Source organism: Aegilops tauschii, chromosome 7 (genome assembly GCF_002575655.3).
Source record: "Aegilops tauschii subsp. strangulata cultivar AL8/78 chromosome 7, Aet v6.0, whole genome shotgun sequence".
NCBI classification, from domain to species: Eukaryota; Viridiplantae; Streptophyta; class Magnoliopsida; order Poales; family Poaceae; genus Aegilops; species Aegilops tauschii.
In genome coordinates this window covers 62,226,154-62,362,071 of record NC_053041.3, presented here as the reverse complement: position 1 = coordinate 62,362,071, position 135,918 = coordinate 62,226,154, and the positions used below count along the sequence as shown (strand labels likewise).

Here is a 135,918-nt window from a genome sequence, read left to right as displayed (position 1 = left end):
TTCAACGATGTGCCTGTGCTTGCGCTCAGCAGACCCATTCTGTTGATGGGCATGTGGGCAAGACACGTGGTGAGGGATTCCAAGTTTTTGAAAGAAAGAGTTTAATTTTTCGTATTCTCCACCCCAGTCAGACTGGAGAGCAATGATTTTGCTATTGAATTTCCGTTCAACCAAAGCTTGGAAATTGAGAAAAACTTGGAAAACATCGGATCGTTTCTTAAGAAGATAGATCCAAGAAAATTTGCTATAGTCGTCAATGAAACTCACGTAGTATGTATGTCTACCAACAGAAGAGGGTGCAGGCCCCCACACATCAGAAAAGATAAGTTACAAAGGCATGGTAGAGACACTAGTGGAAATTGGATACGGTAATTGATGACTTTTGGCCTTTTGGCATGAATCACAAATAGTTTCAACATCACGCTCACCAACATATGGGAGGTTATTTTTCTTAAGCAATCTTTCAACTAAAGAAAATGAAGCATGCCCTAATCGATCGTGCCATTGTGTTGAAGACACTTTGGTGGCACTGAGAACTTGTTTATTCAATCTTCTAATCTCCGGAATCAAGGGGTAAAGCTCACGAATGCATCTACCTCGATATAGCACCTTCCTCGTTGCCTGATCCTTGATCAAAAAGAAGAAGGGGTGAAACTCAAGAAAGACATGATTGTCAATGGCAATGCGATGAACAGAGAGAAGATTTTTAGACGCACTAGGGACATGCAAATTTTTTCGGAGATGAATATTTCTATGAGGGGTTTTAACAACTGAATGACCAATGTGACTAATTTTCATACCTTCTCCACTGGCGGTGTGGATGTGATCTTTGCCACGGTACTTCTCTCGCATAGTCACCTTGTCAAGCTCGCCGGTGATGTGGTTTGTAGCGCCGCTGTCAACATACCAGTTGGTGTCGACGTCGTAGGAACCATTAGCAGCCCCGGCCACCTTCTCATCTTGAGAGGAATCATCATCATCTTCATCAAAGCGATACCAGCAGTCCTTGGCAGAGTGTCCCGGCTTCCCACATATTTGGCATCTGATCGTGTCAGGCCGAGACTTGCTGTTGGAGGAGTTGCCGTTGCGCCGACCCCTGTTGTTGGTGTAGGAGGGCCGGCCGCCGCCATTGCATGCAGCGTTGTTGCCGCCGCTGCCCTTGCCCTTGCTGTTCCGTGGAGGGCCTCGATGACGTGAGCCCCCGCCACGGCCACGGGTGGCAGCGTTGGCAGAGGATTTGAAGCCGCCTCCTGCGCCTGCTCCTTGGTAGATGGCCACCCTTTGATCGAAGTTACTCATCATAGAGAACAACTCATCAAGGGTGACCGGGATGACCCGAGCGTCGAGGGCGGAGACTAGCGGTTGGTACTCCATGTCCAACCCGTTGAGGATGTAGGAGATCAATTCGTCATCTTGCAAGGGCTTGCCTGCTGCAGCTAGCTCGTCGGTGAAACCCCGCATGTATGCGAAGTAGGAGGCCAGCGACTGCTGTCCCTTCTGCGCGTTCGTGAGCGACGCGCGGATGTTGTTGACGCGAGACAGCGATGTGGACAAGAACATGCTAGCCAACGCTGCCCAGAGTTCGTGCGCGTGGGCGATCGAGGTCACCTGCACAAGCACTTCTTTGGAGAGGTTATTCAGAAGGTAACCAAGCACCTGCTGATCCTCTCGGATCCAAACCGAGTGAAGCGGGTTGGGGATGGTCTCCTCCTTGTCATCCTTGTCCTTGCTGATGACGACCTTGGCCGGCTCCGGCATGCTGCCGTCCACGTAGCCGAAGAACCCTGCCCCCCAAAGCTATGGTGTGATCTGGGTACGCCATAGGACGTAGTTGGTTCGGGTGAGGCGCTCGATGATCTGGCCAGAAAGGGTGGAGTTGGCGGCGCTCGAAGAGGACATGGCTGGGTTTCGGTGGTAGGAGGAGGAGATCGCTAGATGGGAAGAGTTAGGCTCTTATTACCATGTGAGAAATGTCGTACCCTAGCTTTGGGCGACGCCTGCGTGTTAAATAGCCAGGGGCGCGACTCCCTGGATAGCGTACAAGAGGTTGAGATTACAATCTTGGGAGAGAGGGAAGAGATATCTACTTACACAAGATAACAGAGAATATAAACTACCTATCTCTATCCCTATCTCTAGTCTTCTGGTACAAGGAAAGGAGGCCGGCTAGGCCGGGTAACACGATGCATATGTGTGTCGTTTGACAGGAGCATCCACATCTAGAAGCCAAGGAGGCGCTATCCATGGCCTAATCAATAGTGCTTGCACTGCAGTTTGACATGTCCATAGTGTTGTGTCATGTACTCGTCTTCCATAGTCACTTATACGGAATTGGGTTTTCTTGCAGTTATTTCTTATAGGTTTAACACGTGCAGTACATATAATTCAAGCTCAGGTGGTGTGGCATATGGTCTTGTGAAGCAGTACCTGAAACTGAAAATCCATCAGTGAAGATCATCACTGTGCGACCGCATATAGTGTTATTCTATTAGGTAATTTAGGACACGTTCATGGCCTCATCCTTGACAATCTGCAAGACCAATTGACAGTGTCCATCTTGTACCTGTGAGAAGCCAGAAGGGAAGATCTTCCTGGCAGGAAAAGGAGAGGAAAGGGATTCCTGCTCTGCTCTACTGAAACTATTGCCGGGCGAATGCGGCAGCGGACAGGAGCAGACTGCCTCTGTCCTCTGATACCACTATGGTGAACTTCCTGTATCCATTTTTGTCGATCCTTGTTGTGCAACAAGTGCTTCTCTGCACTAGCAGTCCTATATATAGAGATATAATGTGGACAATCAGTTCTCTTTCAGTTCAGGCATCTATGGGGTTTACAGAAACCATTTCCTCCGCATAACTTTTCTAGCAGAGCATGGGTTTGGTTCGGATAATCGTGTTGAAATATATTGCCCACCTCCCTCCATCAGTTCGGACTTTTGGATGAGTTGGTTGGAGCATGAATTCAACATGGTAACAGAGCCTCTTCCTCAACAAGAACGCATCTAGCTACCTTCCTCCATCGAGAGCATGTCTACCACCTCCGCCGCCATGTCGCCCAGCACCATGGGTGCACTTTCCACCACCTCCTCCTCCACCTTCGCCTCATCATCCACCACCACCACTACATCCCTCGGACCACCACCACAGGAGAAGCTAACGAGGGGGAACTTTCTTCTCTGGAAGGCCGCCGTGCTGCCGCAGATCAAAGGAGCACAGATGGAGCACCGCCTCGACGAGAAGAGCCCGGCACCGCCGCCCACCCTCACCATCACCAAGGACGGCAAAGAAGAGCAGATCGCCAACTTTGCAAGGACCCTCTGGTATGCACAACAGCAGCAACTTCAAGGATATTTGATGGGCTCTCTTTCCCGCGATATTCTTGCACAGGTCGCCACGTTACAGACGTCGGCCGAAGTTTGGCGTGCAATTCATGCCATGTTTGCTGCTCAGAGTCAAGCTCAAGCCATTAACACCCGCATCGAGCTGACCAATCTTCAGAAAGGTAATATGACCATGGCCGAGTACCTTGGCAAAATTAAAAGTCTCACAGATGAAGTAGCCTGCACTGCCGCCGCGCTCTCCGATCCGGAGATCGTCTCCAAAATTCTTGCCGGACTGGACATGGAGTACAACCCTGTCGTCTCGGCGCTCGCTGCTCGGGTGGAACCGATCACGGTTCAGGAGCTCTACAGCCAGCTCCTAAGCTTTGATGCCCGCCTCAGCCTTCTTCACGGCACCAACCTTCGCCAATCTTCTGCCAACGCTGTCTCTCGTGGTCGCGTCCATGGGCGCGGTCACCAGGGGCAGTCCCGCACCGGTGGGCGCGGGCGTGGAAACTCTCAGGGAGATGGCCGCTACAGCAGCTCTGCGGCAGGCTACAACAACTCCAGCAACTACACCAACAAACCAGCAGGCGGCGGCTTCAACAACAACTCCGGTCGCCGCCCCTCTTCCTCCCGGGGGCGTCCTCGGTGCCAACTCTGCAAAAAGGCAGGCCATGAAGTTATGGATTGCTGCCATCGGTATGATGAAGATCTTGTCCCCGATGCATGCCTTGTTGCTGCAGCTATGCGCGAGCAAGGGGGCGATGGCGTGTGGTACGTTGACTCTGGTGCAACCAACCAAGTTACTGGTGAACTAGAGCAACTCGCTCTTCGGGAGAAATACCTTGGCAACGATCAGATTCATACTGCAAGTGGTGGAGGTATGGATATTTGACACATCGGTCAAGCTTTTGTTAATTCCCCTACTCTTAAACGTGATCTTGTTCTAAACGATGTCCTTCATGTTCCACAAGCTGATAAAAACCTAGCATCTATGTCTCGTTTAGCCACCGGTAATAATGTCTTCTTTGAAACTCACCCTCGTTACTTTTTATAAAGGATCGGGCAACGAGGGAACTTCTACATCACGGTAGATGCATTGGAGGGCTCTACCCCATCTCATCCGGAGTATTCAACCACAAGCGTCGTCATGCTTATTCTGCCATCAAGCCCTCTTTGGCACGGTGGCATCTAGGACACCCATCATCAATCATAGTCAAACAAGTAGTTAATAAAGGCAATTTTCCCTTGTCATATAGTCAATCCAGTGAGTCCATTTGTGAAGCTTGTCAGTGTGCCAAGAGTCATCAACTCCCTTATCCTAGGTCAAACAGTGTGTCTCATGCTCCTTTAGAGCTTATTTTCAGTGATGTATGGGGTCATGCTAGAGATTCTTTTGGAAGAAAAAAATATTATGTCAGTTTCATTGATGATTTTAGCAAGTTTACTTGGATTTACTTGTTAAAGCACAAATCTGAAGTTTTTTCTATGTTTCAAGAATTCCAAAAGCTTGTTGAAAGGCATTTTAACAGGAAAATTTTGGCAGTCCAAAGTGACTGGGGAGGGGAGTATGAAAAGCTCAACTCTTTCTTCCGTAGCATAGGCATTGAACATCATGTCTCTTGCCCTCATGCGCATCAACAAAACGGCTCTGCTAAAGAAAACATCGCCACATTGTTGAAGTTGGCCTTTCCCTACTTGCACATGCCTCCATGCCTCTCAAATATTGGGATGAAGCATTCATTGCAGCCACCTATCTTATCAATCGCCTTCCTAGTAAGGTCATTGGTAACTCTACTCCATTAGAGCAATTATATCATCAAACGCGTGATTACAATTCCCTTAAAAAATTTGGGTGTGCTTGCTACCCAAATTTACGTCCATATAATCGCCACAAGCTCGAGTTTTGATCCACCCAATGTGTTTTTCTTGGCTATAGTAATCTTCACAAAGGGTACAAATGCTTAGAGATTGCAACTGGCCGTATCTATATCTCTAGAGACGTTGTCTTTGATGAAACTCTTTTTCCGTTCACCAAACTTCACCCAAATGCTGGAGCTCTCCTACGTGCTGAAATAGCACTTCTTCCAGATCACGGGGGAGAATTATATAAAGCTGATCCTGTGAAGAATTCCATAGAAAATTCGGATTCTAGTGATATTTGTGTATTCAGGTCATGATTTTATGTATGTAGAAACAGACAAAGGAGGCGCCGGATCCCATGTAGATTCGGGTGGCAGCGGCGTTCGATCCGAGGCAGATCCCCGCGCCAGCCCTGCTGTCTCCAGCGTCGCGTGATCCGAGGACGATCGCGGTCGTCCGCATGCAGCCAATCGCGTTCGGGCGGCCGATAGGCCCGACCGCGTGGAGCCCACCGTTTCAGCAGCGCTGGTGGCCGACAGCCCTCGCGCAGCGGGGCCCGCCGCTGAGCCCACCTCGTCAGGAGCAAACGGGGGCGAATCACCCCATGCCACCAGCCCATGGGCCGACCCAGGAGCCGACAGCGGGACGCCTAGCGCGTCTGGGTCGCGATCCTCCTCGGATCGGGAGCCGGATCGGGAACCTGCGGCTGTCTCGGCTGCATCTGATCCCGCGGGATCTTCTGTGGCGCAACCAACAACGACTGTTACGCCGGGATCTTCTGTGCAAACCTCACCAGCAGCAGCTCCTCATCGCCATACTCGATCTCAGTCAGGTATTATCAAGGCAAAAGAATATACTGATGGTACCGTAAGGTATGACAGGGTCAAACGAGCTTTTCTTAGTAGTTTTGGTGAACCAACTCACTTGCATGATGCACTTAATCATAAAGAATGGAAGGAGGCTATGGATAGTGAATACAATGCACTCATGAAAAACAAAACTTGGCACTTAGTACCATCAAGGAAGGGAAATAATGTTATAGATTGTAAATGGGTGTACAAGATCAAGAGAAAATCTGATGGAAGTATAGACAGGTACAAGGCTAGATTAGTTGCTAAAGGATTTAAACAAAGATTTGGTATTGATTATGTAGATACCTTTAGCCCTGCTGTTAAGGCAGCTACTATTCGGCTTGTGTTGTCTATTGCCATTTCCAGAGGTTGGAGTCTACGATAGCTAGACGTTTAGAACGCGTTTCTTCATGGTGTTCTTGAGGAAGAAGTGTTCATGCGGCAACCACCGGGATATGAGAATCAAAGCACACCATATTTGTAAGTTGGATAAAGCTTTATATGGTTTGAAACAGGCCCCTAGAGCTTGGTACTCAAGATTGAGCATGCAGTTACAACAACTTGGGTTTACACCATTAAAAGCAGATACCTCTTTGTTCTTTTACAATAAAGGCAATATCACCATATTTGTGCTTGTTTATGTTGATGATATAATTGTTGCTAGTTCAAGCTCAGATGCCACCACTTGTTTGCTTAAGGATCTGAAACTGGAGTTTGCTCTTAAGGATCTAGGTGATCTTCACTACTTTCTTGGTATAGAGGTTAAACAGGTAAAGGATGGCATACTTCTCACTTTGTCAGAGAAAGAGTAGCTCGAAAGCTACTTGACATTCGGTTCATACCTACAGGAGACCAACTTGCTGATGGCACTCACCATGAGAAGGTTAGATGAGTTCAAGTACAATCTTAACCTTGGCAAAGCTTCATGAGGTTTAGATTGAGGGGGAGTGTTAGAATTAGTTGTTGTATAGGGATAGAATTCTCTTTGAATTGTAAACCTATTCTATCTCTTCTTCTGTTTCAACCTCTCCCGAATCTCCTTCTGTAACCGATCGATCTAGTATCGATCCAATCTTGTAAGCCACGGCATATGTCCTATATAATGCAATGCGGCCCGAGCAAAGGGTTCTACGCTTCCCATAATATTTGACATGGTATCAGAGCCAAGAGGTCTTGAGTTCAAGACCCTGCCAATGCAGTATTAAATAAAACGATTCTGCGGCCTACATCGATCCCACATCTAAGGACTAAAATAGCCTAGACGTGAGAGGGAGTGTTGAAATATATTGCTCACATCCCTCCATCAGTTCGGACTTTTGGATAAGTTGGTTGGAGCATGAATTCAATAAATCGGATCCGGCCCTGGTATAGTGGTATTGTCTAATCATCTTTCTCAACATATCCATCTTTGGAATGGTGCCTTTCAGGTCGCTATGATGACATGTTAGTGATAAGAGCACATTCTGCCAGTGCTGTTACAGCCTACTGTGCTGATCCATCATGAGAGAGAGCACATTCTGCTACTGCCGTTGCAGCTTATTGTGCTAATCCTACATGAGAGCAACCAACTTATTTTGTCTACGTTGCATTGGAAAAGAGTTTATGTACATCTTTTGTGCACATGAATTTTCTTCAAATACGTGAAAATTAATTTCTACTGTAGCTTATGTTTTTTATGCATGATAATACAACACATCATAAATAAAACCAAAGCCTGCTGTACATCTTATGTTTTTTATCATGGTAATACAAGCATCATAAAAAAAACTATCTGTCCTTTCCTTCTACGGTTTGTTTGCAACATGGTTCTTTCTCTTTTGGAGAATTGTCAGAGGATGTAGGATTTGAACCCCGGAATAAATCACGTGTGTGTGTCAACTTTTTTAGTCTACCGCAAGTTTAAATCCCGCACGTTTCTTTTGGTGTACTTGCATTCTAGGTAGGGTATTTTAGTCTAGTATCTCTCTTGGAACTTGCTAAGAATCGCCGAACTTGCTAGATATCCACCATTCCATGGCTATACTTTGCAACGATGGCTAGCTTATAGGTTGCTATAGCCTATATGACTTGTTGTGGATAAGAGCATGTTCGGCTAGTGCTGTTACAGACCATCGTTGTACACTTGTACTAATCCTACATATATTTGCTTCAACTCCATCCTGACACGCAAAGGGCACCCACTCGTGCTGCATCTGCGCGCGTGGGGAGTCTGAAAGCGAGCGAATATGGCCCGTGGAAACGACAGCGGCGGCGGCCAGACGACGCGTGAACCACCGCCGCCCGCCGTCGCTGTTGGTCACCGCGGCGCCCGTGACCGGCCAGGGCAGGGGTGGGGAGTACACGCTTGCCCATGCCCATGCCCATGCCCAGCGAGGAAAGGAAAGGAGGCATCCATGCTAAGATAAGCAAAAATCTACTAAGATAAGTGGCGAACCGCAATGAATGGCCGGATAATCCCGTGCGTGTCGGTCACCGTCCGGACAATTTGCACGCATCAGCAGAACGTCCGCTCTGCCGCTGACCTTGCCCAAAGCAGTATAAATCCAGCGCCACCTCCCTCCTGTGCTATGCTATGCTCTGCTCGGCCGCCGCGCGCACTGCGCCGCCCCGGCCGCACTAACCATACCCATCTCACTGCACTAACCAGCGCGAGCCTTCACATCTCGACCAAGAAGCAGAGCACCATGGCTGCCGTGTCCGCAGTCGCCGTGGCCCTCTATGGGGCGCCGCTCCCCTGAATATTGACTGCAGTGAGATCCCTGTCGCTCGTCTTTTTAACCCTCTAGAGAAAGTTCATGCTGATATAACCTCCATGCTCCCCACCAAGGAGCTCATCCGCATAAGATACTTGAGAACTCGGTGACGCGCGGGAGGAGACCAAGCTAGCTGGCGGGGCTTTTGCTTGTGTGTTTCGGCAACAAGAATAACGACCAAAAGAAACTCCGATAACCAAGAGAAGAAAAATGTCCAGTCGCCTGAAGTTCTAATAGCTGTGGTGGTGTCACCTTATATAGAATAAATGAACATAAATAAAAATGATGGAAAAAAGTCGTCTCCACCACTCGATCAGGATCCAAAGGCCCAGCCTTCTTCTTCCCCTATATACTAATACTAAAGAACTAATGAATTTTGTAGGGATTAGTGGCATTGGTACCCTGTAAGAAGAAAGAAAATAAAAACAGTCTTAAACAAACAATGACAAATTTTGCACAAATTAACACAAAAACTGCAGTATTTTATAATATGCAAAATTTAGCATATCATAGCGGGATTTTAGCAAAAAAAGTTTCCTAAGAAGGAATGAATAAGTGACATTTGTATTACCCTAAAAAACAAAGAAAATAAATAAAAGAAAAATAGTCAAAATGATGAAATTTTGTAACGAAGAATGAGTAAGTAGCACTTGTATTACCCTTAAATGAAATAAAATGTAATAACATATAAAACAAAATCAAAATGGTGAACTTTTCTAAGAAAGAATGAATTAGTGGCATTGATATTACCCTTTGAGAAGAAAGAAAATGAAAAAACAAATAATGACAAATTTTGCACATAATTTACACGGAAATTGTGCTCTTTTATAATATGGAAGAATAAGTATATAATAGTGAAATTTTCACAAAAGGAAGTTTCCTAAGAAGGAATGAATTAGTGGCATTGGCATTACCCTTTGAGAAGAAAGAAAATGAAAAAACAAATAATGACAAATTTTGCATATAATTTACACGAAAATTATGCTCTTTTATAATATGGAAGAATAAGCATATAATAGTGAAATTTTCACAAAAGGAAGTTTCCTAAGAAGGAATGAATTAGTGGCATTGGCATTACCCTTTGAGAAGAAAGAAAATGAAAAAACAAATAATGACAAATTTTGCATATAATTTACACGAAAATTATGCTCTTTTATAATATGGAAGAATAAGCATATAATAGTGAAATTTTCACAAAAGGAAGTTTCCTAAGAAGGAATGAATTAGTGGCATTGGCATTACCCTTTGAGAAGAAAGAAAATTAAAAAAACTAGAAAAAAACAAAATTATGAAGTTAACAAAAAATGAAGTAGCGGCTTTGGTATTACCCTTTAAGTAGAAATAAAACAAAATAAAAACTAAAGCAAAATGAACGTAATAATGTTTTCTAAGGAAGAATCAATTAGTGGCATTGGTTTTACCCTTTAAAAAGAAGGTTATTGTAAAAAATAAATCAAACAATGACAATTTGCGCACACACACACACACACACACAAATGCACTTTTTAAAAATATGCAAGAATAAGCGTATGACAGCGGAATTTGCGCACAATACCATCTACGAAGGAATGGATTAGCGTCATTGGTATTGCACTTAAATAAGGGAAAAATAACTAAAGCGGAACCAAAATAACGAGCTTTTACAAGAAAAAATAAATCAATGGCATTTGTATTATCCTTTTAGATGAATAAAAATTGAAAGAAATCAAAATAACGAGGTTTTATAAGGAAGAACGAATTGGTGGCATTGATATCACTCTTCAAGAAGAAAGAAAGAAATTGAAAACAATCAATTAATTTACACAACTTGTAGTCAGTGTACACGTCACGCGCCTTATCGTCCACCGCGCGTCGGTCCATCCCCGCTGCCACCGTCTACCTGACACGCACAGGGCACCGACTCCTGCCGGCCGTATCCGCGCGCGGGAAGTCTGAAAGCGTGGGAGAGTATATGTCCCATGCAAAAGACACCGACGGCGGCCAGACGACGCGTGAACCACCGCCTCCCGCTGCTCCCGTGACCATGAGTGCACGCTTGCCCATGCCCAGCAAGGAAAGCCGCACTCTCTCCCTCGGTTATGGCAACGGCCAGCGGCTCGTCTGCCCGATTGGTGCACTCAAGTAATGAATGAATGGCCGGATAATCCCGTCGTCGTCACGGGGACGCGTCGCCACTCGGCGCTCGCGCATCCACGAAACGTTTGCCCCCCGCCCAGAGCCGAGCATCGAACGAGCGCACTATAAAAGCCCACCTCGCCGTGCCGTGCTCGCCTGGCCGCCGCGCGCACCGAACCGACCGCACTAACCACACCGGTCTCGCTCCACTGGCCTCCTCGTCCTCGTCTCCCTCGGGAAGCAGAGCGCCGTCGATCATGGCGGGCCGGGCGGCCATGTCCGCCGCCGTGGCCCTGGCGCTGGCGCTGCTGGCGGCCGCGGACTCGTGGCTGTACGAGGAGTTCGCCACGGAGGGCAACGTGCGCGCGGGCTACGACGCGCGGGGGCAGCAGGTGGCGTCGCTCCTCCTCGACCGCCAGTCCGGCGCCGCCTTCCGCTCCCGGCGCAGCTACCTCTACGGCCAGTTCAGCGTCCAGATCAAGCTCGTCCCCGGCAACTCCGCCGGCACCGTCGCCTCCTTCTACGTGCGCATTCCATTCCCGTCCGAGCACATAATAATAATATATAGTCGAGACTTTAGATTTCTGACGCCATTGCTGTGCAGCTGTCGTCGGGCGACGGGCCGGGGCACGACGAGATCGACATGGAGTTCATGGGCAACAGCACGGGCCAGCCGGTGGCGCTCAACACCAACGTGTGGGCCAACGGCGACGGCAAGAAGGAGCAGCAGTTCTACCTCTGGTTCGACCCGGCCGCCGACTACCACACCTACACCATCATCTGGAACGACCGAAACATCATCTTCAAGGTGGACGACCTCTTCCTGCGCTGCTTCACCCGCTACGCCGACCTGCCCTACCCGGGCGGGCAGCCCATGGCGGTGCACGCCACGCTCTGGGACGGCAGCTACTGGGCGACGGAGCAGGGCAAGGTGAAGGTGGACTGGTCCGCCGCGCCCTTCGTCGTCTCCTACCGCGGCTACTCCGCCGACGCCTGCGTGCCCGCCGGCGACGGCCGCCCGCTCTCCTGCCCCGCCGGCACCGACCGCTGGATGAAGCGGCAGCCCAGCGCCGCCGAGCAGGGCACCGTCGCCTGGGCCAGGAGGAACTACATGCACTACGACTACTGCCAGGACGGCTGGCGGTTCCCGCAGGGGTTCCCCGCCGAATGCTCCCGCGACTGATGACCGACTGATTCGTCGCCGTCGTCCCTACGTACCGATTGTTCTAATTGACCTGTGGTTTCTTGGTTCACCACTGATTGCCTCTGATCTGATCTGCCATTTTGCCTCCCATGGTGTTCTTTATCTCCTACCGGCACCTCACATGGTGTAACATTCCAAAGAAAAAAACTGCACATGATGTCAGTCTCGGCCAGGTACAAACGAAGCATAAACAATACAGTGGCTGTCGATTGACTCTTGATCTGAACAATACAGATGATATATAGTAGATGCTGTAAAACTTGTTCGGCGGCATTTTTTCACACGCTATTTTTTCACTCGGTTGTTTATGTTGTCTCTGGTGAACAAATACCCTACACTTTCCATCATTTTCAAAAGAACAATGATCTTAATTTTGCCATGTGCAAAATGAAAATCTTTTTGGGCCTGTCTAGGACACATCTAAGTTGATGTCCACTCTGTTTGTGGTCTATTTTTTTGTCCTAGTTTTTTTTGTTTCTTGTTGCTACATTATATACTTGTGGGAGCTTAGATGTGACATTCTTAAAAAACATCTAGATGTGAGTTAGACAAACTGAATCTTTTTAGGTGCATGGCAACTAAAAGCATGTGTTGCCACGACGGCAACTTTCATTGTGTCTTTTTGCCATATCTATCCAAAGAGTTTTGCCATTGCAATTACATTTTTTTTAGAACATGGTAAATTTTATCTTTGATTTTTGTTTGTTGTTTCCCAGGAAAGAAAGGACGGCGGGGGGGGGGGGGGGGGGGGGGGGGATTTGAGAGAAGCTTTCGCAGTGGAAAATGAAAAAAAAAGCATATCGTTCTTAGAAATTGTGGAATTTGACTCAGTTAGAGCTATGGTTTAGCATCAAGAGGGAAGTTTTGTAAAAGCAACAAAAAGAATTACTCAGATAGCCGTGAACGTATATAACTTGGGTCGTGTTATAAATGCTCTGGCTAAACCTATTCAAGGGAGAGGCAAAATTGTAGCTTCCGAATCTCGCTTAATTGAATTTCCTGCTCCAAGTAGAATTCGGAAAAAGTATAATCATTCAAAAATTGTTTGCCATGGAAATAAAATATAATATATCATTGCAACTTAAGATGTATTCTTCATTTCAAAAATTATGTGTCTCACTAGTAGAAAACAGGGCTTTCGTTCGGGCCTGGCCAGCCCATTAGTCCCGGTTCCGCACGAACCGGAACCCATGGGGTGCATTAGTCCCGGTTCGTGAGCCCAGGGGGCTGGCCGGGCCACGTGGGCCATTGGTCCCGGTTCGTCTGGACCTTTTGGTCCCGGTTCAACGCACGAACCGGGACCAATGCGCCTTGCCCCTGGCCCATGACCATTAGTCCCGGTTTGTGCCACAAACCGGGACTACAGGGTTGGTCCTCGTTGCGGCCAGAGTTTAGTCCCACCTCGCCAACCGAAGGGCGCTCACACCGGTTTATAAGCCCGTCCCTCTCTGCCTTGTTGAGCTCCTCTCAAAATGAAAATAGATGCCCTTATACAGGGAATTTGACCTAAATTCATAGTGAGTTTCTCTGAAATTCATAGAAATTTATTATGAATTTAGGTTGAATTTTCTTTATAGGCGCATCTATGCTCATTTTTTTATGTTACGGTTGGCGATCTTTACAAACTTTTTGTGTGTTAAATATGCACCATTCAAAATCAGTCTCTGCTTTGAATGGTTCATTTTGAACACACAAAAAGTCAGGAGTTCAAATAAGTTTTAAAAAATGAAATCCCTTTGTAACAGATGAGTTTCCGTATGAAATCCTGATACTTTGAAAGAGATTGTCCGTTTTGTACACGAAGTGCATCCAGTTTTTGCCGGGACCCTCTCAACTTTCTTGCACATGCTATGTGGATGAAATGATGATACCATGCCAACTTTCAACCTTTTCAGAGTTCATTTGAAATGCTTTTCAATTTTAGGGTCTTATAGCTCAAATAATTAGTAAATGCATGAAAAATAACAAATGAAGCTTTGAATGGTTCATTTTGAACACACAAAAAGTCAGGAGTTCAAATAAGTTTTAAAAAATGAAATCCCTTTGTAACAGACGAGTTTCCGTATGAAATCCTGATACTTTGAAAGAGATTGTTCGTTTTGTACACGAAGTGCATCCAGTTTTTGCCGGGACCCTCTCAACTTTCTTGCACATGCTATGTGGATGAAATGATGATACCATGCCAACTTTCAACCTTTTCAGAGTTCATTTGAAATGCTTTTCAATTTTAGGGTCTTATAGCTCAAAATAATTAGTAAATGCATGAAAAATAACAAATGGAGCTTTGAATGGTGCATTTTGAACACACAAAAAGTCAGGAGTTCAAATAAGTTTTAAAAAATGAAATCCCTTTGTAACAGACGAGTTTCCGTATGAAATCCTGATACTTTGAAAGAGATTGTCCGTTTTGTACACGAAGTGCATCCAGTTTTTGCCGGGACCCTCTCAACTTTCTTGCACATGCTATGTGGATGAAATGATGATACCATGCCAACTTTCAAACTTTTCAGAGTTCATTTGAAATGCTTTTCAATTTTAGGGTCTTATAGCTCAAAATAATTAGTAAATGCATGAAAAATGGTGCATGAAAAATAACAAATAAAATAAATAAGTAATTAGAAACAAAATAATATAAACTTTATTAAAATATATAAGTAGAAACAAAATAAAATAAACTTTAATAAAATTTATGAAACTAAAATTAACAAAGTATTTTCTGTTCAAAACATTATAAGAAACCTCTAGTATTATTGAAACTAAAATCATATAAAATTGATGCAACTAAAATTATCGAAGTATTTTCTGTTCAAAATCATTAAAAGCAAAAAGAATTTTCATAAATAACTTTTTTTGATAGAAACTTTAATAGCAAAAAGAATTATCATAAGGTAAAATAAATAAGTAATTAGAAACAAAATAAAATAAAATAAATAAGTAATTAGAAACAAAATAAAATAAAATAAATAAGTATTTTGTTGTAAGTAGAAACAAAATAAAATAAACAAAGCAAAAAAGAAAACAAAATAACTGGGAAAAAATAAAAAAATGCCACCTACTGGGCCACCACGGCGTGAATACGACTAGAAACCCATCCATGGGCCAGGATTCAGGCCCACAGAAGGCCCACAGGCATAGCAGTGCAAGATTAGGCCCAGAGGCCTGCAGTTCAGAGGAGTTCAATGGAGCTGGCGGGGCGGGGCTTATAAACAGGTCATGCCGCTCCTCAGCTAGCGAGGTGGGACTAAACATCCCACCGCACCGCGGCTTTGGCAGGCGCAGGACATTGGTCCCGGTTGGTGCCACGAACCGGGACCAATGCCCCCCTTTGGTCCCGGTTGGTGCCACCAACCGGGACCAAAGCCCTCTGCTTCCCGCCCTTTGGGCTGCTGAAAAGAGGCCTTTGACCAAAGAGGGGCATTTGTCCCGGTCCGTGACAAGAACCGGGACTAAAGCTTCATGTATATAAGGCACACTTGTGAAAATTTTGGTTTGCATCTTGCAGTTCGCCCCCGACGACGCGCGCGGAGAGGACGCCGCCAGGCTGCCGGACGCCGTCGCCGTCGGCCGCCCCCGCCCCGGAGCCCACGCCGACGCCGTCCGCCGCCCACGCCGTCGCCGTCCGCCGCCAACGCCGTCGCCGTCGCCCGTGCCCTGCTCCGCCCGCCCGCCCGGATCCTCTGCACGCCGACGCCGTCCGCCACCCCCACTGTCGCCGTCGTCGACGCCGTCGCTGCCCCCGCCGTCGCCCTAGTCGGCCGGCCCCGCTGTTAGCCGCCGCCGCCCCGAATCCTTTTTTTCATTTTTTTGTATATGTATTTTTTTCCATGTATATATACTAGTAAGTGTTTAATAAAATTAGTTAGATTAGTTGAATTAGATGTTTTTCCATGTATTTTAGATTAGTTGAATTAGATATTTTTTTGTCAATTTATGTATATATATGTGCATATTTAGAAAAAAATTATGTTGAACTAGTTAAATAGAATAGAACTAGTTAAACAAGTTTATTTTTAGTAAGTGCTTAGTAGTTGAACTAGTTGATTTAATAAAACTACTTTATTTTACTATAGAAGTAGTTTATTTTAGTAAGTACTACTTTATTTTATTTATAGTAAGTGCTTAATTAGTAGTTGAACTAGTTGATTTAATAAAACTACTTTATTTTACTATATATAGAAGTAGTTTATTTTTAGTAAGAACTACTTTATTTTATTTATTTATAGTAAGTGCTTAGTAGTTGAACTAGTTTATTTTAGCAAGAAAATTAATAGAACTAGTTTATTTTTTTAGTTCAAGCAATTAATCCCGCATCGACGTCGACGATGCCTATCCCGCATCCTCGTCGTCGGCTCGGCGGAGGAGGCCGGCTTGATCAGAGGGGCCATGTCCGGGACTGGGCTCCGCCGGGCTAGTTTTGGGATGTGCTACCTTCCGGTGGGCGTAGGTTGGTGAGGAGCCAGCCCGTCGTTGACCCGATCCTTGTTTGGTGGCGGTCGCGTGGGCCAGTGACGGTGCCGAGGCTTCCAGACACCGCGGAGGTGGTACGTCACCGTGTCAGCGAGGAGGACCAGCACGTCCGCGCTACATGGTTGCGTTGGAGGGCAGGTTCGACAATACCTGGCAGGTTCTTCAGGGATCTCACTGGAGCTATGATCATGTGATGGTTCCGTCCCTTTGGGTGTCCACCGCCCGCGCCGATACCCGTCGGGCGCTACTGTTCTAGCTGTACTAGCGATGCTATATGTATGATAGTATTCGAGGTGTATTAGTGATAATATTCGACGATGTACGGACGCATGGAGATGATGTAGTTTTGCTTATAATTGAATGCATCCTAATTTGAATACTACTTTATTTTGTGATTTGATTTTGCTTATTGAATGCTCAAAGTGGAAAACTACTCCTACTTTGAATGCTAAAATTGGAGAGCACTATGCAAGGCGTATGCATATGATTAGTTGATAGCTTATAGGGTTTTTGTTTTCGCAGAAATCTAGAAGCCCCCGGCCCCTCCATCATCCCCGCCGTCGTCCCCGTCACCGCCCCCTCCGACATCGAGGTGAGACTAGCCAAATCCTCTTTTAGAAAGATAATTAAACGATATTTCGGGTTGACTGTAAGTCTGTCGAGTCTCCACCATATATGTGAGGACGAAGAATCCCGACTGTTGTCGTGGGGGTAGCTTCTCCTTCGCTCCCGTGTGCTAGACAATTTGGTGTAATGCACTCGAGAACGAAAGGAGGAGCTACCATACCATCACCGACGGTCGCAAATGTCAGAGAGGAATCAGTGAGGGAGAGTTCCACCATATATATATGAGAGGACGAAGAATCCCGACTGTTGTCGTGAGGGTCGCTTCTCCTTTGTTCCCGTGTGCTAGACATTTTGGTGTAATGCACTCGGGGACAAATGGAGGAGCGACCATCACCAACGGTCGAATGTATACACCACGTGAGCTGAGAGTTTTCAAGAAAAGACTCGACAAACAGATAGTCAACCCGTGATGAATAATAATGATCTAACTTAGGTTTTTTAGTACATATATTTAATTGTAGACGTTTAATATTTGAATTATGAACATAGGAAATGTCGTACTCGGACGACGAAAGTCTCCTGGGGGAGTGCGACTGGTGCCACGACGACCGAGGTCAGTGCGACAGGCCTCACCTGAACGAAGATCGGTGCTTCAGTATTAAGCTGGAGGAGACCTTCGATGTTGAAACGGTACGCAACGACGACAAGTGTTATTTTTTCGTAATTAAGCACGACTTCAACTATTTCAACATGTACTTTTCATCTTTTACAATTCGGCTAGCTTATCCCATGCCATGCAAGACGCTACGTCTTGAAGAGGATGGGTTTTGAAGACCATGAAAGTATGGAAACAAAGAAAATTCACCTAAGGACCCATCATGATATAGATTTTGAAGTAAATCTGTATAATTCTGAGAGCGTAACCCATTTTGGTTGCAAAAATTGGGAAGCATTTTGCAAGATGTATGGTTTTGATGAGGGTATGCTTGTCACCATGGATCTTGGTGATCCTGACATCGAGCAAGAAAATATGGACATTTGGGTCCTTGTTGATACGCCTCCAATTCTACCGCTATGTGAGTTTCTCAAACATAGTTATTAGCTAATTTATATTGTTCATTTCAAAATAGTTGACAGCTTATTTTCATTGACAGCTTATTTTGATTGTTCAAACAATGTGCGGAACATGGTAGACAGAACCTACTACACCGATGGCTCTGAGTTAACTTATAAGGAGAAAACTCATCTGGTCGGATTTTGTACTGATATTGAGAATTACAATATCTATTGTAAAACTCCTCCACATTATGGTCAATACGTGCCACTAGTGCACGTATTGAACTACGGTAACTACTATGGAGATACCCTGGTAAGATTTCTTACTATTACGACATCCGCGCATCTTTTGCATACTTCGAAAACTAGTACATCATTGCTAACTATGAAGTTATTACTATGTTTTTCAACAGATAATCCCAGAGGATTGTGTGCCTCATTTGATGTATCAGAAAGGTAGGCTTGATGTTTTGAACATACAACCAGGTCATCCTACGAATCTCAACTGTCCATACCGGATTTCTAAAAGAAGTGGAGACATGCAAATCAAAGAATGGAAAAATGTATGGACAGTCGCAAAGAGGTTCTTGGAAGCAAAAGGAAGCGAAGCGCAAGAATTGGAGACAGGATGATCTCCATTCTCCATAATGGAGAGTCAGGGTCTATATTATTTTATGCTATTTTACCTTAAAGAGGGTATTTCGGTCCTACCTAATACTGATGATCATGTGCTAAGAACAATTAAGTAGGGTTGGTTCGAAGACTATGAGGATGATGATCGTATGACTGGTTATTAATAACGAGTAGAAATTGTATGATGATGATTAGTAGGACTTGTTATTATATATGATGATGCATGATGCGCGCATGAAGAGTTATTATATATCAGCGGGTGAAATGAACATGGATTGGATTGAAGTGAAGGCAACATGCATGTGGTGCATGTCGAAAGTAGTACAATCCAAACTTGATCAAGTTAGGATTAGTATTACTTTCGACATGCACCACATGTTGCCTTCACTTTAATCTAAGCCATGTTTAGGCATAGCAGTACGTAGCGTTGGTAAACCAAGCACGGAGATATAAGAGAGGACACTTCTCTCTAATAGCTACCTAATAACAACCTAAATTAACCCCCAAAACCCCTAAATCAGCCCCTTTCAAAAAAAACCTCAGTTCCAGCCAGATGCTGACGCGTGGATGCCTATTGGTCCCGGTTGGTGTCACCAACCGGGACCAAAGGCCCCCCGGCCTGGGCTGGCCGCAGCGGCCACGTGGAGGCCCATCTGTCCCGGTTCGTGTAAGAACCGGGACTAAAGGGTTAGGGCATTAGTAATGACCCTTTAGTCCCGGTTCAAAAACCGGGACAAAAGGCCCTTACCAACCGGGACAATAGGCCCTTTTTCTATTAGTGTCTAAGAAACAACTTTGCCATACTTTTTCGTATATTGCCATGATGGAAACTTTCATGTTGTCTTCATCATGCCTATATCGGAGAATGGTGCCATAGCATCCTTTGAATTTTTTTGTTTTCCCCTGGAAACTACAAATACAACGTCATTGCATCTTAAGATGCATTTTCTTGTGTCTAGAGAAACAGATTTTTCATAGTTTGTTCAAAATATACCACGGCATAAACTTTTCCATGTTTGCCATTATTTTTAGAGATCATTAATGTTTTAGTACTATATCATGGCAAATTTTAATTATGTAACATGGCAAGTTTTATTTTTTTAAATGGAAATTTTACTCCTTTTTAACCATGGCAAGGTTACTTTATCTGAGCATAGCATTTTATTTGTTTGAAACATGAAAAATTCATTGTTTGGACATGGCAAGTTTACTTTTCAACCATGGAAAATTTATTTTCTTGACCATGGCATTTTTTTTGGTTTAGCCATGGACAATTCATACTTCATAATATGGCAAATTTATATATTTTTCAACAATGGAAAATTTACTCTTTTTTGTTTTCGCTACCAGACTGGTTTCTACTTTTTTTCAATAACTATTCATGCGCTATTTTCTCAATCGGTTGTTTATGTTGTTTCTAGTGAACAAAAATCCTAAATTATCTGTCATTTTCAAAAGAACAATGCTCTTAATTTTTCCATGTGCAAAATGAAAATATTTTTAGGTCCATGGAATCTAAAAGCATGTGTTGCCATGACGGCAACTTTCATTTTGAGAAATTGTGGAATTTGACTCAGTTAGACTTATGGTTTAGTATCAAGAGGGAAGTTTTGTAAAAGCAACATGAAGAATTACTCAGATGCCCATGAGCGTATATAACTTGGATCGTGTTATAAATGCTCTGGCTAAACCTATTCATGGGAGAGGCGAAATTGTAGCTTTTGAATCTCGCTTAATTGAATTTCCTGCTCCCAGCAAAATTCGGAAAAAGTATAATCATTCGAAAATTCTTTGCCATGGAAATAATAAATACTATATCATTGCAACTTAAGATGCATTCTTCATTTCAAAAATTATATGTGTCTAGAGAAACATTTTGCTATATTTTTCGAAAATTGTTCGGACAATTTACTCTTTTTTGTTTTAGCTACTAGACTGGTTTCTACGTTTTTTCAATAACTATTCACGCACTATTTTCTCAATCGGTTGTTTATGTTGTTTCTAGTGAACAAAAATCCCAAAATTTTCTGTCAGTTTCAAAAGAACAATGCTCTTAATTTTGCCATGTGCAAAATGAAAATATTTTTAGGGCCATGACAACTAAAAGCATGTGTTCCCATGATGGCAACTTTCGTTTTGTCTTTTGACATATCCATCCAAAGAGTTTTGTCATTGCAATTACAAATTTGTTTGAGAAAATGGAAAATTTGATCTTGGATTTTTGTTTGCCATGGCAAAAAGTATAGTCATTTGATATTTGTTTTTCATGCCAATTATAAATACTATATCACTGCAACTTAAGATGCATCCCCATTGTAAAAAATTCCATGTGTTTGGAGAAACAATTTTGCCATACTATTTTTCATACATTGCCATGATGGAAACTTTCATAGTATCTTCTCCATACCTATATCGGAGAATGTTTCCATGGTTACCGAAGATGTTTTTTTTTCATCGCATCATTTGAATTTTTGGTTTTGCCATGGCAACTACAAATACGACGTCATTGCAACTTAAGATGCATTTTCTTGTCTCTAGAGAAACAAATTTGCCATACTTTGTTTAAAATATACCATGACATAAACTTTTCCAAGTTTGACATTATTTTTAGATATCACTATTTTTAGTACTATATCATGACAAATTTTAACTGTGTAACATGGAAAATTTTATTTTTGGCCATGGCAAATTTACTCTTTTTTAACCATGGCAAAGTTATTTTATCTGAGCATGGCATTCTTATTTGTTTGAACCATGGCAATCCATACTTCATGCCATGGAAATCGATTGTTTGGACATTGAAAATTTACTTTTTAACCATGGGAAATTTATTTTCCTCACACATTTTTAGGTTTAGCCATGGCAAATTCATACTTCATAATATGGCAAAAAAAAATTTTAACCATGGAAACTTTATTGTATTCACCATGGCAAAAAAATTGAACCATGGATACTTTTGTATTATTAGACCATGGTAAAAATATATTTTTGACCATGGACATTTTATTACTTTTAAAATGGTAATTTTTTTTGTTTAGATCATGGGAAAATTTATTACTTTAACCATGGCAACTTATTGTTTTACACCTTCATGTGTATACCACCATGGAAACTTGTATCGCGCACACCATCATAAATTATTTATTTTTTAAACATGGCAAATTTGTTGAATAGAGCATTGTAAAAAAAAGTATACCATCGCAATTTTGATCATATGGAAAAAAATCCATTAGAATCTTTCACATTTTTGTTTTCAAATTTCTGGTTTTTTGCCATCTTTCTTTTATATGAAACGATGGCAATCTTAAGTTAAAACATAATTTGCTTGTACCGAGATGGCTTAATACATATTTGTTAAGCTTTTAAGTTTTGATCCATCTTAAACATTGATGGCAGCTTTACATGTTATATTTGCGTTTTACATAATAGGCAATTCTATTTTATATATGATGGCAAATCAATCTTTCAGGTTCTGCTCACAAGGGTGTTATGTTTGTTCTCTTCGGGTTTTGAGCTTTTTTATAGTGCAACAGTAGCAAACGGGCTATGCTAGCATTTTTTTTTGTTTCGGCCTGGATCGTGACCGATGGGCCAGCAGTATTAGGGCTCAGCCTACTCGTTCATTCGCGACTCATTCTAGGATCGAATGTTTTGTTTCGGAACGATCACCCCCAAGGAACATTTGTTTGATCCGGGAGCTACCTAGATCGAACGTTACCGAGATATCCGAGTCCAAAAAATATGGTGCGTATTTTTGCGTACTGTTGGGAAAAAAATGAAGCATTGCAAAGGAGCCTGAGGATGGAGAGATGATTTGATATGTACTCTCTCCGTCCGGAAATACTTGTCGGAGAAATTGATGTGAGGGAGTACCATATTTTAGAGTAAAGCGCGTCCTAGGTCCTTAAACTATCTCAGGGGTGTCATGTAGGTCCTCAAACTATGAAAAGTGCCATCCAGGTCCTCAAAGGTCCTTTGAAGTGCAATAAGTGTGTGCTTAATGACACAGAAATTGTTCGAGGACCCATGTGACACTTCTGAAATAGTTTGAGGATCGGCATGTCACATATATTGCACTTTAAGGACCTAAGTGATGATTTTCATAGTTCTAAAACCTACGTGACACCACCGAAATAGTTCTAGGACCTAGGACGCACTTTACTCCATATGTTCATATCGTCATTATAATTCAACTCAAGGAAAGGTTAGAGTAGATATTGTCCAATAGGCAGTGCGATTGTGTCACCTTTGAGAGAACGGTGCTTGCAGAAGATGGAGACAAACTCATCCCGCTCAGTGGATCAACAATGTACAAAGCTGGTTGAAGCTAAATTGTTCATCGTTGCTCTCGTGGAGGATCAGCACAACAAACTGTAACAGCACGCTAAACAGCCACGGAACAGAGTCGGCACCGGAAATGTATGGTACACAGCATGCACCCACCGAAACTGCGTGACCTTGTGGATGTACGTACTTGAAGATCCAGGCGAAAAGCAGACGAGGAATTAAATTGCTTGATGTCTCCGCGTTGCAAGTGAAGTTACTCCTGCTGCTGTCCTGCAGATGCATCCGTTCTTTCTTTCTTGCGTACGACCACGACACCGAAAGTCGGGGAAAAAGCTTCGTCCGCTCACCTCACCGCAGTTACTGCCGCCGCCGGCATTTATCTATGCTTTACAGGAAGGAATCCAATCCAACCCGGATACAGGCAAAGCTTTGAGAAATGGGAGGAAACAACCACATGGATTACAGCGAATCTCAACGCAATTCAAATCTGAATCGCTGACAGGGTATTGTTTATGGTTCGTTTTTACCTGCCCGAGACTGACACCATGTGCAGGTGCCAGGTTAATTACAGTGGCATATTCACAGCTGCTCCAACATTTACTTGAAGAATTCACCTTTATTATCTTTAATCCGTCTCGGTAACAATCACTATGGCAGTAAGAAAGCAGAGAGGGCGAGATCATCAAGAAGAGTATGGATCAATGGATGCCAAAATGTACATATACATCGGAGGCAAGAAATGGCAGATAGAGGCAACCAAGAATATGTCATGTCCATCGATGATCCATGATCGATCAGAGGTTGGTGTCGAGCAAACACCGGTCAGCCGCGGGAGCACTCGGCGGGGAACCCCTTGGGGAACCGCCAGCCGTCGTCGCAGTAGTTGTAGCGCATGTAATTCTTCTTAGCCCAGGCGACGGTGCCCCGCTCGGCGGCGCTGGGCCGGCGCCGCATCCAGCGGCCGGTGCCGGCGGGGCAGGCGAGCGGGCGGCCGGCGCCGGCGGGCACGCAGGCGTCGGCGGAGTAGCCGCGGTAGGAGGCGACGAAGGGCGCGGCGGTCCAGTCCACCTTCACCTTGCCCCGCTGCGTCGCCCAGTAGCTGCCGTCCCAGAGCGTCGCGTGCACCGCCATGGGCTTGGCGCCCGGGTACGGCAGGTCGGCGTGGCGGGTGAAGCAGCGGAGGAAGAGGTCGTCCACCTTGAAGATGACGTTCTTGGCGTTCCAGATGATGGTGTAGGTGTGGTAGTCGGCGGCCGGGTCGAACCAGAGGTAGAACTGCTGCTCCTTCTTGCCGTCGCCGTTGGCCCACACGTTGGTGTTGAGCGCCACGGGTTGACCGGTGCTGTTGCCCATGAACTCCATGTCGATCTCGTCGTGCCCCGGCCCGTCGCCCGACGACAGCTGCATCAACGAAGTAGCAACGCCGGCGTAGTCGAATGTCAACTATAGATATAGTATATTCTGTGCTCAAAACGAATCGAAACGAATCCAATACGTACGTAGAAGGAGGCGACGGTGCCGGCGGAGTTGCCGGGGACGAGCTTGATCTGGACGCTGAACTGGCCGTAGAGGTAGCTGCGCCGGGAGCGGAAGGCGCCGCCGGACTGCCGGTCGAGGACGATCGACGCCACCTGCTGCCCCCGCGCGTCGTAGCCGGCCCGCACGTTGCCCTCCGTGTCGAACTCCTCGTGCAGCCACGCGTCCGCTGACGCCACCAGCAGCGCCAGGGCCACAGCGACGGCGGACACGGCAGCCGGACTCGCCATGGTGCTGGCGGCGAATGCTCTGCTTCTCGGTGGAGATGTGAAGGCGCGCGCTAGTGGAGTGAGACGGGCATGGATGGTTAGTGCGTTGCCGTGCGCGCGGCGGCCGAGCGTAGCATAGCATGGCACAGGAGGTGGCTCTGGTTTTATACTGCTTTGGGCAAGGTCAGCGGCGGGGCAGAGCGGACGCTCTGCTGATGCGCGGGGCACGCACGTCCCCACTAGCTTGCGGTGTCGGACGGTGACCGTGGTGACTGACGCGCGCACCGCAGTCCGACTCCAAATCGAACAAGCGTCCGGGTGATGGCGACGGGATTATCCGGCCATTCATTGCGGTTCGCCACTTAAGCGCATCAATGGGGGGCCGTCGCCGTCTTACCTCAGATTTTTTGCTTATCCTAGCATGGATGCCTCCTTTCCCTTCCTTTCCTTTCCTTGCTGGGCATGGGCAAGCGTGTACTCCCCAGTCCCCACCCCCTGCCCTGGCCGGTCACGGGCGCTGCGGTGCCCGACAGCAACGGCGGGCGGCGGTGGTTCACGCGTCGTCTGGCCGCGGCCGCACAAAAGAGGTACGCGCATAAATTCTTTCTCCACTGCAGCATCAACAAGAAGAAAAAGTTGGCTCAAGCTGAACAGGTGCACCATTTCTCTCGTATCAGCACAATAGGCTGTGACAGCACTAGCAGAATGTGCTCTGATCGTGATCACGTCATCATACCGACCTGTAAGCCACCACTGCAAAGACGGATAGCAAAGATGATTAGACCACTGTACCAGGGACCTGAACCTAACCCATGCTCTGCTGGTAAAATTATCAACAGGAAATGGTTACTGAAAACCAAAACAGATGCCTCAACTGCAAGAGAACTGGTTGTCCCACCTTACACATCTCTATATACTAGTTGAATGCCCGTACGTTGCCACGGGACAATATAGAGATGCTAGACCGAGTGAAATGATAAAAGAAATATGTATGCCAAGCAATGTATGTCTCTGGTTTACTATTGTGCCGTGCCAAATATTGATGTTGTCCTTCGGTTTTTGCTTTCCTCAACAACCAAGTACCACCCACTCCTTCCCCATGGAACATCTACTTTCGGCCTCATTTCGTGAGAGAAAGTTACTCCCTCCAATCCATATAAATTGACACTACTTTAGTACAATTTTAGTATAAAGTTGTACTAAAGTAGCGTCAATCAATTGGGATCAGCGGGAGTAGTGTGTTTCTACTACCGTCCCAACCTAAATGGCGCATCAGCACACAAAATATACAGTAAAAATTAAGATATTGATTGTACTAAATAACATTGAAAACCTGCGAACAAAGCCACAACTGAATAGGAGGCAAACATTAAGATCCATAATTTGTTCAAACTTGATAGATGAAATCTATGTTATCACTTGTACAGTATCCTGAGCTGCCACACCGTCAACCCACTCCATGTTGCATGAGAGACATCTCTTCCTCTCACATCAAATGTTCCCGTTCAAACTCCAATGCTCACTGTCCAAATCTTTTGATGTGAAGACACATAAAAACATCAAGTGTAGAGATAACAGAAGGAGAATGAGAGACAAATCCTGCAACCACGATAAACCATATTTCAGTAAATAAGTAACTCTTACTTTGTCTAAATAATGTAAATATTTTATTAGGTTGCATGAAAACCTCAAAAGCTAGACCACTGTTTATTTTCAGATAGGCAGCCGCATAATTTTTTAAAATCAAGTGGTTGCTATTTGCAACAACAAAAATTAGGGGGAAGGTATTAATTGATAGGTCAACAAGCGAGGAACAATAAATGTACCAAAATTATATGAAGGCAATGAAATTTAAGTGATTTAAGTGTTGCAATAGTAACCATTCAGCTGATTTCTAAGAATAAAAGGATCATTTTTTCTTGGAAAAATCATACGTACTCCCTCCAATCCAAAATAGGTGTCGTCTTATTTTGGATCGGTGGAAGTACCACTTAACATTTCTGCAACGTTACCAAATTGCAGCATGTTGTTTGCATTGATTTATAAAGCATTTTCTGTCTGACTCCTTGGTCATGCCACCTTGCTAATATTACCTCCCAATACCTACATCTACTTCTTTACCTCAACACATCCAATTCCGTTCACATATGAGGCCGAGATGCCAAGATGACCAGATCAGGTGTTCAAGTTACAGCCCAACCATTGGTGTCTCCTTATCTGGTATGCAACATTACAATTAGAATTAGAATTAACATAGTAAGCTTTGGTCAGATCATATGCTTGGAGAGTCATTACAATATGGATAGTTTCAGCTGTGTATGCCACACGCCCTTCATACAAATATGGATCAGAAAGTGAAGAATGTATAAGTGTAAACTTACATATACCTTTAGTTACTGAAACTGAACTTGTGCTTAGATGAATGATCAAATCAAAACAGAAGGGGGATAGATTAGGGGCCTAAGCTATTATATGCTCTTCACGTTTTTCATTACATCTAATAGTTACATCTATAGTCGTTGCTCTATCACAACAAATAATTCCAACTCTGTATAATTTAGCATGACGGAAGGAACATACATCTATACATTTACGTTTTTCGCAAAATGACAACGAAAATTTCAGTGCATGATGATGCATAAACGGAAATCATACTGAAACTAATGTTTTGTCAATAAAGTGTAATTATTGATCTACCGACTGTATTTGTATACTTTTGCCTCTAACTTTCCTACTTAAGTCATAATCTTCAAGATCATTAATGTTCTGAAACCTATACGGAGACTTGGACTATCAGAACTCAGACAACATCATCGGGAAAGTCAGCCAGCATGCATGGCAGTATCATATCTCTGCCAGTATAGATAAGGCACAACTAAAATTTTCATAGTTATTCACATTGGATATATTTATATTGTCATCGGTCTCATATCATGGCTATTGAATGAAACTTGACAAAATCGAGTCTAGATAACAATTAAGTGCAATGCAGAAACCACCATAAAAAATTCGCAATGCAGAATGCACATCCAATCCCAGTGACAACTATTCGTTTATGCTCACATAGTTTTCACTACCAAGGAGAAGAATTTACCCAGCAACGAGCCAACGACCAGACAAACTGACCTGAAATCCTGAACTGAACACTGGTTTGATCCTACAAGGTGGTCGCCTCCAAGGAGAACTCTGGGATGTTGCTCTGCTTGAAACCACTTATCCCAGTTCCACTCGTCGGTCTTCATGTACTCAACGTGCACCAGGTACCGTGGTTGACAAAAAGACATATTAAAGTGATCCTTTAATCTCTATGTACAAATGGCGAATGTTGTACTACTCATTTACCTTCAAACATCCATTTATACTACTGTACTACCCCAAGAACATGTTCATATGCTACTGTACAATGATTAGAAAGTCAAGGATCAGAAGCATGAATGAGCAGTATAATCCTGGGAAACAACTATCTTGAGGGAACAGTACAATATGTCACCAAAAACGCACAGTTGATTCAGGAGGCTAGTCGAATATGTGGTATTATGTGCTCCACTATGTACTGCACGTTTTGCAAGTAGAAACACCAGGAATTTTCCATCCATTTTATTGTCAATAACTTGAGTTATCCGGTCCAAACTAAAATGTAGAGGTTTGAAACATTAATACAAGCACACCTGAGCTGTGGAAATAAACCGCTGATTGTGCTTGGGGTTGACTTCGTTGCTAATGAGGCCCACCGATGCGTCCTCTTCGCCACTACCACCTCCATGGCTCGTCCTTGCTGTTGCCGCTTTCTCCCAGGCGCTGCTCGCAGTGGAAGGCTGACGACGCAGGGTCCAAGTGCGAGCGCCCCTGCTCCGCTGCCAGCAACTGTAGCAACATCACCTCGAACGATTTCAACGGCTTCTTCGCCTCCCAGATGAGCTCCCGCCCCTCGACCGTCTCCGACGAGTTGCCAGCGGTAGCCGCGATGGGCTCTGGCTCCTCCAAAACCGTCTTCGTCCTCGACTCCCCCCGTTCTGGGCGGCCTCGACGACGACCCTGACGACCAAAGCTTCCTGGACTCGAAGGTATTCATAGGCTGGGGTAGTTTGGAGGGCGAGGGGATTGGATCGGCGTGCTGGTGGCGGTGGTGGGAGTCGTGGGTGGGGGTAACCGCACGCGTGGGTCTTGGTTTGATTTTGCGTTTTAATCGGCAGTCGTTTTTCTTTTTCGAGATTTTTTTTGTGCGCGGGAGGCACGACGGGAGATGGGAATCGGTAGCGGGGGATTGGGGGACTTGCGTAGGAAGGTAGGGGTGGTTGAACCATCACGACGTTCGATTCTCCTTTAATAGTAGAGATAGTGCTGTTGCACATTCGCCTGGCAATGGTTTCAGCAGAGCAGGAATCCCTTTCCTCTCCTTCTCTTCCTGCCCAGAACTTCTTCTGTTCTGGCTTCTCGCAGGTAGGAGAAGGGACTATCAATTGGTCTTGCAAATTGTCAACGTTGAGGTTGATGGTGTCCTAAATTTACTTGATAGGATAGCACTCTCTGCAGCCACAAAAAATTGATCTTCACCGGTGGATTTTCTAATAGACGGTTCAAATTTTAGTTGCTGATTTTTAACAAGTTCCAAGAGCTAGTAGCCTAAAATACCCTAGAATGCAAGTACACCAAAAGAAATGTGCTGAATTTAAACTTGCTGTGAACTAAAGAAGTTGACACAAACACGAAGAGAAAGAATCATGTTGAGAACAAACCGGGTAAGGAACGGACAGATGGTTTATTTTTATTTATGATGCTTGTATATATTATCATGCATAAAGAAACATAAGCTGTGCAGCAGGCCTTAATTATCACATATTTGAAGAGAATCAGTGTGCAGAAAAGATGAAACATGCTCTCCTAGTAAAGTTATGAACAGGAAATGGTTTCTGAAAATTCACATATATGCCTGAACCGAAAGACAACTGGTTGTCCACCTTATATCTCTATGGAACTGCTAGTGCAGAGAAGCACTTGTTGCACAGCAAGGACCAACAAAATGGATACGAAAAATTCACCTTGGTGATCTCAAGCTAGGGTGCTCATGTTCGTTGCCGCATTCGCCCGCCAATGGTTTCAGCAGAGCAGATCAGGATTCCCTTTCCTCTCCTTTTCCTGCCTGAAAGATCTTCCATCCTGGCCTCTCACAGGTAGAAGATGGACAATGTCAATTGGCTTGCAAATTGTCAAGGATGAGGCCATGAGGGTGTCCTAAATTTACCTGATAGAATAGCACTCTATGCGGTCGCACACTGATGATCTTCACTGATGGATTTCCAGTTTCAGATACTGCTTCACAAGACCATATGCCACACCACCTGAGCTTGAATTATATGTGCGGCACGTGTTAATCCTGTAAGAAGTAACTGCAAGAAAAACAACAATTCGGCATAAGTGGCTATGGAAGACGAGTACATGACACAGCACTATGGACATGTCAATTGCACTGCAAGCACTAGTGATTAGGCCATGGATGTGGAAGCTCCAATATAGACCGGTAGCCCTTCCTTGGCTTCTAGATGTGGATGCTCCAAGGGAAGGACTAGCTCTCAAAACAAAATCCCTTCATTTTTGGTAACTGTAAGGATAATAATCGACCATTTACTGCACTAGTCACAAGACAAACTCAGAATATACTTTTCTGACCATTCAAAAAAGATACTTTTCTACTCCCTCCGTTCCTAAATACTTGTCTTTTTAGGCATTTCAACAAGTGACTACATACGGAGTAAAATGAGTGAATCTACACTCTAAAATATGTCTACATACATTCGTATGTGATAGTCATTTGAAATGCCTAGAAAGACAAGTATTTAGGAACGGAGGGAGTATATAGTAGTACTGTACAACCAATAAGTGATGGCAAAAGGAAAATTTGCTCCTGTTAACTTTTTGTTCTGATGTGTGATACTTAAAAGTTAAAAATATAACCACATTAACTGGTTGTGCAACCTCAATCAGCAGTCCCTTTCATAGAGGCAAAACACGCGTTGTAGACTTGCAGTGTAATGTGGACTCACAGCACTCAAGTCTTTGGTATCGCTCTCATGCTACTACTTGTATATCTCCACCACACAGACCATTGAAGCTCACCCTGACTTCTGATTTCATTCAGAACCATAGAATTGCTATCACATCCAAACAGAAGCAAGGGGATTTTATCATGGCGGAGCTCATCATCTCGGCGGTTGTCGGGGACATGGTCGGTAGGGTGATATCTCTTCTCGCTGGCCAGTTCAAAGGCCAAGGGTGCACCGACGCCAAGCTACGGAGGATTTGCCATATGCTCGTCAAGGTTCACAGTGCGGTAGAGGAGGCCAAAGGGAGGCACATCACAAACTGCGGCACCCTCGAGTGGCTTTCGGAGCTCAACGACGGTGTGTACCAGGGCCGTTACTTGCTCGACACGGTCCGATGTAGAGAGCAGGAGCTTGAAGATGACCATGCTGACAAGGTAGGAACACAACCTTTTTCTTTATCCTTGTTTAATCCTGCAAAGCGTGTGCGCGTAGCGGCATGTGCCGTGAAGAGCCTACTGTCTCGCAATGATGTTGGTGGTCCTGAGGAGATTGACAGAGTGGTGGAAATCTTGGAAACCATATCCGGTGATCTCAAGGAGTTCATGATGCTCCTACAGAACTGCCAGCCCATCCATCGTCCTTTGGCTACTAATATCTTCATCGAGGGGCAGATGTTCGGCCGACATGTCGAGAAACAGAGGATCATCAACTTCCTACTGCACGATGGTGGTCCGTCAACCGGAGGAAAACTGGGTGTGCTCCCGATTGTTGGCGGCATGGGAGTCGGGAAGACCACCCTTGCGCAGCATGTCTGCGATGATGAGAGGGTGCGCAACCACTTTCCAATAATTTTGTATTCCAATTTCTCATACACCAGAGCAATGGCTCGGGGTGAGGCGGTGTTTGTTCTAGGATCCAAAAATGCAGTTAGAGATGCTAAAAAATTCATCAAAATACTGCATGTACTCAAGGAGAAATACCTCAGCAAGAGGTTCTTGATGGTATTTGAAGATGTTGACATGGGCAAGAAACAGATGCTAGAAGAGTTACTGCCATTCTTTAGACATGGCAAACGCGGAAGCAGGATCATGATCACCACAAACAACAGGGGTGTCGCCAGCTTGGGAACGGTGCAGCCAATCAATCTGAAGGTTATGCCGCATCAGGAGTACTGGTTCTTCTTCAAGGCACACGCGTTTGCTGGCAGAGATGTCGAGGAGGACCCAAGGATGTTAGCAGCAGGTAACGCGATTGCAAGGAAGCTAAATGGGTCATTCTTCGGAGCGAAAATCGTCGGCAGGGTGCTGAAAGCTCATCCGAATCTCCGGTTCTGGTGCAAGGTGCTGGGAAGCAATATAGGGGGGTTGTCTCTGTTGGGTGATGGAATTGGGTACATTGCAGATTTGGCAGAGAATTTGCTACCAAACTACGCAAACATATGTGAGGTGACCATTTCTAAGACTCCATATCCCTCTCAGACAGAACTGGCTAGTGTTGTTGCCCCGCGTGGTGATATCGGGTTTGCAAAAGTCTTGTTGTGCAGGTCAGTGTTGCCGCTCCAATCACTATACTACACTGCTCATTGCAGTCTGCGTGGGCCAGATTACTCACCAGAGTTCACCAAACTTGAAGGGAGTAGATTTGCGCATCTTACTCCCCTCAAGAAAATATTTCCTAAAATTAGTAATATATGTGTGTGAAGATCAGACAGGAATTATGCCTATTTACATGGAATTGACTGGTCCATGCAGAGTTGAATACTCTGTTTTGAGTTGCATTGTACTAGTTCTTGTTTATTTCTGTTTTTTTTGCTTGCTTGTGTTGCTTCCCTGGTATATACATGAAGCAAGCTTGGATAACTGTAACATGGCCCTTGATGTGTGGAATAAAAAGTAGTGACTCTCTTATTTGGTTCCCAGAGCTGTGACATTAACTTGATTATCCAGAGTAGTGTTCTGCGGGAGAACATTTGGGAACTAATCATGAAAATCAGGTCAGAAGTTCCATTATGAGCTTTGCCGGTGGATTGATTAGGTTGTTTCTAGACAACCTTCTCTCAGGGTTGGCCGGGTCCTGCCATCCAGTCGCCGACTATTCTAGGCACGAATGGTTTTGGGGTTAGGTTTGACCCGGGCAGCCCCGGAGATGTGGTCGTGCTACCGAAGTGTTTGGGCATTGATCTTTAATTTTCAAAGATACGGCGACAATATAGACAGGTAGCACCTCCTTGGCTTCTAGGGACGTTGATGGTCTAAGACAAGGACTAGTCATTCATTGCATTAGTCATCAGACAAACTTAGAATATATTTTCATATCTAGTACCGTACAACCAAATAAATAATGGCCAACAGAAATTTATCCCTGTTATTTTTCGTTCTACCATGTCAGTATGACAATTGAAATAACCGCAATAACTGGTGGTGCAATCTAAAACAGCAGTCCCTTTCATAGAAGGAAAACACACATTCTAGACTTGCAGTGCAATATGGAGTCAAAGCACTGAAGTCTTTCATGTCGCTCTCGTGGTAATATTCATATAACTCCACACAAACCATTGGTCCCACCTTGACTCCTGATTTCATTCAGAACCTTAGAATTGTCAGAAAGGCTGGGGTACCAGGTAACTTGCGAACATCACATTCAGAAAGTTGCAAGAGCAATTTATCATGGCGGAGGTCATCTTCTCAGCCGTTGTCGGAGACATGGTCAGTAGGGCGATATCTCTTCTCGCTGGCCAGTTCAAAGGCCAAGGGTACACCAAAGCCAAGCTACGCAGGATTTGCCATATGCTCATCAAGGTTCACAGTGCAGTAGAGGAGGCCAAAGCGAGGCAGATCACAAACTACGGCACCCTTGAGTGGCTTTTGGAGCTCAGTGATGGTGTGTACCAGGGCCACTGCTTGCTCGACACAGTCAGATGCAGAGGGCAGGAGCTTGAAGATGAGCACACCGAGAAGGTAGTTGCACAACCTTTCTCTTTCTCCACGTTTAATCCTGCAAAGCGTGTGCGCATAGCAGCGTGTGCCATGAAGAGACTATGGTCTGGCCATGATGTTAGTGTTTTTGAGGAGATAGATAGAGTGGTAGAGATCTTGGAGACCATATCTGGTGATCTCAAGGAGTTCATGATGCTCCTACAGAACTGTCAACCGATACATCGTCCTTTGGCTACTAATATCTTCATCGAGGGGCAGATGTTCGGCCGACATGTTGAGAAAGAGAGGATCGTCAACTTCCTGCTGCACGATGGCGGTGTGTTAACTGGAAAACTGGGTGTGCTTCCGATTGTTGGCGGCATGGGAGTCGGGAAGACCACCCTTGCGCAGCATGTCTGCGATGACGAGAGGGTGCGCAACCACTTTCCAGTAATTTTGTATTCCAACTTTTCCTATACCAGGGCAATGGTACGGGGTGAGGCAGCATTTGTTCTAGGATCCAATCACACAATTGGAGATGCTAAAATGTTTATTGAGTCACTGCATGTACTCAAGGAGAATTACCTCACCAAGAGGTTCCTGATGGTATTTAAAGATGTTGACGTGGGCAAGAAACAGACACTAGAAGAGTCACTGACGATCGTAAGTCATGGGAAACATGGGAGCAGGATCATAGTCACCACGAACAGCAGGGCCATCAAGGCAAGCATGGGAACAGTGCAGTCGGTCAATATGGAGGTTATGCCACATCAGGAGTACTGGTTCTTGTTCAAGGCGCACGCGTTTGCCGGCAGAGATGTCGAGGAGGAGCCAAGGATGCTAGCAGCAGGCAAGGCGATTGCGAGGAAGCTGAATGGGTCCTTCTTCGGAGCGAAAATTGTCGGGAAGGTGCTGAAAGCTCATCCAAATCCTCGGTTCTGGTGCAAGGTGATGAGAACCAAAATAGGGTGGTTGTCACTGTTGAGCGATGGAAGTGCTGGTTGCCCGCTTGGTGATATCCAGTTTGCAAAAGTTCTACTGTGCATGTCAGTGTTGCCATTCCAACTCCTGCGCTACACTGCTGATTGCAATGTGCGCGGGCCGGACTATTCACCAGAGTTCATAAAAAATGAAGGAAGTAGATTTGCCCATATTAGCTGTAATGACCCAGCTTGTAAAACCTTGTTATTGGTAACTTGTGATCATCAAGTAATTTAGTGCATCTCTTTTCATGGCATCATCATACAGTTGCATGGTTAAGACCACTTTAGCACTTGCTTAAATTTGCCCTCAAATAAATGTTGTAAAGAAAATGACATCAAAAAGTTGGTGTGGTACTTCCCTAGGCCCTACATGTCATAAACAACCCCTCTGAACAATCTCAAATGTTATGAACTAGTTTTAGTATTTGAAGCAAGTGCTAAATGTTCAAATTCAAATATTGGAAAAACTGCAAAATATATTATTGGAGATGATTCCTGTAGTTAAAATTCATCAAAAATATATCTAAGGCAAGTATGTTATATTATATCCCCAGTAAAATCCATAAGTTTTAGAATCATATTTCACCTACTTGCAGTTCAAACCTGAATTGGGGGCAAAATTGAATTTTAAATTAAATTGCTTTCAAAAACTGCATAGATAAATCTGGTAAAATTCATGGCTGTGCAAATATTATTCATAACACCTATGATTTTTTTAGATTTTCTGTAGAAAGGTTTGGATCCTTAAATAAATTAAATGTAATGCATTGAAAAAGGAAGGAGAAGAGAAAATGCCTAAAACCCTAAAGGGGCGCTGAATGCTCATCCGAATCCCGAGTAATGGTGCAAGGTACTGAGTCCCCATGGAATTGACTGGTCCATGCAGAGTTGAATGCTCTGTTTTTCATTTGCATTGTTGTTTTTACTGTTTTCCTCAGCTTTGCTTGTCTAGAATGAAACTGTCTCAGATAACTGTAATGCGGCCCCTGATGTCTAGAATGACAAGTAGCTAGTCTCTAATGTGGTGCCGACAGCTTTGAAAATAGCTTGAATGTTCAGTTGAAATTCTATTAAGAGTACTGTTCTGCGGGAGAACAATTGGGAGTCAATGATGAAAATCTGGTTAGAATTTCCATTATGACCTTAGCTTTGATTATGCTGCTGCCGGTACTTCCTAGACGACCCCTCCCTCAGGATTGGCCGGGTCCTGTCCTGCCATCCACTCACCGGCTCTTTTTAGGTGCATATGGGTGGGTGATACGTTGACGTGGACAACCCTGGGGACTTGGTTGTGCTACAGAGGTGTTGGGCATCAGTCTTTGATTTCACACATTTGAAATGAATTAGTGTGCACAAAAGATGTAAATAAACTCTTCTCCACTGCAAATTCAACAAAGAAAGTTGGTTGAAGCTAAATCAGTTCACTATCGCTCTCTTGTAGGATCAGCACAATAAGCTGTAACAGCTCACTAACAGGTCGCACAACCTGTAAGCAGTGGCGTACCCAGCAATGAAATGAAGGGTGTGCACACTCTAAAAAAAATTCTACTAATCCAAGTGTCAGACAAAATATGGTAAAATAATAACATGAATAGCTCAATTCAAATTTCACAACAATTTAGTTCACAAAATATATCTCAAATATGCGAAATTACAATACGAATAGTCTTACACAAAAGAAGCACAAGTAGAAAATTACATCACTAGGTAACTCTACGTTTTTGCATTGCCATGAAAGCATCAACTATGTCATCTTCACTTACTTCCATGAACACATATCGTTCAATAAATGTCACCAAGCAATCATTCAAGCGATCATCACTCATAGTAGTCCTCAACTTACTTTTCACTAGATTCATAGCTGAAAATACTCTTTCAACACTCGCCGTCGCCACCGGTAAAATCAATATCAATTTGATGAGTAAGTAGACCAAATCATAAAGAACATGCTTCTTTGTTGCAACAAGCATAATAGAGAGCTCACCAATGTTACTTGCATTTCTAAACCTATCATCTTGTCTCATATCATCAATGAAAGTAGTAAGTTGAAATTCTAGCCTTATCAAATCTGTGCTTGATATGTCCATGGGATAGAATTCAGCAAGTCTCATTACCTTGAGTGCATCATAAGAAGCAAATGAGTTGATTGGATTCAAAGCCGACATGCAAATAAGCAACTCCGTATTAACCTCATCAAACCGATTGTCAAGCTCTTGAATGGTTTGATCAATGACACCAAGATATACCTCTCTTCTATAACGATCATCATTTGTTTGTACTTCATAATACCGACGTGATCTTCCATGATGCTCATAAGTATCCTCCCACAAAGGAACTTGAATGTCATGTTTGTTGCAAAATAAGGTTAGCTTTGCAAGAAATTCTTCCCAACCATGAGACCTCAAGTGTTGCATTCTACTCTTTGCCAAACTAACAAGTGCCATTGCATTAACAATATCTTGATCTCTCTTTTGCAAAGATTTGGACAACTCATTTGTATAGCCAAGAATAACAAGCATCAAGTGAAGATTGAAAACAAAGTCAAATGATTCAATGGCTTGAGCAACTCCACGTATTCTTGTCCACTCACGTTTTTGTGAAGGATCTTTTCCAATAGCATCAAGTACTTCAAGGATTGTGGAATACATGCTAACAATGTGCATATTGGTTTTAAAATGAGAACCCCAACGAGTATCGCCCGGTCTAGCTAGTCCCATCTCTTGATTTAGCCCACTTCCACTTTCAATCTCACCCATTTCAAGTGCTTCCAAAACCTTTTGAGCTCTAACATCTCGAAGCATGTCATGGCGCTTACAAGAAACTCCAACAATATTGAGCAAGTAAGAAACATGATCAAAGAACCACAAACATGGTTCATTTTTCTTAGCCACGGCTATAAGAACCAACTGAAGTTGATGTGCAAAACAATGGATGTAATAGGCAGAGGGTGACTCATTCATGATCAATGTTTTCAACCCATTAATCTCCCCTTTCATGTTGCTTGCCCCATCATATCCTTGCCCACGCATTTGACTAGGAGTCAAATGATGATCTTTAAGCAAAGTTTGAATTGCATCCTTAAGTGACAATGAAGTTGTATTGGCAACATGAACAACTCCAAGGAACCTCTCACATCCTCTTCCCGATTTGTCAACAAATCGTATGCAGAGAGCAAGTTGTTCTTTATGAGATGCATCACTAGACTCATCAGCTAGGATTGCATAGTGGTCATCACCAATATCTTCAATAATTCTTTTTGTTGTTTGCACCGCACAACATTCAATTATTTGATTTTGTATATTTGGACTAGTCAAGATGCAATTCCCAGGAGCATTGTTCAAAACAAGTTTATTAACTTCTTCATCATTTTCTGAAAGCCACTTAAGAAGTTCAACAAAGTTCCCCCTATTGCTAGATTCTTCACACTCATCATGTCCACGAAATGCCAATCCTTGGTTCAAAAGAAACCTCAAGCATCTAAGTGAATAAGTCAGCCTAGCCTTGTACATACGCAAATCCTCTTTATCCACCCTCACCATAATGTTATCAATTGATGGTTGGGGTGCCACAAATAAATTGTACTTCTCTTGAGCTTTGTTGTGAATGCTGTTAATACCACCCTCATGTTTGTCTAATGCATCAGGCTTATACCAATTTTTCCAACCACCTTTAACAAAGGCATCACCCTTAGGCCCCCCATTCGATTTGCCTTTGAACAAATAACACACAAAGCAAAATGCAGCCTCATATTTGACACTATATTCTAGCCATTTGTAGTTCTCAAACCAAACAAAGTTGAAGTGTCGATTTTTACCATACATTTTCTTGACTTCAAAGTTGTGTGCATATGGTTGGACTGCATTCTTTGCAATGTACCGTCTCCGAACTTCGTCTTGATCATTAACATCATAATCTGAAATAGGAATCCTTTCCCCTGGATCAGGTGGAAGCCTTTGAATATTATAGGACCTTCCATGTGGATGTTGGGGTGATGGTTGCCGTGGCGCTTCATCATCAATATCAATGTCAATCTCTGCATCGGAATAGACTGGAGGTGGATCAATATCAATGCCAATCTCTGCATCCGAATGGACTGGAGGTGGATCAATATCAGGTTCAGGTTGCTCTTCGGCTGCAACCTTTCTTGTTTTTGCCTCATAATTCCGGAAAAAAGACTTAATGTCACCATTCCTCTTCATCTTCAGTTCTACAATTAGAACATAATGTCAGCAAGACAGCAAGACAGCAAGACAACAGAACAAAAAATGGCACACGTCCCAGTTTTCAAACATACATTTGTTTCAGAAAAGCATCGGTTTGCTACATCAGTTTGTAAGCATACGATTCAGAGCAATAACAAGCATATGTTTCAAAGCAGCATCCGAAATACATCAGTTTGCAAACATATGATTTCAGCAAGCATATGTTCAGAGCAGAAGCAAGCATCAGTTTGCTATATAAGATTTTCAGCAAGCATATGTTCAGAGCAGAAGCAATCAAGCATCAGTTTGCTATATATGCAAGATTCAATTTGAGAGAACTGTAGGGGAGGCCGCCGAGCGCACTATGCTTGTTGTTCAGACAAAAATTAAGCATATGTTCAGAGCTGTAGGGGAGGCTGCCGTCAAAACTCACCCACGAGGCCACGACCGGGGCGGGGAGCGGTGGAGCGGGAAGGACCGGAGGAGAGGAGAGCGTCGGGAGGCGGGAGCAGATCCTCCGGAGACCGGAGCGGCGGCGGCCGTCTGGTCCGGGTCGGCTCGACGGCACCTCGGCAGGGGAGGCGCGACGGTCGATGGCCGCGACCGAAGGAGCTCCAGCGGCGGCCGCCACGCGCGAGAGCCCAGCGGCGGTGGCCGAGCGCGAGCGGGGAGCGACTGGGCGGAGGCGGGGAGCGGCGGCGGCGGCCGAGCGAGATGCGGTTGTGCGCCTGTGCGCCTGTGCCTCTCTCTCGCAGTCTCGCTCGCTCACAGTGGAGCCCGAGAAGATGAGGTGGGCCTGGGCTCAATAGTCAACAGCCAAATTTTCTATATATATAAAAAAATCCCAGATTTTCTGGGTGTGCCACGGCACACCCTCTGGTTCCGCCACTGCCTGTAAGCCATCACTGCAAATATAGCAAGGGAAAGATGGATAATACTGAGAAAACATTTTCAACTTCTGTTGATTAGACTAGCCAATAGCTATACCTGGGACACAAATCCATGCACTCTTAGTAATGTTATGAACAGGCAATGGTTTCTGAAAACTCTCATAGATGACTGAACTGAAAAGGAGATGATTGTCCACAGAGTATCTCTATTTTTTTAAGGATACCGTATATCTACTGCTAGCACAAAAAAAGCCCTTCGCACAGCAGACAGCATGAAAGACAAAGCTCATATGTATCAGAGAAGGGGCCTTTACCTTGGTGAAATCTGACGAAATATGCTCCTTCTCAGTGCCACATTTGCCTGGAGCAGAGCAGGAACCCCTTTCCTCTCCTTCTCTTCCTGCCTGGAATCTCACCTGACCTTGACTCCTCACAGATAGAGGATGGACAGTCATTTGGTCTTGCAAATTGCCTAGTACGTGCTGTTTGCAAGGTGTTCTAAATTTACCTGGTAAAATAGTTATGGGGCCGCACACAGATGATCTTTCCTGGTGAATTTTCAATTCCAGATACTTCACAGGCCCAGATACCACACCACCTGAGCTTGTGTTGTGCATGCTAAGCCTGTAAAAAATCATTGAAAGAAACACAACTCTGTAAATGTGGCTATGGAAGATAACACAGCACAATTGACATGTCAATTGCACGGCAAGCACCAGCTGTTAGTTGTTACACAATATAGACAGGGTTTTTTTTTTTTGCGAATCACAATATAGACAGGTTGTAAGCTTACATAAGAGTTCTTCAGCTTTTGTTCACAAATATTGAGTCAGTACTGTGATTGTTATCCTAAATTGGGATGCTAGTAACAACCAGATGTACAGAGAACAAACCTCTGTCGCATCTTCACCGTCAGCGTCGGCTTATCAGCACCGGCCAGTCCAAACAAACTTCAAATTCACTTCCAACAGAGCCAAAAGCCCAAATGAGAAGTTCATCAGATCCCTGTACAAACAGCACGCAAAATTACTGAATCACACATCGAGCAATTAGAAGATGACAGAGCAGATAGCACACGGGCAAATTCACAAAATACTTTGGCATTGCAAATCATGCATTGTTCAACCCCGTCACTGCAGCACCACGCTACTACATCCGACTAAAACACCATAGCAAAATCACAAAGCAACAAAGCAGCAAACAGAGGACAAAATTAGCACCAGATGATAACTGAACCTTTCATTGCCATTTCATTCCAGCATCAGGCTACATAGGACAAGACGACACAGCATATCAACACCAACACACAGAAGAGACCAGACACGAGCCGCTACTACCCAGTTTCACCGGCGGCGACCGAAAACCTAGGCCCTCTCCCCGCGGATGCGGCGGGCGAGCTGGATGTCCTTGGGCATGATGGTGACGCGCTTGGCGTGGATGGCGCACAGGTTGGTGTCCTCGAACAGCCCCACCAAATACGCCTCGGCGGCCTCCTGCAGCGCGGACACGGCGGAGCTCTGGAACCTGAGGTCGGTCTTGAAGTCCTGCGCGATCTCCCGCACCAGCCGCTGGAAGGGGAGCTTGCGGATGAGCAGCTCCGTGCTCTTCTGGTACTTGCGGATCTCCCGGAGCGCCACGGTCCCCGGGCGGAAGCGGTGGGGCTTCTTCACGCCGCCGGTGGCCGGGGCCGACTTGCGCGCCGCCTTGGTCGCCAGCTGCTTCCTCGGCGCCTTGCCGCCGGTGGACTTGCGCGCCGTCTGCTTCGTGCGGGCCATCGGAGCTGGAGGGGCTTGGGTGTGGATGCTTCTCCGGTGATGGGATTTGAGTTTCGGTGGGATGGGACGGAGGAGGCGGCGGGGGTAAATAGGGGGCAGGGGTGGGCGGCGGATCGGGAATTTTTGGGGCGAGAAGGCGCGCGGCGTCGGGGTGGGGGTGGGGATGGGGGTGGGGGTGGAGGAGGGAGATGAGGTTTGGAGCGTTGGATCGGCGGGAGATCGACGGCTGGGATAGGTTTCTGGGTGAGCACGCGGATCGTGGGGAAGCGATCCGTGGGATGGACGTTGGTGTGATGTGATTGGCTGGTGGGGTGTGGTGTCACGTAAATCTGGGTATTCACCGGGCTGGGCGGGCCGGTTTTAGGACCAGGACTTCCTCACCTTGCTTGCAAAGCCTGGGACCCACTCTGCCCAATACATGGCCCAGATAAGTGCCCATTTTCTCATTCAAATATACTATAAATATGTCTCAATAAATAAATATACTCTAAATAAAATATAAGACGTTTTTTGCAATTCAAAAGCGTCTTATATTTTGATACAGAGGTAGTATTCGCGATCACGTAACGCTGCATCATACATATATTTTGTATATGATCCCAAAATAGCATGTCTAACCAGCTTTCTTTGGGCCTGGCTCCGGATTGTGAAATGCAGTGGCGAGGCCAGCCTAAACAATTTGTAGGGTCATTGCAAATTTTCTAAAAAATTTCCTTCACAATGTACAGTAACTGTACAGTGTTCTTAGGTTGTTTTTGTCAAAAGTTGTGGGGTCAGCTGACCCCACGGTAACACATAGAATCGCCACTGATGAAATGTGAGGCATGAGCTCGCTCTGAATATCAGGCTACCCATTGGCAGGCCGCGTCGTTTATATCTGACATTAAGCGAGACGAGAGGGAACTCTCGTTGAAGGTTTTCCCTCCTCCCGCGTTGACGAGAGGGGCCGGCCCACTCGTGCGCGTGTAGCGATTGAAAATAGGAGAGGAAATAGTTCAAAAAAAAGGAGAGGAAATGGAAGAGCCAGGGATCGATACTTGGTCTCCAGGTAGATCACGGGTGCTACTAGTCACTCCACCCAGGTCCCTCTCATGGTAAGTTGTAGGGGCGCGTCCTACTTGAGGCTATTCGAGCTAATTGTTTTTCCTTTTTTTGTTTTCTTTTATTACTTTCTTCTCCATTTTCTGCATTCTTTTTTGCATTTTGTTCCTTCTTTTTTTATTTTCATGTTTCTTTTGTTTATTTTACTTCTTTCTTTGTTTTTGTTTGTTCTTTTGGTTATTATTTTACATTTTTGTACATGCCAAAAACATTTTTCTAATACACATCTAACATTTTTTCAATAGAAATTAAAAAAAATAATACATGTAACATGTAAAATATTTAACTTTTTCAAATACATGATTAAACTTCTCTGAATACATGTTCAAGATTTTTTCTATACATTTTTAACATTTTTCTAAATGCTTGATTAACAGTTTTTTTTAAGATTGACATTTTTTGAATACATGGTCAGCATTGTTTCTTTACAAATCAACATTTTTAGACTCTTGATTAACATTTTTCAAACACATGTTCAACATTTTTGTAAATGCTAGATTAATTTTTTATGTACGTTATCAATTTCCATCAACTTTTTAATACATGGTCAACATTTATTTTGTATACACATTTAACATTTTCCAAATATTTGATTAAAAAAATTCAAATACATGTTCAACTTTTTTTTCAAATGCTTCATTAACATTTTTATATACATGTTCAAATGTTATTATCATTTTTAATAAATGGTCAACATTTTTTCTATACACAATTTAACATTTCCCAAATGCTTGATTAACATTTTTAAATACTTGTTCAATATGTGTTTCAAAATGCTTTATTAAAAAATTTATATATGTGATAAAAATCATCATTTTTTAATACATGATCATCAATTTTTTATACACATTCAACATTTTTCTGAATGCTTGTTCAACATTTTTCAAATATTTGTTCAACATTTTTCAAATATATCAACATTTTTTAATAGTGTTTTTGTAGAGTGTTTTTGTAAATGGACAAATGTTTCCAACCACCCGGTGATAGTTACCACCACTTACATTTTGTATGTTGTGTGTAGTATCTATCAAATCGGAGAGTATGTAAGTGAAGTATGTAGTATATAAGAATGTTTAGATAGTATATATATAATACTTTTTTGATAGTATATATCGTATTTTAAGTATGCTTCTTTTTAGTACAATATGTACGTATTTCACAAATATAATAAAACCATGGATCTACTTATAATTTTTTCATGTAACTCATTTTGAAGTATCTTATATATAGTATATGAACATACTTACAATGATAAAGTAGTTTATATACTACCACATGATAGTATGTGAGATATGTGGGGTAACTGCCCCTGGGTGCTAGGATGTATTTTCCATATATACACGATAAATATTTTCAAGTGTAAGGAAAAGTATAAAAATAAAGCAAAAACGAGAACAAAAAACAAAAAAAGAGGCCATGGCTTGCCGCGCGCGTGGGCTAGCCCATCTCGCTCCCACTTTTGCGAGTCGGAAGCTGGACTCAATGAAGGCAGAATATAGGGGCGCCCTTTGTCAGGCGGATCCGCGAGTGGCGTGGGATATGTTGTGACAATGCACATTGTATTACCTCTTAGAGAATACACGTCATACGATTCAAATATGAACACAATTCAATATCCCGATGAAATATACACCATGGACATGAAAAACTGAGAAAATAAAACATGGCCACTTCCCTAAGCACGAATAATATTTTCTCTGTCCAGAAATACTTGTCGGAGAAATGGTTAGTAGGTACTATACAAATGATTATAGTTTTTTTTTCCTTGCATTTATTCTGGCCTCATTAGTTCCACTCAGCTTGTGACGCATAGAGCTATATAGTACTCCCTCCATTCCACAATGTAGTGCGCCCGCATCTACCGAGATCTAACTTTGACCGTAAATTTAACCGACGAGACCGATTACGGCGGGAGCAAAAATTATACCACTGAATTCGTATTTTGATATGAATTCAGTGATATAATTTTTGCTCCCGCCGCAGTTGGTCTCATTGGTTAAATTTACGGTCAGACTTAGATCTCGGGATGCGCGGGCGCACTACATTATGGAATGGAGGGAGTATAACTATAGTGTAGCTGCATGTGGGTCAGACAGAGGCCCCTGGCATGGGAGATGTCATGTGGGTCCCCAGTACTTCGGCATGGGGCCTCTTCACACCAGGATCGCGATTGCATAGTTTGGTTGCGGCTTTCACCATGTGGTGGTGCTTCTGTAAGGGCAACTCCAACCGGCCGACGCAAACAGACGCGGTCTTTGTCCGTTTGGATCAGACGAGCGAATGCCCGTGTCAGTATTGGATTTGGGTCGGCCGATGCACCCAACTCGCCCGACGCATTAGTCTGCGTGGTTTTAAAAAACAAAGTAGGCATAAAATATTTAAATTTCAAACATGCAAATTAATGTAACATAACTACACATTTAAAAATGCCCACCAAAGTCCACTTCAAACATGATTAAACATTAATAAAAACTTAAAAATGCCGCCTCCCAATCGCCCCAGCCCGCAGCCCTAAGGGTCGTCCTCGAAGTCAGAGCGGGTGAGGTTGAAGAAGACCAGCGGCTCCGCCCACAGGAATGCCCGTTGGTAGGCAGCCAACGTCACCTCCTCCGCCAGCTGTTGCATTGACGGCTCTATTGCCAGGCGCGCTGCTACTCCTGTAGGAGTTGTTGGATTTCTCCAAAGAGGAAGGGTGATGTATGACAACAACAGAAAGTATTTCACTCAGTTAAGAACCAATGTTTAATCGAACCAGTAGAAGTCTACAAGCTAACAAGATAAAACATCACCTGCACACAAACAAAATAAATGCTTGCACCCAACTTGGCAATAGGGTTGTCAATCCCCTCGTCTTGCTAGTCGCACGGTTAAAAGTAAAATAGTGATAGATTAATATGGCAAAACGGTAAAATAAATAAAGGTAAATAAAGAGCAATAGAGCAAAGCAAGTATTAATAGAGAATGGACCCGAGGGCCATAGGTTAACTAGTGGCATCTCCCTCGAAAGCAGGTAGTGGTATGGTAAACAAATTATTGTTGTACAATTGACATACAAGTAGTATTCATAACTATGATAATTCGTGCCATAATTTAATATACGCATCACATTCATGACAAGTAGACTGTAATCCAATTTCATCTACTACTATTACTCCACCCCAAGACCGCTATCCAGCATGCATCTCAAACTATTAAGTTTAATGAAAAACAGAGTAATGTAATAAGAAAGATGACGTGATGTAGACAAAAAGAAACCTAGCAATAAGATTAATCCTCGTTGTTTTATCCTTAATAGCAACAACACATTACGTGCTTTCTCCCAAATCTTTATATGGGATATAGATCATGGTGAAGTTGAACCCATGACCATGCACCACTCCCTATGAAGAATTACCCATGTATCTTGGCCAGAGAAGACAAATAACTCGGAAAACATACATAGTTACTCAATCATACAACAAAGAAACTTTAAGAGATTCAGTTATATTCAATGAACAATCTGAACACAAATCCACAAATCACCGGATCCCAAAAAACACACACGAAAGTTAAATCGGGTTGATCTCAGAGGAGATCATTGTATTGAAAATTCAAGAGACAGAGAGAAAGAGACAGAGAGAGAGGGAGGGAGGGAGGGGGGAGATAGAGAGAGAGAATAAGCCATCTAACTACTACTATGACCCGTAGATCTTAAAGGAACTACTCAAACATCATGGAGGCGGCAAGGTTGATGAAGAGGCGTCCCTCCGGCAGTGCACCGGAATAGGGATCCAGATGGGATCTCTTTGGAACGCGATAAAATTCTTACAGTTTATTTTTTATGGTTTCGAATTTTATAGGAATTTATAGGCCAGGAATTTGGTCAAAGGAGGCTCAGGAGCCCCACATGGACTGGCGCGACACCCCTGGTCGCGGCACGTGGCCATGCGGATACCTCGTGGGTTTCATCGACCTCCCCAAAGCTTCTAGGGTCCTTTGTTGTCTAGAAAAAACGTCAAAAATTGGCATCGTGTTTGGACGCTCCTAGATTTGGATTTTCTGTGAAACTAAAAAGAAGCAAAAAAACAGGAACTAACACTGCACACTAAATTAATAAGTTAGTCTAGAAAAATGATATAAAGTTATATAAAAAGCATATAAAAGTGATAATATAATACTCCCTCCGTCTCAAAATAAGTGTCTCAACTTTGTACTAACTTTAGTACAAAGTTGTACTAAACTTGAGACACTTTATTTTGGGACATAGGGAGTAGTAGTTAATAATAAAAAATTATGGACACGTTGAAGACGTATCACGCACGCTCCTCCTCCTCACGCTATGTCGCTCCTCGTCCTCCTCCCATGCCCACTGCTGCCGGCACTCCTTCTCCTCACGCTGCAGCTGCATGCGCCGTTCCCTGTCAGCCTGCTCCTTCGCTAGCGCGCGGGCCCTCCATCGGGCAAGGTAGGGCACCTCCTGATCCTCCGTCGCGCCCAGCTACACGGCGCGCTGACCTACTCCCGCAGCACACCATGTCACTGGTATGTCACCGTGGCGGTGGGTGCTATCGACGTGTGGTCGGGCTTGGGCTGCACTTGTGGCGGCGGTGATCGTGGAGGATACTCGCAGTCCCCCGTTGTCGAGAGATGCAGCGCCTCCTCGAGGCCAGGCCAGTGAGAGTCCTCCTCCCACTTGGTCTCCTCGAGGGCGTGCTGGTAGGCCTCCTCGAGGATGGCCAGGTGCATCGCCTCGGCCTCCTCGTCTTTCTGCGCCATCACCGGGGGCGGTGGTGCGAAGTCAGCCTCAACCTAGATGGCACTGCGGCAGCGCACATCTTGCTCGGTGGTGAACCTGACATCCTGGTTGGGGGAGTCTGGCGCGTCCGCCAGGTCGCGGTGCTGCTCCGGCGTCAGGAGAGCACGACGGTTGCGGATCTCCTCCGCCCGCGCTCGCGGTGACTGCGGCATGTCTCGCACCGGAATGCGGTGCGGGTCGAGGTGTCAGCTAAGGGGGTGACGTCCGGCCACAACAGTGGGACGTGGTACTCCCAGTGGTACCGCGTGCGGTGCACTGGGATGTACAGTAGCCTATCCCATGGCTGGCGAGCCCTCCCCGTCGTTGGCACTAGCGTCCACGATGGTACTCCACGGGTTCTTTCCATTGAAATTGGTATTCCTAAGAGTGGGTTGTTTCACTTTGAAAGATTTTGGCCTTCTCATCCCGGTTCCCTAGAAGTTGTGCATAATTCATGGGTTGCACCCCATACATACATCTTCTAGTGCCACCAACATATCTGCTAAGATAAAAAAATGCGATATGCCCTCAAAAAGTGGTTATTGATAGAGAACTGTAATAAAATTTTATTTCAATTGGATAACCTTGAAGATCTTAGACGATTATCTATCCCTGAGGAGAATTTTCGCTTGATTCTTAAAAGGCATATTCTTCGTCCGCTTGAATACCAAAATGCTTAGTGGAGAAAGATATGCACTTTTCAGTGGGCTAATCTCGGGGGTGGAAAACACAAAATAGTTCCATGCTAGAGCCAGTGAGCAAATGCAATACAATTCCCATCCTATTACTTGATGATGGTCATATCATTGATAGTCATGAGGAGAAAGCATCTGCATTTAATTTCCTGCTTCAAGAATTGTGTGGGTGTTTGTAATATGCTTATGTTTGATTTTTGATTCGGAGGATTTGATCTAGCGTGTTCCTGATTTAGAGGTTTTATCTGCATTATTTCTTTCAAGGAGATTGATCATGTTATCAAGATCATTCCAAGGGACAGGGCTGTGGACCTGATGGATTTACTGGACAGTTTTTGAAGGTCTGCTGGCACATAGTTGCACCCTTTTTTTTACAAGTTTTGTAGTGACTTTTGGGAGGGGAAAATCAACCTACAACGCCTTAAATACCTCTCTGATCACCTTGGTTCCTAAAAATCATGGGAGGGAAGGTTTTCTTATTGGATCGGGGTTTAGGTTCACAAATAGCATCTCTTGTAAAGCAGTGACACACAAAATATAAGCACACACATGTGAAATTGATCAATAAAACAATCATGATATTATGACATAGGTTGAGATCATGTTATATAGGCAACACGTCTATAATTCACTAGATCGACACATGCCAAACCGGATGGCTGATAATTATACTAATAAAGCAAAGAGCAATATACATTTGTAAACAATCCATACAGCCATGATAATCCATACTACCATACAATAATTATTCATCACATATCAGCACAATGAGGTAATTTTTCTTTAGAGAGGCAAATTTGCTTTTGCGTGTCTGCTAGATATAAACTTGATACAAATCATGGTAGATGATTCAAATGACATCTTCCAATAAGACTTTGTAGATATGGCAATCAATTGTTTCATATGAGCAAAGGGCGACGTAGTTGAAACTCTTCACCACGTGGAGAAAAGTCTGCCCGGTCAGTTTTCTGATACCGTTGCAGCTCTGGAGAGCGTGATGAGCGAGTTCTCCCATCTCCAAATCCACTTGTCGGTCTATATCCTCTATGTTTTCCATTCTATGTCCACGCTGATTGAGTCATTGAAAATTATTGTCGTGGATTAATAGAGAAATCATGCACCCGCAGGGACAAATGGATATATAAACATGTATAAGAATTCTTGATATGCACAATAGATACAAACCTTTGCAAGAACCCTAGATGCGAGTTTGCGGCATATTGAAGAGGTGAGCTCCTCTAGCTGGGTATACTCCCAAACGTTCAGCTGATGGTCGGTCGAATTGTGTCTTCCTGAGCAGACCTCGATTGTGCGAACTAACAACAACGCTGTACTCCATTCACATGGTCCACTTCTCTCCTCTGCAGTCCATGCCATAAGCCAATCCTTCCACTGCAGTTGCCAGAGGACTTAAATTATAATTTTCTGTTTCCATTGGACAAAAGTGTAACATCCAACATACAATATATGTTTGGTAAATAGTATCATATATTTCGGCTAAAAAACAGTATCATCTATATCAGGTGTATATAATGAATGTATTTGAGCGTGGGTAAGATATTTCACAGCTTTGCGAAGAGTGTCGGTGGCACTGTCAAATTTGCCAAGGTCCATGATCAGCTCCTGAAGAACATGTAGTATGCTATTTTCTGTCCAATCCATTATTGCTACCCTGCATGCACACGCACATGTGGTTTTAGATAATGGGGGAGTGTTGTTATTCTTTCATGCATGTCATGTAGATCACTAAGCCAACTCTTGGATAAAACAAAATAGAAGCTAGCTAAGCAGTAGTTTTAATTAGTAGTATTATTTATTTATGTTCTTTTATTATTGAGGAAAACCATCTCTTTCTTTCTTTCGAAAATGAGACAAAAGTAGTATTACACAATGAAGGAACATAGAAATACGCTCAATCAAACCTTGATAGACTGTGGTGGCGGTCGCGAGTGAGGTTACTAGTACTAAGCCGTTCTCTCAAGTCCGGAGCACAACCGTTGCGTTGAAAGTAGGCGGAGACAACATCGGTAAGTATCACCGTGCGAGCCCATGCCAGGCGCTTCGCTGCTCGGTTTGGTTCAAAGATGTTGGCTGCAGCTAAGAAGTAAGCTCTCAGTGCGCTACTTTCAGACAGACCATGCATTTGCAGATTATTCCTGTCATACCACCTGCTTATAGATGTAAGAAATTAGGAGTTAGAATACAGATTATTCCTGTCATACCACCCTTACTTGAACGACATTGTATATGTATTACTCCCTCCATCCCATAATATAAGAGCGTTTTTGACACTATAAGAGCGTTTTTGACACTACACTAGTGTAAAAAACGCTCTTATATTATGGAACAGAGGGAGTAGTTCCTATATGAATTGTCGATACTCACCTTTTCAGGTCATGCCACTCAAGTCGGCACATTTGCTGGAAATTGGAGAAATCAGCCTTCGCCGCCTTTAGGTACAGGTCATTGTTGACCAGAGGCATTCTGAATAGGTTGTTGATGTTAGAGATAAAGCTTTTTCTATGGGTTTTTCCTAGAACTGAAATCGTGAGCGGGGTGCTCCTCAATGTGAAATGAAAAGTTACCTATAGAGGACCTTTCCAATCCACACGTCGTGGCTGCCTCCATATTGCTCTAGATACAACCTTGTTTCGATCCGTGGCAAACTTGCTTTCCAGGGGAAGTCCAGTGCGTATCCTACCTGTTAATATAGCAGACAAGAATTCACTGCCTCCATATTTTTTTTCAAACGGTCACCGAGGGGGAGAGAATCCCCACCTGAATATATTGCTCAAAAAGCTGCCAAAGTCAAGAATCGCCTCTTAAGCTTTGGCTGATCCAGTTTATAAAGGAAACTGGATCGAAAACCTAAACAAGTTGACCCCGTTTATGAGGGAAACCGGGCCGAAAACCGTACTGCCTCCATATTGCTCTATCCTCTATAGTCTATATGCAGGACAATAATTTGGTGTACCTACCTCGCCTGGCAAATCCTTGGGAATGACCCACTTGTCGCTGAGTTTGTTGGAGGCGCGCCTCTCCTGGAGAAATGTGCGGCAATACCGCTCGGCCCGCCGAAGGACGTCGTCCTTCTTGCCAGGAAACGCGACCTGAGCAGCACGGTATGTGTTGTAAATGGCCGTGACAGATTGGCTCGACTGCCTTGGGAAGCAGAAGAATTCGCCGTCCTTCTCGAATTTCTTAAACACACCTATGTACCATACATACATTCACACGTTCAAACCAGAGTTTAAAAGTGCATGAATACGATTGCGTATTTTAAAACTTAGCAAACGCTATACTGAATTACATGGATTGACATGGTAGCCATGCAAACGGAGGAGACGGAAGCCCATCGCAGTATCGTCGATATCCGAAGCTGCACAGGACCCTGCGTGGCTCAGCCCATTTTCAGTCCAGTACCTGATAAAGTATATAACTTAGCCATAGTTTTACTTCCCTATGAGGAAAGGATATGTTCACTTATTATAGCAAAAAGAAGTTTAAGAAATACAGCAACAAAACTCAGGATTTGGTGCCCATGGTCCATACCGATGGATTGATGTTGAAGGCTAGGGTAACCACCTGCTAGTGATGTACTACTTGCAGAGGAAAGGTACGTCTACGGATAAAAGATAGAGTGTAGGTAGAGACTAGTGTACGGCAGCTAGTACTATGATGCAAAACCATTTTTTGGCGGTCTAAATGGTAAACGAGCTTGGCATTGCAATAATCTCTTTTTCTCTCCATATATTTGTCTTTTCTTTCCTCCTTATTTTCTTCTTAAATTAAGAAAGGGAGAAACAAACTGTGGATAGTGTGGTGGTCTAGTGTCACCCATGTCACCAGATGATTACACATATGCTTGCTATCATTTTATGTTTGTCTAGTGCTCGATCTAGTATAAATTTCAAACCTCTGAATACACATTTTTTTTTATATTTAGACTGAAACAAATGTGTAAATCTATCGAAAAGTATTCCTAGTTACAAGTTTCCTCAACCTAGCTACACTGTAATAGAGTTTGGTGGCCAAACACTGTTGAACTAAATCGGGTGTTTTTTTTACAAAGGGTTGATTTTATTGGCTCAAAATGGAGCATCGATACATAACTAGGATGCATACAGCCAACCCAACACACACACACACGCATAAACACACCAGCAACTAGCAAAGTCATAAGACCAAAAGCTATGCGTAGGCGAGGAAAAAAGATAAAAAGGCCCCAAAACGATCAAATCAGTGATCGACAAACTACAACTGAGACCATATCTGCACCAACCATTAACACCACATTGATCACGAGGATTAAACAAAACATATCAAACATGCATAAAATTAGGTAAAGAGAGTCGGGTTAAGATTCTGGAAATAGATAGGCATGCATTATGCTTACCTGTAAGTATAATCTAAGCACTCCTCGATTTCCCTGGTGAAGTGCCTCGATATCCCCAGACGCGTCAATCGATCAACCGCCCATAAACGCTCGAATAAATCCACAGGATGGACACAGGACGCTGACATGTGTGAAAGGTGAGTAAACAAGAACTAGTTTTGGTATTCAAACATCAAAATTCACCCTAGCGCGAAAGACGGTCTACACCCTACACTCCTGCGTTTGAGCGTAAATTCAGTATTGATGTTATACAGCTTGTTGGTATTGATGTTACCTCCGCCTTCAAACCTTTTGATGACTTCGTCAAGGAATTTGAGGCATTTTAGGTCGCCTGTTTCCTTCAAAGCGTGAGCTGTGGCTGCGGGTGATGAAAAAAAGGAGCCGTCTGAACACTGCAACGGAAGCAGCCTTTTCCAGTCCAAGTCTGCCATTCCCTCCACACTGTGAAGTAGAGTCGTTGGCATAGTGTGCAATACATCCGAAGGAATCCTACAATATGAGAGGCAACAGGTCGATTAATAACATATACCGAATTGGATGCGTATCACACCAGTAGGCCCGCTTTACATCAACACCAGTGCACAACCCTGTTCAAGTGACTTAGCACTGGTGCTCACATTTTTCTAGATTTATTCCAGACTTTCCGGCGATGTTAGTTCAGTGGGGGAGTTGTTCCCGTCGATTACGGATGCGCCTATGGTGACTTCCTCAATCACAAGATGATATGCCGGCTTAGTCTCTCAGAGATGCTCATAGGTGTCGGCTATGCTTGCGTGTGTTCACAGGGATAAGTGTATGTGTGTATGTATGAGCATCTGCGTCAGCACTGTGTTCACAAAAAAAACACGAGTGCACAACCATGTTCTCTCCCAAGAAAGCGAGAATTGATTTTTTTTCACTCCTCCTTTATTGTTGGTAGCGCTGAACCCTAAATCAAGGTTTCACACATAACACTACTAGAATCTGGTTTTATCCTGAGTTCCGCCGAGTTCATTCTATCGGGAACTCGGCAAACTTCTCTCTATCGAGTTGGATCCAAAAATGGACTCGGCAGAGCTCTGGCTATGCCAGTTTCTGATGAAAAAGGAGAATATCAAGTTCGCCGAGTTTCAAACTCGGCAAAGCGCTTGCCCAATTTCTGCTTTTAAGAACTGGGCGAAGTTTGGCACTGGGTAATAACCTTGTGCCACGCGGCACGCCCTAAATGGTTAGAAATTTTGTGAGTGTGGAACTCGGCAAACAAATTGCCCAGTTATGCTGAATAAAGAACCCGACAAATATTTTGTACTGGGCAATGTGTTGTGCCACGTGGATTATTTTATTGGTCAGGCTTCGCCGAGTTTAGTCTAACAAAACTTGATAAACAGTTGTGCCACGTGGCACTTCCGTTAACGGCGCGTCCAGTCTGACGGTGTGGTTCGCCGAGTATTTTCCGGCAGAAACTTGGCAAACATTGTTTATATATTCACTGAGTTCGCGATTGAATGAACTCGGCAGTATTAATGATTGCCGGACCCCATCCAGTCGAGTGCGCTGCGCCAAGTTTGACACTCGGTGAAGATTTCGCCGAGTTTAATACGTTCTTTGGCGAGTTTCTTTGAAACTCGGCATGAAAGTCGATTCTAGTAGTGTAAGAGAAAAAAGAAAATTCGTACGTCACCTGACCAGCTAAACAATACCATCTGTAATCACTAGGGGACTGTTTTGTTCTTTGTCATGTCTTAGCGCACACCACCACACTTAAAATTGGGCAAATTCGACTATGTTAAATAATACTTGTAAAATAAAAGAATAAATTTAGGTAGCTATGCGTACTTATTGAGCTTTTGGTTTCTCTTGGAATATATGGCTTCGAAGGCAGGGTCATCCTGATGAATGTCCAGATCCATGTCCCTGGCCATGCATAGGAGCGAGGGGAAGCAAATTTCGAAGCCGATTAGCGTCCAATCTTCTTCCTCTTCAGCCAATCTCCATATATTTTCTCTGATAAAATGCATGCCTACAATAAATAAGATCATGTAAATATAGAAGACTTCAAGGACATGGGTAAATCCAAAAGTATTGATGAACATCCTAACAACAATGAAGAAAGGTAAGCGTACCTTTCTTGCACTTGTCAACGTAAAGGTTCCATGACGTCAACGCCACAACACATGCTAGGGTGTTCATAAGTCGGTCTTGGACCAGAAAAAATGAGCTATCACCCCACGAACCATCTGGTAGCTGGTTTTGAATGATCCAGTCAATGCTGGAGGGGAACTGTGGCCGATCACCTCCGTCTAGGTTCTTGACAAGGGCGATGAAGGCAGTGTCGTAGGCTGAAACAGATATCTCGCCTCCACCCATCGAACTCAACGCCACTCGGATGGTCTCGATCATGTGGGAAAGCTTGCTTGGTTCGTCGCCAGCCTTGATCTAGTTATAATATGTTCATCAGTTTAATTAAGCGCATATCTTCGTTCTGGTGAGTCAATTTGACTTTGCCCCCTAACATATATGAATTTACATGCATATGTGTACGCCCCATATGTCGACTTACACGTTGTCCGGGAATTGGTGCTTGTGCCTCTGCATTTTGTTTGCTTGGACGATCTGCCTCTACTAGACCTGGAAAGCATGCAAGTCAAATATGGAAGCCAGCAAAGGCCAACAAAAGAGAGGAAAAAGTTTTCCCTTGCATAGTTACATTCACACAATACATGTCGTTCTCATGTATGGTTCATAAGAAAAAAAGAACAAACAGACTAGATGTATATAACAGATCATACAGAAGTAAAAAATATATGCACTATGAATACCACTGATGTAAGAGCAGTTCTACTTGTAATATTATTGCAGTTTTAGCAATCCAAGTTGGCCATGAATGATGACTATATACTTTGATGACTATATACAAGCACAATGATTTCATATCCTCTACTTCTAAATGGCAACTACAACCCACTATCTAATTTTCTAAGCATGCAACCATGACACATCAACACCTATGCATATCAATCATAAATCACAACTTACAATTTTTACAGGCAACTCGCTACCTATTTTTTCTAAGCATGCAACTGTGTCACATGTGCACCTATGCATGTTAGCTGTCTCTACCATCGGTTGTGCTTTTGCCTCCAACAAACACACTATATTCAGGCAACCACAAAATCTAACCACTCTTTGGAGACAGTTCCATCACTTTCATTGCTTCCATGTAGGTGGTAACTCATCCTCGCGAACCAAAACAAGATTCCATGCAACGAAGATTGGTGCTATTAGCCACCTATATGCTTGTGTGCATCGCAATCATTGCAGAAGTTGGGGTTCGAACCTCCTTCATTTAAAAAAAGCTCCCCCCCCCCCCCCCCCCATTCCGACGCCCTCCTAAACGTTCAACCACACATTTGTCCTCATCTCTCAGTATGTGTTGTGTGTGTGTGCGCGCGCGCGTGCTTCTATGTTGTACTTGTTATTTCTAAAGAAATCTTAAAATTGAGTGTTAAACACTAAAATAGTTGTGGCAAAAAGTCAACATCTTTTAGTTGGGCATTTTATAACATATTTCTCAAAACTAGAATTCTTGTTAGCATTACTAGAAAAAGAATATTTATCATTTAAGGTTGTGTGCGGCTAATGGACATGCATTTACGCATAGGTGTGCGGACGTGCAATTGCGCAACTACGATTGTGTGTGGCTGGCAGACATGCATGGCTAGTTTGGTTGGAAACCTGGGAGAAAATTGCCTGGTTTGAGCCTACATTAGGTGTGCGGACGTGCAATTGCGCAACTACGATTGTGCGTGGCTGGCGGACATGCATGGGTAGTTTGGTTGGATACCCGGGAGAAAATTGCCTGATTTGAGCCTCCATTAGCTTGCTTGGGATCCTGAAAAAGGAAACTCTAGCCTAGCTTTAAGCAACGGCGGAGCTTAGTGGAGGCCTGCGGCAGCCTTATTGCCAAAACCTTTAGAAAATTTCTGAGGGGCTGTTTATATTTGAACTTTTTTAGCTTTTGCCCCCCCCCCCCCCCCCCCCCCCACCAGCCAGAATGTTTGCGTACATGTAATCTGACCAAATATGAGTTCCTTGTAATTTAACCCTCATTAGTAATGTACTTGTGCCATTAACTTCTATCTTGCATTTTGGCCTCTAATTTTTATTTGAGAATAAAATATATCGCGAAGTAGATGAGCATCAGTTTCATATGGGCGTGCTAGTTATGCGTACGTAGGATTTTAGGGATCTAGCATAGATTTTCTTGTTGGATGGTGCTTTTTGAATCTGATTCATTTTCTGATTCGAATAAACAGAAGAAAAAAACCACTAGTATAGCTAAAACAGAGATTCATTATCTGATTCCATCACGGCATGCTTCATTGATTGGGTAAGCAAACTTACATCGTTCACAAGAGATACATGAATGAAAGAAATGGGGTAATCAACCCAAATACAAGATAGATGATTCTCATAGCTATTTCTAGCGATCTCATGTGCGACACCATTGGCTTCCCGAGGACAGTGAGAAAATGCGGCAGTTCCTATCTCCACAACTAGATCAAAAGAATCAGCAATAATACGTGATCCTTCGTGCCACATGTGTTACCTCCAATAAAAGCTTGAACAACTTGTAAGAAATCCCATTCTGCACTAATTTGATGATAGCCTACAGATGCTACCAAAGATAGGCCTTCTTTCATTGCCACCGCCTCCATCAAGCAGGCAGATGATGCATTTGGAATATAATGGCAATGTAATGAATTGACACAGAGTTGCTATACTGATCTCTTAAAACAGCACCTGTCGACCCATCTCCTTCTTAACTATGATATGATGCATCTACATTCAGTTTAAATTGGTAAGAATCCTGTTTTGACCACTTGATTATTTCTTTGACACCCCTGTTTTGCATGACAACATTTCCTTTTCTGGCAATTGGTCTGCCTTGTTGCATGAGGACAAAACGAATACCTTGACCTGATGCATATGTTTAAAAAGTACATGGTAGGGTCAAATCAGGCAAAGCCATAACAGGTGCAATGACCAGACAATTCTTCAATGTTGTGAAGGCCTCAATTTGAGCATCTGACCACTGGAATGAATCTTTTTTTAGACAGTCATGAAGTGGCCTAGAATTGATCCCATAATTCTTGACAAATCTTCTTTTTCTGCAGCATACCAAGAAAACTCCTCAACTGAGTGATAGTCTTAGGTGCTGGCCATTCTTTGATGGCAACTATTTTCTGGGGGTCTGTAGATAGACCCTATCCTTACATAACATGCCCTAAATACTCCACTTCAGGGACAGGAAAACTGCATTTGCTAATCTTAGCATATATTTGTAAAACTAAAATTCAATTTCTGATTCCAATAAATAGAACAAAAAAACCCTTGTTTTGCATGACAACATTTCCTTTTCCAAGTTAAGTTCCTCCAAAGTATTTTCCTCACCGGTATCATCAGAGTCACAAGATAAGGGATAAAGATACTAGCCCATAGCTCCTTTATCAATTTCCTTCTGAAACTTATCAGGGTCTAACAATGTTGGAGAAGTAGTATTGCTGCTCTCAGAAAGAATAATGATTTCTTGATTCCAGTAGATAGAACAAACCCCCCTTGTGTGTAACATGGAAGAGTATAATGAAGCCATTTTCTGATTCCAATCAGAATTACACCTGTAACAAGTATCAAGTATAATTAAACCAAGCCACATCATGAATTCTTTCATGTGTTAATTATGTAGTTCTTGTGCACTAATCTATTAATGCAACTATTCCACCGTCCATATTGATGCATGTCAATTTATTTGGCTCAATTATATATGTGCATATACGCCTTATTTCCAGCAAATAGATAGTTGTCATGTTACACATCTGGACTTTTCAAACATTCCAATTAAGAGCAATGTAGCAGAATAGATTAGATGAGTTCTTCTTTGTGTACTAATTCCCAGGAGGATGACGAGGATGTGAGGTATGACATGGACAGCAGGCACGCCAAGAGCCGCTACACCCTAAGGCATTTGATTGCTGGCAAATTCAAGTACCGTTTCCATGGCAAGATTGGCTGCCCGTTCTGTGGCAAGGCGGTCAATGGCGGCATGGATGGCTTGATCCAGCATGCGGTCGCCACTGGCAACTCCTACAGTAGGAAGCATAAGGGCAGTACTCTGGCTAAACATGCGGCGTACGGATGCTTCCTCAAGATTATCAAAGTCAATGAGCCCTACTACATCCCACCGCGCCGCCGCTGAACAAGGGAGACAAGTGATGTGTTGCTTGAAGGAAATATGCCCTAGAGGCAATAATAAAGTTATTATTTATTTCCTTATATCATGATAAATGTTTATTATTCATGCTAGAATTGTATTAACCGGAAACTTAGTACATGTGTGAATACATAGACAAAACAGAGTGTCCCTAGTATGCCTCTACTTGACTAGCTTGTTTATCAAAGATGGTTATGTTTCCTGACCATAGACATGTGTTGTCATTTGATGAACGGGATCACATCATTAGGAGAATGATGTGATGGACAAGACACATCCGTTATCTTAGCATAATGATCGTTTAGTTTTATTGCTATTGCTTTCTTCATGACTTATACATGTTCCTCTGACTATGAGATCATGCAACTCCCGAATACCGGAGGAACACCTTGTGTGCTATCAAACGTCACAACGTAACTGGGTGATTATAAAGATGCTCTACAGGTGTATCCAAGGGTGTTTGTTGAGTTGGCATAGATCAAGATTAGGATTTGGCATTTCGTGTATCGGAGAGGTATCTCTGGGCTCTCTCGGTAATGCGCATCACTATAAGCCTTGCAAGAAATGTGACTAATGAGTTAGTTATGGGATGATGCATTACGGAATGAGTCAAGAGACTTGCCAGTAACGAGATTGAACTAGGTATGAGGATACCGACGATCGAATCTCGGGCAAGTAACATACCGATGACAAAGGGAATGACGTATGTTGTTATGCGGTTTGACCGACAAAGATCTTCGTAGAATATGTAGGAGCCAATATGAGCATCCAGGTTCCGCTATTGGTTATTTACCGGAGATATGTCTTGGTCATGTCTACATAGTTCTCGAACCCGTAGGGTCCGCACGCTTAACGTTCGATGACGATTTGTATTGTGAGTTATGTGATTTGATGACCGAAGTTTGTTCGGAGTCCCGGATGAGATCACGGGCATGGCGAGGAGTCTCGAAATGGTCGAGAGGTAAAGATTCAAATATTTGAAGGTTATATTCGTACATCGGAATGGTTCCGAGTGATCCGGGTATTTTTTGGAGTACCGAGGGGTTACCGGAACCCTCGGGGAAGTTAATGGGCCTTAGTGGGCTTTAGTGGAGAGAGGGAAGAAGGACCACGAGGTGGCGCGCGCCTCCCCCCTGCCCAACCGAATTGGACAAGGGGTGGGGGCGCGGCCCCCTCCTTCCTTTCCCTCCAGTGGAAGAAAGGAAAAATGGGGGGGCTGAATCCTACTTGGACTGGGAGTCCAAGTAGGACTCCCCCCTTGGCGCGCCCCTCCTGACCGCCGGCCAATCTCCCTCTCTCCTTTATATACGTGGCCAGGGGGCACCCCAAAGCACAACAGACAATCTCTTAGCCGTGTGCGATGCCCCCTCCACAGCTTAACACCTCGGTCATATCGTCATAGTGCTTAGGCGAAGCCCTGCGCCGGTAACTTCATCATCACCGTCACCACGCCGTCGTGTGATACGTCTCCAACGTATCTATAATTTTTGATTGTTCCATGCTATTTTATTATCAATCTTGGATGTTTTATAACCATTTTATAGTCATTTTATATTCATTTTTTGGTACTAACCTATTGACATAGTGCCAAGTGCCAGTTGTTGTTTTTTCCACGTTTCTTACACCGTAGGAAATCAATATCAGACGGCGTCCAAATGCAACGAAACTTCATGATGATTTTTTATGGACCAAAAGGAAGAAGTTGGGCCCTGGTTGCACCTGGGGGTAGTCCCGAGGAGGGGACAACCCACCAGGGCGCGCCAGGAGGCCCAGGCGCGCCCTGGTGGGTTGTGCCCACCTCGGGTGCCCCTCGGACCGCCTCTTTGCTCTATAAATACCCCAAAAATACCAGAACCCTAGAAGAGTCGACGAAATATTCATGCAGCCGCCGCAGAGTCCAGAACCACCAGATCCAATCTAGACACCATCTCGGATGGGGTTCACCACCTCCATTGGTGCCTCTCCGATGATGCGTGAGTAGTTCTTTGTAGACCTTCGGGTCCGTAGTTAGTAGCTAGATGGCTTTCTCTCTCTCGCTGAATTCTCAATACAATGGTCTCTTGGAGATCCATATGATGTAACTCCTTTTGCGGTGTGTTTGTTGGGATCTGATGAACTTTGAGTTTATGATCAGTCATATCTTTTTATATCCATGTGTCGGTGTACAAAAGTAGGGGCCCTTTTTGTACCCCTCTACTTGTGCATAAGCAGTCAGAGCCGCGCCCGCGGCCACACTAAGTAGGGCAAAGGAAGGCACGAGACGGGCAAGGCAACGCCAAGACCAAGAAATACAAAGAACAAGAGGGTGAGGTGGACTCCCCCGGCGAGGCCCTTGCCGGGGTGGCCTCCGCGGCCCCGGCAAGAGCCTTGCCGGGGCACTTGCCCAACGCCAGCAGGGCGCGCCACCCTTGAGCCCAAGGGTTCCGACACCGCCAAAAACCACATTGGAACCAAGGCTTGGGAGGCACCTCCGTGGTGGCATGCAGATCTTCGTCAAGATCATAAACACACAAGATCAGATGAGGACCAGAAGACGACGATCCCCAGCGAGATCCTTGCCGAGGAGATCCACGAGGCCCCCGGCAAGACCCTTGCCAGGGACGACCGCGAAGCCACGACAAGACCGCTTGCCGGGGCCCGGCAAGACCCTTGCCGAGGACACCCGCGAGGCCGCAGCCAGGCCCACGTCTACCAAGACTCCACCGCCGTTCCCATGCAGCTGCCAGCCCAACCAGCTGTGCAGGCACCTACGTGGCGACGTGCGACTTCCAGGCCAACTCAGCAAACACCTACGTGGTGGCATGCAAATCTTCGTGAAGACCCTACCACCACGCCATCTCAGCAGCCTGCCAGCCTACGTGGCGCTGCATGCCTCGTTGGCCTGGACGTGCGGCGGAGCAAGACAGAGCGGCGACGGACGGGACGGGCCTCGTTGCCGTCCCCAATAAAGCAACGGGACACCTAAGAAGCGCATTCAATGCGCCTTGTCCCGTAATGACAGGCGATAAGCTTGTGTACTGTACACCTTTCCACCTCCTGTGTGCCACTGTGGCAACCCCTTTTGTCTATAAAAGGAGGCCCGAGGCGTCCAGGAGAGGGATTCGGATCTTTTGGGCTACGCATGCACCGTAGCTAGTTCAAGAGCTCAAGAACACTCAAATATACACCAAAGCAGGACTAGGGTTTTACGCATCCTCGCGGCCCGAACCTGGGTAAACGATCTTTGTGCTGGCTCCTAGACCTGCTCTTTGCACAACCACGCGCCCGCCAACCGTAGAAGGGATCCCAGTGATCCCATAGGTGCCGTTTCCACCGACACCATGAAAGTTATTTGAGTTTCTTTGATCTCTTAAGTGCATGATCTCTTATAGCCTCGTATTTCTTCTCCGATATTTGGGTTTTGTTTGGCCAAATTGATCTATTTATCTTGCAATGGGAAGAGGTGCCCGGTAGTGAGTTTGATCTTACGGTGCTTGATCCCAGTGACAGAAAGGGAACCGACACATATATATCGTTGCTACTAAGGATAAAAAGATGGGATCTACATCTACCGCCATAGATAAGCGGATCTTGTCTACATTGTTATTGCATTACTCCGTTTTCCATGAACTTAATACAGTAGATGCATGTTGGATAGCGGTCGATGTGTGGAGTAATAGTAGTAGATGCAGGCAGGAGTCGGTCTACTAATCTTGGACGTGATGCCTATGTAATGATCATTGCCTGGATATCATCATAATTATTTGAGGTTCTATCAATTGCCCAACAGTAATTTGTTTACCCACCGTTTGATATCTTTCTCGAGAGAAGCCACTAGTGAAACCTACGGCCCCCGGGTCTTCTTTCTCATATATTTGCTTTGTGATCTATTTTATTTGCACTTTTTATTCAGATCTATGAAACCAAAAATAAAAAATACTTTTCTGCAGATTATTTTATTTGTGATATATTTATTCAATCTTTTACAACTTTCTCCTGTGAACACGCAATTTCTGGCGCCGCTACCCGAAAGGGATTGACAACCCCTTTAACACGTCGGGTTGCGAGGTGTTGTTATTTGTGTGCAGGGGTTGTTTATGTTGTGTTGCTTGGTTCTCCTACTGGTTCGATAACCTTGGTTTCATATCTGAGGGAAATACCTACTGCCGTTGTGCAGCATCATCCCTTCTTCTTTGGGGAAATACCGACGTAGTTTCAAGCAACATCAAAAGGAATTTCTAGCGCCGTTGCCGGGGAGGATCTTCAACATAACCAGGTTCCTAATCACAAATCTCATCTCCTCAGAATTTACATTATTTGCCATTTTCCTCTCGTTTTCCTCTCCCCCACTTCACAAAAAATTTCCATTTTATTCGCCTCTCTTTTTCACCGATCTCTTGTCTCTAGTCCCGATGGCTAGCATCCCTACTCCTCCTTTGTTACCAGATTTTGAAGTTCTTTACTTCAAGCAAAGACAAGGAGAAAATTTGAAAGATGCCTGGTATAGGCTTATGGAATCGTATCGTGTTTCCAATCTAAAGGGGGATGCTAAGTTTTTGCTTCGTAATTTTTACATAGGATTAGCTTTGCATCATAGACAACTTCTTGATTTTGCCGCTAAAGGAAATTTTATTGAGCTTGATGCAAACGCTGCCTATGAAATTTTGGAAGGAATTTTGGGAATTCCTCCTCAAAAGAAGGGGTTTTCCTTTACCCCTGAGGGAGTTCAAATGTTGGAAAAACTTGGTGATTTGCATAAACATATGGTCGAAATACAGAAATATAATGAACCCCTCAAGCTGTTGGGGAACGTAGCAGAAATTCAAAATTTTCTACGCATCACCAAGATCAATCTATGGAGTAATCTAGCAACGAGGGGAAGGAGAGTGCATCTACATACCCTTGTAGATCGAGATGCGGAAGCGTTGCAAGAACGCGGATGAGGGAGTCGTACTCGTAGCGATTCAGATCGCGGTTGATTCCGATCTAAGCACCGAAGAACGGTGCCTCCGCGTTCAACACACGTGCAGCCCGGTGACGTCTCCCACGCCTTGATCCAGCAAGGAGAGAGGGAGAGGTTGGGGAAGACTCCGTCCAGCAGCAGCACGACGGCGTGGTGGTGGTGGAGGAGCGTGGCAATCCCGCAGGGCTTCGCCAAGCACTGCGGGAGAGGAGGAGGACTTGGGAGAGGGGAAGGGCTGCGCCAGAACTTGGGTGGTGGCTGCCCTCCCACCCCTCCACTATTTATAGGTGGGGGGAGAGGGGGGCCGGCCCCCTTAGATCTCATCTAGGGTTGGGGGCGGCGGCCAAAGGGGGGAGGAGTGCCTCCCAAGTCAAGTGGAGGCCCTCCCCCTTAGGGTTTCCCCTCTCCCATGCGCATGGGCCTTGGGGGGGATGGTGCCCCTGGCCCATTAAGGCTAGGGAGCCCCCTTACAGCCCATGCTGCTGTATTGGACGTGGTGGAACATTTTCCGGACCTCCGGAACCTTCTGGAAGCTTCCCGGTACAATACCGAAAAACCCGTACTTTTCCCGGAACCCGAACAACAACTTTCCATATATAAATCTTTACCTCCGGACCATTCCGGAACTCCTCGTGACGTCCGGGATCTCATCCGGGACTCCGAACAACATTCGGTAACCACGTACATGCTTTCCCTATAACCCTAGCGTCATCGAACCTTAAGCGTGTAGACCCTACGGGTTCGGGAACCATGCAGACATGACCGAGACGTTCTCCGGTCAATAACCAACAGCGGGATCTGGATACCCATGTTGGCTCCCACATGTTCCACGATGATCTCATCGGATGAACCACGATGTTGGGGATTCAATCAATCCCGTATGCAATTCCCTTTGTCCATCGGTATGTTACTTGCCCGAGATTCGATCGTCGGTATCCCTATACCTTGTTCAATCTCGTTACCGGCAAGTCTCTTTACTCGTTCCGTAACTCACATCATCCCGTGATCAACTCCTTGGTCACACTGTGCACATTATGATGATGTCCTACCGAGTGGGCCCAGAGATACCTCTCCTTTTATACGGAGTGACAAATCCCAGTCTCGATTCGTGCCAACCCAACAGACACTTTCGGAGATACCTGTAGTGCACCTTTATAGTCACCCAGTTACGTTGTGACGTTTGGTACACCCAAAGCATTCCTACGGTATCCGGGAGTTGCACAATCTCATGGTCTAAGGAACTGATACTTGACATTAGAAAAGCTCTGAGCAAACGAACTACACGATCTTGTGCTAGGCTTAGGATTGGGTCTTGTCCATCACATCATTCTCCTAATGATGTGATCCCGTTATCAACGACATCCAATGTCCATGGTCAGGAAACCGTAACCATCTATTGATCAACGAGCTAGTCTCCTAGAGGCTTACTAGGGACATGGTGTTGTCTATGTATCCACACATGCATCTGAGTTTCCTATCAATACAATTCTAGCATGGATAATAAACGATTATCATGAACAAGGAAATATAATAATAACCTATTTATTATTGCCTCTAGGGCATATTTCCAACAGTCTCCCACTTGCACTAGAGTCAATAATCTAGTTCACATCACCATGTGATTAACACTGACAGGTCACATCACCATGTGACCAACATCCAAAGAGTTTACTAGAGTCAACAATCTAGTTCACATCATTATGTGATTAACACTCAATGAGTTCTGGTTTGATCATGTTATGCTTGTGAGAGAGGTTATTAGTCAACGGGTCTGAACCTTTCAGATCCGTGTGCTTTACGAATATCTATGTCATCTTGTGGATGCTACCACGCGCTATTTGGAGCCATTTCAAATAATTGCTCTACTATACGAATCCGGTTTACTACTCAGAGCCATCCGGATTAGTGTCAAAGTTCGCATCGACGTAACCCTTTACGACGAACTCCTTTTCACCTCCATAATCGAGAAAATTCCTTAGTCCACTAGATACTAAGGATAAGTTCGACCGCTGTCATGTGATCCATTCCCGGATCACTATTGTACCCCTTGACCAACTCATGGCAAGGCACATTACATGTACGGTACACAGCATAGCATACTATAGAGCCTACGTCTAAAGCATAGGGGACGACCTTCGTCCTTTCTTTCTCTTCTGCTGTGGTCGGGTCTTGAGTCTTACTCAATACTCACACCTTGTAATACAGCCAAGAACTCCTTCTTTGCTGATCTATTTTGAACTCTTTCAAAATCATGTCAAGGTGTGCGTTCTTTGAAAGTATCATCAGGCGTCTTGATCTATCTCTATAGATCTTGATGCCCAATATGTAAGCAGCTATATCCAGGTCTTCCTTTGAAAAACTCCTTTCAAACAACCCTTTATGCTTTCCAGAAATTTTACATCATTTCGGATTAACAATATGTCATTCACATATACTTATCAGAAATGTTGTAGCGCTCCCACTCACTTTATTGTAAATACAAGTTTCTAACAAACTTTGCATAAACCCAAAAACTTTGATCACTCCATCAAAGCGTATATTCTGACTCCGAGATGCTTGCTCTAATCCATGGAAGGATCGCTGGAGCTAGCATACCTTTTAGCATCCTTAGGATCGACAAAACCTTTCTGATTGTATCACATACAACCTTTCCTTACGAAAACTGGTAAGGAAACTTGTTTTGACATCCATCTGCCAGATTTCATAAATGCAGCTAATGCTAACATGATTCCGACGGACTTAAGCATCGCTACGGATGAGAAAACCTCATCGTAGTCAACTCCTTGAACTTGTGGAAATACTCTTTGCCACAAGTCGAGCTTCATAGACGGTAACATTACCGTCCACGTCCGTCTTCTTCTCAAAGATCCATTTATCTCGGATTTCATGGCTTCTAACCATTTGTCGGAATATGGGCCCACCATCGCTTCTCCATGGCTCATAGGTTCATCGTTGTCCAACAACATGACTTCCAAGACAGGATTACGTACCACTCTGAAGTAGTATGCATCCCTGTCGTCCTATGAGGTTTGGTAGTGACTTGATCCGAAGTTTCATGATCACTATCATAAGCTTCCACTTCAATTGGTATAGGTGCCACAGGAACAACTTCCTGTGCCCTGCTACACACTAGTTGAAGTGACGGTTCAATAACCTCATCAAGTCTCCACCATCCTCCCACTCAATTCTTTCGAGAGAAACTTTTCCTCGAGAAAGGACCCGTTTCTAGAAACAATTACTTTTGCTTCTAGATCTGAAATAGGAGGTATACCCAACTGTTTTGGGTATTCTATGAAGATGCATTTATCCGCTTTGGGTTCGAGCTTATCAGCCTGAAACATTTTTCACATAAGCGTCGCAGCCCCAAACTTTTAAGAAACGACAACTTAGGTTTCTCTAAACGGTGTCGTCTCAACGGAATTGCGTGGTGCCCCTTTTAAAGTGAATGCGGTTGTCTCTAATGCCTAACCCATAAATGATAGTGGTAATTCGATAAGAGACATCATGGTATGCACCATATCCAATAGGGTGTAGTTATGATGTTCGGACACACCATCACACTATGGTGTTCCAGGCGGTATTAATTGTGAAACACTTTCCACAATGTCTTAACTGTGTGCCAAACTCGTAACTCAGATACTCATCTCTATGATCATATCACAGACATTTTATCCTCTTGTCACGACGATCTTCAACTTCACTCTGAAATTACTTGAACCTTTCAATAATTCAGACTTGTGTTTCATCAAGCAAATACGCTCAGCATCTACTCAAACCATCTGTGAAGTAAGAACATAACGATATCCACTGCATGCCTCAGCACTCATTGGACTGCATACATCAAAATGTATTACTTCCAATAAGTTGCTCTCTTGTTCCATCTTACTGAAAACGAGGCCTTTCAGTCATCTTGCCCATGTGGTATGATTTGCATGTCTCAAGTGATTCAAAATCAAGTGAGTCCAAACGATCCATCTGCATGGAGTTTCTTCATGCATATATACCAATAGACATGGTTTGCATGTCTCAATCTTTTCAAAAACGACTGAGTCCAAAGATCCATCTACATGGAGCTTCTTCATGCGTTCTATACCAATATGACTCAAATGGCAGTGCCACAAGTATGTGGAACTATCATTACTATCTTATATCTTTTGGCATGAACATGTGTATCACTACGATCGAGATTCATTTTAGGTGCAAGACCATTGAAGGTATTATTCAAATAAACAGAGTAACCATTATTCTCCTTAAATGAATAACCGTATTGCGATAAACATAATCCAATCATGCTCAACGCAAACACCAAATCTCGATGGTTGAGGGAGCATGCGATGCTTGATCACATCAACCTTGGAAACACTTCCAACACACATCTTCATCTCACCTTTAGCTAGTCTCCGTTTATTTCGCAGCTTTTATTTCGAGTTACTAACACTTAGCAACCGAACCGGTATCTAATACCCTGGTGCTGCTCGGAGTACTAGTAAAGTACACATTCATATAATGTATATCCAATATACTTTGTCGACCTTGCCTGCCTTCCCATCTACCAAGTATCTAGGGTAGCTCTGCTTCAGTGACCGTTCCCCTTATTACAGAAGCACTTAGTCTCGGGTTTGGGTTCAACCTTGGGATTCTTCACTAGAGCAGCTAATGATTTGTTGTTTCATGAAGTATCCCTTTTGCCCTTGCCCTTCTTGAAACTAGTGGTTTTATTAACCATCAACAATTGATGCTCCTATTTGATTTCTACTTTCGCGGTGTCAAATATCGCGAGTTGCTCAAGGATCATCATGTCTATCCCTGATATGTTATAGTTCATCACGAAGCTCTAATAGCTTGGTGGCAGTGACTATGGAGAACCATCACTATCTCATCTGGAAGATTAACTCCCACTCGATTCAAGTGATTGTAGTACTCAGACAATCTGAGCACATGCTCAACGATTGAGCTTTTCTCCCTTAGTTTGCAGGCTTAAGAAACTTGTCAGAGGTCTCATACCTCTTGACATGGGCACTAGTCCGAAATCCCAATTTCAGTCTTCGGAACATCTCATATGTTCTGCGACGTTTCAAAAAAACGTCTTTGGTGCCACAATTCTAAACCATTAGCATTACGCACTGAACTATCACGTAGTCATCAAAACGTGTATGTCAGATGTTTCGCAACATCTACAGACGACGCTGAGGTTCGGCACACCGAGTGGTGCATTAAGGACATAAGCCTTCTGTGCAGCAATGAGGACAATCCTCAGTTTACGGACCCAGTCCGCATAATTGCTGCTACCAACTTTCAACTAAATTTTCTCTAGGAACATATCTTAAATAGTAGAACTAAAGCGCATGACATAATTTGCAAAGACCTTTTGACTATGTTCATGATAATTGAGTTCATCTGATTCATGAACTCCCACTCAGATAGACATCCCTCTAGTCATCTAAGTGATACATGATCCGAGTCAAACTAGGCCGTGTCCGATCATCACGTGAGACGGACTAGTCATCATCGGTGAACATCTCCATGTTGATCGTATCTACTATACGACTCATGTTCGACCTTTCGGTCTCTTGTGTTCCGAGGCCATGTCTGTACATGCTAGGCTCGTCAAGTCAAACTAAGTGTTTCGCATGTGTTCCGAGGCCATGTCTGTACATGCTAGGCTCGTCAACACCCGTTGTATTCGAACGTTAGAATCTATCACACCCGATCATCACGTGGTGCTTCGAAACAACGAACCTTCGCAACGGTGCACAGTTAGGGGGAACACGTTTCTTGAAATTTTAGTGAGGGATCATCTTACTTACTACCGTCGTTCTAAGCAAATAAGATGCATAACATGATAAACATCACATGCAATCAAGTAGTGACATGATATGGCCAATATCATTTTGCTCCTTTGATCTCCATCTTCGGGGCACCATGATCATCTTTGTCACCGGCATGACACCATGATCTCCATCATCATGATCTCCATCATTGTGTCTTCATGAAGTTATCACGCCAACGATTACTTCTACTTCTATGGCTAACGCGCTTAGCAATAAAGTAAAGTAATTTACATGGCGTTATTCAATGACACGCAGGTCATACAAAAAATAAAGACAACTCCTATGGCTCCTGCCGGTTGTCATACTCATCGACATGCAAGTCGTGATTCCTATTACAAGAATATGATCAATCTCATACATCACATATATCATTCATCACATCTTCTGGCCATATCACATCACAAGGCACATGCTGCAAAAACAAGTTAGACGTCCTCTAATTGTTGTTGCAAGTTTTTACGTCGCTTGTATAGGTTTCTAGCAAGAACGTTTCTTACCTACGTAAAACCACAACGTGATATGCCAATTTCCATACCCTTCATAAGGACCCTTTTCATCGAATCCGTTCCGACTAAAGTGGGAGAGACAGACACCCGCTAGCCACCTTATGCAACTAGTGCATGTTAGTCGGTGGAACCTGTCTCACGTAAGCGTACGTGTAAGGTCGGTCCGGGCCGCTTCATCCCACAATGCCGCCGAAACAAGATAATACTAGTAGCGGCAAGAAGAATTGACAACATCGACGCCCACAACTACTTTGTGTTCTACTCGTGCATAGAAACTACGCATAGACCTAGCTCATGATGCCACTGTTGGGGAACGTAGCAGAAATTCAAAATTTTCTACGCATCACCAAGATCAATCTATGGAGTAATCTAGCAACGAGGGGAAGGAGAGTGCATCTACATACCCTTGTAGATCGAGATGCGGAAGCGTTGCAAGAACGCGGATGAGGGAGTCGTACTCGTAGCGATTCAGATCGCGGTTGATTCCGATCTAAGCACCGAAGAACGGTGCCTCCGCGTTCAACACACGTGCAGCCCGGTGACGTCTCCCACGCCTTGATCCAACAAGGAGAGAGGGAGAGGTTGGGGAAGACTCCGTCCAGCAGCAGCACGACGGCGTGGTGGTGGTGGAGGAGCGTGGCAATCCCGCAGGGCTTCGCCAAGCACTGCGGGAGAGGAGGAGGACTTGGGAGAGGGGAAGGGCTGCGCCAGAACTTGGGTGGTGGCTGCCCTCCCACCCCTCCACTATTTATAGGTGGGGGGAGAGGGGGGCCGGCCCCCTTAGATCTCATCTAGGGTTGGGGGCGGCGGCCAAAGGGGGGATGAGTGCCTCCCAAGTCAAGTGGAGGCCCTCCCCCTTAGGGTTTCCCCTCTCCCATGCGCATGGGCCTTGGGGGGGGGGGCTGGTGCCCCTGGCCCATTAAGGCTAGGGCGCCCCCTTACAGCCCATGCTGCTGTATTGGACGTGGTGGAACATTTTCCGGACCTCCGGACCCCTCCGGAATCCTCCGGAACCTTCTGGAAGCTTCCCGGTACAATACCGAAAAACCCGAACTTTTCCCGGAACCCGAACAACAACTTTCCATATATAAATCTTTACCTCCGGACCATTCCGGAACTCCTCGTGACGTCCGGGATCTCATCCGGGACTCCGAACAACATTCGGTAACCACGTACATGCTTTCCCTATAACCCTAGCGTCATCGAACCTTAAGCGTGTAGACCCTACGGGTTCGGGAACCATGCAGACATGACCGAGACGTTCTCCGGTCAATAACCAACAGTGGGATCTGGATACCCATGTTGGCTCCCACATGTTTCACGATGATCTCATCGGATGAACCACGATGTCGGGGATTCAATCAATCCCGTATGCAATTCCCTTTGTCCATCGGTATGTTACTTGCCCGAGATTCGATCGTCGGTATCCCTATACCTTGTTCAATCTCGTTACCGGCAAGTCTCTTTACTCGTTCCGTAACTCACATCATCCCGTGATCAACTCCTTGGTCACACTGTGCACATTATGATGATGTCCTACCGAGTGGGCCCAGAGATACCTCTCCGTTTATACGGAGTGACAAATCCCAGTCTCGATTCGTGCCAACCCAACAGACACTTTCGGAGATACCTGTAGTGCACCTTTATAGTCACCTAGTTACGTTGTGACGTTTGGTACACCCAAAGCATTCCTACGGTATCCGGGAGTTGCACAATCTCATGGTCTAAGGAACTGATACTTGACATTAGAAAAGCTCTGAGCAAACGAACTACACGATCTTGTGCTAGGCTTAGGATTGGGTCTTGTCCATCACATCATTCTCCTAATGATGTGATCCCGTTATCAACGACATCCAATGTCCATGGTCAAGAAACCATAACCATCTATTGATCAACGAGCTAGTCTCCTAGAGGCTTACTAGGGACATGGTGTTGTCTATGTATCCACACATGCATCTGAGTTTCCTATCAATACAATTCTAGCATGGATAATAAACGATTATCATGAACAAGGAAATATAATAATAACCTATTTATTATTGCCTCTAGGGCATATTTCCAACACAAGCACCTCAATGGTAGTATCAATCGCATGAATACTTTGATTACTCTTTGCAACAAGCGATTGGATATTTTGGATCTTAAGATGGTGTCTTTTCTGGAGAATTTAGGGAAGCGTAAAGAGCCTCCCGGGTTTGAGAAAACCCTTACAAAAGTTGCCAAAACTTCGGAAGACAAAACTTAGATCCTTGCTTTATGCCTAGCTAAGGGCGTAAAACTATAGCGCTTGTTGGGAGGCAACCCAATGAATAAAATTTATTTTTGCTTTTTGCTTTCTGTTGTTGAGTGTTAGCACAATTATGCTACTGTTATGATTGTGTTTTTATGTCTTAATTAGTGTTTGTGCCAAGTAAAGTCTTTAGGATCTTCTTGGGTGATAGTTGTTTGATCTTGCTGAAAAAGACAGAAACTTTGCGCTCATGAAAATAATTTTCATAAATCACAGTAAAGAGATTTTGCTCTGATTCTTTGTGCATAAGATTAATATACAAATTACCCTGGTCGTCCTAATTTTTTAGAATTTTTGGAGTTCCAGAAGTATTCGCAAAAGTCAGACTACTACAGACTGTTCTGTTTTGACATATTCTATTTTCTTTGTGTTGTGTGCTTATTTTGATGGCTCTATGGTTTTCTTTGATGATTTTTTGCCATAGAGAAGTTGGAATACAGTAGATATAATACAAAAACAAAACATGAATTGGTTTTATACAACACTTATAGTAGTGATTTATTTTTCTTACACTAACGGATCTCATGAAAGTTTTGTTGAGTTTTGCGTGATTGAAGTTTTCAAGTTTTGAGTTATCTTACGATGGATGAAGGAAGGATGCAAGAGCCTAAGCTTGGGGATGCCCCGGAATCCCAAGCTATTATCCAAGAATGAGCAACCAACTAAGCTTGGGGATGCCCCCTAGTGGCATCCCCGCTTTCTTCCAACAACTATCGGTATTTTACTCGAGGCTATATTTTTATTAGTCAGATGATATGTGTTTTGCTTGGAGAGTCTTGTATGATATAAGTCTTTGATTTTTTTATTTTTGTGTTTTAAGTCATCAATAATTGCTGGACACACCTATTTGAGAGAGCCAAAATTATATCATGACTTGTTAGAATTGCTCTTTGTGCTTCACTTAAATCTTCTATGAGCTAGGACTTGCTCTAGTGCTTCACTTATATCTTTTTAAGCACAGTGTGCTTAGTATTTTGAAGAAATTCTCTCTTGCTTCACTTAAATTATTTTGAGACAAAGAAATTTTTTTATTCTCACGATCTTCACTTATATTTGTTTGAGCTTATGAAAAGCAACACATGAAAATTAGTCCCAAAGTGATAGATATCCAAGAAGGATAAAGTAAAAAAAAATCATGAAGATCATTGGACAAGATAAACTTGATTCTTAGTAATAGTTTTGAGATATGATGATGTGATATGCGAGTTATCACTACTAGGGAAAACCCTAGTAGTAGCGCGGGTTTAATGCCCACTAGTAGCGTGGGTAGCCGCGCTACCAATAAGGTGCTACAGCTATTTGTGACAGCCTGGTTTTTGCCCTCTCTCATTTGCTTGATTTTCATTTGGATTCAATTTGAAATTTGGAGTTTTTGAATCTTTTCATATGGACTTAAACACTTGGGTACCCTTGGCTTTCACCCAAGTGCTCCATTTCCCTCTCTAATCATCATTCCCCTTCTGATCCATGCCAAAATAATCTTTGGAATATTTTTCTTAAATGAAAAATATTCATTTTTCTTCCAAAAACCATAGCCAGATAAGTATGCTCCAAAGCAACCCCAATTTTTACGGCCCAGAAAAATCTGAGAAAATTCACAAATATTCTTTGAACCCTAGGGCACCTTCCTGAGCAAAAATATTTCCTCACTTTTTGGAATATATTTGCTACAGAAAATATTTTCTTTTCTGGACAGAAATGGTGGTTTCCACAGCAACTACCATTTTACTTGCTCCATTGTGCCTGGGTTTTCTTGTGCATTTTCACCTTAGTAACTCTTGGCTAACCTCCAAAGCACAGCCTCTAACTCCCAGCTGTTTGACCACAGTAACCGCTCAAAGTTACTGACCAGAAACTTACTTGGCATGTAAAAATTTCTCTTCTGCACCTGGATCCAAACCAAAGCGTGGTAATACTCAAAACTACAAACAACATGCCAGACATGAAGTTTGGGCTTAGGTCGGCATGAGGTCATAGTTCACGCGGTGACCGCGTTCGTCCAGGCGTGCTGGCATGCAGCCGACGCGCTCTGCGACGCGCCCGAGCCTCTGTTGCTCGCGTGCTCGCTTCCCCGCCTGCCTAAGCGTGCCAAACCTCGCCACCATCATTGTCTCAACGTCATTAACTCCTCCCTGGAGCTCGCTGACGCTGGAGCTCGCCGCAGCGAGCACCGGCACGGTCCGGCCAACCCAACAGTGCCGTGCGCACTGTGCTCGTCGCCTTCTCCTCGTTCCTGTGCTCGTCTCCGTCCGCCAATAGTTGCCGCGTGAGCTGCGTCGCCTTCTCCCCCTCTCACTGACGCCACTCATCGCCGGGCGCCGTGGACATGTGTCCACCGGCGGAGCCCGAAACCCCCTCGCCGCTCGCCTATAAATAGAGCCGCCCCCAGCCTCCTCGAGCACCATCCAGCACTCCCACACACCCCACAAGCGAGTAGGAAGCCGTAGCCTGGCCGGGCAGGCCGCGGGCCGCCGTCCTCAAGCTCGAGCTCGCCGGCGATCCCCTCTGGTCGCCGTGGTAGCTCCAGCACCTCCCAGGCCAGGGCGATCCTTCCTGGGCCTCCGCCCCTCTCCGGTGAAGCCATCCCGCCCCTCTGGAGCCCCTGGAGTTGCCTCTGCTCGTCGTCTTCTTCATCTCCGGCGACCACCGTGTTCTGCCTCCGCTTGCGAGGTTGATTCCGACGCCGTCCGACCGCCCCTAGCTACGCTACGGGTATGGGCAGGTGCGCCTCAACCCCCTCTTGCCATCCCTCCCTCTCGTTTTGGCCAAGGAGCCCTCGTCGCCGGCGAGAGCTCCAGCGGAGCTGCGACTCCCTCTGTTTCCTTCTCCCCCTCCTCCCCACCTGACTAGCAGGGCCCGCTAGTCAGCCACTCTGTACGCGCACGAAGCGGTACGAGTGGTGGCGCCCCTGGGCTTTACGCCTTCGACGTCACCCCCCAGTCTGTTTATTTTTATTCAAATTCATTTGAATTTACAGAACACTTCAAACAGCCATAACTCTTCAACCATAAGTCAAAATGAATTGATTCTTTTTGCATTTTGTTCTTTGCAAAGAAATCTAACAGCTCACCAAATATGAGATTTTTCTTAGCTGTTTAGAATTTCTGGTGATTTTCAGAAGAGTTCTTGATATTTTCTTTTTGTGTTTAAAATTATTTTCAGAGGGTGAGGCTTGTCTTGAGGATCACCAGAAGGCTTGTGAACCTCATCTGCACTAAGGCAAGCCACAACAACATTTTCATGGTGCCATTTCAATATTTATGATTTTCTTACTTGAATGAAATGATTAATCCATGCATTTAAATAACTATTGTGTTATTTATATTCTGTTAAGTGTTTGTTAGTTATTATTCTTGATTTACAGTATGTTGAAACTAGCTTAGTTGGTGAAGTAAAGCTAAGGTCTATTTGTGGTGACGATAAAAATAATTTTGTTATGCATGTTAGTAATTACTTAAAGTTATTTTCTTACATAAATAAAATGGTAAAAATTTGCTAGAAAATACTCTGTTAAGTACTTGTTTAGTCATTTTATTTGACTTACAGAATGTTTGAACCTAACTTGGTTGGTAAAGAAATTAGGATTTGTTTGTGGTATAATCTTTGCTATGCATGTGAGAAATAAATCGAAGTTATTTTCTTGCATGAGAAAATAATAAAACTTGTTGCAAAACATTTTGTTTAAAATGTGAGTTACCCTGATCAGCAAAGTAATATGAGTTGTTGAGGTTTATGCTTAGTGTGAATATGTTTGACATCGGTCATTTTCGTTAATAAGTGATGCATGTGTAGTTTTGCATTTCATGGCATGCTATGACACTGGTCATTTTCATTTTAAGTTGAACCTGAATATAACTCAACTTGAATATACCGTTGACTGGGTCATGGTGCCGCTGAATCGAGTTTTCCCCAGTGCAACCACATTTGCCTTTGTGGGAAGGCCTTGATTTGGTCCATTGACATTGCCTCTGGTCGGTGCCTCCAACTAGGGAAGGTTACATCGTGCTTACCCTGGCCCGGTAAGCAGGCATAACCTTGTGTGCCCGTTGTTGAGATTATGGTACCGGGTCCCCGAGTGGGATCATTTTGGCCACGACGGTGGTCGGTGTGTCTTTGGTAGACACGGGGCCACCCAGGACTAGCCCGTTGGGATTGGGTCGGAGTGGCCGGGAGAGTGTCATGGCAATGGAAGGGTTTCGTCGGAATGCCGTTGGTCCACCCGAATGGGAGTGCGAGGCCATGGGTTCCGTGGTGTGGGTACAGTGTGCTACCTCTGCAGAGTGTATAATCTATCGATAGCCGAGTCCACGGTCACAGGCACCTCATAGTAGGTCCCACCATGAGTCAACGTTAAATAAAATCTGCACACTAAGTTATGAACTTTGCATTATTGAGGATGGCAGAAAGGCCATCGAGATGTTCGGGACCAGGTATTGGTCGTGGTTGTGATCGCCGCAAGGATCACGAGTTACTCTTGTCAAGACCACGATGGTGGTTTGTTTGTGATCTCAGAATGATCACGGTTGGTAAGTTCGTCCCGAGGGACGTTCGAGCATGATCACAGCATGTTGGACATATAGTGTTGCATTATTATTAATTGGTTAATTATCATGATATTGTTTGTCATTATGATTATGCCTGTTGTGAGCTTGCAAGTACATTCAATGTACTGACCTGTCGTGTCATGCCAAATTTCAGGAAAGTCTCGTTGGAGAGGAGCGCTGCTCGAGTCTAGATCGTGTCCACATTGGTGTCCCTGTGATACGGAGCTTCCGCTACGACGTTATTCCGCTGTCGCGTAGTTGTCCTGATCGAGGCCCCTTTATGTTCACTAAATAATGTACATATTGTTCAGCCGCACCGGGTGTGCCACTTGGCCTCGACGGCTGTTGTGATATAAACTGTGGTCCGCTAGCATCAATAAAGCGATTGTTTTCTGTACCAAGATGTTGTGTGTTGCCAGAAGACATGGTCTCTGGGCTGGCAATGCATGGTAAACCGGTCGCTCTGAGCCGGGGTGCCACAACGCTTGGTATTAGAGCCGCGCTGACTGTAGGCCACGCTAGACTACGACGTGTTAACTGGACGTCAGATATGAGTTTAAGTTGAGTGCCGGTAGCAATTGTAGCTGGTTGTTGCATTGCATGCATTTGGTTTATAAATTTTTATGCTAACCTGCTAATGGTTGTGGGTGTAGATGGCTCCGGTGCCGTATCCGTGCCAGTTGCAGCTGATGCCGTACACGTCACCGCACCTCCTTCGCAACATGTGGCGTCGGCTGTACCCTCTCGGAGACGACCCAGTCTATCGTGTGTACCGGGAGCATCTAGCTGATTCAGTGTATGAGTATCACGCAGTGGTCACTCTGCGCACTAGTTCCGATTCCAACTCTTACACTCGTACTTCTCGGAGCGGTTATGCCTCCACCGCTTCTCAGGCTGTCCAGTTTGCTGCATTCGAGGTCCTTGTCGAGCTTCGCTACAACGAGGTCCGAATGCAGAACCACCCAGGTTTCTATTACTACCCTTCTCTGCACGACAATGGTCATGTCCGTTTCCCTATCATTGATCCGGAGTCTGACAGTGTTGCCAGCCACCTTGCTCGTTATGTCACTGCTAGCTATCTTATGATCCACGAGCTGGACCGAGAGCTGACCCGTGCCCGTACTGCTTTAGCCGCTGCTTTAGTCACTACTAGATCTGCCACTACTCCATCTTCTCTAGGATTTACCCCTTATATTTCAGCCAGTTCTAGTTCCCCTATCTCACCGGTTACTCCTCCGAGTAGCACGGGCGTTGTCGTGGAATTGTCACGGCAGATGTCCTAGGGTGAGGACTTAGTCGTGAGGCCGGCGCATCTATGTAGTAGCTTGAGAGGGGTTGATTGGGATGAGAGACGTAGGGCGGATCAACGCACAAGACAAGGGTTTAGACAGCTTTGGGCCCCGGGAAACATCATCCGGTAATAACCCTACATGTTGTTTGAGGCTAGATCTCATTACGCTCATGAGGGAGTCGCCGTAAACCGGCTCTCCTCTAATTGTGTCTAGCCCTAGAGATTATTGATTGTTGCCTGTCCCTCTTTGGGGAGCCCTGCCCCTCCTTATATATCTTGAAGGGGCGGGTTACATGTGGAGTCCTATTAGGATTAGGACTAGTCTATCTCTAATATAAACCGGATACAAGTCCAGGTCTTAACTCCTTGTAAGACAAATATTCCTCATGCCTTTCCTCTTAAACCGGCCCACCATTAACATAAACCGGCCTTCTGGGCTTTGGGCCTTGTCACCGTCTGTCCCGCCCGCCGGGTTACCAGTGAATCATAATGTTCAGTCAGGTTTCTTGTAAACCGTCTGGTCTGTGCGGGTCGCCGGTGAATCTCCAAGTGTCAGCGGGGTCTCAAATAAACCGCCAAGTCCGGCCGGGTTATACTTCCGGCCGGTTTACGCCATGGGGTATATCCCCGACATTAGCCCCCAGTTTAATTTGGATTTATCCATGTTAAACTGATCCTGTAAAATAAACACAAGAACAAACTTGACAGGTTGTGCTCCGGGTTAAGAATTCTTGTAAACCGGCACCTGATCATCCTTAAGTCCTTGTCATTTCCCCCCTTCTAAAAAATCCGAGTCAATAGACCAGCTTCATAATCAATTTGCTTGTAGAAGATATTTCGTAAATAAAGAATCCATTTGAATCGGCCTTCAATGCTCTGATTTGAAAAAATATTGGTCTTCAAATATTCAACTGATATCAGCCGGTTTGAAAATGTATAACTTGCCGGTTTATCATTGCCAAAATTGCCGGTTTATAAATATTGATGGCACCGGGTCATAATTGTTGCCGACGCCGGGTCATAGTTATTGGTGATGCCGAGTCATGATTGTTGGTAACGCTGGGTCATGATTGTTGCAGACACCGGGTCAATCTGGTTTGCTCATAACTGAAAATTGAAAGATATTTCTCGCTTATATCCATATTACCTGTAGCCCCCAAGTCTTGAGCAGAACAAAGTGATGGTTTAAGACTTGCTTCAATATAAATACTGCCACTTTTGAAGAAATCCATGTTGTTCATCCCAGTCACTTAGTAAAAACTGAATACTCCATATTATGTAGCCCCCAAGTGCCGGGTTGTCTTGCTTGCAGCAACCTGGGACTTGAAATCGCCTTATGCTCATAAAAACTTCAATCAGTGTAGCCCCCAAGGGTCGGGTCATTATGCAATAATGAGCAGGGACTTTGTAAATATAATCATGTAGACTTGAGCAGTGATGTGTAGCCCCCAAGGGCCGGCTTAGTAAGATAATACTGAACTGGGACTTGATATATACTTCAATGAAAATAACATCTTATAATGTAGCTTCCATCGTAGGGCTTGAACCCACGTCCACAAGGTTAAGGGCTTTGTGCTTTACCAACTGAGCAGTGGATCCTTCAATATAATGGACGAAAATTTGTGTACCTTGAATTGTTGACAGGAGCAATTGGTAGCCCCCAAGGGCCAGCTCATTATGATATGATGAGTCGGGTCTTCAATAAGACTAGTAAAAATGACTTTGCATTAGCCCCCAAGTGTCATGGTGCATGCTTGCAGCGACATGAGACTTGCATGTACTCTCAATTTGAATAATGTAGCCCCCAAGTGCCGGGTTGTAAGCCTGCAGTGACTCGGGACTATTCCTTCCATTGTAGAATAAATCACATCCTTTGATAAAATAATAGCCATTGCGCTAAAGCGACTTTGAAAACCTCAATAATACCGGTTATTAATAACCATAAAAATCCAGCCATGTTGGCTATTCAAGATAATATAATCCGGTATGAAAACCTTATTCATTCACATAATGAAAATTCAGCCAAGTTTGGCTATTTGAATAATATAACCCAATGATTTATAAGCGCATGATTCCAATGGCGCAATCCAAATATATACTGGCGACTTATAGTCCAAAGCCAGGCGGGTTTAATAAACACCGGATAATTTATCATCATACTTTGTTCAACCTGTTTCTGCATACAACGAGTTTAAAGTGTCCTGGCGGTTTACTGCCGGACGGGTCATAATGCCCAACATATAACTCGGGTTTATAACCAAGGCTGCACTTAAGAATAATCAAATATGAAATATATCATACCTGTGACATTGAATCACATTGTTGGTTTTACCAACTTTTTGTAGTAAGGGTGATAACCCCAATCTTGAGTACTGATAACTCCTTCCATATTGTGCCGGTTTATGATAAAACCGTACCGGGTTGTGATAAACACCGGATTATCCATATTCGATGCTGGCGACTTGTAGTCGAAACCAGACCGGGTTAATAACACCGGATTATAATTGATCATGTATTTTCAACTTGTAATTGAAAGCCAAGCCGGGTTGATAAACACCGGTTTAAAAACGTCACAAATCTTATGAAAACAAAGAAAACTCAGCAAAAGGCAAATAAAAACCGTTGTAGCCGAGGCTTTTCACGGGCTGCCAGGCCCCAAATTCGATCAAGAGGTGTAGCTATGGTTCGGATACGACCAAGCCTCCAAGTGATGCTGTGGCATTGCGCCGATCAAGAGGTGTAGCTATGGTTCGGATACGACCAAGCCCCCAAGTGATGCTGTGGCATTTCGCCGATCAAGAGGTGTAGCTATGGTTCGGATACGACCAAGCCCCCAAGTGATGCTGTGGCATTTCACCGATCAAGAGGTGTAGCTATGGTTCGGATACGACCAAGCCCCCAAGTGATGCTGTGGCATTTCGCCCATCAAGAGGTGTAGCTATGGTTCGGATACAACCAAGCCCCCAAGTGATGCTGTGGCATTTCGCCGATCAAGAGGTGTAGCTATGGTTCAGATACGACCAAGCCCCCAAGTGATGTTGTGGCATTTTGCCGATCAAGAGGTGTAGCTATGGTTCGGATACGACCAAGCCCCCAAGTGATATTGTAGAAAGCTTTGATAAGCTGAATCAAGGGGTAAACCGGACGCCGCTTTATGAACAGAAACCCCCATGTAACCACACATGATAAGCCAATAAGGCAGGATACCCATGTTTTAACCGCGCATCATGGCTGCAGGTCCTCTTTGGCAACCTTTAACTTTTTGCAAGAAATAAATTCTTCTTGAACCGGATATTGAGGGCTTCAAAGCTTTGTGGGAGACACCTTTCCCTTGCACCGGATTTTAAACCGGAAACTTCATGTTCAGCCGAAAATTTTCTAACGGCTTTTAAACTCGAACTTGCGAGAAGTTAATTCCTTTTGAACCGGACATTCTTAAACCGGATTTGAGAGCTTCAGAGCTTTGTGGGAGACAGATTTCCCTTGAACCGGATTGTAAACCGGATATTTGAGAGCTTCAGCGAGACTGACTTCCCTTGAACAGGATTTTAAACCGGAATCTTTTCTGATGACCCGAAACTTCTTCATTGAGCCGGGATTTTGTAGCTGTCCTATACTTTCCAAGCCGGAAATTTTCTGACGGCCTTTAAATTTTCATCAATATAACAGTAGCCTCCGGGACCGGGTTATCGTTCCCTCCATCGTCCTGGGGTTCTTAAATTTGCTTAAACTGGCAAGATTTGCTGAGCCATGTCATCGTAGCCCCCGAGTCTCAAAGGTGACTCGAGGAGTTGGCTTGAGACTCTCCATATTTGACCGTGATGTAAATCGGCATAACTTGTATATCATCGGTGTTGATAGCACGATGTGAATCCACAAAAGGTTGAGGTGACTGCGGCGGGTTATAAATGATCCCATATGAGCCGTGTCAGCAACTCGGCCAATGGTTCCTTCCAACTGGTGATTTGAAGTTAACCAAACTGTAGTGGCGGTGACTTGTGGGCCTGCCCATTGAACCATCCAGTGCAGACGATGGCTGATAATATATAATAATTTGCCTCCAAATTGTTAGAAGAAAACCGGGCTATCCAAGCAGTGACTTGCTCATACTTAATAAATAGCTCATGCAGACAGGCGCGACCCGATGTATTGATGAAGACCAGCCCGTGAGAGACGGACGGTAAAGACGACCGCAACATCAGAGGCGATATAGACAGATGAGTCGGCCATGGTGTTATAAGCCCGTGCAGACAGGCGAGTTAATCGCAGGCACGGTAAGCCGGGCGGACAGGCGAGTCAATTGCAGGCACGGTAAACCAGGCGGACGGGCGCTGTAAGCCGCGCGGACGGGTAAGTCAGCCAAGTTGTGTTGATGTAGTGAACAATTGTCCTGCATCAACAATATTGCAGACCAAGGAAAAAAATAAACTGCTCTTTGACAAAAATAATATGTGCCAATAAGATAAATTTAAATGGATGTCACCTGATTCGTCTGGACGACAGATGTCCCTTTGCGCAGATCAAATTTTGCTCGTGGTGCCTGTGGAATTAGTACTTTGTCTGATCTTTATCCACTTTTTTTAAAAAACCCCACACGGTGCGGCAGAACTGGCTGGGCGGCTCGATTTGAGCAGAGGCGGCTCAACGCAGATGAAACCGTGGAAACAGCGGTTCAGACGCGGAAGAAGTGGCCTGCGGCGGAGGCAAGCTGCTCAGCCGGGCCGGCTCAGTGCGGGCACGGCGAGGCAGCGTGGCGGAGGTGCCGGCTCAGTTCCACATCAGCGGGGGCGGCTCGGCGACGCAGGGCCGCAGCTAAGGCTGAGAGCAGCGGCGACTCAACGGGGGCGTCTCACATGGCGGCGAGGGAGGCTGAGCGCGGGCGGAGTAGCACGAGGCCCAAGCAGCAGCGCGTTGCAGCAGTGGCGACTCACAGGCGACCGGAGGATCTGACAATACCCGAATCGCTGGTATCTTGTGATGACGACGCCAGCCGATGGGCGTTAAAAGCCTCTGTACTAGCACTCCGGTCCCCTTGCCCCCACGTGAGAAGCATTCAATTGTGCGAGACTTGAGCCGACGTAAATCCAGATGATTATACTTTCAACTGTCCTTTCCTTTTAAAAATATTTTATCTGATCCCAGTGAAATTTGGAACTTGATGTCTTGTCTCTGTTAATCTTTCCTGTAACTGCTGGCCTACGTATATTCCCACCGTAGACTTTGGGCATTGCTGTGTTGGTATTTTGAGGCTTTTTCTTGGTGCGGTTCCATAGGCATACCTATATGATGTCCCTGAAAATAGTGTATGTGCATGTACCTTTTTCCAAATGATCAGCGGCGCTGGTAGTATTTTCATAATGGTTTTTGTTTGCCTCCTCGTAATTCTGCCAGACTGGCCGCACAAGAATCAATCTCTATCGCTATGTACGAGTTGAGTCGGCAGCAAGAACTTGTCGGTCTCGGCGGCTTGTACAGGACTCCTGTCGGTCTCGGCCTCTTGCAGGCGGGTACTCCAAACATCGATCAGACTTCAGATCGCTGTACATTGAAGGAAATAGCACCAGCAGCTACGAGTTGATGCTCCGTAACTTGTAATGTGTCCAATCAAACTCTAACGGGAGTTGACGGTCTCAGCGACGTGGTGATTTGACAGCTTGATGGATTGCTAGATGCCACGCACAGCCCACCGAGAAAAGTTGACCGCATCCACCTGATTGCATAGCACATTGCATGACGACGGCGACGGACAAACTGTAACCCTAATTTTTTCCTGAACTTAATTTTGTCCTTGTTGTTCCAACTCATCGTTGATGATATAAATTCTTCCGTGCCGGCTATTGCTCATCCGGCGGGTTGTGAACTTCTCGAGTCCTGAAAAGATCCCTCCAAAAACTCAACACCACCGTGCGCAGGCCCCACGATAACCTTGTGGTCGTGGGTTCGAGCCCCACGGTGGGTGCCAACTGTCGTGGAATTGTCACGGCAGATGTCCTAGGATGAGGACTTAGTCGTGAGGCCAGCGCATCTATGTAGTAGCTTGAGAGGGGTTGATTGGGATGAGAGATGCAGGGCGGATCAACGCACAAGACAAGGGTTTAGACAGCTTCGGGCCCCGGGAAGCATCATCCGATAATAACCCTACATGCTGTTTGAGGCTAGAAATCATTACGCTTATGAGGGAGTCGCTGAAACCAGTTCTTCTCTAATTGTGTCTAGCCCTAGAGATTATTGATTGTTGCCTGTCCCTCTTTGGGGAGCCCTGCCCCTCCTTATATATCTTGAAGGGGCGGGTTACATGTGGAGTCCTATTAGGATTAGGACTAGTCTATCTCTAATACAAACCGGATACAAGTCCAGGTCTTAACTCCTTGTAAGACAAATATTTCTCATGCCTTTCCTCTTAAACCGGCCCACCATTAACATAAACTGGCCTTCTGGGCTTTGGGCCTTGTCACCGTCTGTCCCGCCCGCCGGGTTACCAGTGAATCATAATGTTCAGTCAGGTTGCTTGTAAACCGTCTGGTCTGTGCGGGTCGCCGGTGAATCTCCAAGTGTCAGCGGGGTCTCAAATAAACCGCCAAGTCCGGCCGGTTTACGCCGTGGGGTATATACCCGACAGGCGTCTCGGCCGTGAACCCTTTCAGTACTCCTGCCGAGTGGGTTTCACTTCTCACCACTCCTGTAGCCCCGATGCTTCATCCTACCCCTGCCCCTGAGGGAGAGCCCTGGAGGCAGCGCCGTCGTGTTACCTTTAACCCGGAGGTTTCCGTTAACCACGTCAGTTCAGGATCCGAGACCGCTTCAGGGGAGGACACCGCAGCACCAGCAGAGCAGTAGTATCTTTGAGTATTCGTAGTCGTCCGGATGATGTACGGATGTAGTCGTACGAGTCATGATGTTTTGTTGCATGTATGAGAGTAGTTGAACCTGGCATGTTGTTTATCTTTCATGAGTCTGTGTATAATTATGTTGGGACTTTATTCGCCGTATTTTCTTCGCTCTTTTGTTTTCTTCCGAGATTTGTTGCTGGCTTTTCCCCAAATTTATTCTTGGATGTTTCTCATCTCGATTGCGTTGTCTTGGGAAAAATCCACAATAGGATGACGCGGGGAGGCAGCAGTAGCAACGTTCGTGAGGGAACTCCTGTTCGTCGTTCCGCACGACAGGCAGGACATTCTCCCGAGCCGTACGTTCCGCCACCACCTCCACCGCCAAATCCGCCCTCCACCGAGCAAATTCTGCGTATGTTTGAGGAAAGAAGGAACAATGATCTGATTGAAATATTAAGAAGTGTGCAAGCTATGGTTGGACATAATGGAAATCAGAACGGTCATCACTCAAAGCTGTCAGATTTTCAAAGGACCAAGCCACCCAGTTTCAGTCAGATTGTTGACCCATTGGATGCAGACGATTGGTTGCGCACCATTGAGAAAAAGCTTGAGATTGCTCGTACTGAAGAAAATGATAAAGTTCCACTTGTAACTTATTACCTTGAAGGCGCAGCTGCCATATGGTGGGAAAATACAAAAGCCATGTGGCCTGTTGATGAAGAAATCACCTGGGAAAAGTTTAAGGATCAGTTCCGGAAATATGATATCCCTACTGGAGTTATGAAGACTAAGCAGCGAGAATTTCTCGCACTCGTCCAAGGAAATCAGTCTGTGGGTGAATATTTGCAAAAATTCAATCAGCTGGCCCGTTACTCTCTTTATGACGTGGCCACCGAAGAAAGGAAGATTGACAGATTTCTTGGAGGCTTAAATCCGCAACTCCGGTGTACTCTCAGTATGCTTGATTTCCCAGATTTTCAAACTCTGGTGAACAAGGCTTTCATTGCTGAACGGGAGCACAAGCTTGTAGCAGATAATAGGTTTGTTAACAACGACAACAAGCGTAAGTTTGAGCCAAAGAAGGATGGGCAACCAGTGCAAAAGGCTCATACCTGGCAGCAGACTCAGGTAGAATACAAGCCAAATTGGCAGCAGAATGTTAACAAGACCACCACTTAAGTCAGGAATGTCGTGACCAACCCAATACATGAGGAGCGTCAGCGCAATAATTCTTGCTTCAATTGTGGGCAGAACGGACATTATGCCAGACAGTGCCCCAAGAACAACAAGGCGAATGCCCTAATCAGGCCACAAGTCAACTTTATGGAGTCATGGCCGACCCAGCAAAACTTCACTGGGCACATGCATCATATCTCCGCCGATGAAGCCCAAGAGAAGCCAGAAGTCGTCATTGGTATGTTTTCTGTTAATGACATACCTGTTGTAATTTTATTTGACTCTGGGGCTTCCCATTCTTTTATTTCTCGGAGTTTTGCTGCCCAAAACAACTTTCCTTGCACGCTTTTGGGCAAAAATATGCTGGTACAAACCCCGGGATCTATAATCAAGAGCAATCTGGTCTGCCGTGATCTGGAAATCAATATCAATGGAGTCTACTTTCCAACCTCTCTGATAATCATTGAGTCTGAAAAGTTGGATATTATATTGAGTATGAATTGGTTGACCAAATATCAAGTTTGCATAAACTGCGCCACACGAGAAGTCACTTTGACCAGTCTGAATGGGCAGACTACCAAATTCTATGCTCGCAAGAATATACCCAAGCAAGAATTGGTTTGCACCGCTGTGGCTGAGTTGGAATTAATTCCTGTGGTCAGCGAGTACCCTGATGTATTTCCAGAAGAATTGCCAGGCATGCCACTAGATCGGGAACTGGAATTTGCAATAGATCTTGTGCCCGGGACTGCACCGTTATACAAGAAGTACTACCGGATTCCCTCATCAGAATTAGTGGAGCTAAAGAAACAGCTTGATGAATTGCTCCAGAAAGGATATATTCGTCCCAGCTCTTCACCATGGGGATCACCTACTATTTTCGTGGACAAAAAGGATGGCAGTCTCCGCTTGTGCGTAGATTATCGCCAGCTGAATGAGGTCACCATCAAAAATAAATATCCGCTGCCAAGGATTGATGATCTGTTTGATCAGCTCAGTGGGGCTAAAGTATTCTCTAAGATCGATTTACGGACCGGATATCATCAGCTCAAGATTAAAAAGGAGGATATTCCTAAGACCGCATTCACTACTCGGCACGGTCTTTATGAATATACCGTGATGTCCTTTGGTCTCACCAATGCCCCTACTTTCTTCATGCACATGATGAACAAAGTATTCATGGACTTCCTCGACAAATTCGTGGTAGTCTTCATCGATGACATCCTCATTTATTCCAAGGGTGAAGAAGAGCACAAGGATCACCTCCGAGCAGTGCTACAACGACTCCGCGACCATCAGCTATACGCCAAATTCAGTAAATGCGAATTTTGGCTCAAGCAAGTTGGGTTTCTCGGACATGTACTATCCGCTGAAGGTATAGCCGTGGACCCGAGCAAAGTAAAGGATGTGCTCGATTGGGTGCCGCCCACGACTGTGACGCAGATCCGGAGTTTTCTCGGATTAGCTGGATATTACCGTCATTTCATTGAAGGGTTTTCCAAGATTGCTAAACCCATGACAGAGCTGCTCAAAAAGGATAAGAAGTTTGAATGGACGGAGGACTGTGAGAAAAGTTTTAATGAGCTAAAGATACGGCTGACAACCGCACCCGTATTGACTCTTCCAGACATTTATCGCAGTTTTGATGTGTATTGTGACGCCTCCAGGCAAGGCATTGGTGGCGTGCTTATGCAAGACAGCAAGGTAGTAGCATATGCATCGCGACAGCTACGACCCCACGAGGGGAATTATCCTACACATGATTTGGAATTGGCTGCGGTGGTTCATGCGCTAAAAATTTGGAGACACTACCTCATTGGAAAAAGGTGTCAAATTTTTACCGACCACAGAAGTCTCAAATACATCTTTACTCAGCCAGATTTAAACCTCCGTCAGCGAAGATGGCTAGAGTTGGTCAAGGATTATGACCTTGGAATAAATTACCACCCGAGTAAGGCCAACGTGGTTGCCGATGCACTCAGTCGAAAGCCCGTCAGCTTAAATGTCATATTGAAATCCTTGCCTTCCGAACTCCAAGAGGAGATCGCTCAGCTCAACTGGGTCATAGTGGATGCTGGCCTCGCTAATGTTTTGGAAGTTACCCCCACACTTGAGATAGAGATCCGCAAGGCCCAGTCAGATGACGCCGAGCTGCAAAGACGTGCCAAGGGCCATATGGCAGAGCAGACCTCAGATTTCTCCAAGGACAAACTCGGTACCCTCCGATTCCGTGGACGGATTTGTGTACCCAATCAACCAGACTTAAGGAAGAAAATCCTGTCAGAAGCACACGAGTCCTCATATTCCATTCACCCGGGAGGTACGAAAATGTATGAGGACCTTAGACAAATATTCTGGTGGGATGGAATGAAGAAAGACATTGCCTATTTTGTAGCCTGTTGCGACATATGCAACAAGGTGAAGGCAGAGCATCAGAAGCCAGCCGGACTCCTCCAACCGCTGCCGGTTTCACAATGGAAATGGGATGACGTTTGTATGGATTTCATTACGGGATTGCCTAAGACTCGGCGAGGCAATGATGCAATCTGGGTCATAGTGGACACCCTAACCAAGGTCGCCCACTTCATTCCGATCAGCACCAGATACAGGGCAGATCAACTTGCACAGCTGTATGTATCCAGAATAGTCAGTCCGCATGGAGTACCCAAAACCATCACTTCCGACCGAGGTTCCCTGTTTACCTCCGCTTTTTGGTCACGCCTCCATCAAGCCTTGGGGACAGCACTAAAATATAGTACTCCTTATCATCCTCAGACGGATGGACAGACAGAACGGGTAAATCAAATACTCGAAGATATGTTGCGAGCCTGTGCTTTAGCACAAGGACCCAAATGGGAAGACTGTTTGCCATATGCCGAGTTTTCCTATAACAACAGCTGCCACACCAGTCTGAAAATGTCACCGTATGAAGCTCTGTATGGCCGTAAGTGCCGCACTCCTTCAAATTGGTCTCAAACTGGAGATAGCCGCATCTTCAGAACAGATCTCATGATGGAAGCTGAGAAACAAGTTAAGGAAATCAGAGACAGATTGCAATTGGCCAAATCTCGACAGAAAAGTTATTATGATGCAAAGCACCGACAGATCAGTTTTGAACCCGGAGAACACGTATACCTCCGAGTCACTCCTATGAAAGGAGTCAAGAGATTTCAGCCTCATGGAAAGTTGGCCCTCAGATTTATTGGTCCATTCCCGGTTATGTCTCGAGTGGGTACCGTTGCATATCAATTGGAACTACCCGCTGAATTGGCGGACGTGCACAACGTGTTTCATGTTTCACAATTGAGACGATGCATATCCCCGCCTGAGAAAAGGACTGCTATGCCTGAGGTAGAGTTGGCAAATGATTTAACTTATGAAGAGAGACCGTTCAGAATTTTGGATCAGATGGAAAGGGTCATTCGCAGTAAAGTAAGGAAATTCTACGAAGTTCAGTGGGAGCATCACAAAGAGTCAGAATCAACTTGGGAACGGGAAGAATTTCTTCAGTCACATTATCCAGAGTGGTTTTCCCAAGCAACCGAATCTCGAGGACGAGATTCATTCTAAGTGGGGGAGGTTTGTGACAACCTGGTTTTTGCCCTCTCTCATTTGCTTGATTTTCATTTGGATTCAATTTGAAACTTGGAGTTTTTGATCTTTTCATATGGACTTAAACACTTGGGTACCCTTGGCTTTCACCCAAGTGCTCCATTTCCCTCTCTAATCATCATTCCCCTTCTGATCCACGCAAAAATAATCTTTGGAATATTTTTCTTAAATGAAAACTATTCATTTTTATTCCAAAAACCCTAGCCAGATCAGTATGCTCCAAAGCAACCCCAATTTTTATGGCCCAGAAAATTCTGAGAAAATTCACAAATATTCTTTGAACCCTAGGGCACCTTCCTGAGCAAAAATATTTCATCACCTTTTGGAATATTTTTGCTACAGAAAATATTTTCTGTTCTGGACAGAAATGGTGGTTTCTACAGCAACTACCATTTTACTTGCTGCATTGTGCCTGGGTTTTCTTGTGCATTTTCACATTAGTAACTCTTGGCTAACCTCCAAAGCACAGCCTCTAAGTCCCAGCCGTTTGACCACAGTAACTACTCAAAGTTACTGACCAGAAACTTACTTGGCATGTAAAAATTTCTCTTCTGCACCTGGATCCAAACCAAAGCGTGGTAACACTCAAAACTACCACGAACAACATGCCAGACATGAAGTTTGGGCTTAGGTCGGCATGAGGTCATAGTTCACGCGGTGACCGCGTTCGTCCAGGCGTGCTGGCATGCAGCCGACGCGCTCTGCGACGCGCCCGAGCCTCTGTTGCTCGCGTGCTCGCTTCCCCGCCTGCCTAAGCGTGCCAAACCTCGCCACCATCATCGTCTCAACGTCATTAACTCCTCCCTGGTGCTCGCCGACGCCGGAGCTCGCCGCAGCGAGCACGGGCACGGTCCGGCCAACCCAACAGTGCGGTGCGCACTGTGCTCGTCGCCTTCTCCTCGTTCCTGTGCTCGTCTCCGTCCGCCAACAGTTGCCGCGTGAGCTGCGTCGCCTTCTCCCCCTCTCACTGACGCCGATCGTCGCCGGGCACCATGGACAGGTGTCCACCGGCGGAGCCCGAAACCCCCTCGCCGCTCGCCTATAAATAGAGCCGCCCCCAGCCTCCTCGAGCACCATCCAGCACTCCCACACACCCCACAAGCGAGTAGGAAGCCGTAGCCCGGCCGGGCAGGCCGCCGTCCTCGAGCTCGAGCTCGCCGGCGATCCCCTCTGGTCACCGTGGTAGCTCGAGCCCCTCCCAGGCCAATGCGATCCTTCCAGGGCCTCCGCCCCTCGCCGGTGAAGCCATCCCGCTCCTCTGGAGCCCCTGGAGTTGCCTCTGCTCGCCGTCTTCTTCATCTCCAGCGACCACCGTGTTCTGCCTCCACTTGCGAGGTTGATTCTGACGCCGTCCGACCGCCCTAGCTACGCTACGGGTACGGGCAGGTGCGCCTCAACCCCCTCTTGCCATCCCTCCCTCTCGTTTTGGCCAAGGAGCCCTCGTCGCCGGCGAGAGCTCCGGCGGAGCTGCGACTCCCTCTGTTTCCTTCTCCCCCTCCTCCTCACCTGACTGGCGGGGCCCGCTAGTCAGCCACTCTGTACGCGCGCGAAGCGGTACGAGTGGTGGCGCCCCTGGGCTTTACGCCTTCGACGTCACCCCCCAATCTATTTATTTTTATTCAAATTCATTTGAATTTACAGAACACTTCAAATAGCCATAACTCTTCAACCATAAGTCCAAATGAATTGATTCTTTTTGCATTTTGTTCTTTGCAAAGAAATCTAACAGCTCACCAAAGATGAGATTTTTCTGAGTTGTTTAGAATTTCTGGTGATTTTCAAAAGAGTTCTTGATATTTTATTTTTGTGTTTAAAATTATTTTCAGAGGGTGAGGCTTGTCTTGAGGATCACCAGAAGGCTTGTGAACCTCATCTGCACTAAGGCAAGCCACAGCAACATTTTCATGGTGCCATTTCAATATTTATGATTTTCTTACTTGAATGAAATGATTAATCCATGCATTTAAATAACTATTGTGTTATTTATATTCTGTTAAGTGTTTGTTAGTTATTATTCTTGATTTACAGTATGTTGAAACTAGCTTAGTTGGTGAAGTAAAGCTAAGGTCTATTTGTGGTGACGATAAAAATAATTTTGTTATGCATGTTAGTAATTACTTAAAGTTATTTTCTTACATAAATAAAATGGTAAAAATTTGCTAGAAAATACTTTGTTAGGTACTTGTTTAGTCATTTTATTTGACTTACAGAATGTTTGAACCTAACTTGGTTGGTAAAGAAATTAGGATTTGTTTGTGGTATAATCTTTTCTATGCATGTGAGAAATAAATCAAAGTTATTTTCTTGCATGAGAAAATAATAAAACTTGCTGCAAAACTTTTTGTTTAAAATGTGAGTTACCCCGATCAGCAAAGTAATATGAGTTGTTGAGGTTTATGCTTAGTGTGAATATGTTTGACATCGGTCATTTTCGTTAATAAGTGATGCATGTGTAGTTTTGCATTTCATGGCATGCTATGACACCGGTTATTTTCATTTCAAGTTGATCCCGAATATAACTCAACTTGAATATACCGTTGACTGGGTCATGGTGCCGCTAAATCGAGTTTTTCCTAGTGCAACCACATTTGCCTTTGTGGGAAGGCCTTGATTCGGTCCATTGACATTGCCTCTGGTCGGTGCCTCCAACTAGGGAAGGTTACGTCGTGCTTACCCTGGCCCGGTAAGCAGGCATAACCTTGTGTGCCCGTTGTTGAGATTATGGTACCGGGTCCCCGAGTGGGATCGTTTTGGCCACGACAGTGGTCGGTGTGTCTTTGGTAGACACGGGGCCACCCAGGACTAGCCCGTTGGGGATTGGGTCGGAGTGGCCGGGAGAGTGTCATGGCAATGGAAGGGTTTCGTCGGAATGCCGTTGGTCCACCCGAATGGGAGTGCGAGGCCATGGGTTCCGTGGTGTGGGTACAGTGTGCTACCTCTGCAGAGTGTATAATCTATCGATAGCCGAGTCCACGGTCACGGACACCTCGTAGTAGGTCCCACCATGAGTCAACGTTAAATAAAATCTGCACACTAAGTTATGAACTTTGCATTGTTGAGGATGGCAGAAAGGCCATCGAGATGTTCGGGACCAGGTATTGGTCGTGGTTGTGATCGCCGCAAGGATCACGAGTTACTCTTGTCAAGACCACGATGGTGGTTTGTTTGTGATCTCAGAATGATCACGGTTGGTAAGTTCGTCCCGAGGGACGTTCGAGCATGATCACAACATGTTGGACATATAGTGTTGCATTATTATTAATTGGTTAATTATCATGATATTGTTTGTCATTATGATTATGCCTGTTGTGAGCTTGCAAGTACATTCAATGTACTGACCTGGCGTGTCATGCCAGATTTCAGGAAAGTCTCGTTGGAGAGGAGCACTGCTCGAGTCAAGATCGTGTCCACATCGGTGTCCCTGTGATATGGAGCTTCCGCTACGACGTTATTCCGCTGCCGCGTAGTTGTCCTGATCGAGGCCCCTTTATGTTCACTAAATAATGTACATATTGTTCAGCCGCACCGGGTGTGCCGCTTGGCCTCGACAGCTGTTGTAATATAAACTCTGGTCCGCTAGCATCAATAAAGCGGTTGTTTTCTGTACCAAGATGTGTGTTGCCAGAAGACATGGTCTCTGGGCTGGCAATGCATGGTAAACCGGTCGCTTCTAGCCGGGGTGCCACACTATTACTTAGCAGTAGCGCGTGCGACAAGCACTACTGCTAAGACACATAGCGGCAGTGCTTGTTCTATCCCGCGCTGCTGCGGATCCAGCTAGTTGTAGCGTGTTTACTATCCATCGCTACTTGTACTCTTTTTTTTCATTTTTAGTGTATTTATACGCCGTTATACAAATTTTGGTACAATACCAATTATGAGGTTTATATCATTATGTCCATAACAGTGTGTCAAATGAAGGTGGATTAGGTTCAAGTGGAGGCAATATGTGGTGCATGTCAAAAGTATACTACTAATCCAAACTTGATCTAGTTTGGACTAGTAGTACTTTCGATGTGCACCACATGTTGCCTCCACTTGAATCTAATCCGCCAGCACAAGCTATTTAATCATCATCATAGTCATTACCACCAATAGTATTTATTTAATCACCATAGTCATAGTGTAGCACATCATCATCCTAATCACCACCAACACTAGATGCGGTAGCTATCTAATCACCACCAACACTAGCTAATAATAATCATCATAGTCATTACCACCAACACTAGCTATTTAATCATCATAGTCATAGTGTAGCACATCATCATCTTCAAACTCATTTCTAGCTAGCTAATCAGTCCTGCTGCTCTCTCTCAGGTAAAATAACATAAAACATGTGTAGCTCTCCTCCTTCATCAAGTTGGAGCATGCAGATGAACCTGTCTCCTAATCGTGGGCTGCGCTTCTGTTTGCTGCCCCCTAGTACTTCTCTGCGCTCCTCCATCACAAATTTGGTCCAGTCATTCACTATTAAGACTTCCTCGCTCTTAGAAATCCTGAATGCACTAAAGTGCATTGTAGGATATCTTGGTCGTAAGCTAACAATACTCATGGTACCATTAGTCTCGATCCCATAAGGCACAACATTCATCGGGAGTCCCTGTTGAAGAACATCGTATAGTAACATACTTAGCAATGAAGTTTAGCTTAAAAAATAATGTATGCAAAAGATGCACTGAGGACAAATAGTAAAAATCTTACCATCTTTCCTAAATAGATGTGACCGTAGTTCATTACGAACACTATTGGTCGCACGTTTTCAGTACTAACATTTCTAAGTGCAGGAAGAAAATTTGTCTTGACAGTATCAAGATCCTCAAGCCATGAAACATAATGACTTAGCCCCTCGCAGTTTAGTTCAGCCTCGGGACAGTAGTAGGTCCTGTCTACCAAGCGCTGGACATGTTTGCTTGAACCGAAATAAGCTGACAATAGAAATTAGTTGTCAACTATTTTTGAATAAACAATATCAAAGACATAAATATGGTTGAGAAACTCACATAATGGTATAACTGGAGGCGTCTGCACATTGACCCAGATGTCGGTATTATCTTCAATATCATCTTCCGGACGAATATCAAAGGTGATAACCATATCAGGCTCAAATGCATAAGTCCTGCATAGTGCTTGCCAAGTTTTGCATCCAAAATAGGTGTAGTCGTCTGCGTTGTATAATTTTGCGTGGAAAATATAACCATGCTCGGTCTTCAAGTAAACTTTCTTTACCTCCATAGTACGATTGAAACCTATCTTATCCAAGACAAAAACTCTTGCATGGCAGGGGATACGCTAGTAGAATAGTAAAAAAATTAAATTAAAAGTTGAAGCAAATGAAGCAGATGTCATGCTTAATTACGAAAAAAGACTTGTCGTTGTGACTTACTGTATCCACTTCGAAGTTCACGTCCAGCTTGACGCTGAAGCACCTATCATCATCTAGGAAGATTTCGTCGCACAGGCTGCGCTCGCCTTCACAGTATTTGCAAATACCGAAATCCTTTTTGTTGTCAGACATTTCCTATGTTCATAGTTGAAACATTAATTGAAAATCGATCGAAGACAACTCCAGGATACTCAAAATATCTTATAGGACTCATATTGACATGAGCATTCAATAAGCAAAACCAAATCGTAAAATAAATAAGTATTCAAATTAGCATGCATTCAATAAGCAAAAGTAAATCATCTCATGCGTCCATACATCGTCGAATATTATCACTAATACATCCCGAATAGTATCATACATATAACATCACTAATACAACTAAAACCCTAGGGCATGACGGGTATCGGCGCGGGCGGTGGACACCCAAAGAGAAGGAACCATCACAGGATCATAGCTCCAGTGAGATCCCTGGAGAACCTGCCAGGTATTGGAGAACCTGTGCTCCAACGCAAACAAGTAGCGATGGATGTGCGCGTCCTCCTCACTGACACGGTGACGCACCACCTCCGCGGGGTCCTCGAGCCTCTGGACCGTCACTGGCCCAAGCGACCGCCACCAAAGAAGGTTCGGGTCAACGACAGGCTGGCTCCTCACCAACCTGCGCCCCCCGGTAGGTAGCGCCTCCCAGTACCACCCCGGCGGAGCCCAGTCCCGGACATGGCCCATCTGGTGACGCAGGTGTCCTCCGCCGACTCGACGACGAGGATGCGGGATAGGCATCGCCGACGTCGATGCGCGAAAAATTGCTTTAACTAAAAAATAACAACAAATGTGACATGTTCAACTAGTTCTATTAATTCAACTAGTTCTTACGATTAAATCTAGTCAATTAATTCTATACCTAATAAAATGAATAATGACATAAAAAAGGCCTATGCTTTGCAGGAACGTTGACTCCTTCCCGGTGCGGCAAATCCCGGGCACTCGATATGTCCTAGTTTGTAGCACAAGTCATGCCGAAATTCACGGAAAATTTTGGCATGACTTTTGCTAAAAAGTGGACAAATCGAGAACCTGAAATTTGCCGAAACGGAAATGAATCAACATTCCGGCAAAACATAGGCCACTCGGCTTCATTTCCTGGAAACAACAAAGCCACTTGGGCACAATCGAACCACTTCAATAATGGAATATGCAAATGAACATCAATGACATATCATATAACAACAATATGCAAATGAAATTACTGTTTAGGCATTTTCATAAAAATTAGCCCTGGCTAATTTCCTAAAAAAATTGCTAATCATTTTTCCTAAGTGCTAAAAAATGCCTACTGCCCTAAACAAATCTAGGGTTCATATGAACACCTAGGGTTCATATGAACGTCAACACAGCATCAACACATATATAAATTGCCCTAGCAGAGAGAGAGAGAGAGAGGAGGGTAGGGGAGAGGAGAGGCAGAGCCTTACGGTGACTGCGGCGAGGGAGGGACAGGCGGCGTTGAGGTCGGGGTCGGGCGCGCGGCGGAGGGCAGCGTCAAGGTCGGGGTCGGGGGCGGCGTCGAGGTCGGGGTCGGGGGTGACGTCGAATCCGGGGTCGGGGGCGGCGTTGAGGCGGGAGAGCGACGGGAGAGCGCGCGGCGGCCGACGGGCGACGGCGACGGCGACAGCGGAGGAGTTGCGATTTGGGGGAAGTGGCCGTTGGGGAAAACGAATCGAGCGATTTAGTCAGAAGTAGCAGTAGCGCGTTCCAGGAAGTGCGCTACTGCTAACATAGCTACAGCGCATTCCTGGATACGCGCTACTGCTACACCATTCTCTTTTTCCCCCTTTTTCATTTATTTTTCTTTACATTTTATTTTTTCCTTTCACCTTTTTGTATTTATTTCATTTTCATTTACTTTTCTATTTGCTTTCCATTTAATTTTATTTACTTTAGCAGTAGCGCGTCTCAGCATAAACGCGCTGCTACAAAGCAAACAGCGGTAGCGCGGTTCGGCGAAGATCGCTACTACTATGTGCAGCCTATCGGCTAAGCCGTGGGAATTTTAGTCGTAGCGCTTTTGTACTCGGGCGCGCTACTGCTATAATTGTATATGTAGTGCCGTTTACAACACCGCGCTGCTGCCAATTAGCACCCGCGTGTGTTTTTGGCCCGCGCTACTGCTAATGTTCTGTGTATAAGGTTTTCCCTAGTAGTGTATGTTGATGAGTAATTGTGCTCTACTAAGAATATTGGTGTTAAGGTTTGTGATTCCCTATGCATGCACGAAAGTCAATAATCATGCAATGAAAATTATATCCTACTTGCGGTGCATTATTCGGTGTTAATTATGCTTAATGCTTGCTTATGAGATTATTCGTTTCTTGGTTGGTCGCTTCTCAATCTTTTGCTAACCTTCATTTTGCACTAAGTATGATCTCTACTTGTGCATCCAAAATCCTTTAAACCAGTTTTGCCATATGAGTCCACTATATCTACCTATATGCGGAATTCTTTTGCCGTTCTAAGCAAATTTGCATGTGCCATCTCTAATTTTCAAAATAAACTTCTCTTTTGTGTGTTTGTTTCGCTCGCGGAACGGTAACGGGTGGCTAATATTTTCCACGTTGTATGTGTTATTCTCACGATGAGTGTTTATTCACTTGTCATTGCACGAGAGTAAGGTAAAGGTCTTAGGGATGCCTAGTCCCAAAATGCAAAAATGAATTTACTTTATGTTGTCAAATAATAAATTCCTTGAAAAGTGTTGATATGGAGGGCACCCGTGGATACGGTTAGCCATGGAAAGTGAAAGTATGGTGGAAAAAGGAATAAATTTTATTTTCTGTTTGGGAACCGCCTATCGCATATCTTGCATGGAAAGTGTTCGGAACTCTGAGTCGTTTTCGTTGGTGGAATGGATACACCTCCCAAAATGTTTTTATCTCTATATTTTTCGCTTTGAGCTCTGGCACCTCTACAAATCCCTACTTCCCTCCGCGAAGGGCCTTTCTTTTACTTTATGCAATTTTTTTTGGAAATTTGAGTCTCCATCCTCTCTTACAAAAGCACCAACTAGGAGGCAATATGATCGTACTTAAGTATTGGGTGTAGCTAATATTCGAGTGTGTTTCATGAATGGATCAATATTTGAGCATGATGGGCTAGGGATAACTTGTTTTAACATTGATATTTTGAAAGACATGGTTGCTTGTTGATATGCTTGAGTATCTAAATTATTATGTCAAAACTAGACTATTGCTTTGAATCACATAAAAGTCCAAATGTCCATGCTATAAAGAAAAGAATATGATATGACATGATGAATAACACTCCACGTCAAAAATTCTATTTTTATCACTTACCTACTCGAGGACGAGTAGGAGTTAAGCTTGGGGATGCTGATACGTCTCCAACATATCTAGAATTTTTTTTGTTCCATGCTGTTTTATTATCAATCTTGGATGTTTAATAATAATTTTATAGTCATTTCATATCATTTTTGGTACTAACCTATTGACACAGTGCCAAATGCCAGTTGCTGTTTTTTTCCATGTTTTTTACATCGCAGGAAATCAATATCAGACGGAGTCCAAATGCAACGAAACTTCACGATGATTTTTTATGGACCAAAAGGAAGAAGTTGGGCCCTGGTTGCACCTGGGGGAGTCCCGAGGAGGGAACAACCCACCAGGGCGCGCCAGGAGGCCCAGGCGCGCCCTGGTGGGTTGTTCCCACCTCGGGTGCCCCCCGGACCGCCTATTTTCTCTATAAATACCCCCAAAATACCACAACCCTAGAAGAGTCGACGAAATATTCATCCAGCCGACGCAGAGTCCAGAACCACCAGATCCAATCTAGACACCATCTCGGATGGGGTTCACCACCTCCATTGGTGCCTCTCTGATGATGCGTGAGTAGTTCTTTGTAGACCTTCGGGTCCATAGTTAGTAGCTAGATGGCTTTCTCTCTCTCTCGCTGAATTCTCAATACAATGGTCTCTTGGAGATCCATATGATGTAACTCTTTTCGCGGTGTGTTTGTTGGGATCTGATGAACTTTGAGTTTATGATCAGTCATATCTTTTTATATCCATGAAAGTTATTTGAGTTTCTTTGATCTCTTATAGCCTCGTATTTCTTCTTCGATATTTGGGTTTTGTTTGGCCAACTTGATTTATTTATCTTGCAATGGGAAGAGGTGCCCAGTAGTGGGTTCGATCTTACGGTGCTTGATCCCAGTGACAGAAAGGGAACCGACACGTATGTATCGTTGCTACTAAGGATAAAAAGATGGGATCTATATCTACCGCCATAGATAAATGGATCTTGTCTACATCATATCATCGTTCTTATTGCATTACTCCGTTTTTCCATGAACTTGATACACTAGATGCATGCTGGATAGCGGTCGATGTGTGGAGTAATAGTAGTAGATGCAGGCAGGAGTCGATCTAATAATCTTGGACGTGATGCCTATGTAATGATCATTGCCTGGATATCGTCATAATTATTTGAGGTTCTATCAATTGCCCAACAGTAATTTGTTTACCCACCGTTTGCTATCTTTCTCGAGAGAAGCCACTAGTGAAACCTACGGCCCCGGGTCTTCTTTCTCATATATTTGCTTTGCGATCTATTTTATTTGCACTTTTTATTCAGATTTATTAAACCAAAAATACAAAAATATTTTGCTGCACTTTATTTTATTTGCGATCTATTTATTCAATCTTTTACAACTTTCTCCCGTCAACACGCAATTTCTGGCGCCGCTACCCGAAAGGGATTGACAACCCCTTTAACACGTCAGGTTGTGAGGTGTTGTTATTTGTGTGCAGGGGCTGTTTAGGTTGTGTTGCTTGGTTCTCCTGCTGGTTCGATAACCCTGGTTTCATATATGAAGGAAATACCTACCGTCGCTGTGCTGCATCATCCCTTCCTCTTTGGGGAAATACCGACGTAGCTTCAAGCGACATCATCGTGCTGACGAAACTCTCCCTCGTCCTCAACTGGATCAAGAGCTCGAGGGATGTCATCGTGCTGAACGTGTGCTGAACACGGAGGTGTCATACGTTCGGTACTTGGATCAGTTGGATCATGAAGACGTTCGACTACATGAACCGCGTTACTAAACGCTTCTGCTTTCGGTCTAGGAGGGTACGCGGACACACTCTCCCCGCTCGTTGCTATGCTTCTCCTAGATAGATCTTGCGTGATCATAGGTTTTTTTAATTACTACGTTCCCCAACAGTGGCATCCGAGCCAGGTCTATGCGTAGATGATATATGCATGAGTAGAGCACAATGAGTTGTGGGTGATAATAGTCATACTTCTTACCACCAACGTCTTACTTTGATTCGGCGGTATTGTTGGATGAAGCGGCCCGGACCGACATTACATGACCGCGTTCATGAGACTGGTTCTACCGACATGCTTCGCACACAGGTGGCTAGCGGGTGTCTGTTTCTCCAACTTTATTAGTTGAATCGAGTTTGACTCGGCCGGTCCTTGTTGAAGGTTAAAACAGCACACTTGTCGAAAAATCATTGTGGTTTTGATGCGTGGGTAAGAACGGTTCTTGCTAGAAGCCCATAGCAGCCACGTAAAATTTGCAACGACAAAGTAGAGGACGTCTAACTTGTTTTTGCAGGGCATGTTGTGATATGATATGGTCAGGACGTGATGAGACATAAATTGTTGTATGAGATGATCATGTTTCGTAAAAGTTATCGTCAACTGGCAGGAGCCTTATAGTTGTCGCTTTATTGTATGAAATGCAGTCGCCATGTAATTGCTTTACTTTATCACTAAGCGGTAGCGATAGTCGTAGAAGCAATAGTTGGCGAGACGACAACGATGCTACGATGGAGATCAAGGTATCAAGTCGGGGACGATGGAAATCATGACGGTGCTTTGGAGATGGAGATCAAAGGCACAAGATGATGATGGCCATATCATGTCACATATTTTGATTGCATGTGATGTTTATCATCTATGCATCTTATTTTGCTTAGTATGGCGGTAGCATTATAAGATGATCCCTCACTAAATTTCAAGGTATAAGTGTTCTCCCTGAGTATGCACCATTGCTACAGTTCATCGTGCCGAGACACCATGTGATGATCGGGTGTGATAAGCTCTACGTTCACATACAACGGGTGCAAGCCAGTTTTGCACGTGCAGAATACTAGGTTTAACTTGACGAGCCTAGCATATGTAGATATGGCCTCGGAACACTGAGACCGAAAGGTCGAACGTGAATCATATATAGTAGATATGATCAACATAGTAATGTTCACCATTGAAAACTACTCCATCTCACGTGATGATTGGACATGGTTTAGTTGATATGGATCACGTGATCATTTAGATGACTAGAGGGATGTCTATCTAAGTGTGAGTTCTTATGTAATATGATTAATTGAACTTTAATTTATCATGAACTTAGTACCTGATAGTTTTTGCATGTCTATGTTGTTGTAGATCGATGGCCCGTGCTACCGTTCCTTTGAATTTTAATGCGTTCCTAGAGAAAGCTAAGTTGAAAGATGATGGTAGCAACTACATGGACTGGGTCTGTAACTTGAGGATTATCCTCATTGCTGCACAGAAGAATTACGTCCTGGAAGCACCGCTAGGTGTACCACCTGCGCCAGCAATTGCAGACATTGTGAATGCCTGGTAGTCGCGTGTTGATGACTACTCAATAGTTCAGTGTGCCATGCTTTACGACTTAGAATCGGGACTTCAAAGACGTTTTAAACATCATGGAGCATATGAGATGTTCCAGGAGTTGAAGTTCATATTTCAAGCAAATGCCCGAGTTGAGAGATATTAAGTCTCCAACAACTTCTATAGCTGCAAGGTGCAGGAGAATAGTTCTGTCAGTGAACATATACTCAAAATGTCTGGGTATCATAACCACTTGACTCAAGTGGGAGTTAATCTTCCTAATGATAGTGTCATTGACAGAGTTCTTCAATCACTGCCACCAAGCTATAAAGGCTTCATGATGAACTATAATATGCAAGGGATGGAAAAGACAATTCCCGAGCTCTTCTCAATGCTAAAGGCTGCAGAGGTAGAAATCAAGACGGAGCATCAAGTCTTGATGGTTAACAAGACCACTAGTTTCAAGCAAATGGGAAAATGGAAGAAGGGGAACTTCAAGAAGAACGGAAAGCAAGTTGCTGCTCAAGGGAGGAAGCCCAAGTCTGGACCTAAGCCTGAAACTGAGTGCTTCTACTGCAAAGGGACTGGTCACTCGAAGCGGAACTGCCCCAAGTATTTGGCGGATAAGAAGGATGGCAAAGTGAAAGGTATATTTGATATACATGTTATTGATGTGTACCTTACTAATGCTCGTAGTAGCGCCTGAGTATTTGATACTGGTTCTGTTGCTCATATTTGCTACTCGAAACAGGGGCTACGGATTAAACGAAGATTGGCTAAGGACGAGGTGATGATGCGCGTGGGAAATGGTTCCAAAGTCGATGTGATCGCCGTCGACACGCTACCTCTACATCTACCGTCGGGATTAGTTTTAAACCTAAATAATTGTTATTTGGTGTGAGCGTTGAGCATGAACATTATATCTGGATCTTATTTAATGCGAGACGGTTATTCATTTAAATCAGAGAATAATGGTTGTTCTATTTATATGAGTAATATCTTTTCTGGTCATGCACCCTTGATGAGTGGTCTATTTTTGTTGAATCTTGATTATAGTGATACACATATTCATAATATTGAAGCCAAAAGATGCAAGGTTAATAATGATAGTGCAACTTATTTGTGTCATTGCCGTTTAGGTCATATTAGTGTAAAGCGCATGAAGAAACTCCATGCTGATGGGCTTTTGGAATCACTTGATTATGAATCACTTCATGCTTGCGAACCATGCCTCATGGGCAAGATGACTAAGACTCCATTCTCCGGAACAATGGAGCAAGCAACAGACTTATTGGAAATAATACATACTGATGTATGCGGACCAATGAGTGTTGAGGCTCGCGGCAGGTATTGTTATTTTCTGACCTTCACAGATGATTTGAGCAGATATGGGTATATCTACTTGATGAAGCATAAGTCTGAAACATTTGAAAAGTTCAAAGAATTTTAGAGTGAAGTGGAAAATCATCGTAACAAGAAAATAAAGTTTCTACGATCTGATCGTGGAGGTGAATATTTGAGTTATTTGGTCTTCATTTGAAACAATGTGGAATAGTTTCACAACTCACGCCACCTGGAACACCACAGCGTAATTGTGTGTCCAAACGTCGTAACCATACTTTACTAGATATGGTGCGATATATGATGTCTCTTATTGATTTGCCGCTATCATTTTGGGGTTATGCTTTAGAGACGGCTGCATTCACATTAAATAGGGCACCATCTAAATCCGTTGAGACGACACCATATGAACTATGGTTTAGCAATAAACCTAAGCTGTTATTTCTTAAAGTTTGGGGTTGCGATGCTTATGTGAAAAAGCTTCAACCTGATAAGCTCGAACCCAAATCAGAGAAATGCGTCTTCATAGGAGAGACTGTTGGGTACACCTTCTATCACAGATTCGAAGGCAAGATTTTCATTGTTAAGAATGGATCCTTTCTAGAGAAGGAGTTTCTCTCGAAAGAAGTGAGTGGGAGGAAAGTAGCACTTGATGAGGTAATTGTACCTTCTCCCAAATTGGAAACTAGTTCATCACAGAAATCAGTTCCAGTGATTCCTACACCAATTAGTGAGGAAGCTAATGATGATGATCATGAAACTTCAGATCAAGTTACTACCGAACCTCGTAGGTCAACCAGAGTACGGTCCGCACCAGAGTGGTATGGTACTCCTATTCTGGAGGTCATGTCACTTGACCATGAAGAACCTACGAACTATGAGGAAGCAATGATGAGCCCAGATTCCGCGAAATGGCTTGAGGCCATGAAATCTGAGATGGGATCCATGTATGAGAACAAAGTATGGACTTTGGTTGACTTGCCCGATGATCGGGAAGCCATAGAGAATAAATGGATCTTCAAGAAGAAGACTGACGCTGACGGTAATGTTACTGTCTACAAAGCTCGACTTGTTGCGAAAGGTTTTCGACAAGTTCAAGGAGTTGACTACGATGAGACCTTCTCACCTGTAGCGATGCTTAAGTCTGTCCGAATCATGTTAGCAATTGCCGCATTTTTTATTATGAAATTTGGCAAATGGATGTAAAAACAGCATTCCTAAATGGATTTCTCAAAGAAGAGTTGTGTATGATGCAACCAGAAGGTTTTGTCGATCCTAAAGGTGCTAACAAAGTGTGCAAGCTCCAGCGATCCATTTATGGACTGGTGCAAGCCTCTCGGAGTTGGAATATACGCTTTGATATTGTGATCAAAGGATATGGTTTTATACATACTTTTGGAGAAGCCTGTATTTACAAGAAAGTGAGTGGGAGCTCTTTAGCATTTCTAATATTATATGTGGATGACATATTGTTGATTAGAAATAATACATAATTTCTGGATAGCACAAAAGGATATTTGAATAAGAATTTTTCAATGAAAGACCTCGGTGAAGCTGCTTATATATTGGGCATCAAGATCTATAGAGATAGATCAAGACGCTTAATTGGACTTTCACAAAGCACACACCTTGATAAAGTTTTGAAGAAGTTCAAAATGGATCAGTCAAAGAAAGGGTTCTTGCCTGTATTACAAGGTGTGAAGTTGAGTCAGACTCAATGCCCGACCACTGCAGAACATAGAGAGAAAATGAAAGTCATTCCATATGCTTCAGCCATAGGTTCTATCATGTATGCAATGCTGTGTACCAGACCTGATGTGTGCCTTGCTATAAGTATAGCAGAGAGGTACCAAAGTAACCCAGGAGTGGATCACTGGACAGCTGTCAAGAACATCCTGAAATACATGAAAAGGACTAAGGATATGTTTCTCGTTTATGGAGGTGACAAAGAGCTTGTCGTAAATGGTTACGTCGATGCAAGCTTTGACTCTGATCCGGATGACTCTAAGTGCAAAGCGGATACATGTTTATATTGAATGGTGGAGCTGTTAGTTGGTGCAGTTCCAAGCAGAGCGTCGTGGCAGGATCTATGTGTGAAGCGGAGTACATAGCTGCTTCGGAAGAAGCAAATGAAGGAGTCTGGATGAAGGAGTTCATATCCGATCTAGGTGTAATAACTAGTGCTTCGGGTCCAATGAAAATCACTTGTGACAATACTGGAGCAATTGCCTTGGCGAAGGAATCCAGATTTCACAAGAGAACCAAGCACATCAAGAGGCGCTTCAATTCCATCCGCGATCTAGTCAAGGAGGGAGACATAGAAGTTTGAAAAATACATACAGATCTGAATGTTGCAGACCCGTTGACTAAGCCTCTTCCACAAGCAAAACATGATCAACACCAAGACTCCATGGGTGTTAGAATCATTACTATCTAATCTAGATTATTGACTCTAATGCAAGTGGGAGATTGAAGGAAATATGCCCTAGAGGCCATAATAAAGTTATTATTTATTTCCTTATATCATGATAATGTTTATTATTCATGCTAGAATTGTATTAACCGAAAACTTAGTACATGTGTGAATACATAGACAAAACAGAGTGTCCCTAGTATGCCTCTACTTGACTAGCTTGTTTATCAAAGATGGTTATGTTTCCTGACCATAGACATGTGTTGTCATTTGATGAACAGGATCACATCATTAGGAGAATGATGTGATGGACAAGACCCATCCGTTAGCTTAGCATAATGATCGTTTAGTTTTATGTCTATTGCTTTCTTCATGACTTATATATGTTCCTCTGACTATGAGATTATGCAACTCCCGAATACCGGAGGAACACCTTGTGTGCTATCAAACGTCACAACGTAACTGGGTGATTATAAAGATGCTCTACAAGTGTCTCCGAGCGTGTTTGTTTAGTTGGCATAGATCAATATTTGGATTTGTCACTCCGTGTATCAGAGAGGTATCTCTGGGCCCTCTCGGTAATGTGCGTCACTATAAGCCTTGCAAGCAATGTGACTAATGAGTTAGTTACGGGATGATGCATTACGGAACGAGTAAAGAGACTTGCCGGTAACGAGATTGAACTAGGTATGAGGATACCGACGATCGAATCTGGGGCAAGTAACATACCGATGACAAAGGGAATGACGTATGTTGTTATGCGGTTTGACCGATAAAGATCTTCGTAGAATATGTAGGAGCCAATATGAGCATCCAGGTTCCGCTATTGGTTATTTACCGGAGATATGTCGCGGTCATGTCTACATAGTTCTCGAACCCGTAGGGTCCGCACACTTAACGTTCGATGACGATTTCTATTATGAGTTATGTGATTTGATGACCGAAGTTTGTTCGGAGTCCCGGATGAGATCACGGACATGACGAGGAGTCTCAAAATGGTCGAGAGGTAAATATTCATATATTTGAAGGTTATATTCGGACATCAGAATAGTTCCGAGTGATCCGAGTATTTTTCCGGAGTACCGAGGGGTTACCGAACCCCGGGGGAAGTTAATGGGCCTTAGTGGGCTTTAGTGGAGAGAGGGAAGAAGGGCCTCGAGGTGGCGCACGCCTCCCCCTGCCCAAACCGAATTGGACAAGGGGTGGGGGCGCGGCCCCCTCCTTCCTTCTCTTTCTCCCCTCCTTCCTTTCCCTCCGGTGGAAGAAAGGAAAAAGGGGGGTGAATCCTACTTGGACTGGGTGTCCAAGTAGGACTCCCCCCTTGGCGCGCCCCTCCTGGCCGTCGGGCTCTCTCCCTCTCTCCTTTATATACGTGGCCAGGGGGCACCCCAAAGCACAACAGACAATCTCTTAGCCGTGTGCGGTGCCCCCCTCCGCAGTTTAACACCTCGGTCATATCGTCATAGTGCTTATGCGAAGCCCTGCGCCGGTAACTTCATCATCATCGTCACCACGCCGTCGTGCTGACTAAACTCTCCCTCGTCCTCAACTTGATCAAGATCTCAAGGGATGTCATCATGCTGAACGTGTGCTGAACACGGAGGCGCTATACGTTCGGTACTTGGATCTGTTGGATCGTGAAGACGTTCGACTACATCAACCGCGTTACTAAACGCTTCTGCTTTTGGTCTACGAGGGTACGTGGACACACTCTCCCTGCTCGTTGCTATGCTTCTCCTAGATAGATCTTGCGTGATCGTAGGAAATTTTTTGAATTACTACGTTCCTCAACACTGCTAGACTGCTGCTGCTGCCCTAGGACCGCCGTGTCCTTTTATGTTACCTATATTCACTGGTCGACTCTAAAACTTATGGTCTATGTTATGTCTGAACTTATGTCCTATGGTCTATGGTGGGTGTGAACTTATGGTGTGCGGTGGTTAATCTGCCGTTTATCTAAGTGTTTGCTGCTACTCTGCTTAAGTGGTCTACGTTATTATTAGTACTATTTTGTTGATGCATGTTAGGCCTTGTACAATGCTAGATGCTAAGGGTGGTTCTTAGAAAAATAACCCGGGTTTTTCTGAAGCACCATTGCCTATTTCTACAGGACAGACGCCTAGTTAAGCGTCTATCCTGTACAAATAAGCATCGGTGCTTAAGAAAAGCCTAGTTTATTTCTCTAAGCACCTCGCCTAAGCACCTTGCATTGTACAAGGCCATAGCAACTCAAGTATCGTATGGTGGTCTATATTATGTTTGCTGTGTTATTCTGCCGTTCTAGAATCGTATGGTGATGCATGCTAAGAACTCTACTACTATGCCTGGTTGCAAAAGGACCGGAAGGCTGTCGACGGCCTTATACAGACAGAGCGTGTCAACATGGACGCGAATGTGTTTCAGGCACGTGCCAATATGGACATTAGACTGCAACAGGAGCGCAAGGACATGGACTACAAGGCTATGGTGGAGCAGGCCATGATGGAAGGAAAGATGCTGGAAGACCGTGCGATGTTTCAATCCCATGTTCAATGCCACAGCAGTCGACCACAAGAGCATGTCTTCAGTTCTCCCCCTGTGAGTACCTTGCAACGATGTTATTCAGTCACGATCACGAACGGTATTGCGTATGAATAGTTTTTTTGTGAGTAACTTTGTGTAAGCTATTCATATGCAGGCCAAGAAGCATAATGCGGCATAATCTCCAAACACTAAAGGCCTAGCGATGTCGGTGTCACCCGTTGAATGCCACAGTCCTCCACTCGAAGAACATGTCTTCAATTCTCCCCCTGTAAGTACCTCGCACCCATGGTAAACATTCATATCCAACATTTTTTATGACCATATTTAATTCGTGTGCAACTCTATGTCGGTAATTCATACGTAGGCTAAGCATCCAGTGACGAAACAATCCCGAATCTCCATAGATGAAGATTCCATCCCATATAACAAGGTAACTTTGTCGCGATGTTGCTACACACATCCAAAATTATGTATGGCACTTTGGTGATTGCAATGTATTAAATCTGACGTGAGATACTCGTATGTAGGTGCTGGTAATGGAATTTTTCATTCATAGGGATTATGAGCTTTCCATGTCCCGACAGGATACTTTGACGAAAGACCCATTGAGATGAGATTGTATAAACCTGGCATATTGGACTATGATTTTCTCATGAAAGAAGTGGCTGGATATGGTTATAAAAAGGATTCAGATTTGTACCAGTTCCTACCTGAGTATGCGTGCAACCTACCAGAAGGAATGTTCCTGATTTCAGGACCAGGTGATTTTGCAAATATGATTTCCCGTCTGAACGGCGACAAGACATGTCATTTGTATTTGGTGTATAATCGTCCACCAAAAGATGATTATGGGTGGTCGAACATGGATTCAGAGGTTCCTATCCTTCATGTTACATCAATTTTATGGCTTCATCATCCTTATGTTTCTCCTAATACGTTCGTATGATTTTTCACAGGAACTGCGCATCCAAGACATGCAGCATGCGGAGGCTCTGGCTAGAGAGCTTGAGGCAGAGGAACAACTAAACTCCTTAGATTACATTGATGTACCGTGTAAAAATATGGGAGAAGGTGGGTCATCACCAAGCCTGACGCAAACTCCAATGACCAATACAAAGAGTCGCTGGATTTTGGCACTGGAGACGAGCTTCCGTACGAGGGTTAATATTATTTGAAATGTTTTAAGCTAAAGACAACATTTTTTTGTTTTTTTACGAATGTTTCCAGTTATGAAACAATTCATTCACGATGGAGGTCTTGTAACAACATTTTTGCTAGAATGTGATTTCCATTTCCGACGCGACATGCATGTGTTTATACCCAACCGTACACTCCATCCGTTCCTAAATATATGTCTTTTAAGATATTTCAGTATGAACTGCATACAGATGTATATAGACGTATTTTTGAGTGTAGATTCACTCATTTTGCTCCGTATGTAGTTCATACTAAAATCTCTAAAAAAGACTTATATTTACGAATGGAGGAAGTAGTTGTTTGTGAGCAGGCCTTTTGTGGAAAAAATCTGCAGTCACTTCAGAACATTTATGTACATTCATGCTACGTAGCCGTCGATTTGTCCGCACATGTGCTAGCGATGTTTGTGTACACCGTAGAATACCCCGCGACAGGTGTTGCGGGATCATGTACAACTGTGACTGAAAAAAAATTGGTGCAAAACGGTGCAGGAAATAAACCAAACGGACATTTTGTGTAACACAACATGACAAAAATACTGGCGAATCATCCTCGGGATCCACGGAGTCAGACCTAACGAGATCTGCTCCGAGACTGGTGTGGTGTCAGGGCGCATCGAAGTGCAGGCGGATCCCCGCCAAAGCGCATGAGGAAGGGCCGTCGCACTCGCGCACGTCGTCACCCGGAGACAGGTCGACCGAATTAATCGGTGCGGGCCCAGCACACGTACGCCTGTCGGGCCCCAGTTCGATATCCCCGCACGCTCCGCCTGCAGGCGGTGGAGTTCTTTCGTGGAGGTGTGATTACCGACGCCATGCATGCACGTAGGTTTCCCACGTCCGCCCTGCCTCCTCCACCAAAGCCTGACCCATCCAAGCAATTCAGCGCGGGCCGGCCCACGTCGCGCCGGTCTCGTGCCAGGATCACGTCTTAATATTTTTAGTCCCACCTCGCCCCCCGAGCAAGTGCTACACCGGCTTAAATACCTTCATCTATTTGATTATTACAAGCGTGGGTCTTCCGTGCACTCTGTTTGGAGGATATGCAGGATGAGTATGATTCATCATCTGTATTCATCCTATATATTCTTCAATTGGAGAGCATGGATGACTGATGTATTTTTATGGATTTATCGGCCTATATTTTGTTTTCGGGAACGATTCCAAATTTTCTCGTGCAAAATAAACTAGCTACATGCTGGACAAGAAGAAACCATGATTCTTGAGGTTGCACATCAAAAAGTCACATAGAAAATGCAAACCAAATATCACAAACTTATACTGTTACAAGGGAGTGGACTATTAAAAAGAAAAGAACTATTACAATAAGAAGTGAAATAGAACACAACTTTTATTTCATTTTTGGATTTTAAAACTGTCAAAAGAAATAAAAAATAAAAAATGTTTGATTTTAAAATATTGTAAATATATAAAAGAAAATAAATATTGGAATTAATAAGTGAAATAAAAGACAATAAAGAACAGAAAAGAATGGGCCCAAGCCAGAGCGTGGATGAGGCTGGCCTGGGTTAGCCCACCCGAATTGGGCCCAAGCCGGAGCTGTTGCGGGAACAGCCGAGTGGTGGTGGGAGTTTAGTCCCACCTCGCCAAGCGAGAGGAGCTCGCATCGGTTTATATACCAGGCTGACAGCTCTCTCACAAGTTACTCTCTAAATCATACATGGCAACCTGGTCCCTCCCTGCCCCGTGGGGCCTACTAGCAGAGTCATTCATGCAACATGGGCCTGCATCCTGGCCCAAATGTTGTTGGGTTTCTAGTCGTATGCAGGCCGTGTTCTGTGAGCCTACTAGTAGGCGAGCATTTTTTTACTTTTTATTTTATTTTGTGCATATGTCACAAGTCAATATTTTTACCTTCTTCAAATAACCTCCTCATTTTTATACATGCTCACTTACATGTAATACACATAATTATGAAAGCAATTTCAACTGAAATGAAGTTTTCACTGTCCCCTTGAGGTAAAGTCGGAGGTATGTACCAGAGTTTCACCAAGCCAATATGAAATATATAAAACTCTGGGTTTTTTTTTCATATCCATGTTTGGCACATCGATTTGAGCATGCAGAACAAATTTGTGGTAATTTGGAAGTGGTGGAAAAAATCACCTTTTCTACAAAAACTGGCTTAAGTGAGACCAAATGGTCCCTCGTGTTTAAGCGTGATTTTTTCGACCTACTCTAAATCACCTCTAATTTTGCACACTTGATATCTTGCACAAACATAACTAGGTTTTCAATGTTTTACAATTTTTTTGTGAGACCAAATGGTCCCTCGTGTTTAAAAAATTGATTTTATTCTGCCCAGTAGACTAACTGATCAAAACATCGGTCTACACCTTAAGGGGCATTGTAGGATACATTTTTTTCAAATTTCATTCATAGGCATGTTTGGCACAGCTATTTGAGCATGCAGAATAAATTTGGGGTGATTTGGAGGTGGTGTAAAAAATCACTTTTTTTTACAGAAACTGACTTAAGTGAGACCAAATGGTCCCTCGTGTTTAAGCGTGATTTTTTCGACTTCCTCTAAATCACCTCTAATTTTGCACACTTGATATTTTGCACAAACATAGCTAGATTTCAAGGTTTTACAATTTTTTAATTTTTTTTTGAATTTATACTGCCCTGTAGACTGACTGATCAAAACATCGGTCTACACCTTAAGGGGGCATTGTAGGATACATTTTTTCCAAATTTCTTTCATAGCCATGTTTGACACATCTATTTGAGCATGCAGAATAAATTTGGGATTTTTATTTCTGTGCCCCTGGTTCCTTAGCTCTACTCATTCATCCCCACTCTGTTAACTTTTGCTCACTTTTCCCCACTCCCTTGCCCGTAACCCTCAGAACAGGTTATAACGGACGTTGCCGTCGGGTCAATGCCTTTGACCGTTAGCTGACGAGTGGGGCCGCGTATATGTGGGCGCATGCGAGACCGTGGTCGTGGGGTAGCACGTGTCCATGGACATGCCCGAAACGTCCCATCATATAAAGAGGGCAACCACCTCCATCGCCCCTACCATTTTCCCCCAAATCCCCTCCCTGCCGCATCGTCTTCCTCTCCCCCACCGGCGTCGTCTCGCTCTCCTCCACTGCCTCCACCGCACCGTCTCGCTCTCCCCCACCGCATCCTCTTCCTCACCTTCATCGCCTCCATCTGTCAGATGGCCGATGCTTGTGGCGACGCCGGCGCAGCGGTCGGAGATGTGGTGGAGCTGCAGGGTCCAGGCGCGGTGACCGCGGATGTTGGCGGCGTCCACGGCGGTGCAGGGAAACTCGCAACCGCTGCGGATGTGGCGGGCCGCCTCATCGATGCAGAAGGTGAAGGCGTCGAGCGGCGCAGTCCATCCAGATGCCCCCGTTGCGCCGCCTGCCATGGAGGAGGAGGTATTTGCACTTGCTGAGCTTGTAGAGTTAATTGCTCCCTAGTTGCATTGGTTAGATTGTGATTCATACGGTAGTTTAGATGGTTAGAGTAGTTGGTTTGATGGATGGGCCCGGGTTTTCTGTAGGGTTGGGTTGGGGGGACGGGGGTTTTTGGACTAGGGTTTGTTGAATAAATTCGTTGCAAAAATGCTATGTTGTGAACTATGATTTTAGGTGCTGCAATGATTGGGGTATTTAGATTGGGATTTGGATAAATTCATTGCAAAAATGCTAGATGTTGTGAACAGATGGGGTTTTTAATGCTATGATGCTTATTAGATTTGTTTTTAGTGCTCACAGATTGGGGTTTTTAATGCTACTCAGATTCGTTGCCTTAGATTGGGTCCCTATTAGATTTGTTTTTGAATGCTACTCAGATTGGGGTTTTGAATATCATATGCCCAAATGGAATCCATTGATTAAGAAGTTATAAATTTGATTCAATGTGTGTAAATTTGTCATATTGGGGTTTTTGATTCATTAGTATATAAATTTGATTCATTAGTATATAATTTTTTTTCACAATATGTAGTTATATTAGCTTTGTTCTTCAATGTGTGTGCATGACCAATGATCAATATGTTATTTGAATGTCATATTGGGTTTTTTATCAATGTGTGTACAAATCTAATACATTGATATACTAGTGATGGATGTGGTTTTTGAATGCATAGAGCTAAGGGGCACAGAAATAATAAGGGAAAATTGATTTTATACCCTTAGTTGGGTCACACTCGGCAGGTTTACCCCTAGTTTCCGAAAACCCTCGGTTTTGCCCAAGCCCGTTTGCTCCTCTTATGGTTTTGCCCTTCCGTCACATTTCCATCCAGTTAGTGCCGTTTGACCGTGTGTTGACCATCTATGGACTTTTCGTTGGACTTATTTGCCCCTGCTTCCTCACTCTCTCACTAGACACTTCCAAGTGGGACCCATCACTCAGAAAACATCCCTCTCTCTTCTCACTAACATGTGGGACCCACAATGGACCAAATATGTCTTAACGGACACTGCCATGTTGTAAACATAATATTAATTTTGCATTAATTTTTTATGCAATAATTAACACCGCATAAACTAATTAAAACACCAGTAATTAACACAAATCAGTACTTAATGTCGTATCATCTCGAATATAATTAATCATCAATCAATAATTGCCAGCTATACTAGCTAATTACATTGCGTCAAGTGTTAAAAAATGTTGGGTCAACGATTGAAAGGACGCCGTCGGTAGGACGAGGATGAGCTCGCCAGCCAAAGGAATCGGCGCCGCAGCTCGCTGGAGCCAACGGAATCAGCACGGGAGCTCGCCGGAGCACCCGGAATCAGCGCCGGAGCTCCCCAGATCCTCCTCACCTGTGTGTCCCCATAACGGAAGCTTGGCCACCGCCGCTGCAGTGTGGAAGGAGGCCCGGGGGAGGGTCAACGGGGCGCTTTGGATCTGGGCCAATGGGGGGCATCGGTGTTGGCTGGCCCACGTTGGCGTGGACGAGGCTCCACGCGAACGTCGGCGGCTAACGGATCGAGAGGTGGACTTCCATGGGCGGTGGCCATGGTGGCTTTGGTGCTGCTCCCTACTACTGTTGATGAAGAGAAAAGAGCATGGTGAGAGACAGAGTGAATCGAGAGAGAAAGGGAGAGGGAAGGAGGAGAGGAAGGAGCACGGGCAGGTCAGCACTCACGCTCGGCCTCGACGGATCGGGGGCGGAGACGAGGTAGATCAGGGCCGAGACGAGGTGGATCTGGGGCGTGGAGACGAGGAGGATCGGGGTGATTGTCCTCCTACGGGCGCTCAAGCCCAAACTCGTTGGGATTGATGGCTCCACCACCGACGGGACCGCCGTTGGCCTCCCCCGCTAGCCATCGACGGGATCTGTGGCTCCACCGCCGACGGGATTTGAGAGAGAGAGGGGAAGGGGATCTGATACTAGGGTTTGACCGACGAGATAGAAATAAAAGTGAACCTTGGATGGTTTTCGGAATGATGGGTCCCACTTGGCAGTCTCTCACTAGAGAGTGAAGAAGTAGGGGCAAAATGGTCCAACAAAAAGTCCACACACGGTCAACACACGGTCAAATGACACTAACTGGATGGAACCTTGACGGAAGGGCAAAACCATAAGAGGAGCAAACGGGCTTTGGCAAAACCGAGGGTTTTCGGAAACTAGGGGTAAAACTGCCGGGTGGGACTCAACTAAGGGCACAGAATTAATTATCCCAAATAAAAAACCTCACTTCTAAAACATCTCTGATATTGGGAGTATATTAGCCCTATGATCAATGTGTCATGTGTGCTTCAATTGGCTACTAGTGATGGATGTAATTGTATATTCAGGAGGATGATGGTTGGGGGGGAGAAAGAGGAAGCTGGCCGATTACGACCCGTACGAGGGGGCGTTTAGTGACGATTATGAATATGAGGTAAGCCTATCCCTTGTTCATTTAGTTCCTTCGACATGGTGTATATGAATCTATAATGTACTAATGCAATTCATTCATGTGTGCAGTATGATTCTGGAGATGATGTGTACAAGGGAAACGTCGCATCCTTCACATCCAAGGAGGTGTAGAAGATCAAGGCCAAGGGAGTTGCTTCCTTCTACAATCGCAAGTTCAAGAAGTGGCACTGCCCCTACTGCACCACCAAGCCAAAGCCCAAGGATGACCGCTTCGATCACCTTCTGTCTCATGCAGAGGATGTAGCGATCCGCGGGGAGGACTACATGATCAGGGGGCAGCATGCTGCGCTCGCGAAGGCCCTGACTCTGGCGTGAAGTGATGTGATGATGCTGTGATGGTGTGATGATGTCAACTGAATCTTAATCTTTTGGGTACTTAGGGTCCGGTTACTTATGGTAAACTTAATGTGGCAGTTTATGGTGTGAACTTAATCTATGGTGATGCTAGTAACGTATTGTTCTATCTATATTTGTATGTCCTTATATTTGCCTGTGGTGTATGGTTAGTTCTGTTTAGATGTTGTGAACTAGAGTTTAGGTGCTGCAATGATCAAACATGTTGTTTCAGTGTTGCTTCACTGATCAGACATGTTGTTTCAGTGTTGCTTCACTGATCACACATGTTGTTTCAGTGTTGCTTCACTGATCACACATGTTATTGGTCTCATGTTTATTAATCAAATCAAATGCATGCTTTTTCCCACCAGCAAATTATCTATGTATGTTTGTGTAAATTCAAGAAAATGCAAAAAAAAACCTTGGCAAACTATCTATGTTTGTGTAGGAGATCATGTGTGCAAAATTTGAGGTGATTTAGAGGAGGTCACAAAAAAATGAATTTGAGAAATATGCTCCAAATGAGCTCCCATGCTAGGGTAAACAGCCCATTCGTAATCAAGTTTTTTTGGACCTACTCTAAATGAGCCAAATGTTTTGTATTAACACCTATTCAATCTATATAGTGTAGATTCGAAGTCTCACTATTTTTTGAATTAATCTTCATATTTTTACATTTTCTTTTAAAAAATATGCTTTAATATAAAAACTATTAAAAACACGTTTAAAATATGAAAATGTAAAACTAAGTTCAGATCCTTCTTATTCACTTTGAAATAAAGATTTGGTGATTTTTTTGATTTTTTTAGATTTTTCAAAAACAGAAGGTAACCCTACCTCATCTCCTTGAACTCTATGAAATCTTGTAGGTGATAGCTCATATGTGTGAAGGTTTTCTCATAAAAATGACCATAGACCAAGTTTATGATTTTTGGTTGGTAACATGTCACATAAGACAACATTGTGCGCAGGTTTCATATTTTTTTGATTTTTTTTAAATTAATGGTGCTCGTTTGACCTCGATCGTGCCAGCTAGGGTTTTTTTCATGAAAATGACCATAGACCAAGTTAAGTATTTTTCCTCGTTAGTGTGTCTTATAAAACAACGAACGGCGAAGGTTTCATATTTTTTTGATTTTTTTAAATTAGTTATGCTCAGTCAAAGCTTTCGTAACCCTGTTGACCAGCTCAAAACCCCTCTAAATCCCGCGGGGTTTCTCCTAACCCTAGCTCCAAACGTCAGCCGTCCGATCATACCCTGGCGCCAAGCGACAGCCCTCGGATGTGGTCTTCTAGAAGGAATTCGGTGGGCAGGCTGCGTGCAGGCTCCGGGCCATTGGATCACATGGACGGCTCCGCATCGTTGGATCATGGGGCGATCCGCGAGAAGCGATCCTCTTGGTTGTGCTCGGCTGCTCTCCCACCACTGACTCCGCGGGAAAAATTGTGGTGTTGGGCCCAAAAAGAAACCAAGCTCTAGTTGGGCCGTCGAATCGCGTCGTTTTTTTGTGAACGTGTTGGCTCTATTTGTGCACGTGTTGGCTCTATTTTTTTGCATCGTTTGAAATTACACAACAATTGACATTGCGTAGAAAATTTATTTATTTTTGTTCTATAAAAATGTAAAATGACCAAATTTGTAAGGGCTAAATTTATTTTTATCATGCAAAATGGCCACAAATTATTAAAAAATGGGTCATTTTGCATTTGTATAATGGCCACAAGCCCTCTATTTGTTCTTATCATGCAAAATGACCAAATTTTTATGGGCCAAATTTATTTTTATCATGCAAAATGGCCACAAGCTCTTCAAAAATTGTCTCTTTTTGTTCATATAATATAGGGTTTGACCACGGATTCCCACGCGTGCAATTAGCTTCTTTTTCTTCTTCTTTTCAAACCACCGTTTCTCATGCGTGTACACTCCCGATGCTGCGGTGGGTTTGAAAACGGGCTACTAACTTCACATTTGACCCCGTTATTGCCACGGCCAAATAACACGTAGCACTATGGCTATTTAAGCCACCCTCTGCCTCTGCCATCCCTCATCCATCTACCCTTCTTGCTCTTCGACCCCTTCTCCGTCTTCTGCACATCCCTCAGCCATGCAGTACACCGGACCAACCTACCGCTTCCCACCCACCGTGCCGGAGAGGCTCTACCCTACCGGTGTGTACGTTGATCACACACTACGTGTGTGGGCGCTATCAAGGCTGAGGACCACAAGGAACTTCACCGAGTTCTTCCTCACGTCCGGCTACCACCACCTCCCGAGGGGATCTCCAACGATGTTCCGCGTCGAGGAGGTCATCCAAAACCAGGTGGTGGTTGCTCTCCTTTCCCACTTCACCAACACATTCGACGCCTTCTACCTCCTCGGCCGGGTGTTTTGGTGTGGCTCCGAGTTCATCGCTTTCACCACCCACAACAGGTTCATGGAGTACAACATCATCTTCCCCACCGCGAAGCGCATGCACACTCTTCCGTACCCCATCGACAACGCCCCGGAGGAGCAGTGAAAAGGGCGCCCGGAGGAGGAGCGTGGTGGAGAAGGCAGCGGCTAGGGTTCTAAACCCTCTATCTTTTTTTAGTGTATTTTATGTTAAGTGTAATTGAACTATGTTGGAGTTGCTTTGGGCTTGTTGGCCCTTTTCTTAAATTCTATTATTAAGTTTTCCATCTATTCTATTATTAAGTTCTTCCTAGTCTGAACTATGTGATCGTGATATGGGCTTGTTGGCCCTATCTACATATTGGGACTACATATTTGTTGATTATTTTCTTAGAGAGCTCGGCTTGTTAGTAGGTTTCCCTTGTTAGTAACCACCTAGTGCATTCAAGCAAGCTTTGTTAGTAGGGATGAATGAGTACAACTAAGCAAGGGAGTGGCTCTTTTTTTTACACAAGCCACAAATATGTAGCCATCTAGCTAGAAGAGAGGAACCAACGGCAGTGACCGTCGCTGCATCCGTGGCGGCTGGCATGCAAGAAAGCTGCTCGGTCAGCGCATCATGGCGGACGCATCGGCGCATGCAGGCTCGGTCGACGCATCATGGGATCGTGGCATCGGCGCATGCAGGCAGGGTTTGCTGGGTGCATGCATAGCACGCTTCTGTCCTTGTGGCACGCGCAGACGTTTAATGCAAGGGACGACCCAACAAAACCACGGCCCAACGGTCGAACAGCGACACCACCCAACGCGGCCCCACTTGTCAGGTTGAACGGACAACACAGTCCAGCATGGCCCCACTAGTCAGAGTTAATGGTCAAGCCTTTGACCAGACGGCAATGTCTGTTTTGCCCTGATAACCCACAAGTATAGGGGATCGCAACAGTTTTCGAGGGTAGAGTATTCAACCCAAATTTATTGATTCGACACAAGGGGAGCCAAAGAATATTCTCAAGTATTAGCAGTTGAGTTGTCAATTCAACCACACCTGGATAACTTAGTATCTACAGCAAAGTATTTAGTAGCAAGGTAATATGGAAGTAACGGTAACAGTAGTAAAAGTAATATTTTTGGGTTTTGTAGTGATTGTAACAGCAGCAACGCAAAAGTAAATAAGCGAAGAACAATATGTGAAAAGCTCGTAGGCATTGGATCGGTGATGGAGAATTATGCCGGATGCGGTTCATCATGTAACAGTCATAACATAGGGTGACACAGAGCTAGCTCCAATTCATCAATGTAATGTAGGCATGTATTCCGAATATAGTCATACGTGCTTATGGAAAAGAACTTGCATGACATCTTTTGTCCTACCCTCCCGTGGCAGCGAGGTCCTAGCGGAAACTAAGGGATATTAAGGCCTCCTTTTAATAGAGTACCAGACCAAAGCATTAACACATAGTGAATACATGAACTCCTCAAACTACGGTCATCACCGGGAGTGGTCCCAATTATTGTCACTTTGGGGTTGCCGGATCATAACACATAGTAGGTGACTATAGACTTGCAAGATAGGATCAAGAACTCACATATATTCATGAAAACATAATAGGTTCAGATCTGAAATCATGGCACTCGGGCCCTAGTGACAAGCATTAAGCATAGCAAAGTCATAGCAACATCAGTCTCAGAACATAGTGGATACTAGGGATCAAACCCTAACAAAACTAACTCGATTACATGATAAATCTCATCCAACCCATCACCGTCCAGCAAGCCTACGACGGAATTACTCACGCACGGCGATGAGCATCATGAAATTGGTGATGGAGGATGGTTGATGATGACGACGGCGACGGATTCCCCTCTGCGGAGCCCCGAACGGACTCCAGATCAGCCCTCCCGAGAGAGATTAGGGCTTGGCGGCGGCACTGTATCGTAAAACACGATGAATCCTTCTCTCTGATTTTTTTTCTCCCCGAACGTGAATATATAGAGTTGGAGCTGAGGTCGGTGGAGCACCAGGGGGCCCACGAGGCAGGGGGCGCGCCCAGGGGGGCAGGCGCGCCCCCCACCCTCATGGAAAGGGTGTGGGCCACCTGAGCTTGATTCTTTCGCCAGTATTTTTTATTATTTCCAAAAATAATCTCCGTGAAGTTTCAGGTCATTCCGAGAACTTTTGTTTCTGCACATAAATAACACCATGGCAATTCTGCTGAAAACAGCGTCAGTCCGGGTTAGTTCCATTCAAATCATGCAAGTTAGAGTCCAAAACAAGGGCAAAAGTGTTTGGAAAAGTAGATACGACGGAGACGTACCAACTCCCCCAAGCTTAAACCTTTGCTTGTCCTCAAGCAATTCAGTTGATAAACTGAAAGTGATAAAGAAAAACTTTTACAAACTCTGTTTGCTCTTGTTGTTGTAAATATGTAAAGCCAGCATTCAAGTTTTCAGCAAAGATTATGACTAACCGTATTCGCAATAACATTTAGGTCTCATGTTTACTCATGTCAATGGCATAATCAACTAGCGAGCAATAATAATAAATCTCGGATGACAACACTTTCTCAAAACAATCATGATATGATATAACAAGATGGTATCTCGCTAGCCCTTTCTGAGAGACCGCAAAACATAAATGCAGAGCATCTTTAAAGATCAAGGACTGACTAAACATTGTAATTCATGGTAAAAGAGATCTAGACATAGTCATACCCAATATAAATTAATAGTATTGGATACTAATGGCAGCGGTGCTCTCCAGCTGGTGCTTTTAATAAGAGGGTGATGACTCAACATAAAAGTAAATATATAGGCCCTTCGCAGAGGGAAGCAGGGATTTGTAGAGGTGCCAGAGCTTGATTTTGAAATAGAGATAAATAATATTTTGAGCGGCATACTTTCATTGTCAACATAACAACCAAGAGATGGCGATATCTTCCATGCTACACACATTATAGGCGGTTCCCAAACAGAATGGTAAAGTTTATACTCCCCCTCCACCAACAAGCATCAGTCCATGGCTTGCTCGAAACAACGAGTGCCTCCAACTAACAACAGTCCCGGGGGAGTTTTGTTTGCAATTATTTCTATTTGATTTGCATAAAGCATGGGACTGGGCATCCCGGTGACCAGCCATTTTCTCGTGTGTGAGGATCAGAGTCCACTCCTCTTGAGAATAACCCGCCTAGAATGGAAGATACAGACAACCCTAGTTGATACATGAGCTATTCGAGCATACAAAACAGAATTTCATTTGAAGGTTTAGAGTTTGGCACATACAAAATTACTTGGAACGGCAGGTAGATACCGCATATAGGAAGGTATAGTGGACTCATATGGAATAAATTTGGGGTTTAAGGAATTGGATGCACAAGCAGTGTTCCCGCTTAGTACAAGTGAAGGCTAGCAAAAGACTGGGAAGCGACCAACTAGAGAGCGACAACAGTCATGAACATGCATTAAAATTAACAAACATTAAGTGCAAGCATGAGTAGGATATAATCCACCATGAACATAAATATCGTGAAGGCTATGTTGATTTTGTTTCAACTACATGCGTGAACATGTGCCAAGTCAAGTCACTTGAATCATTCAAAGGAGGATACCACCCTACTATACCACATCACAACCATTTTAATAGCATGTTGGCACGCAAGATAAACCATTATAAACTCCTAGCTAATTAAGCATGGCATAAGCAACTATAATCTCTAATTGTCATTGCAAACATGTTTATTCATAATAGGCTGAATCGGGAACGATGAACTAATCATATTTACAAAAACAAGAGAGGTCGAGTTCATACCAGCTTCCTTCATCTCAATCAGTCCATCATATATCGTCATTATTGCCTTTCACTTGCACGACCGAACGATGTGAATAATAATAATAGTGCACGTGCATTGGACTAAGCTGGAATCTGCGAGCATTCAATAAACAGGAGAAGACAAGGCAATACGGGCTCTTGGTTAAATCAACAATAATGCATATAAGAGTCACTTCAACATTTTCATTATGGTCTTCTCCTATCGACCCCCAAAGAAAAGAAAAGAAATAAAACTATTTACACGGGAAAGCTCCCAACAAGCAAAAGAAGAACAGAAATATTTTTTGATTTTCTTTTAATTATTACTACAAACAAGAAAGTAAACTAGATAAAAGCTACTACTGGTCTTTTTGTTTTTCTTAAGGTTTATCAAACACACAAGAAGAAAGCATAAAAAGGAAAATAAACTAGCATGGATATTACAGTGAAAAAGTATGAGCACCAACAACTAGCATGAGTGTGTGTGAATATGAATGTAATGTCCGTGAGAAATACGTACTCCCTCAAGCTTAGGCTTTTGGCCCAAGTTGGTCTATTGCCACGGCTGGCCTGGCGGATATCCGAAGTTGTAACTGGGGTCGTACTGTGATGCAGCGGCTATTGCATCATGGGCTGTAGCTTGGAGGCGAGCTGCCCTCGTCCTCCTCTCGTACTCATTTGCCCCTTCCCTGGTTATGATATATCTCCCCTTTGTCTGAAAATCAAAGAGAGTAGGAGCAGGGAGAACAATATTGACGGCGTGGCGCCTGTCAAAGATTAGTCGGTACTGGAGAGGAGGTTCATTCCTCTCAACAAACCGATGGTGGACCATGGCATTAAAATCTAGATAAGAAGGAGGCAATTCCATATCATAATTACGAATAGGTATATCAAGAAAATTAGCTAAACGGGTTGCATAAATTCCACCAAAGAAATCTCCATTAAATCTATTATTATGCAACCTACGTGCAACAATGGCTCCCAAATTATAATGTTTATCTCCTAATACAGCACTCCTAAGAACACTGAGATCAGGGACACACATGTGAAGTGCTTCATCCTTACCAGCTTTCATACACTTATAGCTCTGGTGCATCCGTTGCATGGCAATCCCTACTCACTCACATTGATATCTATTGATGGGCATCTCCATAGCCCATTGATACGCCTAGTTGATGTGAGACTATCTTCTCCTTTTTTTTCTTCTCCACAACCACCATTCTATTCCACCTATAGTGCTATGTCCATGGCTCACGCAAATGTATTGCGTGAAGATTGATAAAGTTTGAGAACATCAAAAGTATGAAACAATTGCTTGGCTTGTCATCGGGGTTGTGCATGATTTAAATATTTTGTGTGATGAAGATAGAGCATAGCCAGACTATATGATTTTGTAGGGATAACTTTCTTTGGCTATGTTATTTTGAGAAGACATGATTGCTTTGTTAGTATGCTTGAAGTATTATTGTTTTCATGTCAATATTAAACTTTTATCTTGAATCTTTCGGATCTGAACATTCATGCCACAATAAAGAAAATTACATTGAGAAATATGCTAGGTAGCATTCCACATCAAAAATTCTATTTTTATCATTTACCTACTCGAGGACGAGCAGGAATTAAGCTTGGGGATGTTGATACGTCTCCAACGTATCTATAATTTTTTATTGTTCCATGCTATTATATTATCTATTTTGGATGTTTATGGGCTTTATTAATACTTTTATATTATTTTTGGGACTAACCTATTAACCCAGAGCCCAGTGCCATTTTCTGTTTTCCCCTTGTTACAGTGTTTCGCAGAAAAGGAATATCAAACGGAGTCCAAACGGAATGAAACCTTCGGGAGAGTTATTTTTGGAACGGAAGCAATCCAGGAGACTTGGAGTACACGTCAGGGAATCAACGAGGAGAGCATGAGGCAGGGGGCGCGCCTACCCCCCCCCCCCCAGGCGCGCCCTCCACCCTCGTGGGCCCCTCGTGGCTCCCCTGACCGACTTCTTTCGCCTATATATATCCATATACCCTAAAAACATCGGGGAACAGAATAGATCGGGAGTTCCGCCGCCGCAAGCCTCTGTAGCCACCAAAAACCAATCGGGACCCTGTTCCGGCACCCTACCGGAGGGGGGAACCCTCACCGGTGGCCATCTTCATCATCCCAGCGCTCTCCATGACGAGGAGGGAGTAATTCACCCTCGGGGCTGAGGGTATGTACCAGTAGCTATGTGTTTGATCTCTCTCTCTCGTGTTCTTGATTTGGCATGATCTTGATGTATCGCGAGCTTTGCTATTATAGTTGGATCTTATGATGTTTCTCCCGCTCTACTCTCTTGTAATGGATTGAGTTTTCCCTTTGAAGTTATCTTATCGGATTTAGTCTTTAAGGATTTGAGAACACTTGATGTATGTCTTGCCGTGCTTATCTGTGGTGACATTGGGATATTCACGTGATCTACTTGATGTATGTTTTGGTGATCAACTTGCGGGTTCAATGAACTTATGCATAGGGGTTGGCACACGTTTTCGTCTTGACTCTCCGGTAGAAACTTTGGGGCACTCTTTGAAGTACTTTGTGTTGGTTTGAATAGATGAATCTGAGATTGTGTGATGCATATCGTATAATCATACCGATGGATACTTGAGGTGACATTGGAGTATCTAGGTGACATTAGGGTTTTGGTTGATTTGTGTCTTAAGGTGTTATTCTAGTATGAACTCTATGATAGATTGAATGGAAAGAATAGCTTCGTGTTATTTTACTATGGACTCTTGAATAGATCTATCAGAAAGGATAACTTTGAGGTGGTTTCGTACCCTACCATAATCTCTTCGTTTGTTCTCCGCTATTAGTGACTTTGGAGTGACTCTTTGTTGCATGTTGAGGGATAGTTATGTGATCCAATCATGTTATTATTGTTGAGAGAACTTGCACTAGTGAAAGTATGAACCCTAGGCCTTGTTTCCTAGCATTGGAATACCGTTTACGCTCACTTTTATCATTAGTTACCTTGCTGTTTTTATAATTTCAGATTACAAAAACCTATATCTACCATCCATATTTCACTTGTATCACCATCTCTTCGCCGAACTAGTGCACCTATACAATTTACCATTGTATTGGGTGTGTTGGGGACACAAGAGACTCTTTGTTATTTGGTTGCAGGGTTGCTTGAGAGAGACCACCTTCAACCTACGCCTCCCACGGATTGATAAACCTTAGGTCATCCACTTGAGGGAAATTTGCTACTGTCCTACAAACCTCTGCACTTGGAGGCCCAACAACGTCTACAAGAAGAAGGTTGTGTAGTAGACATCAGGGTGCAGGAATAAGTGGAGGGGAGCCACCATGGGCCCACGAGGCAGGGGGCGCGCCCTGGACCCTCGTGGCCAGGTGCTTGCCCCCCTGCTGTGTTCTCAGTGCCAGATATTCTCAAATATTCTAGAAAAAATCATATTTCATTTTCGGGGCATTTGGGGAACTTTTATTTTCGGGGTATTTTTTTATTGCATGGATAATTCAGAAAACTAAGAGAAAATACCATTTTTAGTTTATTTCAACTAAATAACAGAAAGTAAAAGGAGGGTATAGAAGGTTGTGCTTTCTAACTTCATCCATCTCATGCTCATCAAAAGGAATCCACTAACAAGGTTGATCAAGTCTTGTTAACAAACTCATTCCGAATAACATGGAACCGGAGAAAATTCGAATAACACTATGTTACCTCAACGGGGATATACACATCCCCAACAATAAGAATAACATTTTTCTTCTTGACAGTAGGAAGGGGAAATTCAAAACCTCCAATAATAATCGATGGAATTTTTTCAATAGAATTGATACTGTGGACTTGAGGTTGTTTCCTCGGAAAGTGTACCGTATGCTCATTTCCATTAACATGAAAAGTGACATTGCCTTTGTTGCAATCAATAACAGCCCCTGCAGTATTCAAAAAGGGTCTTCCAAGAATAATAGACATACTATCGTCCTCGGGAATATCAAGAATAACAAAGTCCGTTAAAATAGTAACGTTTGCAACCACAACAGGCACATCCTCACAAATACCGACAGGTATAGCAGTTGATTTATCGGCCATTTGCAAAGATATTTCAGTAGGTGTCAACTTATTCAAATCAAGTCTACGATATAAAGAGAGAGGCATAACACTAACACCGGCTCCAAGATCACATAAAGCAGTTTTAACATAATTTTTTTAATGGAGCATGGTATAGTGGGTACTCCTGGATCTCCAAGTTTCTTAGGTATTCCACCCTTAAAAGTATAATTAGCAGGCATGGTGGAAATTTCAGCTTCCGGTATCTTTCTCTTATTAGTGACAATATCCTTCATATACTTAGCATAAGGATTCATTTTAATCATATCAGTAAAACGCATACGCAAAAAGATAGGTCTAATCATTTCAGCAAAGCGCTCAAAATCCTCATCATCCTTTTTCTTGGATGGTTTGGGAGGAAAAGGCATGGGTTTCTGAACCCATGGTTCTCTTTCTTTACCGTGCTTCCTAGCAACAAAGTCTCTCTTATCATAACGTTGATTCTTTGATTGCGGGTTATCAAGATCAACAGCAGGTTCAATTTCTACATCATTGTTATTACTAGGTTGAGCATCAACATGAACATCATCATTAACATTATCATTAGGTTCATGTTCATTACCAGATTGTGTTTCAGCATCAGAAATAGAAATATCATTTGGATTCTCAGGTGTGTCAACAATAGGTTCACTAGAAGAATGCAAAGTCCTATCATTTTTCTTTTTCTTCTTCTTAGAAGGTCTAGGTGCATCTAAATTATTTCTCTGAGAATCCTGTTCAATTCTCTTAGGATGGCCTTCAGGATACAAAGGTTCCTGAGTCATCTTATAAGCATTTTGTTTCAATTGTCTACCAAAATAAGCATTAAAATCTTCTTGCTTAACCATAAAGTTATCAAACTCATCCAAACATTGGCTAGCAAACTTAGTAGGAGGGATTTCAGCTTTATCATATCTATAGAGAGAATTTACCTTTACTACCTATGTCGGGTTATAAAGACCATGTGTTTCTTCAATAGGTGATGAATTAAGACCATATATTTCTTCAACAGGCGGTAAATTAAGACCATGTATTTCTTCAATAGGAGGTAAATTCTTAACATCTTCAGCTTTTATACCTTTTTCTTTCATATATTTCTTTGCCTCTTGCATATCTTCAGGACTGAGAAATAGAATACCCCTTTTCTTCGGAGTTGGCTCAGGAGTTGGTTCGGGAAGTGTCCAATTATTTTCATTATTCAACATATTATTCAATAGAATTTCAGCTTCATCCGGTGTTCTTTCCCTGAAAACAGAACCAGCACAACTATCCAGGTGGTCTCTGGAAGCATCGGTTAGTCCATTATAAAAGATATCAAGTATTTCATTTTTCTTGAGAGGATGATCAGGCAAAGCATTAAGTAATTGGAGAAGCCTCCCCCAAGCTTGTGGGAGACTCACTTCTTCAATTTGCACAAAATTATATATTTCCCTTAAAGTAGCTTGTTTCTTATGAGCGGGGAAATATTTAGCAGAGAAGTAATAAATCATATCCTGGGGACTACGCACACAACCAGGATCAAGAGAATTAAACCATATCTTAGCATCACCCTTTAACGAGAACGGGAATATCTTAAGGATATAATAGTAGCGAGTTTTCTCATCATTAGTGAACAGGGTGGCTATATCATTTAATTTAGTAAGATGTGCCACAACAGTTTCAGATTCATAGCCAGAAAAAGGATCAGATTCAACCAAAGTAATTATATCAGGGTCGACAGAGAATTCATAATCCTTATCAGTAACAAAAATAGGTGAAGTGGCATAAGCAGGATCATATTTCATTCTAGCATTCAAAGTTTTTTGTTTAAGCTTAGCTAATAATTTCTTAAGATCACTTCTATCATTGCAAGCAACAAAGTCTCTAGCAGTTTCTTCATCCATAACATAGCCCTCAGGCACGACAGGCAATTCATATTTAGGGGGAGAGTCTTCATCATCACTTTCATCAATATTATCGGTTTCAATAATTTCATTCTCTCTAGCCCTAGCAAGTTGTTCATCAAGAAATTCACCAAGTGGCACGGTAGTATCAAGCATAGAAGTAGTTTCATCATAAGTATCATGCATAGCAGAAGTGGCATCATCAATAACATGCGACATATCAGAATTAATAACAGAAGCAGGTTTAGGTGTCGCAAGCTTACTCAAAACAGAAGGTGAATCAAGTGGAGAGCTAGATGGCAGTTCCTTACCTCCCCTCGTAGTTGAGGGATAAATTTTTGTTTTCTCGTCTTTCAAGTTCTTCATAGTGACCAGAAGATATAAATCCCAAGTGACTCAAAGAATAGAGCTATGCTCCCCGGCAACGGCGCCAGAAAATAGTCTTGATAACCCACAAGTATAGGGGATCGCAACAGTTTTCGAGGGTAGAGTATTCAACCCAAATTTATTGATTAGACACAAGGGGAGCCAAAGAATATTCTCAAGTATTAGCAGTTGAGTTGTCAATTCAACCACACCTGGATAACTTAGTATCTGCAGCAAAGTATTTAGTAGCAAGGTAATATGGAAGTAACGGTAACAGTAGTAAAAGTAATATTTTTGGGTTTTGTAGTGATTGTAACAGCAGCAGCGGAAAAGTAAATAAGCGAAGAACAATATGTGAAAAGCTCGTAGGCATTGGATCGGTGATGGAGAATTATGCCGGATGCGGTTCATCATGTAACAGTCATAACATAGGGTGACACAGAACTAGCTCCAATTCATTAATGTAATGTAGGCATGTATTCCGAATATAGTCATACGTGCTTATGGAAAAGAACTTGCATGACATCTTTTGTCCTAACCTCCCGTGGCAGCGGGGTCCTAGCGGAAACTAAGGGATATTAAGGCCTCCTTTTAATACAGTACCGGACCAAAGCATTAACACATAGTGAATACATGAACTCCTCAAACTACGGTCATCACCGGGAGTGGTCCCGATTATTGTCACTTCGGGGTTGCCGGATCATAACACACAGTAGGTGACTATAGACTTGCAAGATAGGATCAAGAACTCACATATATTCATGAAAACATAATAGGTTCAGATCTGAAAATCATGGCACTCAGGCCCTAGTGACAAGCATTAAGCATAGCAAAGTCATAGCAACATCAATCTCAGAACATAGTGGATACTAGGGATCAAACCCTAACAAAACTAACTCGATTACATGATAAATCTCATCCAACCCATCACCGTCCAGCAAGCCTACGATGGAATTACTCACGCACGGCGGTGAGCATCATGAAATTGGTGATGGAGGATGGTTAATGATGACGATGGCGACGGATTCCCCTCTCCGGAGCCCCGAACGGACTCCAGGTCAGCCCTCCCGAGAGAGATTAGGGCTTGGCGGCGGCTCCGTATCGTAAAACGCGATGAATCCTTCTCTCTGATTTTTTTTCTCCCCGAACGTGAATATATAGAGTTGGAGTTGAGGTCGGTGGAGCACCAGGGGGCCCACGAGGCAGGGGCGCGTCCCCCACCCTCATGGAAAGGATGTGGGCCCCCTGGCCTTGATTCTTTCGCCAGTATTTTTTATTATTTCCAAAAATAATCTCCGTGAAGTTTCAGGTCATTCCAAGAACTTTTGTTTCTGCACATAAATAACACCATGGCAATTCTGCTGAAAACAGCGTCAGTCCAGGTTAGTTCCATTCAAATCATGCAAGTTAGAGTACAAAACAAGGGCAAATGTGTTTGGAAAAGTAGATACGACGGAGACGTATCATGCCCAGTTATGAGGGTTTCTGGCAAGGGAGTGGGGAAAATTGAGCAAAAGTTAAGAGCGCGGGGATGAATGAGTAGAGCTAAGGAACCAGGGGCACAGATATAAAAATCCCAATAAATTTGGGGTGATTTGGAGGTGGTGGTAAAAATATTTTTTTTACAAAAACTGGCTTAAGTGTATTTTCTTCAATTGGAGAGCATGGATGACTGATGTATTGTTTCGGATTTATCGGTAATATTTTTTCAGGAGCGAAATATAATTCCTCCAGTACATCTATTTCCAAATTTTCTTGTGCAAAATAAACAAGCTACACGCTGGCCATGAAGAAACCATGATTCTTGAGGTTGCACATCAAAAACTCACATAGAAAATACATACAAAATATCCCAAACTCATATTGTTACAAGGGAGTGGACCACCAAATAGTTGAGTCATACATTATGAGGAAGTCACTGACTAACTGACAGAATGAATTATATTTTAGAGACAAGGTCACACGGTACTAGACATAGACAACAATGCACACGCCAACATCAGGTTGATCATCGATGTACTTGCTGTCCGACCGTGCGCACAATGTTGTAGCTATCATAGTTCTGCTTCGAGATCCAACACAAAAGGATATAATTAATGCCATGGAATATATTTGGACACATGCAAACATTAAATTACGACATATTAGGTACCTCTAATAATTTGGTGCACGTACGTCGATTGTGACCATCTGTCGCATGACAATAGCCACATCTACCATGTGATCCTGTCTTCTTCATCTTTGCATGTAGCCTTTTCTTCGGAGCACCTCGGCCTGGCACATGCACGGGATCCAGAACTTTATCGAAACCTTCACCATCAAGGTTAGCCGATTGTGGCATCAACGGGCCAAACCTAATGTTGTTACCCTGAGCATTAGTTGATCCGTTACTATCAGCTTGTTCACTTGTTTATCCCTTGCAAACATCTTGTCCTTCCCAAACCCTTTTTAGATGCTGAAACGCCTCATCAGAGTGGCATGCCTTGAAACATGATGCGTGACTAAAATTCGTTAACTTACGGTACCTTTGTAGGGTTGCAGAGTATTCATACATCTCGCTCTTTCTGGTCGGTGCGTACGCACATTTTGAACTCATTGTCCACCTAGTGGGAACACAACACCTGGGCAGTGTTTCTTCTTGTTAAATTCCCAATATGTAAAATATGTGGGAACAAGGTGTGCCTGTGCATTCCAATTTGCGGCAAGAACAACTGATAATGCGAAGCAGACCTTCCTTCGACTCCGTGCGCACTTCGATCTTTTTATCCATTCTTTCCTTCTTAGACACAATGTATGTGATAACTTCTGCTGCATCAAGTACCTCTCTGATCTCACATTTTCTTACAGAATTTATGCTCCATAAGACCAACTTAAACACAACAGGAGTGAAAACTTTTGCGGCGTGTTTCTCAAGACTTGAAGCATTTTCCTCTGTGAACGGAACGGACTGCAAGGCCTCGATGTCTTGGAGAGCCTCGTTCAAGCGTTGCGACGCAAGGCAACGCTCATAGTGCTCTAGCATTTGAAACAACATCATCTTAGCCTCAAGATGCGTATGTAGCACCGAGTTTAAACTCTCACTCCGCTGATTGCTGCTCAACCCTAGGGAACAACGCCCCTCAAGATATGGAGCACACCACAGTTTTCTCATCTTATACATCTGATGCAGCCAGGAGTCCTCACTTGTTATTTTATTCCGTTGTAAGAACTGTAACCATTTTCTCTCATGCTCTTCAATGGAAGATGTATCATATATGATGTACAATGTGCTGCTGAATGTGCCATATACAGAGCCTATGGTTTGAGTCAGGCCACGCCACCCTGATTGCTCTCTGTATTGCAAGGTCCCCATCGGTGATCACAGATATAGGATGCTTCTGTCCCATAGCATCAGAAAAGGTCCGTAACATCCACTCGTATGTCTGGCTTGTTTCATGTGAAATGATACCACATGCAAAAATAATAGTGTTGCGGTGGTGATTCAACCCGATAAACGGCACAAATGGCAGATTGTACTTATTGGTTCTGTATGTGCTATCAAAAACAATAACATCTTCGAAAGCCTCGTAGTCAAGTCGGGATTGACTATCACACCAGAACAGTCCCTTCAGATGGCCAGCTTCATCAACCAAGTACCGGAAGAAAAAAATCTGAATCTCGCTCTTGCCTCGCCACCCTGTGATTGATCACCGTTTGAGCATCCCCGGAAGCAATTGATTCCTGCTTGTTAGCATGGCAGAAATTGTAAATGTCCCTCATAATGCATCCAACCTCATCATATCCACCGTATTGCATGCACATAATATCCATAATATGGTGTTTTTTGATCCCAGATTTTTCCATGTCTGCAATGTCCGCTTTCTGCTCATCGCTAATTCTTCTGTGTGAACGCAAAAAAAAACACGACAGGTCCCGTGGGGCTAGAGGATGGTTGTGTTCATCGATGAAATCCTTCACAAACAACTGACATGTTTCCTCCTGTTTTGCAATCACCAATTTAGCTTTACACCCTACACGAGTTATACTCCGTGGTCTCCTCTTTCTATCTTCCATCTTCCTCTTCATGTGCTTCTCTTCACGAACCCCTTCACGACTGCACACAAATTTCCTTAAAATTATATGGCAGTTCGATCCATCCCACTCGACATAGCTTCTTCGGACACTAAAACCTTCCTCAAGACCATATTTGTTATAGAATCTATAACCTTCATCCTCACTATTAAACATCTTGTTGGCAATATGATAGTACTCCAGCATTGACTCATGACTTACATCCGCCATGTCTTCCTGCATCACCATTCAGATGAATAAAAATCTGAAAGCACAAACAAAAATGCATGCAAAACCCCGTACGAAATCTTGCGTGGAATTTTAAACTTTGCTCCTTGTACATGTTATGGCAAGCGATCATAAACGTCCATAAACTAGGTCCCCCATAAACTAGTGAAGTGACAATGGATGATGAAAAATTCTAAATTGAATTGCATGCACTAGGGAAACCTAAATCGATGATTACTAAACAAATCTAAGTAGGAAGTGCAGGCTACGAATCAAAGTAAGTTGAGATTCGGGCGATTCATACCTTAGGATGCAAGTCCGGAAGCGATGGGATCTGCGGGGGGCGAGTTCCTATAGCGTCGCCGCCGACACTGCCACCGCAGATGTCACGCCTTATTCTTCTTCCTGGCACGTCTTTTATAGTGAAGGGGATGAGGAGGAGGAGGAGGACGCCGACGACGATGGTGAATTGGTTCCTCTCGTCGGGCTTGTCGGATAGAAGGAAGGGGATGAGAACGAGGACTTGACCTACTGGATCTATACGTGGTTCTGGTCGTGGACGTGATCGGTTGAAAGCACAATATTTTACCCTGGACCATTATGCCCTTCTCTGATTAAACTAATTAGGTTTATTCATTTTTAATCCCCCACTAGATCGGACGGCTAATAAAAATCGGAGGTGCAAGTACTCGAAAGTACTCCCATTACTGCCCCAATCACCGTAAAGGAGCTCAAATAACTATGGACAAACATAATTCTTCGTGTAATAAAAATATTCAAATGCAACACTAGTTTAAATTCAAATATTACAATCCAAAGATTAAGTTTTTAAAATAAAAATAGTCAAACTTGAATTCAACTTATGTTCTAATTGTCCCATTTCATCACTCGTGGATGCTCAGAACATACTTAAATTGTTCATGACTTCTTCGATGTCAAATCTGTCGATACATTTGGAAAAACTCCCCATCTCCCGCAAAAAAAACTCCCCAAATGTGGCCGGATTTTGAGCTGGAAGTTGGATAAGATCATCCATGTTCTCAAATTCCAGACCTCTGGCAACTCCTTCACCCTCATTCTTCACAATCATGTTGTGCATGATCACACAAGTTGTCATCACCTCCCACAAGTTCTTTGGATCACATATTTTTGCAGGTCCTCAACAACTGCAAAACGGGCTTGGAGCACTTCAAATGCCCCTCTCCACATCCTTTCTATCTCATTGTCTTTGGGCAAAGTGGACTCTTTTCTGACCAACTAGCTTAGAGATGGTCTTGACGAAGGCCGCCCGCGGAGGATCGATACAGTCAACCAGATAGTAGCCCATGTTGTAGTCATGACCATTGATGGTATAGTTGCACAGAAGAGCTTGCCCTCGAGTCAACCTAGCAAACAATGGAGACCACTACATCAAGTTGATGTCATTGTGAGACTCAGGCATGCCAAAGAAAACGTGTCAAATCCAGTGGTATTGTGATCAACTGCTTCAAAAATGATGGTGGGCTTCTTAACATGGCCATGATATTGCCCTTCTAGAGCATATGGGCAGTTTTTCCATCTCCAGTACATGCAATCAAGGGATCCGAGCGTACCTGGCCACCCTCTAGCTTCAGAGAGTACCATGAACCTTTCTTTGTCTGCGGTAGTTGGTTCTCTCAAGTATTGCGGTCCAAACACCTTGATCACCCAAGTAGAAAACCTCACCATGGCAACTCCACATATGTTTTCAGACATCCTGAGGTAGTCGTCCCACGAATCTGTAGTCATGCCATAGGCGAGCATCCTCAGTGCAGTCATGTGCTTATGTTATCTAGAGAATCCAATTTTTTCAACGACATCCTTCTTCAAGATGAAATAGTCATCACAGTCCCAGACGCCATTGTAGAGGCGATCAAAAACATTTTCCCGCATACGAAAGCGCCGGTGAAAATTATCCACGAATATGGCATCGGGGGCAAAGTAGTCGTCCAGCAGCGTTTAAGGCCCACATGCCCTCTTTCGGTTCAACACTCGATGTCCCTTGTAATCCAGGACATGCTTCTATGCATACTCCGTGTTTGGTACAACCACCTGCATCATCGCCGTTTCATCATCATATTCATCCTCCTCATCTGACGAGGATGACTCCATGAAGTTGTTGTAGAAAAAAAACACAAACATATTGTGGAACCACCATCTAAGAGCATCTACAAACGGACTAAGCAAATCCAACCCTCTATACGTCTACGGATACATCTGGACGTTGTCCCGACATGTCTGCTCCAAGCCCTCATTTGTCTATGCATGCAACCATACACACAACTTTTCTCCCTACATGTCCGGTCACAAGGCAAAAAATTATGCAGCACCGCTTCCTGTAGGTACTACATGTCCGGTGCAACCATACAACCAAACAAACGCATTAGGGTTTCATGATGGCATTGTTGTCTCCTTCACGGAATTGGTTCTGTCTACCGCACTAGCTTTACTATCACAGGTCTTCGGTGTAACCTTTCACTCTTCCTTTCTCATTACATCTCCTTGTACCGCACTTTGATGCCTCGGGTACCTACAAATCCTGAGATCGAGGTGGAGACAAGAGACAAATAATTGTACAAAAATATAAAGTAAAATCATGCTGCCAATCCCATTTTACAATTACTTCATATCCTCTATTCCAAAATAGTTATAGTCCACTATCTAATTTTCTAAGCATATAACCATGACACATCAATCATAAATCATAAGTTGCATTCTTAGCAGCAAAACTGGTGCTGCAAGCGAGCGGCGGTGGGAAGGTAGTGCTCAGCGCGGCCATAGCTACGAGCAGCGGTGGGAAGACGCAGTGCTGCCACAGCCGGCTGGCGCTACACTAAGTAGGGGATGGAAGAGTCACGGGCATGGGTTTTTTTTTCTCGTGATGCTTCGATCCAACGGATGCAACGCAGCACATCGGACAGATAGCAAGCGACCGGTTGGGGTGGTCGACCAGCGCAGTGTAGCGCCCAAAAATAAACACCCTAAAACCTACACCGAATTAAACAAAATGGAAGATCAAAAGTTTTGAACAAAATCATTATGGAAGCTGCACAATCCAAGTAAGATCAAAAAAATTGTATGGCGAGCTTTACACGGCATTGTTCCAGGAGTGGGAATTCTGAGAAATAGACACTTCTCCTGGGATGTCCACTGATCGGAGGCACTAGGACTCTGTAAATATAACCTCCTAGGAGGCATGTACTCTCTCTCACCTTTTCAATGCAATGAAACGCAAAAATCACTTTGCGTTTTCTCGAGAAAAAATAGACACTTCAAGGTCTCCTGCATGTCCTATTTGCTAAGGGGGGACAGAAGATATTCGACATCTAGCCTTTACATGTGTTCGTGCAAAGCAAGTTTGGAAATCCTTGGGATTAAATGACATAATATCGAGAGCCCTTACCACTGACCTA

The 135,918-nt window shown here is 44.1% G+C and overlaps 6 protein-coding genes and 1 long non-coding RNA gene across 8 annotated transcripts; 2 read left to right on the top strand and 5 right to left on the bottom strand.

Annotated features, from left to right (window-relative positions):
• The first annotated feature begins 10,953 nt into the window (after window positions 1-10,953).
• On the top strand, window positions 10,954-12,404 carry LOC109761759 (xyloglucan endotransglycosylase/hydrolase protein 8). Its single transcript, XM_020320582.4, has 2 exons — window positions 10,954-11,428; window positions 11,509-12,404. Exons 1-2 carry the CDS (start codon window positions 11,162-11,164, stop codon window positions 12,085-12,087), a joined length of 846 nt encoding a protein of 281 aa, XP_020176171.1. The 5' UTR covers window positions 10,954-11,161; the 3' UTR covers window positions 12,088-12,404.
• Window positions 12,405-23,714: 11,310 nt separating this feature from the next.
• LOC109761762 (xyloglucan endotransglycosylase/hydrolase protein 8) lies at window positions 23,715-25,166 on the bottom strand. Its single transcript, XM_020320585.4, has 2 exons — window positions 24,618-25,166; window positions 23,715-24,519 (listed from the first exon to the last, which is right to left on the bottom strand). Exons 1-2 carry the CDS (start codon window positions 24,882-24,884, stop codon window positions 23,941-23,943), a joined length of 846 nt encoding a protein of 281 aa, XP_020176174.1. The 5' UTR covers window positions 24,885-25,166; the 3' UTR covers window positions 23,715-23,940.
• A 1,011-nt stretch (window positions 25,167-26,177) lies between these two features.
• LOC109761764 (uncharacterized) lies at window positions 26,178-28,233 on the bottom strand. Its single transcript, XR_002232578.4, has 3 exons — window positions 27,990-28,233; window positions 26,985-27,080; window positions 26,178-26,462 (listed from the first exon to the last, which is right to left on the bottom strand). It is a non-coding gene; the product is annotated as an uncharacterized lncRNA (long non-coding RNA).
• LOC109761746 (uncharacterized) lies at window positions 27,030-35,037 on the top strand. The gene is made up of 4 exons (XM_073505771.1): window positions 27,030-27,083; window positions 28,028-28,123; window positions 31,000-32,447; window positions 33,549-35,037. Exons 1-4 carry the CDS (start codon window positions 27,030-27,032, stop codon window positions 35,035-35,037), a joined length of 3,087 nt encoding a protein of 1,028 aa, XP_073361872.1.
• A 1,371-nt stretch (window positions 35,038-36,408) lies between these two features.
• LOC109761745 (uncharacterized) lies at window positions 36,409-41,006 on the bottom strand. 2 transcript variants are annotated; one of them, XM_040394383.3, is made up of 3 exons: window positions 40,788-41,006; window positions 40,209-40,518; window positions 36,409-39,009 (listed from the first exon to the last, which is right to left on the bottom strand). In XM_040394383.3, the coding sequence occupies exon 3, from the start codon at window positions 38,999-39,001 to the stop codon at window positions 36,506-36,508; it is 2,496 nt and encodes an 831-aa protein (XP_040250317.2). In that variant the 5' UTR covers window positions 39,002-39,009; window positions 40,209-40,518; window positions 40,788-41,006; the 3' UTR covers window positions 36,409-36,505. The 2 variants fall into 2 exon arrangements, with proteins under 2 accessions (XP_040250317.2, XP_040250318.2); XM_040394384.3 differs by lacking the exons at window positions 40,209-40,518; window positions 40,788-41,006 and adding an exon at window positions 39,438-40,188.
• Window positions 41,007-41,121: 115 nt separating this feature from the next.
• LOC109761751 (histone H3.2) lies at window positions 41,122-41,736 on the bottom strand. Its single transcript, XM_020320574.4, has one exon. The coding sequence runs from the start codon at window positions 41,667-41,669 to the stop codon at window positions 41,259-41,261; it is 411 nt and encodes a 136-aa protein (XP_020176163.1). The 5' UTR covers window positions 41,670-41,736; the 3' UTR covers window positions 41,122-41,258.
• Window positions 41,737-49,058: 7,322 nt separating this feature from the next.
• Window positions 49,059-134,284, bottom strand: LOC109761744 (syn-copalyl diphosphate synthase-like). The gene is made up of 17 exons (XM_040395600.3): window positions 134,080-134,284; window positions 132,792-133,036; window positions 132,482-132,496; window positions 112,591-112,873; window positions 55,175-55,242; window positions 54,738-55,050; window positions 54,451-54,634; window positions 52,910-53,124; window positions 52,636-52,756; window positions 51,550-51,662; window positions 51,218-51,450; window positions 50,825-50,940; window positions 50,625-50,723; window positions 50,162-50,407; window positions 49,806-49,911; window positions 49,425-49,631; window positions 49,059-49,308 (listed from the first exon to the last, which is right to left on the bottom strand). Exons 1-17 carry the CDS (start codon window positions 134,282-134,284, stop codon window positions 49,090-49,092), a joined length of 2,988 nt encoding a protein of 995 aa, XP_040251534.2. The 3' UTR covers window positions 49,059-49,089.
• Window positions 134,285-135,918: the final 1,634 nt, after the last annotated feature.

Coding starts and splice junctions, on each gene's coding strand:
- LOC109761759 (XM_020320582.4), top strand. CDS start 11,162: ATGGCGGGCCGGGCGGCCATGTCCGCCGCCGTGGCCCTGGCGCTGGCG. Junction 11,429..11,508: donor GCACCGTCGCCTCCTTCTAC/GTGCGCATTCCA, acceptor ATTGCTGTGCAG/CTGTCGTCGGGCGACGGGCC.
- LOC109761762 (XM_020320585.4), bottom strand. CDS start 24,884: ATGGCGAGTCCGGCTGCCGTGTCCGCCGTCGCTGTGGCCCTGGCGCTG. Junction 24,520..24,617: donor GCACCGTCGCCTCCTTCTAC/GTACGTATTGGA, acceptor TCGTTGATGCAG/CTGTCGTCGGGCGACGGGCC.
- LOC109761746 (XM_073505771.1), top strand. CDS start 27,030: ATGACCAGATCAGGTGTTCAAGTTACAGCCCAACCATTGGTGTCTCCT. Junction 27,084..28,027: donor CATTGGTGTCTCCTTATCTG/GTATGCAACATT, acceptor TGATCCTACAAG/GTGGTCGCCTCCAAGGAGAA. Junction 28,124..30,999: donor ATGTACTCAACGTGCACCAG/GTACCGTGGTTG, acceptor GATTTCATTCAG/AACCATAGAATTGCTATCAC.
- LOC109761745 (XM_040394383.3), bottom strand. CDS start 39,001: ATGAAGAGGAATGGTGACATTAAGTCTTTTTTCCGGAATTATGAGGCA.
- LOC109761751 (XM_020320574.4), bottom strand. CDS start 41,669: ATGGCCCGCACGAAGCAGACGGCGCGCAAGTCCACCGGCGGCAAGGCG.
- LOC109761744 (XM_040395600.3), bottom strand. CDS start 134,284: ATGACTGCACTGAGGATGCTCGCCTATGGCATGACTACAGATTCGTGG. Junction 52,757..52,909: donor CAAAAGGTTTGAAGGCGGAG/GTAACATCAATA, acceptor CACACATGTCAG/CGTCCTGTGTCCATCCTGTG. Junction 50,941..51,217: donor CCAAGGATTTGCCAGGCGAG/GTAGGTACACCA, acceptor CTATATTAACAG/GTAGGATACGCACTGGACTT.